The sequence below is a fragment of the Podarcis erhardii genome, assembly GCF_964252035.2.
Source record: "Podarcis erhardii genome assembly, chromosome: 3".
Lineage (NCBI taxonomy): Eukaryota > Metazoa > Chordata > Lepidosauria > Squamata > Lacertidae > Podarcis > Podarcis erhardii.
The window spans coordinates 1,193,314-1,337,492 of NC_138507.1; the positions used below are offsets into that span (position 1 = coordinate 1,193,314).

General features: G+C 44.4%; 2 protein-coding genes and 1 long non-coding RNA gene across 5 annotated transcripts; 1 reads left to right on the top strand and 2 right to left on the bottom strand.

The window, feature by feature from the left end:
* Positions 1-21,673: 21,673 nt before the first annotated feature.
* Positions 21,674-66,199, bottom strand: CD2AP (CD2 associated protein). 3 transcript variants are annotated; one of them, XM_081855562.1, is made up of 18 exons: positions 66,066-66,199; positions 59,637-59,797; positions 52,013-52,166; positions 50,067-50,167; positions 47,175-47,295; positions 46,634-46,779; positions 44,840-44,948; positions 43,305-43,399; positions 41,002-41,106; positions 40,349-40,385; positions 38,985-39,047; positions 35,941-36,100; positions 34,987-35,129; positions 33,828-33,943; positions 33,468-33,557; positions 32,569-32,756; positions 27,018-27,081; positions 21,674-25,263 (listed from the first exon to the last, which is right to left on the bottom strand). In XM_081855562.1, the coding sequence occupies exons 1-18, from the start codon at positions 66,067-66,069 to the stop codon at positions 25,222-25,224; spliced, it is 1,899 nt and encodes a 632-aa protein (XP_081711688.1). In that variant the 5' UTR covers positions 66,070-66,199; the 3' UTR covers positions 21,674-25,221. The 3 variants fall into 3 exon arrangements, with proteins under 3 accessions (XP_081711688.1, XP_081711687.1, XP_081711686.1); XM_081855561.1 differs by having other exon boundaries at positions 46,634-46,821; positions 52,013-52,162; positions 59,633-59,797; XM_081855560.1 differs by having other exon boundaries at positions 46,634-46,821; positions 66,066-66,198.
* Positions 66,200-69,745: 3,546 nt separating this feature from the next.
* Positions 69,746-72,048, bottom strand: LOC309338506. The gene is made up of 2 exons (XR_014154948.1): positions 70,664-72,048; positions 69,746-70,358 (listed from the first exon to the last, which is right to left on the bottom strand). It is a non-coding gene; the product is annotated as an uncharacterized lncRNA (long non-coding RNA).
* A 1,481-nt stretch (positions 72,049-73,529) lies between these two features.
* TNFRSF21 (TNF receptor superfamily member 21) lies at positions 73,530-120,663 on the top strand. The gene is made up of 6 exons (XM_081855564.1): positions 73,530-73,682; positions 76,848-77,499; positions 80,418-80,927; positions 93,165-93,430; positions 117,939-118,152; positions 119,248-120,663. Exons 1-6 carry the CDS (start codon positions 73,638-73,640, stop codon positions 119,475-119,477), a joined length of 1,917 nt encoding a protein of 638 aa, XP_081711690.1. The 5' UTR covers positions 73,530-73,637; the 3' UTR covers positions 119,478-120,663.
* The last annotated feature ends 23,516 nt before the right edge of the window (positions 120,664-144,179 follow it).

A 144,179-nucleotide genomic window follows, 5' to 3' on the forward strand; every position in this document is an offset into this window, starting at 1 on the left:
GCTTTCGGAACACTGAATGGTCACTTTTTGTGGAGAATAATGTGGACACATACGCTTCAATAGTACTGTTCTATGTCAAAAGCTGCATTGATGTCGTTACTACCACCAAACAAATACGGGTGTTTCCTAACAACAAGCCCTGGCTAAACAGGGATGTGTATCTTCTGTTAAAGGCAAGGAATGCTGCTTTTCACTCTGGCGATGCGCAACAGTATAGAGAAGCTAGAGCCAAACTGAAAAAGGGCATTAGGGATGCCAAAGCTATGTACTGCCGGAGGATCGAAAAGCATTTTGAGAGCTCCGACCCTCGTCGTGTATGGCAAGGCCTGCGACAAATTACAGGGCAAAATATTAAAAACGAACTGGCTAACAGCAGTGCGCACCTGGCTGATCAGCTGAATCAATTCTTCAGTCGTTTTGAGGTGGGAACTGGAACCACCGTCACTACAGCATTGGCTACCAGCACATCATCAGAAACTATTACTGATAGTGACTTCCGGTCGGCGCCAGCATTTAATGGCGGTCTTTGCCTCGAGCTCCGAGGCAGGACTGCTCCGCGAGTTCGGGTCTTACCCGCTACGGCAAGCGGGGGACCCCTAAAATCACAGGCGCTGAAGCCTGTGAACAAGGAGATTCGGTGGGCACCTTTGCGCCCCCCGGTATCGTGAAAGAGCCTTTTTAAAGGCTCCGGAGCGGCATCGGGGCGAGTGCGGTGCTGAGGATCGCTACCCAGCTTGCGGAGTGAAGCCGCGTCGCCATTGACGGAGAGCGCCGATTCCTTTCTGAAACTACTGATTGGCAACAACACCCGTGAGTAAGAACGGAAAAATTAAGGAAACGGGACTTTAAAAATTTTGAAGATTTGGCTGAAAACGGGAAAGGCAAAATTAAGGAAGTCAGCCTCCCGGAACTGCATGAGTGACGGAGCAATGAAAAGAATGAGCTGTATTTAAAAGGAAAGTTATTTTAAATTCTATTAGACCGGACATCGAAAGGATCTCCCCCCTGTAGAGCAGGGGAAGGGGGGGGGGAAATTGAACTAATTTAACCTGCTAAAAGAAAGAAAGAGTTATGAACGGGGAAGTTTCCGCTGCCGACACCTCTGGCCAGACTGCCGGAGCAGCGATCGCCTAGAGAAGGAACTGTCAAATGAGCTGTCAAAAGATCGCGGTTACAAAATAAGATCTATTTGAAACATAATAACGGGACTTTGGTGGATAAAAGTTTCAACACCATAAAGTGCTACAAAGTAGGGACTTTGGTTGGACTTTTGGTTGGACTTTTGCTTTTGGGACTTTCCGTTTCTTTGTCTATCTGTTACCTCTGTTTGGATACAATTTCTCCCTCTAGAGGGCTTCAGTTGCATTACGGTGGATTCAGCGGGATTTTCCACTTGCAACTTTCCTGTGTGAACGACCTTGAGTTATGAGCAACCCGCTGGAGGAAATATCAACAAGAAGCAAAACAAAGCAGGCTCAAAAGCAAGCTCAAAAAAGAGGTTCCATATCAGGAGCAGCAGCTGCACAGGAGAAAACAACAGCAGCATCAATGGATTCTATGACACAGGCTCTACTCAGAATAAATCAATCTTTAGAAGTACTTACTAAGCAGTCTGCAGAGCTTACTAAACAGTCTACAGAGAACTCTAAGAAACTGACGGAGTTGACAACAAGATTGGACTTGAACACAACGACAATATCATCTAATACAGACTCTATTAATCGTTTAATTCAAGAGAGCACGGAAACAAGGAAAATAGCTGAGAGCGCTAGGAGCACTGCTGAGGAAACCAAGGGAAAATTTGCGCCCATTGCAAAGAAAGTACATGAACATGATGCAGCTCTGGCCCTTTTGAAATTGGAGAGGAAAAGTAAGAATCTGAAACTGAGATTGGTACCAGAAGAGGAAGAGGACAAGCTTGGGGAATTTCTTACAGATAAATTTCAAGACTTTTGGAATGATGAGCTAGATGGAGAGGAAGATGAATTTGTAATAACTACAGCCTTTCGGATTGGCAGGAAGCAAGGCAAGAAACCAAGAGATTGCTTAATCACTTTGAGATCAAAGGAAGAAAGAGATAAAATATTGAATTTACATTTCCAGAAGGCTTTGGTCATTAAAAACTCCCAGATACAGATCTTCAAGGATATTCCTAAACACTTTTTGGAGGTCAGAACTCAATTTAAAGACTTAGTTGATTTACTCAAACAGAACAACATTCCATTTAGGTGGGAATTCCCACAAGGGCTGTCCTTTAACTTCAAAGGGAAGAAAATTAAAATAAAAACAAATCAGGATAAAGAACATTTTCTGGAAAGAAATTTAGAGGATCTTCAGAAAGGAACTGTGAGTGAGAGGGAAATACCGGACATTTCAAACCTATCATTTGGATTGAACCAAGCACCGACCGAGGAGGAGCAAGAACTTGGTGCAGTCGGTGGAAGAGGTACCCAGCAATAAAAATGTCTCTGCAACTCTTGAGCTGGAACTGAATGGTCTAAACCATCCCCGAAAAAGGGGCCAAGTGTTTCATATATTAAAGAAAGAACATTTAGATATAATCTGTTTACAAGAAACCCACATTGCCAGGACACATAGAAAACTTCTAACAAACAAGAGACTAGGACTAGAATTTATCTCTTCAGATAGAGTTAAGAAAAGAGGAGTAGTGATTTATGTCAAGGAAAAATTGGAACCAAAAATGATCTTTAAGGATGAACAAGGAAGATACCTGGCAGTGGAAATTCAAATTCAAGGAGAAAAGATTTTGATTGTAGGAGTTTATGCACCTAATGAGGGAAAGGCCGAGTTCTTTAAGACGTTGCATGAGACTTTAATGGACTTTTTGGACCTTAAAATTATAATGATTGGCGATATGAATGGAGTTGTTTCCACAAAATGGACAAGGCCCAAAGACAAGTAATATCTAAGGATGGAAGACTACCAAAGACTTTTTTTGAACTGACTGACACTATGGACTTGATTGACATTTGGAGAACTAGGAACCCTCTGGAAAGGGAGGGGACTTTTTTCTCTGAAGCAAAAATGACATGGACTAGAATCGACCAAATATGGATTTCTAGCAATCTGGCATCAAGGGTTAAAAAAACAGAAATTTGCCCCAAAACCTGCTCCGACCATAATGCTGTAAAGATGGAAATGAGACTGACAACAGCTGGAACCTTTAGATGGAGAATGAATGACACCCTTTTTGGAGATGAAGCAATTTGCAAAAAGGCCCAAAAGACACTTAAAGATTACTTCGAGATAAATCTGAGATCAGATGTCGAAAAAAGAGTAATTTGGGACGCAAGCAAAGCCGTGATGCGTGGTTTCCTAATACAACAGAATTCCATAAAGAGGAAAAAACAGAATGAGAGGAAAGAGAAAATTTGGAACCTAATAAAAGAAGGGGAGAAGAAACTTAGATCTAAACCTAAGTCTCATGAGATTTTAAGAGAAATAAAGTTTCATCAAACACAATATATGGAACTGATGAATCAGGAAATAGAATGGAAAATAAAACAAATGAGGCAAAAGACCTTCGAGTCAGCAGACAAATGTGGGAAGCTACTGTCATGGCAATTGAAAAAGAGACAAAAGTTGAATACGGTGACATCACTCGAAGTAGATGGGAAGTTTATTAATAAACCAAATGAGATAAGTAATTGTTTTCAAAGTTTTTTCAAGAAACTGTACAAACAAGGGCCAAAGAATGAACAAGAGATAGAAGAATTTATTGAAAAATACGGCCTGCCAAAAATTTCGGAAAAAAACAGAAGGAGCTTGAATGAGAAAATTACAGATCAAGAAATAGAGGGTGCCATTCAGGATATGCAACTAGGAAAATCACCAGGACCAGATGGGCTGACCGCGAGATACTACAAAGCATTGAAGGAATGGTTAATACAACCATTGAAAGAAGTTTGTAACCAAATCTTGGAGGAGAAAAAGGCTCCCGAATCGTGGAAAGAAGCATTCATCTCACTTATACCGAAATCAGAACTTGAAAAACATCAAGTTAGGAACTACCGCCCTATATCACTTTTGAATGTGGATTACAAAATTTTTGCAGACATTTTAGCAAAAAGATTTTTAAAAGTTTTGTTAGAGGAGATTCACAAGGACCAAACAGGCTTTCTACCAGGCAGACAAATGTCAGATAATGTGAGGAACATTATAGACATTTTGGAACTTCTGGAAACTGACATAAATAGAAAAGCTGTGTTGATTTTTGTGGATGCAGAGAAAGCCTTTGACAACATTTGCTGGAGTTTTATGAAGAGGAATCTTCAAGGGATGGGGGTAGGCCAAAATTTTGAAAACGGTATAGGTGCAATATATTCTGAGCAAAAGGCTAAACTAATTGTAAATGGTATGGTCATGGACGAGATCCCAATTGAGAAAGGGACACGACAGGGATGCCCAATATCCCCCCTATTGTTTATATCGGTACTGGAGGTTTTGCTGAATATGATTAGAAGGGACCAGCTGGTTAAAGGAATACAGGTCGGAACTAAACATTATAAGTTAAGAGCATTTGCAGATGACCTAGTTTTGACATTGCAACAGCCAGAAGCCAGTACAAAAAGAGTTCTGGAATTAATTGAAATATTTGGTCAAGTAGCAGGTTTTAAATTAAATAAACATAAGACAAAGGTGCTGGAAAAAAATCTAACGATGGGGAAAAAAGATAGTTTCCAAAGAGAAACCGGTTTGGAAATTGCAAAAAGAGTGAAATATCTGGGGGTGAATTTAACATCTAAGAATGTGAACCTATTTAAAGATAATTATGAGAAATGTTGGTTGGAAGTGAAGAAAGATCTTGATATATGGTCTAGGCTGAGACTTTCCTTGTTAGGCCGAATTGCTGTTATCAAGATGAATGTATTGCCGAGATTGTTATTTTTGTTCCAGACATTGCAAATTTTAGATAAGATGGACTGTTTCAAGAAGTGGCAGAAAGATATATCTAAATTTGTCTGGCAGGGCAAAAAGCCCAGAATAAAATTTAAGATTTTGACTGATGCAAAGGATAGAGGGGGTTTCGCCTTGCCGGACTTAAGACTTTATTATGAAGCAGCAGCTTTTTGCTGGCTGAAACAATGGCTACTTCTTGAGAATACAGATATCTTGGATCTGGAAGGCTACGACAATAACTTTGGTTGGCATGCATACTTATGGTACGACAAGGTAAAGGTTCATAGAAACTTTAAAAACCATATTGTCAGGAAAGCACTCTATAATGTATGGAATCGATATAAAGATTTGTTGGAGAGTAAAACCCCCAGGTGGTTGTCACCAATGGAAGCTAAGGCGGTAAAAAGACTGAACATGGATTCAGACTGGCCAAAATATTGTGAAATTATAGAATATGATGGTGAAAAGTTGAAACTACAGAGTTTTGAGAAATTAAAACCTAAAGTCCGAGATTGGTTACATTATTACCAGATTAATGAGACCTTTAAGCAGGACAGGAAACTAGGATTCCAGAAGGAGAGGTCAAAGCTAGAAACAGAATTGTTAGAACCCAATACTAAGAATTTGTCTAGAATGTATAATCTGCTGCTAAAATGGAACACACAGGATGAAACGGTCAAATCAGCTATGATTAAGTGGGCACAAGATATTGGTCATGATATTATGTTTGCTGACTGGGAGCAGTTATGGACCACAGGTATTAAATTCACGGCATGTAGTGCCTTAAAAGAGAATATAATGAAAATGATCTATAGGTGGTACATGACCCCAGTCAAGCTTGCAAAGATATATCATTTGCCCAATAACAACTGTTGGAAGTGTAATGAATGCGAAGGAACTTTTTATCATCTTTGGTGGACCTGCCCTAAGATTAAGGCCTACTGGGAAATGATCTATAATGAAATTAAGAAAATCCTTAAGTGGACATTTGCAAAGAAACCGGAGGCTTTTCTCTTGGGCATGGTAGGCCAAATGATTCCAAAGAAAGATAGAACATTTTTTATGTACGCAACAACAGCAGCAAGAATTCTTTTGGCAAAGTACTGGAAGACTAAAGAACTACCTACTCTGGAAGAATGGCAGACCAAGGTGACTGAATTTATGGGACTGGCAGAGATGACCGGCAGAATTCGTGACCAGAGGAGAGAGACAGTGGAAGAGGACTGGAAAAAATTTAAAATTTATCTTAAAAATTGTTGTAAAATTTCGGAATGTTAAGATGTCAAGGGATTTGATATAAAGAATTACAGCTGTAAAAATTTAAGCTTAAGAAAATTTTAAAGAGAATTAAATATAAAAATGGATGAAGGATTGATAAAAAATTTTAAAACAAGGATGCAGTGAAGGGGAGGTATGGGGAAGTCGTGTTATGTTTGTTTGTTTTTTGTTTATGTTGTAAAATTAATAAAAATTATTTAAAAAAAAAGAAAGAAACTATTACTGATAAACAACCACTTTTATTACAGACCTCCGACGTACAATGTGCTTTTCGGAGCATTAATATTAGGAAGGCAGCTGGACCGGATGGAATTATGGGATGAGTTATTAGGGACTGTGCTGCAGAATTAGCTGGTGTATTTACGGACATTTTTAATCTATCCCTGTTGCAGGGTTCTGTCCCTACCTGCCTGAAGACATCGATTATAGTGCCAGTCCCTAAACAGTCAGTGGTGGTATCTCTCAATGACTACAGACCAATAGCCCTAACATCTGTCGTTATGAAATGCTTTGAGAGATTGGTGCTAGATTATATTAAGGCTGGTCTTCCATCCACTCTAGACCCGTTCCAGTTTGCATACAGAAGAAATAGATCTACTGATGATGCTATTTCCATCGCTGTCCATACTGTACTGAGTCATCTAGAACGACAGGGAACCTACGCAAGGCTGTTGTTTGTGGACTACAGTTCTGCCTTTAATACAATTCTACCAGACAGGTTATTCCTTAAAATGACCAATTTGGGTATACATCAGAAGATCTGTTTGTGGGTAAGGAATTTCCTGACTGATAGGCCGCAGACAGTGAGAATGGGACCTTACTATTCTTCTACTCTAGTATTAAGCACAGGAGCCCCTCAGGGGTGTGTGTTAAGCCCCTTTCTCTATTCCCTGTACACATTTGACTGCACCCCACTGTATAAGTCCAACACAATCATCAAATTTGCGGATGATACAACAGTGGTGGGGCTCATTAGTGAGAATGATGAGGCTGCTTATAGGAAAGAAGTACAGGGGTTAATTCAATGGTGTAAAGAAAATAATCTTATGCTTAACACCAAAAAAACCAAAGAACTCATAATTGATTTTAGGAGAAAGAAAAGTGTATTTTTACCATTGCACATAAATGGCGAGGAGGTGGAGAGGGTTGGTAGTTTTAAATACCTGGGCACTTACATCTCTGAGGACCTCTCATGGACTGCAAATATTAATATGGTTGTGAGGAAGGTGCAGGGGAGGTTGTATTTCCTGAGAATGCTCAGAGGATTGAATCTATCTCAGCACCTACTTCTGTCCTATTATCACAGTACCATTGAGAGTGTCTTAACCTATAGTATATTATCGTGGTATGGGAGCAGCTCTGGAGTGGATAAAAAAGCTTTACAGAGAATAATTAAAATTGCCCAGAATGTTATTGGGCTCCAACTACCAACCCTGGATGAGATCTTCACGTCTCGCAGCTTGAAGAAGTCACACAATATCCTGAGAGATCCCACCCATCCTGCTCACAACCTCTTTGAACTGTTGCCTTCGGGCAGAAGATACAGGACAATGAAAACACGAACCACACGCCTTCTGAATAGTTTCTATCCAAGAGCTCTGATTGCACTAAATAATGATCTCAGGGCCAGTTGTAAGAAATAGCAAGCAGTGAGTAGTAAGGAATGAGATAGGTTTTAGGTTATGCTATGCTTCTAATAGGTTGTGTTATATTCTGGATTATGTATGTTTTAATAGATTATGTCTGAATAGGATGAGAGTGTTGGAGATACGTGCAAATGTGTATGTGAATCCGGTCTTGGGTGTTTGATTTTCGTTGTTGTGTATACTGTGTATATACGGACAATGACAATAAATTTATCTATCTATCTATCTATCTATCTATCTATCTATCTATCTATCTATCTTGACTGTCAAATCAACTTACTCCCAGGAGCACAATTGCCAGTGGGCAAGCTGTATGCAATGTCAGACAGGGAGATGCAGGAGTTAAGGGAGTTTATAGACAAGAACCTCAAGCAAGGGTTCATCAGAGAGTCACGAGCGGTGGGGGGTAGCCCAGTGTTTTTTGTGGACAAAAAAAATACAGATAAACCGAGATTGGTCGTAGACTTCAGGGCCCTAAATGCCGTGTCCGAACCAGTGGCTTTCCCCATGCCCAGAATCGATGACATTCTGACCCGGGTGAGGAAAGGGAAAATTTTTACCAAGCTGGACCTAAGGGGGGCGTACAACCTGATACGTATGAGAAAGGGAGACGAGTGGAAAACCACTATGTTCACCCCTTTGGGGGCCTTTGAATACCTCGTTATGCCCTTCGGCCTCCAGGGGGGGGGTCGGCCATTTTTCAATCGTTCATGAATCACGTCCTAGGACCATTGCTTTACAAGAACTGCGCAGCGTTCTTAGATGACGTACTAGTGTACTCAGAGAATGAGGAGCAGCATGTGCGAGATGTACGAGAGGTACTGAGCAAACTGCAAGAAAACCAGCTGTGGGTGAAACTGGAGAAGTGTCAGTTTCACACCAGAGAGGTGGAATTCCTGGGGTACCGGTTGTCAGACAAGGGGCTGGCCATGGATCCTAGCAAAGTTCAAGCGGTACTGGAATGGAAACCACCGAAAACTAAGAAAGACGTGCAAAGGTTCTTGGGTTTCGGAAACTTCTATCGGAACTTCATCAAGAACTTTGCCCACTTAACGGCCCCCATCACGGATTGTCTCAGCAGTAAGAAGAAATTTGTCTGGACGGAAGAAGCGCAGCGAGCGTTTGAAAGGTTAAAGAAGGCGTTTGCTTCGGAAGAACAACTCTTACACGTGGATCTGCAGCAGCCAATGAGAGTGGAGACCGACGCGTCAGACAGAGCGGTGGGTGCAGTGCTCCTACAGCCGGGAAAGGATACGTCAGAATGGAAACCGTGTGCCTTCTTCTCGCGGAAGTTGAACAAATCCGAGAGGAACTATACAGTGTACGACAGAGAATTACTCGCCATCCATGAAGCGTTCCGGAGATGGCGACACCTGTTGATTGGGGCGCAGCACAAGGTTCAAGTGCGGACAGACCACAAAAATCTAGAATACTGGAGAACGGCCCGAGTACTGAACCAGAGACAAGTAAGATGGGCGCAAGAGTTCTCCAAGTTCAATTTTGAAATTCGCTACGTGCCAGGGCCAGAGAACGTCAGGGCGGACGCTCTCTCCCGAAAACCTGAGTACTTGGAGGGGGAGGGAGCGGCGGAGGAAAGACATATCATCCCCGAGGACCACTGAGTTTGTGGGGCGGCATTGGTGGGGCAAAGAGAACTGGTGGAGGGTACCGAGAACGATGAATACGCCCAAGAAAAGCTCAGGGAACTCGGGAACAGGGGAAAACACAGGGGGTTTTGAGGAAAAGAACGGAAAGTTGTATTACAAAGGGGCACTCTACATACCAGATGGGGAACTAAGAGGCCGAGTGCTCAGACAGTTACACGACAGCCCCACGGCGGGCCACTTCGGGCAGCACAAAACCATGTGGTTGGTTACCAGGGAGTTTTGGTGGCCCAAGGTGAGGGAAGACGTGCGGGAGTATGTCCGGGGATGCGACAGGTGCCAGAGAGCAAAAGGAGAGAGGCTGGCACCAGCGGGGCTATTAGAACCCTTACCCACACCAGAAAGACCATGGGAGATGGTATCCATAGATTTTATGACAGATCTGCCAAAATCCAAAGGACAAACAGCTGTCATGGTGGTGGTGGATCTATTAACTAAGATGTGCCATTTTATAGCCTGTTCACATGCAGTCACAGCGGAAGAAACCGCAAAGTTGTTTGTAAAGCATATTTTCAGGTTGCATGGCGCCCCCTTGAGGGTGGTCAGTGACAGAGGGAAACAATTTACTTCCAGGTTCTGGAGGAAGCTAATGAGCTTGCTGCACGTGGAGGTAAATTTTTCCACCGCCAGACACCCAGAAACAAATGGGCAGGCAGAGAGGGCAAACGGGGTTTTGCAACAATACCTGAGGTGTTATGTAAAGGACAGAGAAAATGATTGGGTAGATAAGTTACCTCTGGCAGAATTTGCCTACAACAACGCGGAGAACGTGTCCACAGGGATGAGTCCCTTTCTGGCAAATTATGGGTGTCATCCTCGGGCATTTCCAGGAGAAGGAGGGGAGAGGTGGAGTGTACCGGCGGCGGAACATTTTGTTGAAGAGATGGAAGCGATCCACCGTCAGCTCCAACTCAACTTAGAGAAAGCCAAAGAAGAATATAAGAAGCAAGCAGACAGAAATAGGAGGGAAGGTGAAACCATAAGGGTGGGTAACCGGGTGTGGCTATCCACCCAAGGACTGCCGTTCAAGGGAGGGTGTAAGAAATTGAGACCCAAACGGTTGGGACCCTTTGAGGTCATACAACAGGTCAACCCAGTAGCATTCAAACTCAGATTGCCCAGTCACATGAAATTGCACCCAGTATTTCACAGGTCATTACTGTCGCCGTACCGAGAGGGACGTGAGTGGGGGGAACATGAGAGGGAGGTCACCCAAACACCCGTCATAGAAGAGAGAGAACGCAACATGGACGTGGCAGGAATCATTGATTCCAGGTGGAAGGGGAATCAGGTGGAATACTTGGTAGAATGGGAGGGGGAGGAAGAGTCAGAAAACACATGGGTACCGGCAGAGGAAGTCAATGACGAGATTTTAATAGAAACGTTTCATCGGCGTTTCCCAAGAAAACCGCAGCCAGTGGCACGATTTAGGAGGGAACACTTCGGGACCACCGATGAGGAAGGGGAGTTTGAAGGGTTCCCAGAGTCAGGGGTGGAGGAGGAAGCAGACTCCGACGAAGAAGAGGAAGACGGGGAAAGAGACGGAAAGCCGTGGCTAGAAGTGTTTGAATCCTCTGATGATGAGGAGAGTTCCTTCCGGGGCTTTCCATCCTCACCGCCAGTAGGAGAGGAGGCGGGAGGGGGTGAAGGGGGCCCTGGGGGGGAGGTGGATGTCAGGGAACTGCCATCGGAAGAACAGGTGGTGGAAAGGCTCCAGGAGAATAGGAGAGACTCTGCAGCAGAAGAGGGAACCAGTAGGGGGGGAGCAGGAGCTCCAAGGGAAAGGGAGTCGGAGGGGAGGCTCTGGGATACTTCCAGTGAGAACAGTGAGGAGGTATCAAGGCCCCTTTTAGGGACCCCCACCCCTCGCCGGAAACTGTCACGCAGAGAATCCAGGAGACGCGTTTCCGTTAAACAGCTTTTATGTTGGAAACGTTTCCGCAGACGCCCACTGTCGGATTCTAACAGCGACTGACGGAGCCATGCCAAAGGGCTCCGCTCAAGGCAGAGCTTTGCTACGCTGAGCAAACTCTGAGGGACCAACCCTTTTAAGCACAAGCAGCTCATCATCCCATCACAGGTACCATCTAAAGGTCATTTTCATGAAATTTTCTTTAATTAGATAGCACGCTGTAAATTTTAAATTGCTTTCCCACAATTCCTCCCATTTTTGTAGTTCAGTTGGGTATCCGAAATCCTGCGCCTTCACCATCACATCTTTAACTTCTTCATCTTTCAAGTTCCAGTACAGTTGTACTCTCTATATTTTTGATAATATATTTCTATTGTTTTGTAATAATTCTTTGTCTAAATCTGATATTTTGGTCTCAAAGTCCTTCATTTTTTTGTCTATTTTAAAGATTTCATTTAAATGGGAATTTTGTAACCAAGTCATACCTGTCTCTTGGAGTTCCTCTTTTCCTTAAGTTTCAGTTGTTTGTTTCTTCCTCTAGTAGTTCCTTGTATGTTGGCCAGTTATCTTCCATATTATTATTTTTTACTGCTATTGCCTCAACTAGTGACAGCCACCATGGCGTTTTAGGTTCCAATAGTTTTTTGTTTCGTTTCAACACGGTGAATAATGAGTTTCTAATTATATGGTTAAGGAATCTTCCGTGGTTTTTAACTTTATCATATCCTAGATAGCCGTGCCATTAGAATATATTGTCCCAGCCTTCAATGTCGAGTATGTTTACATTTTTAAGAGTCATCCAATCTTTGAGCCATACCAGGCATGCTGCTTTGTAATATAATTTAAGATCAAGTAGCGCAAACCTGCCTCCATCTCTAATTTCTGTTAATAATTTGTGTTTTATTCTTGGCTTTTTACCCTGCCAAATGAATTTTGCCAAATGAATTTTGCCAATCTTTGAAACAATTTACTCCACTAATTATTGGTATTGTTTGGAATAGGAACAACATCTTCAGCAGCATGGTCATCTTAACTGTGGATATCCTTCCCCAAAGGGTCAAATTTAACCTTCCCCAGATTTCCAAATATTTTTTTTCCTTCTTTCCATGTTTTTACGTAAAGTATCGTTGTAAAGATTTATATTTTTTGTCGTGATCCAAATTCCTAAGAATTTCGCTTTATTGGTTATCTTTAACCCCATCCTGATTTCTAATTCTTTTTTCTTCTTCATCCAAATTTTTCACTAACCATTTTGTTTTATCTTTTTTCACCGGCCTGGATGATTTCCCCATTTTTGTTTTGTTTTTATTACTTGTCATAATTCTTCTGTACTTATAGGTGAGTTTAAATACATTTGTTCCTCTTCTGTTATTATTGGTAATTTATTTTGATTCAAATATTTTACTAGTTTAGTTTCTTCTTTTTCTTCAGTTTTATATAATATTTTGTAATAATTTATGAAGCTCCTTTTTATTTTTTTCTGGATCCTCAATCTCCTCCCTTTGATTATTTATTTTCCCTATTATTTTATCTTTTTGTCTTTTCTTTAGTAACCATGCTAACATCCGCCTAAGCCTAATGCCTAAGCCATTTAATTTTGTTTTCTACTTCTTTGTTAATTAAATTCGAAATGTGTGCTTTAGGATCTTAATATCTTGTCTGGCCTTTTCATTTTTGGGGGTTTTTGACCAAGTCTTTTTCACACTGTCTGATCTGTTTTGTTATTTGCTGTATATTATTTCCCTCTTTCCCCCTCTTTATTGCTGTCAAATCTGTGTTTGGATCTTAAAACAGGTTAAGTTAGAAAGCATCACAGCCATTTCCCCCGTACCCCATACCTGATTCCACGTTGCTCAGGGGGGCTTCTTGGCTGAGCCCATGTAGACTTTCCAGGGAGATGAATATCTGAAGGAGGAAAGAGGGGATGAGAAACTTGCAATCCGTCAATTTCTGTGGGTGACAAGGGTACAGCATGAGACTCTTCAACTCAGGGTCATGTGTTTGAGTCCCCCATTGGGCAAAAGATTCTTGCATCACCGGGGGTTGGACCAGATGAGCCTCGTGGTCCCTTCCAACTCTACAGTTCTGTGATTCTGACTTACATCCAAAACACATATCATGGATGAGGATGTTTTTATTATGGTCCAATCCGAGGGCTTAATGGATGTGCTTCCTTCAAGAGGAGGGGGAGGGCTGGACAAGGAACAGATACCAAAAACCCAGGTCTCTGCCCAAGATGGCACTCCTGAAGTTAGAAAACATATTTGAAACCCCCTGGTACCTGCCCACCCATTTTAGCACCATCATTCAGCATTACCATATTGTCAGGGGCTCAGGAGCAGAGGGCCAGCGTCTCCTCCAGTAGGGAGAGAAGATGAGTCAGGGCTGACCACGCCTCTATCAGAGAGTGAGAGAATGGAGGGGAAGTCAGGTCCAGCTAGCCCCCCCCCCCAAGAGGGAAGCAGTGACAGGAGCAGTGTAACGGTCAGGAGAAAGGTTGCCGGCTGGGCGCGCGCGCCAAGTTCAAATGTACAGGCGCGCGGGATGGCAGAAAACCCGGATTGGGAACCAGGTCCTAAAGCCCGCCGGAGGCAGGGGGAAGACTCAGGGGATTCAGCGTCAGAAGAGTCTAGAAAGGGCAAGGCACCAGCGGACAGGCGGACCCAGAGGAGGAAAGAGCAAAGGAAGAGGTGGAGCAAAGCTAGAGTCTTAAACTGGTGTCTGGGGGGAGGAGATTCAGACGGAGCTTCAGCGGTCTAGAGTTTGAGACGTAGAGCTGCGCGCCGCGGCTTTGAAATCGAAACTGGACTTCAATAAAGACTTTTGTATATAACAAGGAACTGGTGCTGGTCCTTTGTGAGCTGGGACCTCGGGCAGCTCTGACACATATACAACTGGGAGATCAGGGCCACAGATGAGAAGCTCCGGGCTAGCAGTGTGCACATCCCACACTCTCAGGAAAAAGATAGTAAGTCCACTTCAAGTCTTCCCCCACCAAGTCAAGCTTCCCCTCTGCCAGTCTCTCTCCCCAGGGTGTCACAGGACCGTCTCCCATTATGCCTGGCCTACAATTCCACGGCTGACAGTGGGGGGCGCCCTCCCCTGTGACTGCCACAGGTGGTATCCTGCCACAGCAAAGTCAGGCCCCAGACCTTCCACCCCAGCGATATCCATTCAGCCAGCCACCAAACACAGCCCCACCCTGCAACTGCAACCAACACTCTCCTACCTCCAGGCTGGTATCTCAAAGGGCAAACAAACTGATGCGGGCCAAAGACATAATACTCTTCTTGGCTGGGAGAATGGGGACCAGGATGATCCCAACTAGCCTCTCCTGGCTTAGTCCTCTGCCTGTTGGCTACTACAACCCAAGGTACAGCAGAATAGTTGCAGCAAAAGCACTCTAAAACACGCTTTATTGTGGTGTTTCTGCACTCACATTTAGGAATGCCACTCCAATGGAGCCCCCTCCCCCTATAGCCACTTGTATGCCTTAAGGACAGCATTTTGTAACTGGTGAGAAAATGGCAAGCCACTAATTAGAGCAAGAACTTCTAATTATCAACACTCTGCAAAGTTAAGACAAATCAGGCTTTTGCTTACATTGTGTACTTTTACATTCAGCCAGATAAATTGACGCTCTAGGAGCATTGGGGCCAACTTAAATTATGGTAACATTCTGATAAATGAAAGAGATAACCAAGCAACACAACCTTTATCCTTTCCACCCCAGAGGGAAATTCATAACCAAATTCAGATTGTGAAGAGAGCTGTAGGGGAGTTTTACATTAAAAGTGTTACTTCCGAGAACGAGCATCTGACTGATTTATTTAGCGTTAGGGATTTAATTAAGAACCTATGCACTCATATAAATAGTATTTCCCACACGATACAAATGTCCTCAGGCGGTGTCAGGGATCAGGCTGGGGAGTCCTACTTTGGTGAGAAGTGGTGGGAGCCCCCCCCCCCCCGCACAGAACCAGGATCCTGGGGCTCTACAGGAGCAGGAGAGGAGGACTGACCTGGAATGATGGTTTGCTGAGGGGCACAGTTCGGAGGATGGAAGCTGGGCAGAATTGAGGCAGAACGGGAGGAGAGTTATGTTATATGTCTTCCAACTCTATGATTCTATGATTCTATGATTCTATTGCAGCTGTCTGCTGTGGGGAGACCGGGTCGTGATTCCCCAAAGATTCCCCAAAATTAAGGGAGAGAAGAATAACAGTGACCTCATTGTGGGAGTTTACTATAGATCCCCAAGCCTAAGGGAGGACATAGATGATTTGGTTTTCCATCTTGCGAGGCGTTCGTCTTGCGGGGCACCACTGTATTTCAGAGAAACAGACCAGACAAGAAAGGAGGAGGAGTGGCGTTATATGTCAGGGATGTGTATACCTGTGAAGAGATCCAAGATTTAGAACCTCAAAGCCAAAGTGAGAGCATTTGGGTCAAAATTAAGGGAGAGAAGAATAACAGGGACCTCATTGTGGGAGTTTACTATAGATCCCCAAGCCAAACGGAGGACATAGATGATGCCTTCCTGGAACAGATGGCCAAGCATGCAAAAGGAAGGGAGATAGTAGTAATGGGGGACTTCAATTACCCGGATATTTGCTGGATGTCAAACTCAGCCAAGAGCATAAGGGCAAACAGATTCCTCACTGGCCTTGCAGACAACTTCATTGTCCAGAAAGTGGGAGAATCCACAAGAGGAACAGCCATTTTAGATCTGGTCCTAACCAATGTTGATCACCTGGTTAGTGGGGTAGAAGTGGAAGGATCATTAGGCGCGAGTGATCATGCTCTTCTGAAGTTTACTATACAGCGGAAAGGAGCAGCCAAGCATACTAGGAGTCAATTTCTTGACTTTAAGAAAGCCGACTTCTGTCTTGGGCCCGGGCTTATTCAACATCTTTATCAATGACTTGGATGATGGACTCAAGGGCATCCTGATCAAATTTGCAGATGACACCAAACTGGGAGGGGTGGCTAACACCCCAGAGGACAGGATCACACTTCAAAACGACCTTGACAGATTAGAGAACTGGGCCAAAACAAACAAGATGAATTTTAACAGGGAGAAATGTAAAGTATTGCACTTGGGGGAAAAAAAATGAGAGGCACAAATACAAGATGGGTGACACCTGGCTTGAGAGCAGTACATGTGAAAAGGATCTAGGAGTCTTGGTTGACCACAAACTTGACATGAGCCAACAGTGTGACGCAGCAGCTAAAAAAGCCAATGCATTTCTGGGCTGCATCAATAGGAGTATAGCATCTAGATCAAGGGAAGTAATAGTGCTACTGTATTCTGCTCTGGTCAGACCTCACCTGGAGTACTGTGTCCAGTTCTGGGCACCACAGTTCAAGAAGGACACTGATAAACTGGAATGTGTCCAGAGGAGGGCAACCAAAATGGTCAAAGGCCTGGAAACGATGCTTTATGAGGAACGGCTAAGGGAGCTGGGCATGTTTAGCCTGGAGAAGAGGAGGTTAAGGGGTGATATGATAGCCATGTTCAAATATATAAAAGGATGTCACATAGAGGAGGGAGAAAGGTTGTTTTCTGCTGCTCCAGAGAAGCGGACACGGAGCAATGGTTCCAAACGACAAGAAAAAAGATTCCACCTAAACATTAGGAAGAACTTCCTGACAGTAAGAGCTGTTTGACAGTGGAATTTGCTGCCAAGGAGTGTGGTGGAGTCTCCTTCTTTGGAGGTCTTTAAGCAGAGGCTTGACAACCATATGTCAGGAGTGCTCTGATGGTGTTTCCTGCTTGGCAGGGGGTTGGACTCGATGGACCTTGTGGTCTCTTCCAACTCTATGATTCTATGATTCTATAAAGACTCCGTCAATGCGTCCTTGAGGCTCTGCACATTGGCCACCCGGGAATCGTCAAAATGAAGGCGTTGGCTCGGTGTTACGTCTAGTGGCCTAACATGGACGATGCCATCCCTGCCTGGGTTTCCGCCTGTCAAGCATGCCAAGAATCTAGGCCTGTGCCACCGGCAAGTAAGGGACACACCTGGTAGACTCCCAAGACACCCTGGTTGAGGGTGCACATCGATCTGGCAGGCCCCTTTCGTGGCCGGGCCTTTATGGTAGTGGTGGACGCCTATTCCAAATGGCTGGAGGTGGCCCTGATGCCCTCCACCACTACCGAGGCCGTCATCCGGGTGCTGCGAGGCCTCTTTGCAACGCATGGGTGTCCTGATGTCCTCGTCTCCGACAACGGACCGCAGTTCACCTCAGGCACTTTTGAGCAATACCTTTTGGGACTGGGCTTCCGCCATGCCCTAACAGCACCATTTCATCCATCCAGCAACGGGCTAGCGGAGAGAATGGTGTGCTTCGCAAAAGAGGCACTGGCGCGCCTGGACCGGGGAGACTGGCATGAGTGGGTCGCTGAATACTTGTTCATGCAACACATCACCCCTCATGCGGCCACAGGGCGGAGTCCTGCTGAACTGCTTATGGGCTGCTGCCTCAGATCTCCGCTCGACTGGCTGCACCCTGACTTTGCCGTGGCCGAACCCCCGGGCTGTGCCAACACGCCACGGTCCTTTGTTCCAGGAAACCAGGTCTTTGCCCGGAACTTTGTGGGGGATATTCCTTGGGTGCCAGCCACAGTAGTGGGAATCACTGGACCTCGACGGCACATAGACCAGCTTAGGCGCAGGGTTGGGGACTTGGACACTACCTTGGTGCCCCCAACTGCGCTCATGGCTCCGGAACAGACACTTACAGATGGCGAGGCTCCACCTACACCTCTCTCGCAAATTGCGGGCATTGAGCCGAACCAAGCCACTTCAGAGGGTCTTCCGGACTTACCACAGACTCAGACCACTGCTGTGCCTGACATCCCACCATTTCCACTTGCGGAGGTTCCATCCACAGCAGCGGATCCAGGGGACTTGGTTTCAACGCCACCTAGGGTTGCGCCACAGCCTCAGCAAGAATCGGGCGGGGCCTCCGGACCTGGGTACCGGTCCCCAGCGGTCTGGCAGAGTTTCCAAGCACCCAACTTATTTAAAGGACTATGTTGTTGGACATGTAACACTGCCGATCTAATGGAAGTATGTGAAATGTAACCGATATGCTTTTGTGCCTAATTGAACCATTACGTGTAGTGCTGTATATAAGGAAACCATCACGATTGTAACTAACGACTTATCTCGGTGGGGAGGGGTGTTATGTAGTGAAGTTTCACCCTGGGCCAGCAGGGGGATACTGTAGATAGTTCAGGTCCACATATGCAAATAAGGGATCGAAAGTGACATTCAGTGACTGGATAGTTACAGAAAATGGTTACTGTTGCGTTGTAGTGGAGCTCTATATAAGCAGGCTGGCTGAACCCTTCAGTTCTGTTCTGTTCTGTTCTGTTCATAAACAAGAGCTGTTTGAAGAATCACTGTGTGGTCTGATATGTTCACCCACAACTTAACAAGTTAACCAAATCTCCCACACTGGAAGGTATACAGACTCTTAGTCCCAGGGCTAGGAGACTGGATAAGGTAACTTCACAGAAGGCTATTGGTTGAGATTGGGTAAATAAGAGAGGGGGTGGTGGAAGTGGGAGGAACTTAATGGGGAGCACCTGCACTGCGAAAATGGTCGTTTGTTTTTTTGCTGCGTTCATTAAACGTTTCTGATGCTGGCAAGAGACTGCTTTATCTTGCATTGCTTATCTACGGTCCAAGTGAGAAGGAAGCTGGCCCAAAGCCTGACAGGCATCAGGAATTCCCAGGGGCAGATCCAGATGTTGATCTTTCTTCCTGCCTTGATCCGAAGGTAGATCTTCCCTCCCCTCTTCTTCCCTGGCAGGACGTGGGGACACCATTTTGGAGTCTGCCCCAGGTGCCAAAGGGCTTTGGCCCAGCCTTGCACACAGCACCCCCAGGTGGCAGCATCACCCCATTGGCAATTTCTTTTAGTGAAGTATCTCTCACACATAATCCCAGAATATGTTGACGGAGCTTTAGCATTCACATGACAAGTTACCCACCAATCACAAAACTAAGGTAATGGTATTTAAGCATATGCCTGTATTGCAAAGCTGATTTCAACAGATAGAAAAAGCGCAAGGGAAGATGTCTTGCTGTCGTTCCTTCAGAAGAGTCTAAAAGGCAGTGTGCTGGAGAGTAGACAAAGATCTGCAAGATCTTACCCCCTCTTGTTCTCCCAAAATGTCTGCCAAAGGAGCCCCCAAGTATGCCATCTCTGGAGCTGGCCACAATTTACCCTTACTGGGAGGTGGGCAAATGTTTTCCCCGGCCTTATGAGGAAAGGTTGAAGGAGCTGCATATATTTAGCCTGGAAAAGAGGAGACTGAGAGGAGATATGATCGCCATCCTCCAATATCTCAAGGGCTGTCACATGAAAGATGGAACAAGGTTGTTTTCTCTTGCTTGAACCAATGGCTTCAAGTTACAAGGAAGGAGATTCCAACTAAACATCAGAAAGAACTTTCTGACAGTAAGAGCTGTTAGACAGTGGAGTGGACTCCCTTGGGAAGAGGTGGGCTCTCCTTTTTTGGAGGTTTGAAGCAAAATCTGTAATGGATGCTCTAGTTGAGATTCCTGCATTGAGGCAGATTGGACTAGATGACCCTTGGGGTCCCTTCCAACTCTACAATTGTATGATCATGTAGCAGGAATAATTAGGAACAGCTGAACTGTTTGGCATTTATTTAAAATGTCATCCAAAGGAGAAAAGGCAATCTTAGTGTTTTATGCTCAAAGCAGCTTTAAGGGAAAATAGTGCTTTGACAACTTCTGTGCAAAACTATCACTGGAGAATAATTTCAGCGCACAGGATTTCCCCCTATACTGTGGTCGGGGAAGTCGGAATACCATAGCAGAACTACTGGAGCATGCAGATGAGCCCCAAGCCATGCCTTGTAAAATAATGAAGAGGAGAAAGTAAAAAAAGCTGGGGGGGGGGGACCTTCACCTTGCTGACTGGCAGGTATCTGTGGGCTCTAGTTCACTATGATCTGAAGGGGAATTAACCAATCAGCTCCATTTGTGATCCTGCAGTTATCCACAGAGGCAATAATAATAATAACTAAAACAAGTAATTTTAAACACAGTAAAAAGGATGACAAATAATTATGTATATCACTTTACCAAGGAAGTTTACAATCCAGAAAAGCTCGGAGAGCAAGCACCGGCCCAGCTCCACTACCGGAAAAGTCCCCATTTATATTACATGACAAATGGAACAATGATGTCTCTTGGCACCACGAAGGGCAAAGGCCCTCACCGGTTTCAGCCAAGGTGTGAAATAGCCCCAGCTGCTTCCTTCTCACCTGTAGGCACCTTGTCCTACTCAGCGCACATCCCTTGCCCCACATAGCCCTGTCCTCAGCTGCTGCTCCTCTCTCCAGTGCTGCCACGGGGTGTGCGAAGGCAGTGCCAGCGGAAAGACGGGGCAACATCCCTGGATGCCCATTTCTTTCCAAGTGTCCAGGGCTGGTATTGTTTTGTATGCTTGAACCGCAGAAAGGAAGACATGAGAGGCGAAATGTATCTAAAGAACAGATTAAACATTTTAATAGGCTAATGCCATTTGGCTTTAAGAATATACAGTAAAGGATATTTTCTAACAGTCCCCAGTAGAGCTGTGTTTTTCAAGCTATTACCAAGGGTACTGATCAACAATCCCCTCAAAAGAGAACTTTCTCTCCACTTAAAATCTTCTCGTATAGAATTTTTTGTTACATTTAGATTATGAAAACATGCATCTATATTCCTCGTATACAAAAATGAAGGGGCATAAATATATAGCACCATCCTATAGACATCTATGTCTATGGGGAAAGATTTCCAGTTTTGCAGCTAGGTGTATAAATTTGGATTTTTAAAGAAACCCACAAACAAGAAGCCCACGTGACATTGGATTGTCTTTTCCCGTCTGAAAACAAACTGTATGGAGGGCTGGAAATAAGTGAAATGGAAAGAACTCTCACTAGGGATTCTGAAACACCCCCCCCCCAAAAAAAAGTTGCACTCAACTTTCTATAGCTTCCAAATGAGAATATTATGGCAGTTAAAAAGGGCAGAACAAAAGAGAACCATAATAGCCATCACCTCAATACAAATAATGAATATCAGTGGTAGCAATATGGTTGAATTATTTCCATATTGCAGTGTGGACTCTTTAAAGCATGGAAATATTTTGTTCTATGTTACAACTAGCTGAATTACATCTAAGGGGTCTGAATGTTTATGGAGGGAAAATCACATAACATATTAACAGCATATAATTTTATTGTGGAGTTTCAATAGCATGCATAATTTTACAGCACCTGTGAACAAGTCCGTGAAGCATAACTGCTTGAAATAACTTGCATTCTTTGGAATGTCTGCATACGTTCCCTATTTCCCATTATACAATATTAATTTAAGACATATCAGTGAGACCTCTATTGCTAAAAATACTCATAGCAGCATCTTTTAGAATATTTTTATTATTATGATTATGAAATCAAGTCATTGCACTTCATCATTTATTGCTGCAGCAAAAAAGGCCATTTAATAATTAACACGTCCGATTTAATTGATTGTCAGGTCCTATTCATCTGCTATGAGCTTCAAGGCAGACAAAACTGTCATACAACAACTGATAATTAATACCATTTTGCCTTACACCCTGAATTTTATGTGAAGACCACATAAAAGAACTTTTTTCCAGTAGACTCACTTCTTGTTCTGCACAAGAATAAAACTTCAACAAGCTGGGATCAGAGAGGAGCTATTTCATTGCCCATTTATCTGAGACAGCACAGACTAGTATTTGTGATGCAGCTGAACTACCGCCAGGTTGTAAGGACTAGAGGCAAGGGCCCCTCGCCCAGGGCCACGCAAAACGGGTTGGGGGCCCAAACCAGACAGGACAAATGTAGGCCCCATTTCTACACCTATCTATTTTTATCTGCATTCATCTCTTCTGAATCTTTTTAAAATATATTTTGTGCCCTTGACTTTCTTTACAATACCAATTATCTTGACCCAAGGGTCCTCCTTTGCCTCTGCCAGTGGGGCTCAGAGGGCATCCCTTCAAAATCGGATGCCCCAACCAACTGGCCCCTCTTCTGTTCTGGCCGGCCCTCACCCCAAGTCCGGCAGGCATCTGTGCTTCCACCAAAAGTTCTGTTTGTGGGGAAATACTTCTCCAAGAAAGAACATAAGGATAAGGTGTTTTGCCTCCTACAAATTGGGCTTCTGTTGTTTCTGTTCCCCTTTTTTCTTTTTTAAAAAACCTTTTAGCACCTCATGGTAGTTTTCTGCAAAAACCCAACAGAAATGGAGAGAAACTGTTCCTCTTTTCTTTTCCACAGAGGGTATTTTTTTTGAGAGGCAGTAAAGAAATGCTACTCCTAAAAATTCTTGAAAAGCCTTTTTTATGGCAAAGGAAAGCAGCTGCTGTTTGGCAGGAGACAGCAGGAGAGTGTGGCTGGTGTTTCTAAAAAGGCCCAACTTGCAGTGCAAACAAAATCACCTCCCTTTTCATTCATGGAGAATAGAGAAGAAAGGAGTGGCAGTTTCAGTCCGGCAAACTGCACTTTTGTAGAAAGCTCCAGGAGCAAAGTACTCCTGTAAAAATCCCAATGGAAAGGGAAGAAATGGCCCCTTCTTTTTTACATGAACCAGGGCGGTGGAAGAGACGGCTTCTTGCTCCCCCTTTGGGCTTTTCAAGGCTGCAGCAAAAGCACAACCTGTAGGATGGCAGTCACCTGTCTCCTCCGCTTTTCCTTGAGCTTCTGCAGCAGCAACGGCAGGAAGGTGCCGTTTGAACCTTCTGCAGAAAGTCCCAACTCTGGGGCAGACGCCCTCCTCCCCACGTCCTCTGCACATGCCAGGAGACTCAGTGGGAGGAGGAATCAATGGCAACACAAGTCACAGGTCTGGCTAGTAAGACAAGACAAAAGTTGTTGACCAAGAAAAAATATGAATTAGTATCAGATTAGATTTCCTAGATCTGCCTTTCTTAACCATGGGTCCCCAGATGTTGTTGGACTACAACTGCCATCATCCATAGCCAGCAGCAGTCAGGGATGATGTGAGTCCGGCAATATTTGGGAACTCAAGGTTAAGAAAGGCTGCACTAGACTGATGGTTTGACTAGTAAGTTAGCAAGTGTGAAAAATGGCAACAAACAAAAAAACACATTAACAACTGATTCATTAGGTGTTTGTCATTAGTTAAGCACCAATATGGTAACCAAACAGGCATTTTGTTTTTAGACACCCATTTCCATTCCTACATTTTCATAGAATCATAGAGTTGGAAGAGACCACAAGGGCCATCGAGTCCAACCCCCTGCCAAGCATTTTAATCCACTAATTCACAAGTGATATACCTGCAAGTAGAAATTCAGATTTCTGCACTTGCTAACAATTAATAATTGCTGGTATTCTTATACAACTATGACAAAATACTTATGCCATCCAAGTTTTGTTTAATTAAAGGAGAGCAGATGAACATGAAAACTACTGACACGGGAAAAGTTAAGATTTCACATTATTTTAATTTGGTTAACTAAAAACCACTCTGGAAATATTGCCTTTTTATACTCTTTTAGAAAAGAAATGAAGGAGAAACAAGAGACAGAATGGGTTTTGTATTTTTAGCATTGGCTTGAATGCAACGTGGAGCCTTTTTAGTTTTCCTCCTTTGTAGGAAGAATTGGGGAGGGGCAAAATGACTCCAAAAAGAAGTTTTTTCTTCCAAACAAAATCAACTCCTTTCATTTAGGAGCACATTGCAGTACTATGATGTACACAAGAACCCAGTCTCTACAAATCCTCTTGTGCCTTAGTGTAGGTAGCAGCAGCCCCGGCAAGATTGCATGTCGTCAACAGGTGGGTAGCTCTAAACACTTCACTGTCACATGAAGATTTTAATAATGCTATTATGATTAGTGCTAAAAATCTGTATGAAGCTGTAAGATACTGTAGTGTTAGAATAAAATTTATGAAAGTGAAGAATTGCTTAGCATGCCATGTGCTGCAATATTTAGGCACAACAGGGTGAATTACAAGACCATTTCAACCTTATGCCCACATTCCTTGTGGAAATTAAGCATTGACCTGGGTGTGGGGGTTTGTGTGGGGTCCAACCCCAAGTCCCTTTCATGACTCCTATAGTGCAAGTGACAGAATATTCTTCTCAAACTATTAAGCAGTTGTGACTTTTCTGCTCCATAGCAAGAACAAACTCCCAGCATCATCCTGAACTATAAAAACAGCATATTATTAATACTCTCACTGCAGACAGGCACAACAGTGTAACCCTGGGTAGAAATGAAAAAAAATTATAAAAAAAAAATAAAAAAAATACAAACATCATATTCCCTTTAGCATTGTGGGGAAAGTAGTGGCTATAATAAGTACAAGGGTAGACCAGGTGCCTCCCTAGAGGCTCCTTTACAGAGTTTCTTTGCAAAGATATACTGCCTTATATATATAGTACAAATCTCTTAAAAATTAGACTATAGATGCTCAATAAAAATCTAATAAGAACCCCTCTTTTTATACAGATTCAGTAGTATTTTCAAGCAAACCAATGAAATAAAGGTCTGCGATTCCAGCACAGTAAGAAATAAGGCCCCTCCTATATTGATAAGAAACAAAAAAGCGGTTCATTTTCTTCTCTTAGCTCACTAAATAGAAGATTATATTCATTTATCCTTTTTTTATGGAATGCTGCCCATTCATTGGTTTGAAGTAAAAAAAGAAAAGTCAAGTTAGCTTCATTTGTATTTTGACTCTGAAATCCTGGCAAGGTCTATGGCTCTTTCATGTCGTTATGACAGCTTTCTTCAGCTTCTCTATTTCCACCTGTGGATGAGACACATTAAAACTTTTAATACAGAAATGAATAACTTTGTCTATATTTTCCAGTAATGCTTAAATAACGTGCTACAACATCTTTGGTAGGAAAGCTGATCACCAGAGCCAGGATGGGGGAGCCTGTGCCCCCTCCCCAGATGTGGTCAGACTTCCATCTGCCCCAGGCAGCCTGGCCATCGGTCAGGGAGGAGGGGAGTTGCAGGCCAACATCATCAGGCGCCCACAAGTTCTGTATCTTCTATTGTAGGGCTAGTGAAAAGCTTAAGAATTTCAATTGTATTCATTGAGCCATCCAGCCTATGAAACATCTTTGTGAAATTAATGTGCATCTAACCTGAGTTAGGTTTTGTACCATAAAACACTCCAGCAGATAAACATATTTGCTCACAACTGAATGCATTGAATACAAATGTGTATTGAAACTGTGGTTTAAAAAATAATAATTCTAAAGCTTTTCACTAGCACAAATGATAATAATTTCATGTTATTCATTATCTGCTTCTAGACTAATTGCAACTGAGGCTACTTAAGCTTAAGGTGTGATTCATAAAGAAACATGGCAGAAGCATGGGCTCATCCCCTCAATATTTTGGGACCTAGCATTGTTGGTAGAGCATGAGACTCAATCACGGGATCGTGGGTTCAAGCCCCCACTTTAGGCAAGATTCCTGCCTTGCAGGAGGTACTAGATGAGCCTCATGGCCCCTTCCAATTCTACAATTCTATGAAAAAACTGTTCCTTAATACAAACCTACATCCAAGTGATACAGCATAAAATTATGATTTAGTCATGAACAGCTGCTAAACAATCTTAAATGAGGCATATACTGTATTTTTCACTCTATAAGACGCACCAGACCACAAGACGCACCTAGATTTTGGAGGAGGAAAACAAGAAAAAAAAATTCTGAATCTCAGAAGCCAGAACAGCAAGAGGGATCGCTGCGCAGTGAAAGCAGCAATCCCTCTTGCTGTTCTGGCTTCTGTGATAGCTGCGCAGCCTGCATTCATTCCATAAGATGCACACACATTTCTCCTTACTTTTTAGGAGGGAAAAGGTGAGTTTTATAGAGCAAAAAATACGGGATACACCCAGTTTTCTAGAAAAGGTTTTAGCCATTTTGAATGCCCCCCTTCCTGCTCTCAAAACAACACTCGTGGAAATGGCAACACCTGGATTTCAACCTAAGGACTGGGAGATATCTCAGGAAAAACAATGCTCCAATATTGTTCCCCCAAGTTTCCTATCCAGTCTAGTGTCTCTACTTTGTATTTGGGGGAATTCTTCTCCCCATCAGCAAAACAATAAAGTCAATGTGTGAAGCATTTTTTAGTGGCAGAGTTGAATTTAGGACAGAGTGAGCCATGCAGTCACACTGGGCATGTAGCCAAGGAGGGCATCTGCTCAAGGCCCAGTAAGTGCTTGCCTGTCTTTGGGAAGGAGGTGTGAGGACTCTGAGAGGGCCCTAGAGTCCTCTTGCTTCCTGTCTTTGGGAAGGAGGTAAATGGCTCTAGGACTCTGCCAGAGCCCCACACCTCCTTCCCAAAGCCTGGCTCTGCAAGGGCAGTGGGGAGCACATCAAATGGTCTTGCACAGGGCAGCATATTGCCACGGTCCACCCCTCCCATCCCAATAGGGGCTGCTTTATTAAACAATAGCCCCTCATTCAACTTCTAAAAATAATGAAATTATGAAAAACAAAGCCTCCTACTGCTTCAAATAACTTATTCAAACATATTACCTCTAGGCTACTTCGCATCTGCTTCTCTTTCTCCAACTCCCTTTTCAGTTTTTCCAGTTCCTTCCTTTAAAAGTTAAAGGCAAACCTAGTTAAATTTTGCCATGTGAAATTTTCCTTCTTTTTGAGGTTGAAGAAACATGATAGTATATAAACTATGCCCAGACTCAAAGCAGAAAGAACGGCCACAGAGGAAAGTTGCGCAAGTGCTTTGCCTCCAGAATTACACAGCTGGTTTAAATCCATCTCATTCATATTGCTTTATATAGTTCCTAAACAATCGTGCAAAATCTGACCACTAAACTATGTTAATTTGCAACTAAAGAACATTACTGACACTCATTTCATTTTTATAACTGGGCCTTGCACCATAAACATTTTGACTGCTCCCTCCCCTTTTTTTTACCACTAGAGGGAATGTCTTTAAAATATTACCCTACAGGGTTTCTCATACAAGTAGCACCCATGACAGCTTGTTAGTCAAAAACAATCCTATATATGTTTACACAGAAGTAAGTCCTGATGAATTCAAGGGGGCTTTCTCCCAGGTAAGAGGGTAAGGGATTGCAGCCAAAGTGTGGGAATACCGGAGCTGGCACACTGGAGAACGGCTTGTCTTCTTTCTGAGGCTGCCCCTTCCTGCTTTCCTCTGTCTTGGCTCAGACCCACCCTCAGAAAAACAAAGAAAGAACTGCCACCACCAACCAATGAAACAAGAAACAAGGAAAACAACCCATGACTGATGGTTCGAAGGAAGGGCTGAGAGGTATGGAGCAGGCACCCTCTGGGAAGAGAGGGAACGTTCTTCTCTGAAGCCAAAATGACATGGACAAGAATTGACCAAATTTGGGCAACTAGAGGGCTGGCTCCGAAGATCAGAAAAGTGGAAATTTGTTCTAAAACTTGCTCCGACCATAATACTGTGAAGATGGAAATGAAACTAACACCAATTGGTTCCTTTAGATGGAGAATGAACGACACCTTGTTTAGGAATGAAGAAGTGACTAAGAAGGCCCAAAAAACTTTGAGAGACTATTTCGAGATAAATATGAACACCACTGTTGAAAAAAGAGTAATCTGGGACGCAAGCAAAGCGGTCATGAGAGGATTTTTGATACAACAGAATGCAATTAAGAAGAGAACCTTGAATGAAAAAAAAGATAAAATCCTGGAGAAAATAAAGGAAGGAGAGAAGAAACAGAGAGCAAAACCAAAATCACAGGAGATCCTGAAAGAGAGAAAGTTATATCAAGTACATTATATGAAAATGATGAATCAGGAAATAGAATGGAAGATCAAACAAATGAGACAAAAGACATTTGAATAGGCAAATAAGTGTGGAAAATTGTTGGCTTGGCAATTAAAAAAAGACAAAAACTTAACATTATTACGAATTTGGAAGTGGAAGGAAAGAGATCAGAAAGTGCTTCCAGAGGTATTTTAAACAACTATACACACAGGAGAAGCAGAAAGAAATGGACACTGATCGATTTCTGAAAATAAACGGACTACAGAAAATCTCTCAGGAAAATAAGTTAATGTTGAATTATAAAATAACGGATCAGGAAGTGGAAGGGGCCATACAGAACATGCAATTGGGTAAATCTCCAGGACCGGATGGTTTGACTTCAAGATACTACAGATCTTTGAAAGAATGGTTAATACAATCATTGAAGGAAATCTGTACTGAAATACTGGAAGGGAAAAAGGCACCAGAGTCGAGGAAGGAAGCTTATATTACACTTACACCGAAAATAGAGTCTGAGAAGACACAGCTTAAGAATTACCGCCCCATATCTTTGCTTAATGTGGATTATAAAATCTTTGCAGATATTTTGGCTAAAAGACTAAAAAAGGTGTTAGTAGAAGAAATTCATAAAGATCAAGCGGGCTTTCTCCCGGGCAGACATTTGTCTGACAATACGAGGAACATAATTAATATCTTAGAGAAATTACAAGTGAATATTAATACCAAAGCAGTTCTGATATTTGTGGACGCGGAGAAAACCTTCGACAATATTTCTTGGAGTTTCATGAAGAAAAACGTACAAGGGGTGAGGGTTGGTCAAGGGTTTGGAAATGGTATAGGTGCAATTTACTCAGAACAAAAGGCTAAATCAATTGTGAATAATGTAGTGACGGAAGAATTTAAGATAGAGAAAGGAACACGACAAGGTTGCCCAATCTCTCCATTACTTTTTATATCAGCCCTGGAGGTTCTTTTAAACATGATTAGAAGGGACCAATTGGTTAAAGGTATACAAGTCGGAGCTAAACAGTACAAATTGAAAGCATTTGCTGATGATTTGGTATTGACATTACAGGAGCCAGATTCTAGTACTAAAAGAGTACTGGAACTAATTCAAGAATTTGGTCAGGTAGCGGGTTTTAAGCTGAACAAAATGAAAACTAAGGTGTTAGAGAAAAACCTAACTGTGATTGAGAGAGAGAGGTTTCAGAAGGAGACAGAATTAAAACTGGTTAAGAAAGTGAAATACCTAGGGGTCAATATGACTTATTTAAGGATAACTATGAAAAATGTTGGATGGAAGTGAAAAAGGACTTAGAAATATGGTCAAATCTGAAGCTATCACTGCTAGGCCGAATTGCTGCGATAAAAATGAATGTACTGCCTAGGATGCTGTTTTTGTTTCAAACATTGCAAATTTTGGATAAAATGGATTGTTTCAAGAAGTGGCAGAGAGATATTTCTAGATTTGTCTGGCAGGCCAAGAAACCTCGAATAAAATTTAAGATACTAACTGATGCTAAAGAAAGAGGTGGATTTGCCCTGCCAGATCTTAAACTTTATTATGAATCAGCCGCTTTTTGCTGGCTGAGAGAATGGTTGCTTCTTGAAAACACTGACGTGCTGGATCTAGAAGGTTTTAACAATGTATTTGGGTGGCATGCATATTTGTGGTATGATAAGGTCAAAGCACATAAAGCGTTTAAAAATCATATTGTCAGAAAAGCACTGTTTAATGTCTGGATAAGATATAAGGACTTGCTTGAAAATAAAACCCCAAGGTGGTTGTCACCAATGGAAGCGAAGGCTCAGAAAAAGCTCAATATGGAGGCCAAATGGCCGAAATATTGGGAAATTCTGGAACAAGAGGGAGATAGATTAAAACTACAGAGTTTTGAAAAACTAAAAAATAGAGTGCGGGATTGGCTCCATTATTATCAAATAATGGAGGCATATAATCTGGACAAAAAAATTGGCTTCCAGGTGGAAAAATCAAAATTGGAAATAGAGCTGTTAGATCCCAAAAGTAAGAACTTGTCAATAATGTATAACTTGCTGTTGAAATGGAACACTCAGGATGAAACGGTGAAATCTGCTATGACTAAATGGGCACAAGATGTTGGACATAACATTATGATGGCTGACTAGGAACAGTTATGGACCACAGGTATGAAATCTACGGCATGTAATGCCCTAAGAGAGAATATAATGAAAATGATTTACAGGTGGTACATGACACCAGTCAAGCTTGCAAAAATTTACCATTTGCCCGATAATAAATGTTGGAAATGTAAAGAGACCGAAGGCACATTCTTTCACCTTTGGTGGACATGCCCAAGGATTAAGACTTTCTGGGAAATGATTTATAATGAAATGAAAAAGGTATTTAAATATACTTTTTTGAAGAAACCAGAGGCCTTTCTCCTGGGCATGGTCGGCCACTTGGTGCCAAAGAAGGATAGAACTTTCTTTATGTACGCCACAACAGCAGCAAGAATACTTATTGCAAAGTACTGGAAGACACAAGATCTACCCACCCGGGAAGAATGGCAGATGAAGGTGATGGACTACATGGAACTGGCGGAAATGACTGGCAGAATCCGAGACCAGGGAGAAGAGTCGGTGGAGGAAGATTGAAAGAAATTTAAAGATTATCTACAGAAACATTGTAAAATTAAGGAATGTTAGAAAGATGTTGGAATGAAGTTACATGGCTTTAGCAGAAATGTTATAAAGAATTAAGTATAATAGATTGTAATTGGATTAAAGGAAAAAATGTTAGAATTTGTTAAGTTAAATGATAGGACAGAAGTTTGAGGAAGATGGAAAGGATTTGCTGAAACAATTAATCGAAGTGGAATACAAAAAAAGGGAGGTGTGAGGAGGTCGCTGAAACAAGTAAAAGAAAGTTAATAACATTGAAAGTATAGGTTGTGTTTCTTTTTTCTTTTTTTAATTGCTTTTGTTTTATTTTTGTTATGTATATGTAATATTTTTGTTTTTGTATTGTATTGTATGGTTTTGTTATGTTTAATTCTTTTTCTTTTTCCTTTCTGTAACTTTCAATCTTTAATAAATATTTTTTAAAAAAAGAAAAAAGAGAGAGGTATGGAGAGGCTACAGCACGGTAGAATCACATCACATGCAGGAGTTTTGTTCCAGAGGCAGTGCAAAAATGCTTAACGCCAAACTTCTTGGCTGCTGGCTGGCAAGCAGGGGCAGCCCTGTGTGAATGTCCTACTGGTTTCTCCACTGCCTTCCCTCAGTTCTCCACAACTGCTTTCCCTGTTCCCTGGGTTGTTGAGGCAAGGAGGAGAGAGTGCCGATAGGCAACCTGGCTCCCTTGGAGAGACACTGAGACAGAAGGGAAGCAAACCCTGAGAAATGCAGGCAGAAGAAGAGGGCAGAAACAGGTCTGCAATGGAGCTGCACCTTCGGCCTGCATCCCTGTCTTCCTGCCACTCCTCTGCTGCAACCATTGCTTGGAAGGCCACCACAGGAACCAATCACCCCACCACTGCTTCTCTGCTGGCTGTCCCAGCCATGGGAGCCAGACTCTGTCCTCCTCACTGTGACACCCCAGAGGGGAGGGGAGGGGAGGGTGCAGAGTGGCACCCGGCTTCCTCGGCTGAAACAGTGGGAAGCAGCAAGACAAAAAGGGAGCTGGAGGGAGACCCAGGCAGAAGCTGCACTTCCATTCCAGGCTTTTACTTCTGCCTGGAGATCAGCTCGAGCCCAGGAAGTTAAGACTGAATTTGAACAAGTTCAATGCATGTGCGATGTGACTCCACTGCAGTATAGTTTCCTCAAGTCTCAGGGTATCATCTGAAGGCACATGAGACCCACACCTTAAAGCTAAGGACACCTGGGTCTGCTCAGCGTCTCGATGGAGAACCTTAGAAAAGGCCTGCTCCGTTGCAATCCATAAGGGAGCACAGGTGGAACATTGGGAGGTATTTAAATGGAATGAACAAATAAATGAATAAAATGCTGGCTAGATAAAAGCTGAAGCCTAGCAGGCTAGTGCTTAAATCTTGGGTGGTCATATCCACACACACATCCCAATTTGTCCATTTTATTAAAAAAATGCAAGATAGATTCTTTTTTAAAACAAACAAGCAAACAAACAAACAAAACCTTACTGCCCCTGCTGATCCCCACTTGATGCCAACCCACTCCCCACCCTGCCTTTAAGACATCATATAATATTAATACAGGAGGCTATGCTAAAATCCTTGCACAAAAGAGCCATGACATAAATCTGCTGTATCTTTCATCTACAAATCCAGTGAAATTAGCACTTACCCATGTTCTTTCTTTAGTGTTTCTACGACAGCTAGCAGGTCAAAAACCTGTGACCTGAGGTCTTCCAGAGAAGGCTTCTCCCTTTCATCTATTTCCTGTTTAAGTTTCATTTCCCCAGTAACAGCACCGAGTACAAAAGAATTTGGTCTGGGTGATGAAGAAAGAAGTGGCTGAGCAAATAGAGATGGCTGAAATAAGAAGGAAGTCATCTAATAAGTAAATGTACACTATGCAAATAATGCAAGCTGTCAAAATTGTATATTGAAGGACAAGCAAAGTCTGCTTAATTGCTGCTGACCCCCACCCCTGCAAAGAAGGGAAGCTTGAAATACTTCCAGTGACCCCTGGGAAGACGGCTGGCGGTGGCAGGGGAGGCTCTCCTGCGGCCCTTAGAAGCCGAGGGACTCCCTCCCATCAGCCCCTGACAGCCTGCACAATAACCAAGGGGGGTGGAAGTGGAAATGCAGCAACATTTGGAGGGCCACAGACTCACTCCTGCCACTCGACAGTGGCTTAAAAAGCTGTTGCTTGTATTTCCCACACAGTGGAAAGCCAGGCTTATTTCAGTGTTTCTTAAAACTCTGTCCATCTGACAAAGAGCATCTCCACAAAAGCAACGTATCAGTTATGACCCTCATTACCTTTCCCAAGCAATCTTCTAAGCAAGTTTTAAAAATGTATGTTGCTAACAAAGTTAGTGCTAATACTCTGAGGAAATTTTACTTAGAACAGCAGAGAATACGTTCAGCTAAAGTGACGTTTTCCATGAGCCACTCAAAATAAATGTATAGCCCTTTTCTGGATAGAATCAATCATCACATGAGTGGATACAACAAAATTATGACCTGCTATTATTAGATTTCTTATCACAACTAACTTAAGCCATCTCAGTTCTGTACCTTTTTAACTTCGGGTGGCTTTACTTTGGCACTTTCTTCCTCCTCTTTATGCTCCTTCCCACTTTTCTCTATGCCTAAATTCTGAGTAGTCTAGAGGAAAAAAGAAAAGGGAAAAATCTGCATTCTGTGTGAAGCAAACCCACCTATTTTAAAAGCTAAAAGCACACATTTCCATCTATTACTCCTATTTGTAATATGCACCTAGTACATTCATTCATACATACATTAGACTTGTAAGTGAAAGAATTATGAAACCTGACATTTCTATGTATTATTATTATTATTATTATTATTACCTATTATTGATTAAATTTATGGTATACCCCCCAATACACAGAAGAGACAGTTCCCTGTACTCACAGAATTACTGCCGTTGAAGCGAGTGGGAAGCCTCCTGCCAGGCATCTTTGGCCGATTAGCAGTGGGATGTGATAAATTATCTGAGGTAGCTATTATATGATCAAAACTTGAAATTTCTGGAAAAGATTTGAAAACAGAGGTCACAATTAAAGCTCAGAAAACAATCTTAGAGGAGAAGTATAAAATGTTGTCAAAATATATGACAAAAACCATCAACACAATATGACAGCTGGGACAGCTCGGTCGGTAGAGCTGGAGACTCTGAAGCTCCACGATGGGCATTGCAGGCAAGTGGACTAGATGACCCTCGTGGTCCCTTCCAACTCTACCCTTCTATGAATCTATGATTCTACCAATATCAGTGCAGAAAATAAAGATTAGAGTGGCAATTAATATGCTAAAAGAGGACTCCATATTAAAAATAAAGGTGACAATGAAAATTGGGAGCAAGACACAAAACTCAACTGACTCTGTAACTTTCTGATCTCTTTCTCAGAATAAGATTGCAATTAAACATTTAGAAAACCATATACAACTACAAGTGTTAAGTAAATGATTCTATGTGATTAAACAGCTATTCAGCCACTCAAGTCTCAACTTACTGTATCTGTAATGCAGCAACCTGAGTAACAAAAGGATGCATGAATGTATGTATATGAGCAGGGTTGCCAAGTTGTGAAAACTAAGCGCCTTGAGGAGTTCATTTGTGTAAAGCAGGGGTCAGCAAAGTTTTTGTGGCTTGGGCCGGTTCACGGTCCTGCAGACGCTGCGGTGGGCCGGAGTGTGTATGCGCGCATGCGCAAATGCTATTTCCAGTGCTCCTTCCGGCGCAGAGGAGGCGTGCGCAGCTTCCCATTGGCTGCAGGAGCTTCCTGCAGCCAATGCGAAGCGAGCCAGCATCGTGGAAGGCGGTCCCTGCTCTGCTCCGCACTGGTTTAGCCAACTGAGTGGGCGGCAGGGGTCCCCAAGTGGCAGCGAGGGTCCATGTGGCCCATGGGCCTTAGGTTGCCGACCTCAGGTGTAAAGTCTATGTGTTAACCTGCTGCAGTAAAAGCAAGCATCGTACTATGGCACAGCCTAACCCACACATTTATGTCATTAGCTTTCCTGAACAGAACATTTGTCCAGTTATACTTCTTCCTTTCTTTTTAAAGCTTACCTGCTTCTTTTAAGTTGTTTATTGCAACTGAATCTACCTCTACTGATTTTGGTCTCAGTGGTAACTGTTCAGAATCTAACTTTGGTTTTGTTGCTGGTTCAATTTCTGATTTTGGTCGCCAGGAAACAACATCCCCATTTGTCCTGTGTTTAAAAGATAAAATAATTTAACATTAGGTATTACAGGAAAATAGGGAAACAAAACCCCCCCAGCATAATTTTGACAATTTAAGGCTTATTTTTTGATACACATGTTCATAAAAATAGGCTCATGAATCTAGTTCTCCAAATCTTGGTTTGGAGGCTCAGGAGTGGATCTGCTCCCACCTGCTTCAGTCTCTCCTCTTGCGCATGGATTCTTCCCTTTCATCATCCTTCTAAAACATTCTCTCAAGGAGAATTACACACAGAATAATTTGAAACAGGTAAAACAACAACAGCTACTACTACTACTACAATTAAAGCAAGACTGAAACCCTAAGAAATGGATACTTGTGGTAAAGACCCATTTACCCAGCCTTTGGGACAAAAACATCTTCAAGTGCTTCTGGAAAGAGCAGCTGGCAGTTGCTTGTCATATCTTGACAGAAATGCTGTTCCACAGAACAGGGGCAACCACACTGTAAACCCTGCTGAGTTACTGCAGAGGGGGCTTGGGAGAGCTTAGAGCTTGCAGGAAAAGCTCTCCTACAGACTGCAGCGACCCACTGGGTAGATAAGGAATAAGGCAGTGTCTTCAGTAACTGCTAGTTATGACAGCCACCTACCTCCAGGATCAGAGGCTCCCGTCTCCAAATACTGGCCACTGGAGAACAGTGGAAGAGGGCAGTTGCCCTCCTGTTCTACCTGTGGGCTTCCTGTAGGCATGTGGTTGGGGTTGGACTAGATGATCCTTGGGGTCCCTTCCAACCCTACAATTCTGTGGCTTTCACATGTAAGGAAAGGGCATACTTACTTAGATATTGGTGGTTGCACAACTGGTTTATCTGGCCATTTTAAAGGCGAAATCCCAGATCTCAACGCATTATTTGCCTTGTTTGGCGGGATAGGCTTTTTGGGTGGTACTTGAGGAGCTGCTGGTTTAGATATTTTCTGATCCAAACTTGATTTTTCATCTGGCAAATAAAACAGAAATATCTGTCAGTAGTATTTGGGTGACTGGAAGAAAACGACCTTCTACAACTACCATTAGCTATTTCATAAGCTGACATCATACAAACAATGCAGTTACAATTTATTAGGAGCTTCTCCCAGATATAGGGTGTTCTGTCTGAGCAGAGGGCCCCCAAATGTGTAGCCCTGCTAGGAAGAATTCTGAACAAGGCTGGCTGTGAAAGAAGTAGAGAAAGCCAAAACTGGATTAAGGCCTAAAGCAACAAACTACTCCCTTCTAGTCGGTATTCTCAGATCCAGAAAGTCCCATGGGGACTGAAGCTGGTGTCCAGAAAGTCAAGAGCTGAAAAAAGTTACACTTCTCAAACATCAACATTCATGAACATTATTAAGTTCTCTAAATCAGTAGGTGGGTCAACAAGAGCCCTAGGAAAGGAAGAGCCATCATTTCTAATGGACTCCTTGACTTTTAATCAAAAGATAAAGATGTGTACTGTAAGAATTTCAGAATGATCAGAACAATGAGGAAACTCTAATAGATATAAATAGTATCTATATAATACTTAATATAAATTATCAAGAACATTTTTTTTTTAAAAAAAACCCCACACTCATACAAAATATCCAACAAGAAATACTATGAACCACCAACTACAGGTACCTGGTAAAAAGTCAATTTCAGCTATGAGTCTCTCTCACGTTTATACAACTGATTGATGGCTTCTAACTTCTTAGGAAATGCTCTTTATCACTTTTCAGCTGGAATCAACAATAAGCCATAGTCCTTCCAAAATGGCTGTGTAATATGTACAATTCTTCAAACTTGCTGCATCACTCTTTATACTAAACTGTTTCCTAAAAATGTAATTCTCTCCATAATAATATGCTGCATAATATTAGAATTAGAAATACTAAAACAAGTTTCACATCCAACATACTTGTTATCAACTAGACCTCCATATAAAATGCAAACTGGCTGAAAACCAGTCTTAATTCCACAACCCTAAGGAAGAAAACTCACCCCAAATGTATCTCATTTTACATTAACTATAACATCCTTAAAATGGCATGGTCTCTATAACAGACATGGCTATTTATTTATGTCCTTTGCCTTTCCCCCTACTCCTGAGTCGGTTGGTGGGTGTCCTGCTGTCCCTGAGGAGAGCCGGGCAGCAGCAGAATCCTTGCCAAGGGGCTCCTTCCCTTCTAGGTTTGTGCTGAAACGGGTGAACATGGTTCATGACAGGCAACGTGCAACAGGCAGCAAGAAATGAGCTAAAGAAGAAGAAGCCATAATCTTTCTCTTATAATGCTTTATAGGCAATTTCTCTAAATTTCAAAAGCCTGAGTTTTGTAGTTCTAAAAGCTCTTGGGTCTCCCTAGCTGCTTTGGATGCTCACCTGCTAGGAAAGAACAAATCAATTTGCTAAGTGCCCAAAATAAGAGGGTGGAATCTTGTAACTTCTACACGCTGTTGAAATCTCTCCAAGGTTCAGTTTACAAGCTGGCTTGCAGAGCAAGAATAACCCATAGTTTCTTTGTTTGCATGAACATCAGACAATATATTGCCACCAAAAAATACATTTGAAGTACAGAGCCTGTGTGAAGGGGGAACATGCCAGCTGAAGGTTCTTAAGTGTTTGTTCACATAATGCTTTGATACTGTGTTTTCATAAGTCCACCATTTGTCAGTCTTGACATATGCGGAGCCCTGAATTACTATCCTGCCCTTCCTCCCAAAGGAGCCCAGCGTAACAAACAAAGCAGTAGAACACCACACCATGATGAAAAATAAAATAAGGAAAAACATTTAAAAATTGTACGAGCATCAAACAATAAAGACTACTGCATGCCCTTGTAGCTAATACTGTAATCCCACAGTTGCCAGGCTAAGTCTGGGGTCTGAAACAGAACTTGCCCCACCTTCTGGGAGCTACAGTCCAATGGAGCTAAGGTTGGTATGGCAAATACCAACTGTATCACCACAAAAAAGAGGCATCTATCTCGCCCCCCCCCCCGCGCTCTCTCTCTCTCTGCCCTATTCTAATGTTAGATGATTGACACGTGGGGGCGGTTTGCCCAAAACACATGGCAGGGCTTACTAGACCTGCAGACTCCCCACTGTTGCCCTAAAGGCTCACATCTTCTCTTATGGCTGGTTTTAGAATTGGCTTATTCCAGTTTTAGTAATTAACCTTTAATTGTACACCACTGTGAGCATTTTTTAACAGAGTGGCAGACTATAAATGTTTAAATAGAGTAGTGTAAAGTAATTCCATAAAATTCTCAGACCTCTGTAGTACAAAGTCTCAATATAAAATAAACTTGGCATGCTATAAATTAAAATCCTACTTGATTGCATCTCCTTTGACTGATAGATAGCCCAGAATTCAATTAAGAACTTTATTCAAGAGAAGCATTAAAAGGGGGTGGGGGGGTGAGAGAAACAGTGAGCATGTGCCAGAAGAGGAAAATAAACTACACTGGATTACTGGTCTTCCTAGCTCTGAACTGGATAAACCAGCAGAGCAAACTTGTCCCGGTGTTGCTTCTGCAGTTGGCAGGCCCTTGAGATGGTTGACAGAGGAGTGACAGAGCATAAAGACAGAATGGCATGTTTTACGAGGCCCTAGTGAGGGGGAAGCCCATGCAGGCGGTGGAAGCACCAAATGTTAAGAATTGGCAAAGATGCAGCGAAGGTTTCCCTGTCAGAGAGCCCTGTGGATGAAGAGGGAAGGTTTCTTGGGGAGTGTAGAGTAGTAGTCAGCTACAGAGAAATTGTCAGGCATGGCAGGTTCAGAGACCATTTAAATTTTTATTTTTTTATAAACTACTGTGTCAGTCATTTATTGTCTTGATGTGATCAGGGATCAAACTGGCCTTTACCTTTTTCTTCATTCTTAGGAAGAGGAAACTTCTTCTCTGCCATCAGAAACTCTGGCTTTAAACCTGAATGCAAAGCCAATAATTAACTTAGGAACTATGTTTTTCTCTTTTTTGGGGAGGGGGAGGGAGGAAGGGAGAATCAGAATCCTTATAGTTTTAAATTTATACAAAAATGGCAGGCAACACAAGAAAGTACAAGTATTTCAAAATGTGTTTACAGTCCTTGTAAAAAAAAAAATTGAAATAATTCCATGACATGGTCATGGAAAACCCTTTATGCTATTATATGCATTGCTACAAAGGGAACAGTAGGAAAATGTTGGATACATAACATTCAAGGTATCACACGAAAGCAACTCATGCAACACACTGGTGTTTATGCTTATGTACACATTGCGAGTTAAGAACTCATACAATCTCAGCCATAGCAAGATTTCCCCTATGATCTTTAATACTGGTCAACTGTGTTTAAGTACCGTATTTTTCGTCCTATAGGGCGCACCGGCCCATAGGACGCACCTCGTTTTTTTTGGGGGGGGGGGAATGAATAATAAAAAAATTATTTCCCCCCCCCCCCAGCCGTGGCTGCCGCCCCAAGCCTTGCGCACACCTGCCCGAAGCATGGGGCACCCTCTGGAGGGCTCTGCGTGCTTCGGGCTGCAGGCTGCCGCCCCAAGCCTCGCGCGCCCGACGGGAGGTCCAGCCGGGTGCGCAAGGCTTGCGGACACTCGCCCGAAGCACGGGGAGCCCTCTAGAGGGATCCGTGTGCTTCGGGCGGCAAGCTGCCGCCCCAAGCCTCGCGCACCCAGCGGGACCTCCCTCCGGGCGCGCAAGGCTTGCGGACACTCGCCCGAAGCACAGGGAGCCCTCCGGAGGGCTCTGCATGCCTCGGGCGGCAGGCTGCCGCCCCAAGCCTTGCGCGCCCGGCGGGAGGTCCCGCCGGGCGCGCAAGGCTTGCGGACACTCGCCGGGGCTGCAGGTTGCTGCCCGCAAACCTTGTGAGCCTGGCAGGAACTCCCGCCGGGCTTGCAAGGCTTGCGGATAGCTTCCTGAAGCCTGGAGAGCGAGAGGGGTTGGTGCGCACCGATGCCTCTCACTCTCCAGGCTTCAGCGAAAACCTGCATTCGCCCCATAGGACGCACACACATTTCCCCTTCATTTTTGGAGGGGAAAAAGTGCGTCCTATGGGGCGAAAAATACGGTATATTCTAATGTTGGACCACCTTGAGCACTATTTTAAACTAAAAGGCAGGGCTTTAAAAACAAACTTGTGTATCTCCAATAGAACAGTATACCAGCCAGCCCCAAATCAATTCTTCTTCTTTTAGTCAAAAGTTAAAGAGATAAAATCTTGGTTTGCATACCTGGACCTTTTGCAGGAGGTGGTGGCTTCTTTGGCTTCTGCAAAGGGGACATTATATCAATCACCACTGAAGGTCAATTATAATGCTGAATGCTATATGCTGACTTAGCCAATGGTCCCCAGGTGTATCCAGCAAGTCCATTTTCTTTGCTGTAGGTTAGCTGCACTTGGATTAAGGACACCTCTGGTTTACTGGATGTACCCAGGGACAAACTGTGCCATTACTAGTCTGTAAAATGCCACAGGTATTGTAAAATTTTCAAGAGTTGCATATATTTCTGTAACTTAAGTGCTATGACTAAAAAGTAATTTTAAAAGAAATTACAGTATTTTTCGCCCCATAGGGAGCATCTTGGTTTTTTTGGGGGGGGGAATAAAGAAATCCCCCCCCCCGGCGCGGGGCTGGGGCAGGGGAAGCCTGACCCCTCTCGCTCTCCAGGCTTCAGCGAAAGCCTGCACTCGCCCCATAGGACGCACACACATTTCCCCTTCATTTTTGGAGGGTAAAAAGTACGTCCTATAGGGCGAAAAATACGGTAATAATGAGGCCTAAAGAGTAAAAATGACTAATGAGCTAAATATGTTCAGTATTTGTTCTATTTCTGCCTTGAAGTAGGGGTACATGATTTCTATAAAATGATAGTGAGAACTTACAGGAAAATCTTTATCTGATTCATAAATCTGAACTGCGAAGTTGTCTGGAAAAACTCCTTCTTTTCCACCAAGCTCGCCTTTCCACCACCCAGCCTCTCCAGTATCCTAGAACAACAAACAGTTCTTTGTAAAAACAATTTTAAAAGTTGTAGAATATGTATTTTTTTCCAGAAAACACATAGTTTGGAGGAAAATATAATTTACTGCTCAGTTTTCAAAATAAATGCAACTTACACAATGAGAGCCCAGATTTTGTTTCTTTAAAACAGCAGCTGTTTAAAAAGCCTGAGCGACTAAGAAAGCCTAGCACCCACAGCCGGCCTTTCACTGCCAAGTCCGCTGTGTACCTGCCTCAACCTCATTTGGCTGAAACATACAAAGCAGGGACTCTGAGGTTCTAGAGGATCTAGAGGTTCAGGCAAGCATATACGGAGGAGAAGGCAATCTCCCAGGTAACCTGGTCCCAAGCCATTAAAGCGTAAACAACAGTACTTTAAGTTGGGCCCAGAAATAGGCCGGCAAAACAGGCTCAACCACCCTGTCTGTTAAAAACCTTGTGGTCCTATTCTGGACCAACAACAGCTTCCAGACCATTCTTGAAGGCAGTCCCACACTCTAAAGGAAATGTGATCATAGCGCCCAAGCTATTTCCATCTGGCTGTGGTTGCAGCTGGTATATTAGCGAGAAAAGCTGATAAAAAGATCTCTATCTACGAGAGGCCACTTGAGCCTCTAACAACAATGCTGGATCAATAAGCACCTCTAGACAGTGGACCTAATTCTTCAGGGGGAGTGCAAGCCCATCCAGAATGGGCTGAATACCATTCACCTGGGTGGATGACCCACCCACCAATAGTACCTCCATCTCTTTTGGATTGAATCTCAGTTTGTTCACCCTCATTCAGTCCTTTACGGCACCCAAGCACCGATTCAGGTCATCTACCACCTCACCTGCATCTGATGAAAAAGAGAGATAAAGCTGGGTGTCATCCACATAGTGGTGACACCTCAGACCAAATCCCCAGATGACCTCTCCCAGAGGGTTAAGCAGCATGAGGGGCGGGGGGAGAACCAGATCCCCCAGGGCCCCATAACATAAAGGCCAAGGGCTCGATCAACGTTCCAACAGCACCACCTTCTGCAATTAGCCATACAAGCAGAAGTGGAACCACAGCTAAGCAGTGCCTCCTACTCCAAACCTCCAGAAGGATACCATGGCTAATGGTACTGAAAGTCACTGAGAGGTTCAAGAGAATCTACAGGGTCTTACTCCCCATCCCTCTCTTGGAAGAGGCCATCCCACAGGGCGTCCAAGGCAGTTTCTGTTCCAAACCTATACTAAAACTCAACTGAAATGATTCTAGAAAAAAAGTCTCATCCAGGAGTGACTGGAGGTGGCCAGTCACTTACTCAGGAAGGGAATGTTAGTCACTGGCATAGGATTGTTGACATCCTCTGGGTCCAGACTACATTTCTCCACGAGCAATTATCACTTCCTTTAAAGAAACTGGGGCTTCAGTAACTGATGCACAAGTTGTCATATGAGTGCATATTTATGCATATGCTTACAAGCATTTATGTGAATGCTTACATATGCATATCATGGCAAACAAGTCTAATAGATCAATTAATGAATGATCATCATCATCACCACCACAAGCTGTATGTCCAAGCAATCAAAAAATATATATTATAAAGGTTAATTATATAGGGAGGCTCCAATTCAGATGTACAGAAATCTTAATCATAAAGGTAAAGGTAAAGGTAAAGGTAAAGGTAAAGGTAAAGGTACCCCTGCCCGTACGGGCCAGTCTTGCCAGACTCTAGGGTTGTGCGCTCATCTCACTCTAAAGGCCGGGAGCCAGCGCTGTCCGCATACACTTCCGGGTCACGTGGCCAGCGTGACAAGCTGCATCTGGCGAGCCAGCGCAGCACACGGAACGCCGTTTACCTTCCCTCTAGTAAGCGGTCCCTATTTATCTACTTGCACCCGGGGGTGCTTTCAAACTGCTAGGTTGGCAGGCGCTGGGACCGAACGATGGGAGCGCACCCCGCCGCGGGGATTCGAACCGCCGACCATGCGATCGGCAAGTCCTAGGTGCTGAGGTTTTACCCGCAGCGCCACCCGCGTCTCTTATAAAACATATGAACCAAGAATAGTCCAATACTGAATATACTTATTTGTTAGTTTGTTAGTTTAAGCATTCAAAACTTAATTTTACTGGACAACATCCAAAAACCTTTGAAACTTCACTTTGGCATGCCTAGAACTAACAGAAAAGGAACATGGATGAATGTCTTACCTTGCTTATTATTTGAATAATATCACCTTCTTTAAAACTAAGTTCATCCTCATTAGTACCTTCATAGGCAAATGAGGTCTTGCAATATTCCTTAGCTGAAAAAAGAAGTATAAATATTATGCGTGCCCAGCGCACTCCTGTTGCATGAATGCCAGTGTTTAAAGCTCACCAGTAGGACATTGGGGAGATGGATGGCAACAAAATAGCTAGTAAAATATGCTGAATTTACAGTAATTGAACACAAATGTACTTTTAAAATCCAATATGTAATTGCCCAGAACAAGACCACTGCTTAACATTTAGCTGGCAACAATGTGTTGGTGGTTCCTCAGAACATCAGGGATGTGCCCACAAGACTAGTTAGATGGGCAAATAGCAGTGGGAGGGAGCAAGGATTGGTGAGCTGGAGTTGGCGGCGGGGGCGGCGGCGGCGGGGGGGGGGAGTCCACTGGTAGCAGAAGAGCAGCAAGTAAAATATAGTCAGCTGTGGCTTCAAATTCTGAGTCATAAAGAGAAAGAGAAGGATAGAGGAAGTGAGATAAAAGGATAAGAAAGAGAACAAGGAGGATATACAAAGATGCAACATGTGGATTTTATACACCGTATTTTTCGCTCTATAAGACGCACCAGACCACAAGACGCACCTAGTTTTTGGAGGAGGAAAACAAGAAAAAAATTATTCTGAACCCCAGAAGCCAGAACAGCAAGAGGGATCGCTGCGCAGCGAAAGCAGTGATCCCTCTTGCTGTTCTGGCTTCTGGGATAGCTGCGCAGCCTGCATTCGCTCCATAAGACGCACACACATTTCCCCTTACTTTTTAGGAGGGAAAAAGTGAGTCTTATAGAGCAAAAAATATGGTACCTACCATTTGCTTGCATACATTGTCTTGCAATATTCTCTGTCCTTGAAACCCTCATAAAGCAGAAATGTTGTGTTTGTGTGGGGGTATTTTTCTGTCACCCATAAGCTTTACTCCACCCCTGCCAAATTGGTATGGAGACCATGGCGTATGGGGCCCAAGAAGGTGGGCAGCTGTAGGGCTTTTTTTCAGTGGGAACTCACTGGAACTCAGTTCCGGCACCTCTCAGGTGGGCACCATTGTCATTCTAAGAGAACAAGGGAGTCCCAACACCTCTTTTTCTAGAAAAATAGCAGTGGGTGGCTGACAGATGGGGGATTAATATGGCAGCAGGAAAGCAGCGTCTTGAGGGAAGGGGTGACGGAAGAGGCAGAATGCTAAACTATAAGCCGAGAGAAGCCTCCCGCGATCAAGTGTGGCAGGCTAGGAGAAAGCCTCCCGCAGAGCCTGGGGTTGGAGGGGCTACATTATCATGCTGGTAGTAAAGGGACAGAGAGGTAGACTAACAGCCGGACAGGGAGCTATTCCTATTCATCCATCAAATGAGGAATTCGTGGAAGCGTTTGAGAAAAACACTGGCTTGCACAGCCTTAACAGCAAACCTTTCAATAATGGCTTCTATTTTAAAGATTTAACATGAAGATCACAAAACAATATGAAAATATAAAACAATACCTTTCTGTTTGCTTTCTGTTTCTGTTTTTGCTACCTCAGTTGCAATTTCTGTTTTCGTTGCACCAGGAAATTGGGTTACTTTTGGTCCAGATGGATGAGTAAATAATGGCTACACAAGAAATGTGAAGGTTAAAAACGGTCCCTAGGCAAGAGCCAAATATACTTGAATCTGCAATTAAAGCTCCTGCCCACATGATCAACAAGGTGTAGAACTAGCATTATAATGTAATACATATGGTAAGAATTTTATTCTTGTTTGGAAAATTATTACTTAAGTTTAGGAACAGTAGCAATGTTTCTGACTTGGAAACAGTCACCTGCCTACTAAAATGCTACTACAGTGGTACCTCTAGTTACCTACTTAATTTGTTCTGGAGGTCCGTTCTTAACCTGAAACTGTTCTTAACTAGAGACGTGCTTTCGCTAATGGGGCCTATTGCTGCCGCTGTGCCACTGGCACATGATTTTTGTTCTCATCCTGAGGCTAAGTTCTCTACTCGAGGTAACTCTTCCAGGTTAGTGTAGTTTGTAATCTGAAGCGTTTGTAACCTGAGGCGTTTGTAACTCAAGGTACCACTGTACAGGAATCAAAGCAGTGTTCCTTAAAGGTAATATGCAGACATTTACACAATTTGTACCTGCTTTCTGTGCCAAGCTATCTGGATTTGCATTTATATTTCTATGGCTGCTAGTTTAAGAATTAATCCTCTCCAAATGGAGCACACGAATGTGCTTCCTCCAGCTTGGTCTGTGTTCTAATGGTGCACTCTCTATCCTTAAGAGCTGCCAAGGTCTATGATGAGGCTTCAGCATTCCCAGAGGGAACAGCAGCATTGGCGAATGACAGGCGGCAGCACCAGAACCAAGGTAAGCGTCGCATATAGAGAATCATGCAGAACAGACAGCTCTCCATTCACTGTCAAATAGCAGAGCAGGAGCAACCTCTATACTACCAGAATGGGATGATGAAACACCCACAGGGGAGAGAGAGCAAACCTCAACTATGTGAGGGGGTCTTCTCAAGGCAGCTTTGCACCTACACTTACCACATCAGAAATCATACATACAAAAACTGCTTTACTACCAAGGAATTCTGGGCATATGGAAAGACTGCACTTTCTCTTTCAAAAGTAAGCCTGGCAGGTTACTGACCAATATACTTCCCGAGGTGAATCTGCCTATTGTGATACGTGTATAGAAGAGAAACAACAGCTTCTAATGTGGCAAGTGCCCACCCAAAACTGCCTTGAGAAAAGTACAGCTACAGCAGGAACTGATTTTATCCAAACGTGTTTCAACAGGCACACTTAGAGGACCACAGACGCGACTCCCTACCCTGACTCTTACCTTGACTATCAGTGGACACAACAGCGCCATTCAAACGGGAGGCTGCTCTGCCACCTACAGAAGGGCATTTTTCATTTCATGTAATATCTGAGAACATTTGGCCGTGACTAGTTGATTGGCATCCCAACTTCAGATTTTTTTAAACTGTCACATTTTCAAACTTCTCCCTGTAACGATCAAAGACTAGAAACTAAGGATGTTCCTCTCCCAATGCAAAAAGTGGGATACTGTGCAATTTAACAATTCTGTGCCTGCCACTGCTCTACATAAAAGCCGCCAACAGTAACTGTTGCAGAAGGTTGTCTGTGAAGCAGCAACTCTTCAATAGAATAAAAATCTTCAGCAAATAAGTTACAATGCTAATAGACGCTTAAGATGCTGAGTAGTAACTAATGTTGCTGTTTTGGAAAAGATGCCATCACAAATTACACATGGAAAATAAAATACCTTATCTTGCTTCTTCTCTTCTGAATCATTACTGGGTGATCTTGTCTTAAGCTTCACAGAACCTTCTTTAAAAATATCTCCAAACCCAACTCCTCGGATTTTCTTTGGCTGTGCTATCAGCACAGGCCCAGACTCAATAATATTCCCTGGTAAGGTTACAGGTGAGAGCGGGTCAGGAAAAACAGGCTCTGTGTGGAAATGTGTGGAAATAGTTAACAAGCAATGTTAAGGAGGAAAATGTCTTAATACCTATGTGAAAGCCTGCTTCTAGGACTTGTTTCAAGTTTTACTTTTTGTTTTAACTTGGTTTAAATTTTTGAACTAAAACAGAATGACAGTTGACGGTTGACACCTTCATACATTACAACAGCAAAAAAATCATGCAGAAATTGTTACATATTTCCTCAGAAAATAGCAGACCTTTTTCCTTTAGTCTATTAAAATACTGTTTTTATCACTGACCCATTTTGCACGAGTGAAGATTGGAGCTGCTGCTCTCTTCTCCTACCATATAACTGTCTGCAAACACAAGACACGCTACCTGCATCATTCAGGTCTTCATGGGTTTCCCCGTCATCTATGACCTCCAACTCTTTTACAAAATTAGAAGGAAATAGTCCTAATTTGCCATTTAGTGTTCCGCTCCACCAGCCTTCTTCCACCTGTAGAAAGGATGATCACAAAGGGAAAATTAACTCACAGCTTTTGTAATATGCCAATTAAAGAAGACCGTCAGGAATTCAATACTGGATAATATGTATCCAATATTAGCACTGGGGGATCAAACAGAACACAGGTTGCTGACAGCGAGGGTTTCTCCTGCCTTGGTATTCAACAATGGCTTAATATCCTGCACTTGCTTAGGAAGGCAGCAAATAAAGTAGTCTAGCTTTCTCCACTGCAGATTCTGCCATCAGTTCTGCCCCACGACCAAGCTTGAGACAGAATGCAGAGAGGAGAGAAAAAGAGAAAGAGCCTTAACAGGGCAAACCACATGCAGCCCTCATGAATGGGCTAAAGCAGGGGTCAGCAAACTAAGCCCATGGGCCAGATCCGGCCCAACAGCCCTCTGGATTTGGCCCGCAGATGGTCCTGGAATCGCTGCTTGGATCAGCGTGATCGTTCAGGCTGCACCATTTTTGGGGCATTTTTTTCCCGGGTGTCGGGGGAGCTGGGTTTTGATTGGTGCCAGCCAATCTGAAGCCTGCCACCCTCGCGCTGAGGCGCGGCTCAGACTCACCACCAACCCCCCGGCCATGTCCACGCTGCGGGCATCGTGACAGGCATTGCGGGGCTTTGGCTGGAGCTTGGAGCGCCTTCTGGCCCCACGCCAGCGAAAGCTGGCCCGAAAAGGAGAGGCGCCGCCACTGTCGCCAAAGCGCAGGCAGAGCAGCGGAGGAAATAGGAAAGCAGGAGGAGGGGAGGGGCTGGAGGAGAGAGAGAAGCCCTCCTCCACCACAAGGTCTGAGGGACCTCCTAAAAAAGTACTGACCCCTGTGCTAAAGAGTAGCATCAAAGGCCCATTTCAAGTTGTTTTGTGCCAGCGCCTGAGAGCAGAATATAATCTTGGATACATCCATGCACCTAACCAGAAGGAATCCTCATGGTAAGTAAGTAACAAATGTCCTGTTCTACATTTTAAGTCAGATAGTAAATAATCAGGCGCATCACAGTTACATTCTAATTAGGGGGCAGTGGTTGGTCTAAGGGAGCGGGGGACAGAAATGAACTTCCTCTGAGACAAAGAAGCTAATTTTGTGGTGGCCAAGTTGAAATCAGAACACGGAGACAGAGATGTATAAAACTGCTCAGATGGGTCATCATGATCAACTCACCTGTAAAGGCAGTTCCAAAAGCTAAGGCTGAAGTTTTGTAAGCTTTTTAAAGTGATAGACTAGAGTGTCTCTTGCTCACCAACATGGTGCCGTCAAGTGTTGGATTCCAGGTTGCATCAGCCCCAGCCAGTATGGCCCAGGTATCCGGAATGATGGGAACTGGAGTTCAACCACAGCTGGTGGGCACCGCACTGGCAACTCCTACCTCAAAGTACTTAGAAGTGAGATAAGGCCTGAAGCCAAGGAGTGGCTAGCAAGGGGAGCAGGAACTGCTTTGTTCTGGCGGGAAGGAGTCTCCACTTTCACCCTTTAGGAAGAACTTAGGAAACATGAGGAAGAACTTCCTGACAGTAAGAGCTGTTTGACAGTGGAATTTGCTGCCAAGGAGTGTGGTGGAGTCTCCTTCTTTGGAGGTCTTTAAGCAGAGGCTTGACAACCATATGTCAGGAGTGCTCTGATGGTGTTTCCTGCTTGGCAGGGGGTTGGACTCGGTGGCCCTTGTGGTCTCTTCCAACTCTATGATTCTATGATTCCTTTCCAAGCTGGATACTGTAACTAACACACACCAAACCCGTCCCCTGTCCCTCCGTTCATGTTACACCAGAATCGTTCCAGCAATACCTTGCCACAACTTGTATGGGGGAAGCAAACAGCCAGGTGCTGGGGAATTTCAGGCCCACGACCAGACGTGGTCCTCCAGGCTGCTCTCTCTGGGCCTGGAGGCTCTCCCTAGGCCCTGTCTCCAGGCTATGGCCCTCGCAGGGTGTTTATCCTACTCTGAATGGGCCTTGAACTGGAGCAGGGGCTCTTGTTTGCATGGGGGGGGAGGATGCCCCTGGAGCTACTAGAAGCTACTGTATATTCCATGTAGAGGCCCCAAGCCTGTGCCTCTCCCTCTCTACTAAGATTAAACAAGGACCCTCCTTGCTGAACTTCAGGCACACAACTAAGGTTGTATTGTTACAGCAGGAAGTTTAAGCTAGTGTTCATTTTCATGGTAAGTTTGTGTGTGTGATTTTCTGTAAATTGTTTTTATGCAAACTGCTTAGAAATATGAATAATCAAGCAGTATATAAATGTCTTAAATAAATAAAATAGATAAGCCTGAGGTTTTTTGCAGGGTTCCAATTTATCTTCCCGAGGATGTAGAAATGGAATTATCCAATCTGGTGATTTTAAACAGATTACAAGTGCTTCCTGCATTTTGCCAAGTACTTGGAATCTGTCACGATTGAACACTAAGCAAGTTATTTCCATTATTTTCCCATGACGTTTTATATCCCGAAATGCATTTCAGACAGAACCCCCTTACCACCTTCTCAGTCAAGTCTATTTGTTTTATAAAATAGGCAGCTTCACATCCTCCTCTTATCAAATCTAGCTTCCTCATTATTTCACTATGTATACTACATACTTCCAAAATACTCTAATCCTCTAATTTCTAAGTATCTATTTCTAGGTTATCTTCAACTGTCGACATCTTCATTCTGACTATCCCATTTGGTTAATTTCCCAATGTTTATGTGGATAGTTCAGTTATTTCTTTCTGTGAGAAACAACTTTCATTTTATCCCCCATAATTCTGTAAAATGGCTTACCTCTTCATTAACGTCTATAATATCTCCAAGCTTGAGCTCCAACTCATCTTCATTCTGAGGAACATACTCAAAAAGAACTTTACATTGCCGCTTTTTCGATTCTGTTGAAAGTGAGAAACAAATTAACTCAAAGTGAAGTTTACCTTTAAAAACAATTTTATATGTTACATTTTGGAATTAAGTCATTAAGATATGCATTCTTATAGAATGATCAAGGACTCTCATGGCAGCTTAAAGCCTAACATATTGTTTATAGCACAGGCTTTGTGGTCTATATGTACACCATGGCCGAATGTTAAGTGAACAAGCAACAGCAAGCCTTATGGTTCCTGTCCTAAACTAACGGTGATTTGTCATTATGTCCCCAAAGGATGAATTGTTCTTTTTGCATGCAATGATAAACCAGTTAGTTAAAAGCAGGAAGCAGGTGCTTGTAAACTCTTCCTTGTAGCGACACCCTCTGGAAATTATCCTATATATATGCCTTCTTTCTGGTTGCCTAGAACAAGCAATTTTTGTGTGGATCAGTTTGAAATTCATTTGTAAATGCTGAAACGTAGCACAGGTGTTCATTTTAGTTTCGTTACTCATTTCTAAACATGAAAAACTGTTGAGAATTGCAAGGGACTCTCAATTCAAGATGGTGGCTAGGAGACATCTTGAAATTGATGGGGCATTTAACAATGAAAGGAACACAGAACTCATTCAATCAATTGTGTCCTGACTTGCATTTGGAACCAAAATTAAACAGATCTGTAAAAGAAACTATACTTATCATTGCACTTGCTGAAGCTGCGTGTAAACAATGGTTCCGAACTGCAGCTATTCAAGTGCAAATACAGGAAGTGTTATGTGTTGGTTTATTAGCGAAACACATAAATATTTTCAGAAATGGGTGTCCTTAAAATCATTAAAGATGAGTTAGCAGACAGCAGTTTCAATAGAAATTGAGCAAATCCACATGAACAGGCAGATACTTGCAGCACATAGTATCTGGTTACAAGGCTCCACAATGTAGAGCATAATCCATGTATCTGTTGAAAATGGAATGAAACAAGTTCATGATCTTCTAAAAGTGTGCCTACAAACATGTTTGTTTGGGATCCCTCTAAGGATTTGCACAAACATACTGCCAAAGGGGAAATTTTCTACCCTCTTATTGCAAAGTTGTATGTCATTTGAAGATGCATTCATTCAGTGAGCCATATTTGTGCATCATCATTATCCTCTAGTCATGAGGCATACCTATTGAGGCTCTGGAGGAAGGCATTTCAGAACCAGGTCGAGAAATACCCCCTGATATCAGCACTAATACAGGCCAAATGCAGATATTTGAAGGGATATTTGTAGAGACATTTGGGAAACTTGCTGAAGATCTCTTAAGGACTATTCTCACGGCACCACACACACTTAAGAGCAGAAGGAGTGGCATGGAAGAGTTCTGCTAACGGTTCAATAGAAAACATGATGGAAAATGCAGATACCCTTGCTGGTTGCTGCCAAGCAGATGGAAAATGACTCAAGTCTAGAATGTAAGAAGAGACTGCTGTATCAGGCTAGGAGCCCATTTACCAGGATCCTGTTAATGATTATCTAACTACCAGCACGTACAAAAGGATTTTCCTGTAGCAACTGTACATTCTAACAGCAGTGGGGCATGGCTGTTAGAATTTGTGATCAGATTTCAACTTCTTCAACATGTCAACATGTGAATAAGAAAAGTATGACAGTATTTGAATTATAATGGTTTGAGAGGGCAGTATAATACCTGCCAATGGAGTGACAATGTTATCATATATTAAACAGATATCCTTGCATTATTATTTTTTCTGAAATAATTTAGGAAAACAACCTGCAAGACCTATTTGCACATGATCTGAGAGTACCCCGATGATATCACCACTTAACAAGAGATTTATCTAGCTATCAAGGAAATGATTGCATACTCCTCTTGAAGCTTTTAGACTGGGAAGTGGGCAGGAATCCTCCTGCTGGAAGCCCGTAAGTGCTCATGCGCTGAACAAGGTTGGCAACATTTCCATGCCTTTCCTTCTTGACTGGCAAATCATCATTCTGAGAGTCCGTCTCTTTCTTAACTTCCTAGTAAAGATAAGAACAGGGGGGCAGTGGGGTGAGAAGAGAGATTGACTACAGGAGCCTAAAATATTCATAACAAGCTATAGCCCTGCACTGAAGGAAGGGAAGCCTCAGACAGCTTGCTCCCTCCTCCATGGAACAGCCCTGTAGATATCTGAAGATGTCTCTCATATCTCCTCTCAGCCTCCTCTTTTCCAGGCCAACATACCCGCCTCCTTCAACCATTCCTCATAATGTACCAGAAAAGGGTCATTCCTGGTCCAAACCATTTATTTAAACCTCTATATAAACTCAGAGTTATCTAAGATTTGCTTTGCCATAACAAATATAGGAGAGATTTGATTTGAAAACACTTTAAAGGACTGACAAAGGCAAAACCACATTTAGAACTTCTGCACTGACGATAAAAGTAGAGAAGTAAAGTTTTTCCTTACAGCAACTGTCACATTTGGCGCAAGAGTTAAGGAAATAACCAACAACCAGAGTCTATTTGTATTTTCACTTTAGAAGACAGCACCAAAGCAAAATTATACCAAAAAACCCAGTGCAAGCTTCCTGAACAAAGCAGGAACACTGTCAGGAGCTCCACTCCCCAATATGTAAATTCAGAAGAGCTGCATCTTCATGAGTTCACGAAAAAAATTATTAACAACTTGCCAAAAAATTAAAAGCAGCATCTGAATCCAAGCATTATAAAATTGAACTAAACTAGGCAGTTATGTAAACCTAGGAAACTTCACATAATTTACAGACATTACATCAGACTAGGTCATGAAATTAAACATTCAGCTTAATTGTTTTTAAAAAATCAGAGTACAATAACAGTTTAACCAGGTTCAACCCACTACTCACAAAAGGTTGTGATTCTCATACTATATCACTGCTTTAAACAAGGGAAAAATGAACTTACTGGTTCTAAAGACATATTTGCTTGAACACACCCAGGTATGTCTGTGCGTATTGTGTATTTTGAACCAAGTTTCAAGCCAAGTTCTTGCTCTGGCCAAAGTTCAAGTATCAACTAGCAAGCTTCCTGGTTCATACGATGTTTGTAGCAGCAGCTGCTGCTGCACAAGGAAATCACCAACCTTTTCTCCAGCAGTGAACTGGAGCTCCAATCACAGCTCATGAGCACAAACAATTAAAAATTAAGAAGTTTTAAATTAAATAAATAAAAAGCTCTTTCATTTGCCTAAGTGCCTTGAACAGATAATCAAAGTAACAGTTCAGTCTGCAATATTAATATCAGAAATATTTATGCAAAAGATTCATTTACCTGATAAACTGCTTCACAAAGTCAAAATAAATATTTTTAAGAGTACTAGCAGAAAGAACAAATGGTGGGGTGTTCATGACCTATTTACTGGAAAGATAAAGGTTGCAAGTTGAATCCAATGCTGTTCCTGTGTGAGCCAAAAAGGTCTCCATTCGCTCACAGCCCCCAAAATCTGCTCTGGAGGCTGGACTGGGTCTTCCAGGCCTACAGTAGCTTCTGGATTACCTGAGGGACCACAGGGATGTTGCTGGAATGGGGGGGGGGCAGAAATAGGAATATAATCCGTAGTTTACAAAGAATGACGTTATGCAGACAGAAACATACTCTGTGTTGCTGCCTGATAGTGGAAGGAGTACAGGCCAGTAATCTTGCACTGGGTCTTGGGTTAGAAGTGTTTTGGGGGGGGGGATTGTTGCTGTTTTGCAGTTATTTTTTTGTACAGTGGTGCCTCGCAAGACAAAATTAATTCGTTCCGCAAGTCTTTTCGTCTTGCGAATTTTTCGTCTTGCGAAGCACGGTTTCCCATAGGAATGCATTAAAAATCAATTAATGTGTTCCTATGGAAACCGCCTTCAGACCAGGTCCGGGGACAGTCTGTCCCCCGACCTCTTCTGAAGGCCGGTGGGGGGCGAAAGTCTTTGCTCCCCCCCCCCGCCTGCCTTCCCGGGAGAGCGGAGAAACGCAGCGCTGCGTTTCTCCGCTCTCCCGGGAAGGCAGGCAGGGGGGACAAAGACTTTTGCCCCCCGCCCGCCTTCAGAAGAGGTCCTGGACCTCTTCTGAAGGCCGGTGGGGGGCGAAAGTCTTTGTCCCCCCTGCCTGCCTTCCCGGGGGCTTTTAAATCGCCCCGGGACAGCGGAAAATTCCTCCGCTGCCCCGGGGCGATTTTAAAATGCTGGCGGGCAGCAGCGCTGCCGCCCGCCAGCATTTTAAGATCACCCCAGACAGCGGAGGAATTTTCCGCTGTCCCGGGGTTTTTAAAATGCTGGTGGGCGGCAGCGAAGGCTTCGCGGGCAGCAGCGCTGCCGCCCGCCAGCATTTTAAGATCACCCCAGACAGCGGAGGAATTTTCCGCTGTCCCGGGGTTTTTAAAATGCTGGTGGGCGGCAGCGAAGGCTTCGCGGGCAGCAGCGCTGCCGCCCGCCAGCATTTTAAGATCACCCCAGACAGCGGAGACTTCTTTGCCCACCAGCAGAGAAGTCTTTGCCCACCAGCATTTTAAAAACCCTGGGACAGCAGAAAATTCATTTTAAAAATCGCCCCGGGGCATTTTAAAAATCGCCAGCATTTTAAAATCGCCCCGGGGCAGCGGAGGAATTTTCCGCTGTCCCGGGGCGATTTAAAAGCCCCCGGAAGGCAGGCAGGGGGGACAAAGACTTTCGCCCCCCACCGGCCTTCAGAAGAGGTCCTGGACCTCTTCTGAAGGCCGGTGGGGGGCGAAAGTCTTTGTCCCCCCTGCCTGCCTTCCCGGGAGAGCGGAGAAACGCAGCGCTGCATTTCTCCGCTCTCCCGGGAAGGCAGGCGGCGGGGGGGGGGGGGAGCAAAGACTTTTGCCCCCCGCCCGCCTTCAGAAGAGGTCCAGGACCTCTTCTGAAGGCCGGTGGGGGGCGAAAGTCTTTGCTCCCCCCCCCGCTGCCTGCCTTCAAAAGCCGTCCGGGAAAGCGGAGAAAGCGTTTCTCCGCTCTCCCGGAAAGCAGGCAGGGGGGAGCAAAGACTTTTGCCCCCCGCCCGCCTTCAGAAGAGGTCCTGGACCTCTTCTGAAGGCGGGCGGGGGGCAAAAGTCTTTGCTCCCCCCTGCCTGCCTTCAAAAGCCATCCGGGATAGCGGGAAGCGCTTCCCTGCTATCCCGGACTGCTTTTAAAATGCTGGCGGTGGGGAGCAAAGCCTTTCGGCCCCCGCCGGCCTTCCTGGACCTCTTCTGAAGGCCGGAGGGGGGGAAAAGGCTTTGCTCCCCACCGCTAGCATTTAAAAGAGGTCCCCGGAGATTTCCCTATGGGCTTTCTTCTTGCGAAGCAAGCCCATAGGGAAATTCGTTTTGCGAAGCGCCTCCAAAACGGAAAACCCTTTCGTCTAGCGGGTTTTCCGTCTTGCGAGGCATTCGTCTTGCGGGGCACCACTGTATCTGTATTTTAGATCTGATTATGATTTGTGTGGAAATGGTTCAGTTTGGCTGTGTACTTTTTGACGCTTTATTTTAATGGTGACTTTTGTTGTGTTTGTAATTTTTTATGTTGTAAGCCTCTTTGAGCATGGTTTAGAATACCTAAAATGATGTATGTATGCTGTACATAATCTTGGCAGTGATTGAGAAATCAGAATAGGTACTGCTCTTCAGATGTTCACCTTGTGAGTAGAAAGTGGCAGTTTTACAGGGCTGAACTCCCAGCAGTCCAAAAGCTGCTTTCTCCAGAAGTACTCACGATAAAACGATGTGTACAGCGTGTGGCACTCAGGAAATTCCAAGGTGAAACTCCTGCTTATGTGAAGAGGCACCCACCTTCTTGCTGCAGGAGGAAGCAGGGCAATAATGGTAATGTGAAAATGCTGGTGGGGCAGGGGCAGGGGGACTAGTCAGTTTCAATCTGGAAATGAAATGCTGGGGTGGGGGAGGGGAGGGGAACATGCTAGGGCTTCAAGCTGGCTTGTTTCTAACACCCAGTTAGAACTGGATTGATGTTCTAATGGTCAGAGTCAGTTTTATAGGGTACGCTTTAGCCTCTCTGAAATGCTCTTCCTTTGCAAACTGTAGCTTTGTGGCAGAGCAGCTGCTTTGAGTGCAGAAGGTTACACCCCCAGCATCTCCAGGAAGGGCTAGATCTTGTGCTGCAGACTTGAGTTCAAAAAGCAGACAACATACATTCAGTAAATCTCACTCACGGTCACAAGTGGGCAGGACCAAAACCCAGAATGATTTTGTTATCTATTTCAAGGTATAAGAATATTTATTCCACTTACACTCTTCTCTCCATACCAAATACGCCATCAGATACACAAAATCAAACTTCAGAATGCACAGGTAGGGCATCCCCCCCACCCCGCAAAAACCCTCTTTTTGTCGTAATTTCCAGTCTGCTCTCCCCACCCCCATGCTCAGCCAGCATGCCTAAAAAACAAAATGATGCAGCAGAATTCAAATAAAGGGGGAAAACATTATTCTTCCTGGCAAGCCAACAAAAATATAATTATGAGAAGAAATGAAGGAAAATGCAAGAAAAGAGGCCCTTGCACGCTTGAAAAGCAAGATCACCATGAGAAGCCCCTTCAATAATCAACCAGCTCATGAAAGCCTTACAAGTAAAACTTGCCAGCCACAAGGTGTCTCACCCTGAAAGACGGTCTTCAGTTGCTACCTGCAAAGTTCTCGATTTGAAGGGGAGGTTTCACCAAGAGAGAAGCAATCCATTTACGGTAACCACATTCACAGCTTGTTTCCTTATGCAAATCATACCACAATGGAAAGGGTCCCTCCTCAGCACATCAAAAGGCTTCCTGGGAATTTCGAACACTGCCCATCTGCTGATGCTAAGGGAAAGTGACCCTGCTGAGTTGAAGCACTGCCAAAGTGGGGATCCAGTGCTAAGCAGGATCACTCTCCCTTCAGTCAGTGCAAAGGGGGAGTGAGGCTGCTTGGCACTGGGCTCAGGCGCACAATCAGCTGGTGCAAGAGAGATGCCCCTTGAAACTGGGTCCCAGCTTTGTGCAGCGCTTCAAAGGCTCCTGACAAACAGCTGGTTGCCAGGCACTTTGGGAGCCGCACAAAGCAGGTTTGGGGCAAGCCCCATCCTCACCTGTATGATGCCAGGTGTAGGGCAGGTAGGTGTGGCTTGCCTGAAATGGCCTCAGCGGACAAACGTGGAGAAGCCTGAAGGGGCACAAGGCGCATGCGAGCTGAAGGTTCCTCACCCCTGAGCTAAACGAAGCTTTTGGGAGAACAAAGAAAGCCCACTGCTGCTAAGTTCATTATTTAACATCACCAATCAGAAGGTTGGCGGTTCGAATCCCCGTGACGGGGTGAGCGCCCGTTGCTCGGTCCCAGCTCCTGCCAACCTAGCAGTTTGAAAGCACGTCAAAGTGCAAGTAGATAAATCGGTACCGCTCCAGCGGGAAACGGCGTTTCCGTGTGCTGCTCTGGTTCGCCAGAAGTGGCTTAGTCAGGTTAGTCAGCTGTCTGCAGACAAACGCCGGCTCCCTCGGCCAATAAAGCGAGATGAGCACCGCAGCCCCAGAGTCAATCACAACTGGACCTAATGGTCAGGGGTCCCTTTACCTTTACACCTGGCAGCTGAGGTAACTTACACTCTCATTCTGACAGGCCAACAACAGCTCTAGAAATTCAAGTTTTAAAATACAGTAGTACCAAATGTGAAAGCACGATTTTTTGAAGTGTAGGTTAAAGGTATCTGTACTGTAGAATTGTTGAGGGTATTCTGAAGTCCATTCCCCTTCTGAATCCATTACATTCCTAATACTTGGCAGGCAATTTGTTTCAGTGCAACAACATCAACAGCATTTCATTACTCAGAATAGGACATCAAGCATGTCATCCTGCTGCTGAGAAATTGTGCCCTTCAGCCCTGATGAAAAATATTCTACATACATCCTGAAAATGTGGAAGTTTGGCTTTGTTCCCTTATTTTGAATCCTTTAGCTTAGGGATGGAGAAACATCAGCCCATGGGCCTGATGAGGCCCCACCAGCAGTCCCAATCTAGCTTCCAGTTTTGTTTCCCCAAACTATACCACTTCCCCCATCATACTAGTGTAGGATCAGGAACCTTAAATTGAGCTCCTGTTTGTGCTTGGGTAAAAGAGGCTTGCTCTTACTGCCCATCAGCTGACTGGCAGTAAAAGGGAGCTAGTTGACATCAGCTGTGCAATCCTTGAAGGGGCTTGCCTATTATGGAGCAGGGCCCTTTGCAAGCCTCTTGCTCCTTGCAAAGAGCCCTGCTCAGCTCTCTGAAGCACTAACAATCAGCTGGCAGGTGGTGCTTCAAAGCACCCAGCAAGGCTCTTTGCATGGTGCTTTGAAGTCCCAGCAATTGTCAGGACCCGCCAAAAGGTCCCATCATCTGACATCATGGCCATGTCAAGTGACTGGCTGCCCACCTGCTCATCTGACCCACAAGGGGTAGAAGAGATCAGGATCTGGCCACCTGTCCAGATCCAATTCTCCAATTTGGTTTAACAGCTCTTTTCACCACACTCAAGTCATGATATCCAGGGGATCAGAATCTTCTCCATCCCATTTCACCACCAGCTGTTTCTCCTTTTAAATTTATATTATATTATGAGATTTCAAGGAGTCATTATGTTAAGCAAAATAACAAGTAACTCATACAATCCAAATTGCAGAATGTCAGATGGTGGTTGCAAACAACAAAGCAGGTAAATATTCAAGAAGGATGAAAACTTCTATACAGTGCAGAAGAATCTCTGCATTGATTGAGAAATATCTTGGCCACAGATATTCATTTTTTATAAAGTCTTTGAACTTTAGCTCCAAAACCACTCTGTACAAGCTTCTGTGCAGAGAGAAGACCCATTCAAATGGAGCAGTGAGGGAGACAAGACCCAAACCCATTTCTGGACCAAAAGCCACTAGTGAGGTACCAAACATAAATGACTCTGTACACTATCCATTTTCCATCCAACTGCATCAAGTACACCATCTTGAAGTCATTATATTGGTACAAGCTAAATCAGACATAAAGGCTGAGAAGGGAGTAACTAGATGCAAGGATACAATTTTCATCAGTCACCCGTAATGTCAAGTTTGGCCCACTGTGATGCAATATGCAAGAACCTAGTAACTTCTTCCTTGCACATTTGTTATGTCAGTTGCAGAGAGGAATACAACTGGCATTAAAGAATAGAATGGGTTCCAATTCAGAGCTTTTGCAAGTTGCAACCTTAAGAAGAAAATGCCATAAAATATAAATAGGGAAAGTCGAATAGTAAGCTGCAATACGAAAGAAAACAAATCACAGCCTTAAATTTACAACTCTTCAGAATATTCCCAGCCAATTTCTAGAACTAATCAAGGTCTTTCTTCCTACAAAGGTTTTCGCACACCACTCTAGAATTTCAGCTGTATCATTATTGAAATAGTTCTGATCTCCAAGCTTAATGTCAAGTAGTACAGGTATGATTTAATGTTTGAAGTTGCACAACTGTTATAGCAAAGAATTGCGATGAACTTGCCTTAACAAAGTTGTCAGGAAACATGCCTCTTCGCCCACTGAGCTCTCCTTGAAGCCATCCTTCTTCTTCTAGTTTTGCCACATTCCTTATGATTTCTCCAACTCGAATAGTTAGCTCGTCATCATGCACTGCATCATAGTCATACTCCACAACATACTCAACTAGGAGGGAGAAGAGAAGAGTCAATAATAATAATAATAATAATTTATTTATAGCCCACCCATCAGGCTGGGGTTCCCCAGCCAGGCTGGGCAGCTCCCAACAGAATATTAAACAGAATAAAACTTCAAACATTAAAAAACTTCCCTAAACAGGGCTGCCTTCAGATGTCTTCTAAAAGCCAGATAGTTGTTTATTTCCTTGACATCTGGTGGGAGGGCGTTCCACAGGGCGGGCACCACTACCGAGAAGGCCCTCTGCCTGGTTCCTTGTAACCTCACTTCTCGCAGCCCTCAGAACTGGACCTCAGTGTCTGGGCTGAACGATGGGGGTGGAGACGCTCCTTCAGATATTCTGGACTGAGGCCGTTTAGGGCTTTAAAGGTCAGCACCAACACTTTGAATTGTTGCTCGGAAACGTACTGTATGTAATTCAGGCACATGGAAGTACAAGCCCTACTTGTGTGTGTTTTTACAAACTGTTTTAATACTCATAACATTCACAAAACCAAAGAAGAGCAACATACCAAGGCTGTAAGTTACAAGAAAGCAGCTCAAATGAGACGGTAACTAAGTTGATATTCAAGATTGCGAAGTGTGTGGCTTTGCCTACATCTGTCCATGCAAGGGTTTGATTTCCAGCCCACACCATTCCTGAACCTGCCTTTGCCCTTCCAATCTCTATCCCTTTTAGGCTCCACGGCCCATCAAAGCTACTGCCACCTGAGGAAGCCACCCTGGCACCCAGTGTTAGCGCTGAACCCTGTGCAGACCCAAGGTTTCCTCAGATGAGGAGCTGGACCCTCCAGCAAATATCCACCATGGCCACAGTCTTCATTCCAAGGAGCCATCAGATATGTCTATCTGATGAGGAGAAGAGGAGACTAAGAGCCAGGCAAGAACTTCAAAGCCGCTGGCGAAGTGTCCACCAGCTGTGCATGGGGCTCCTCAGGAGTACGGGAAAGCACAGAGTAACGCTTGCTTGGATCAGAACCCAACTGAGAGCCCCAGTTCCTACAGAAGCTCCCAGACTGAAGCAATTGCTCTTATCAAAGCTTCAGTCTTCCTAACCTGGGAAAACAGACACCCAAATAAGCAGACCAGAGGTTTTTTTAGCACTGGCAGGCAAGTCAATACAAAACAAAATAAATCACATATCAACTGATTAACGGCTAACAATCCCCCCCCCAAAAAAAACAAACCCCACACACACCACCGATGCAGGACTGCTTAGTAAACACTGGACAATGGGAATAGGAATCCAACATGCTCCGGAGGGAGAGAGAATAAGTAACATTCCTGTTCACCCAAGGCAGGGTGCTAGCCCTCCAGTAGGCCCTCAGGCCAATAAAGCAGCAAAAAGAAAGAGAAAAGGGGGGAGAGATAGAATAAAGTGCACTCAAGAAAGAAAAGAACCAAGCAAAAGAAAAGAGAAAGCAAAAGAGGTAAAGGACAGGGCAGTAAAAGGGAGAATGAGCTCTCTGGATGAGGAAATAACTTGACAATAGTGCTCTTGCGGTGGCCAGAAGGGAACTTAATGGGAAGATAGTAATTCCTGCCCCTTGAGTCTTGCACACTCTCATGGGGCAGGAGGCCTCTTGTACCCAGAGGTTTGTAGCTCCCTTCCAAATATTGCTTCCTTCTGATGTGGCCACACAAAGGCCACAATGAAGAATTTAGGTGACAATCCTGTGCATAATCACATGGAAGTACCATATATACTCAAGTATAAGCCAACCTTTTCAGCAGATTTTTTATGCTGAAAAGGTCCCCCTCGGCTTATACTCGAGTGAGGTGGGCAGTGGTAGGACGAGCGGCCCGAAAGGAGCCGTTTCGGGCTGCTTGTTCTTCCTGCCACCGCCACCACCAGGTCTGTGGTGTGGTGAACCAGCTTGTACTCGAGTCAATAAGTTTTCCCAGTTTTTTGTGCTAAAATTAAGTGCCTCGGCTTATATTCGGGTTGGCTTATACTCGAGTATATATGGTAATCTTTATTTACATAGGATTAGGGTGCAAATCCAGATGACAGGTTTTGTTGTTATTTTAGTTTGCTTGTTTTTTTAAAGTCACAGATTTAGACCTGAAGGTTAAAAGCAAGTCAATAATCAAGAGTTAATTTTAGCCATTTTTGTGTGTCTGCTGTTTTTCCTCCTCTCTGGCTATAAATAGACTGATATAGCGTCACCCACACTACCACAACCATTTTCTACATATGCCAGCATTTCCCAGCAACAGGCCGTTTTTTTAAAAAAAGAATAAAACGGGGAGAAAGGCTTCTGGCTAAACAGTTCAAGCACAGCAATTTACATTTCAGTAACTTTTGGAGATAAAAATATGAATTATTAACAATGGTCAAAATTTTTTACTTCATTCTATGCACAAGGGAAATAAGGATCACGTTCTGCATTATTTTATTAATATTATTGCCTAATACAAGTTTGTCATGGCTTTTGCCTAGAACAATAAACTTATGAGCTGAACTTGGCAAGCTGCTTTGCCACCACTACACGCCCCCCACCCCCACGCCGGCTGCTACTTGCTTATTTCTCTCTCCAACTTACGAAGTAACATTCAACCACTTTAGACTAGTGGAAAAGCTTTAGAGATGTTACACAATATGTATACGTATAACACATACATACACACATACTGCATTTTAAACTTTACTTTGTGCCCAAATGATTATAAAGGTAAAGGTAAAGGTAAAGGTACCCCTGCCCGTACGGGCCAGTCGTGTCCGACTCTGGGGTTCCGCGCCTGTCACAGCCACCCAGGTGGGTCCCAGCTCACGAGAGACCTTACTCCGTTGTAGTTTACTTACAGGAAAAGTTTATTGAAGATAATTGCTTCTTTCACAGTTCAGCATTGTGGCTGTACGTCTGTCACGTTAGACCGCCGAAGTCCCCCTCTGACTCCTCCCCTCCTCCACACCAACTTAATAGCCTGGCTCTAGACCACCTCTTCCTCTCCTTTCTTTTCCGCAGGGTCTTTCTGCCCCCCTGGGTTCTCTCTTTCCGGGATTCGCCTGAGGCTGAATCCTCTGCCGCCTCCTGCCCCCTCCTTCTGGCTTTGGGGCCGGGCTCCTCCTCTGAGCTTTCCCCACTTCCGCGCGCCTCTATGTTTGAACTTGGCGCGCGTACGTTGCTTTTGACCTTTCCTTCGTCCTCTATACTGCCCCCTGTTCCACTCTCTACCCTTTCCGGCTGAACACCTTGCTCCAACCCCCTCTCTCTGTTTTCTCCTGTTCCTCCTCCCTCCGAGAGGCTGACAACTCCACCCCCTTTACTCCGTTCCGGCTGAGACCCCTCTGACAGCGTCTGTGCTTCACTGGGCTTTCTCCCCTCCTTCCCTGACTTTTCACAGCTTCTCTCTTCTCCTGCTTTTCGCCTGATCATGCTAGCTCCCTTTTGGGAATCCTCTGACTCACTGCTTAGGCTCATAGATTCCCTTCGAATTCCGTCATCTTCTTCCTCGTCTCTCTCTCCCTCCTCCCACTCGCTTTCCGTCTCCTCTGCCATCTCCTCACTTCTCCCAGAAACCCTGACAGCGCCCATCTCACTTAAGAGGCCGGGGGCCATCACTGTCCCGAGACACTTCCGGGTCACGTGGCCAGCGTGACGAAGCTGCTCTGGCGAGCCAGCACCAGCGCAGCACACGGAAACGCCGTTTACCTTCCCGCTATAAAGCGGTACCTATTTATCTACTTGCACTTAGGGGTGCTTTCGAACTGCTAGGTGGGCAGGAGCTGGGACCGAACGACGGGAGCTCACCCCGCCGCGGGGATTTGAACCGCTGACCATACGATCGGCAAGTCCTAGGCACTGAGGTTTTACCCACAGCGCCACCCGCGTCCCACAAAATGATTATAAAAGGATGACTTTAAATTAGGATAATCAAAGGAAACTTTTACTCAATTTTGCACAAGACTATTGTGGAGTAGATGAGATAAGTATGTTTTAAAGATGTTTCCTACTCATTACATATTTACAGAATGTTAGAAGCATTCTGATGTGTCTAGGCATGTGACTATAGCAAAACATACTTTGTAACACACAGGAAATTCCTTCCCCACCTCATCCCAGTACAGTGGTACCTCGGGTTACATATGTTTCAGGTTACATACGCTTCAGGTTACAGACTCCACTAACCCAGAAATAGTACCTCAGGTTAAGAACTTTGCTTCAGGATGAGAACAGAAATCGTGCAGCGGCAGCAGGAGGCCCCATTAGCTAAAGTGGTGCTTGAGGTTAAGAACAGTTTCAGGTTAAGAACAGACCTCCGGAACAAATTAAGTACTTAACCCGAGGTACCACTGTATCACAGCAGAAATCAGTGCACATTTGGGTAGGTAGGCTGTCCTAAACATCTGTTTGGTAGAGAAGATACAAGCATTTATAATATGCAAGAATTTCTGAATCAGAACTTCTAGCCTAGTTCACCTGTCACACTAAATCAAGGGTGGTTAACCTTTTTTGGCCTCGCAGGCAGAAGGAAGTGATGGCTGAACAGTCACATGTGATTCAGGGACTTAGGAAAAAAGCTTCCCAAGTCCGTCTACCAAGCTGTGCGGGATGAAGAAAGCAGAACATGGAAGCCTGAGGCTCTTGTCAGCTTCCTCCTCCTCCTCCTGTTAAACCAGGGTTTAGCAAGACATGCAAATCAGGTCTTTTTATCTTTGAAAACTGCCCAGTTAGTAGGAAACAAAGGTAATTAAAATTATGCAAGAGGTAACTGACAACAAATTTACCTCTGAACAAAGAGAAAGGTGTAACTTGTAGACAGACAAACTTCAAAGAAAAACTTTTCCTTCTTACTAAGAAGTTAGGCACACAGTGCTTCTTTTGCTACACTATGTGATCACTGACAGCATATGCTGGAGTCTTGGCCTTTGCTTCAGTACTTTCCAATTTAGAGGTGGTCAAATGTAGAGCAAAGCCCATCAGCAACAACATCCTCTTCCCAAGGAAGAAAAATAATCAAGTTTTATCAAGCAACATTACAAGACACAACATACACTGTATATTATTTCCATATAAAAGAAGCCAGAATCACTGTTGAGCCACGTTTAAAGCAAGTGGTAATTAAAGAGTAAAAACAAGCCCCTGGGCACCTCCTCCAATTATTACATGGCATTTGTTCCGTGGATCTTATTATTTTCAATAACTATATACAGTTGCTTTTTGAAATGTAGCCTTCTGTAACTTCCACTGCCACCTCCCAAATGTCTTGTCCAAAGAACTGCATGTCATTAGTTTCTCATTAAATTTTTCTACTCTCTGTGGCTCAATGAATTCTTTCCTAGCTAGTGTCCAATGCTACTCTGTCCACAGGTGTTCTTCTTTCACATGAATATCCTCTCCCTTTTACAATTTTGAAAACATGCATCATTTTGCAAGTGTGCTGTTCCTCAATATGTTCAGGGGGATTCAGGCTTTGCTGGTATCTTTTTGCGGGTTTATTTCCAAAACCATCAAGACATTCAACAAACACAAACATTTGTTTGGAATTAGGTTCCTCCGGATAAGCAATTATTGACTTCTAAATCGTACACAGGATCAGGTTACATGAAATTTCCCAACTGTCCCATGTAATTCCAATTTAATAATAAAGGGAACTGTTGAGAGACAGTGGCCCTTATACTCGACAGAGAAAACCAAACCATCCTTTAACACTCCCCCCCCCCCAGGCTGCAGCAACTTTGCCTGAAACTTTCATCTGAAAGCAAAGCGTGGGGTCAGAGGAGCAGGCAGACTATTCTTCAAGCCTGACCACAAGAGGCCTTTTGCACAGCCACGCGGCGCCAGAATCGGGCTCGGAAGAAGTACCTGGCCGGAGGGCCGGGAAGCAGCAGGCCAGGCGCCAGCGGCGTGCCCGGCCCCGAGCAATGGGCGCCCATCTCGGGGATGAAGGATGAAGCCTTTTGCCTCCTTCCAAAATGGAGGAGGAGGAGGAGAGGCTGCAAAGGGGCCGCCAAGCCCGGCCACTCGCTGCCCGCTTCGGAGGAAGCCCCTCCCGCCCGGCCGCTTCCCAGGTGGGGCGACCCCTCCGGCTCGGACTGCGGGGGGGGGGGCTGGCTGGGAAGCCCCTTTGGCGGCAGCGGGAACCGCAGGAGGGGAGCCCTGCCCCCCCCCCGCCCATTATACCCGGAAGGCGAGGCAAGCTGCCCTCTCTCGCGCGCCGCCAGTCCCTGGTGAGGAAGGAGGAATGGGGGAGCAGGACCCGCCATTTCCATGAGGCGCCCCCCCTCCCCCCTCCCGGGGACGCCCCTTACCCATGCTGCGCGGACCCGGCTGGGCGGAGGCAGCGCGGCGCGCCGCTCGGAGCCCCTCGCCCGGTGCCCGACACCGCTCAGGCCGGACGCGGCGGGTCGCGAGGCCAGATTGGCCGCCGCCAGGAAGCGAGGGAGGGAGGGAGGGAGGCCCGGCAGGCCCCGCCGCCGCCGCCGCCGCCTCCGCCTCCGCCCTCCTGGGCGCCGCCCCCTCGCCCGGCCGGCCGGCCGGCGCCGCCCCCGACCCGACCCGACCCGCCGGGCCAGGCCAGGCCGCGCCGGAGACGGGCCGGGAGGGGGCTGGCGGCGGGGCGGGGGCCGCCGGGCCAGGGAGGGGGAACCGCACCCCGAAAGGGAGAAGGCGGCGCGGCGCGGACCCCCCCCCCCCGCGAGCCCGGCGGAAGGAGAAGCCGGCCAATGTGTCCTCCTCTGTGCTCTTCACGCAGTAGCTTATTAAAGGCACATTGAAATACAGTATAGATTAGAAATTATGCAAAGACTGGAAGTGCTACTTCATATGAAGTGTTTGAACTTGGAGACAATAAATAAACTAATACAGTAGTTTGCGAGGGATAAATGATTCCAAGCTATTCATATTAACTTTCTCATTTTAGAGGGTAAAAAATGCAGCTGTTTCCACAGCAAGACAAGGGGAAGGAAAGTCTCCCTCCATAATTTTGCTTCGAGGATTGCTCAAAACCTCTTTAATATTTAAAAATACACAAGCCCAGGCTTTACAAAGTCCATCCAAAAGCAGAAGTGGATGTGCTTGGTTCCCCTCCCAAAATATCCGGGCAGAAAACATGACCCACCAAAGGGGGGGGGGATCAAAGGTGACAAATCAAGCAATCCAGGTTATTTTCCCGTAGGAAGGTGGGTGCCTCACATTTCCAGGCCTTGTGGTGTACAAAATAAATGGATGCCAAACCACACAATGCCTTTAAGGTGTTGATTTACCTCTTAGTAGTCCAGAAATTATTGGTTAACTCCTCCAGAAGGGCAAAGGTCCCAAGCTCTTGCAGGGCTGCCTCCTGTCTGTCTGTCTGTCTGTCTGCCTGCCTCCTTCCAAAGGTGTGAAATTGTAAGATGGGCAGCCATTAATATAAAGTTTATCAAGTTACCGTTTTTGTCCATAAAAATGAAAGATGAGCATAGTTCAGGAGCTCCATTTACAGGTAGACCTCACTCAGCAGAGGCTCAGGTGGTACCCACTGCTGGCCATTCCCACCAGAAGCAGCAGGGTTCCTCCAAACCCACATTCCCTCCAGCACAGCTGAGAGCTCGGTCCCATTATTCTGCAAAGACACATGGGTGTGTTGTGCTAGCACCAGAAGATTTTAACCACATTTGCTTGAATTCTAGCAGATCTAGAATGGAGGTGGTTGCCTGTGCCACAGCTTGTTCCCATTTATTTCCCTGTATCTTGTTCCCGCTTCATTTAATTGCTCCAAAGTCTGTTCACTCTCATTTTGAAGAGTGACTAGAAGCTCTGCATGGTCTCAGCAGACTTGTGCCTTGAAGGAAAACTCTGCTCTCTTTCACCTGGAGCCATCCTGCCATCTCCCACAGACCATTCTGGGCAGTTATGCTGTAGCCTTTCCTCAATATAATTGTCCTGCTTTTCTTCCCAGGAAGGAGCAGGGGACAGCTGAGCACCGTGTGCCAACATCTTCAACTTGGAAGCAGAAGCCCCATTTCTAAGGGAGTTTGGCTTCGTGAAGTTAAAGACATCATCTGCTGAGACCAGCAATGCTCAGTGTCAAGGTTTCAGAGCTCACATCCTGCAATGCCAGTAGAGCTGAACCATGGGCGGTTGAGTTTTGACAGTCATAGGCTGCCCGTGCCAATTTGTATTTGACACTGAACCTCTCAAAAGAAATGATAGCAACTCTGGGCCTGATGGTAGAGAAGGATGTAGCCTAAGGCCCTTTATGCTCTTTCCAGATCTGCTGCCTTAGTAACCAGGTTCAAAAAATTTGCCACCGTTTTGAGAGCATTTTAGCAGCTCACAGAAATGCACCCTACCTTTCTGAAGGAAACTTTCAACTCTTGTTGGCATACATTTTGAGCAGAAGACAAGCAGGCTGCCTCTTATGGCACTTAAAGAGTAATACAGAAATCACGCTGGAGTAATCCAAAGGGCAGGGGAAATGGGCAGATGGGCAATTTTTAAATTTCATTTAGCCTTTTTTCCACCCATATTTATTGGTCAAAGCGGGGGGGGGGGCTTTAATAAAATATTGGGGGCCCAGGCAAGCCCCACTCTGCATAATTGATAACATGATGCAGTGCACGGACACCATCTGAACAGCAATGCCCATCATCTTGTTTGGCAGCCCCCTCAAATATTTTAAGGGGGGGGCAAAGGGACCTCAGCCCTTAGAAGTTGGCTCCTGTATATGAAGGCAACACCAGACATTTTTTTATATAGAGTACAAAGCTGTTATGCTTAAAATTCTACAAGGAAGGCTCAAGCAGTATGTGGACCGAGAACTCCCAGAAGTGTAAGCTGGATTTAGAAGAGGCAGAGGAACCAGAGACCAAATTGCAAACATGCGCTGGATTATGGAGAAAGCTAAGAGAGTTCCAGAAAGACATCTACTTCTGCTTCAAAAGCCTTTGACTGTGTCGACCACAGCAAACTATGGCAAGTTCTTAAAGAAATGGGAGTGCCTGATCACCTCATCTGTCTCCTGAGAAATCTCTATGTGGGACAAGCTGCTACAGTTAGAACTGGATATGGAACAAGTGATGGGTTCAAAATTGGGAAAGGAGTACGACAAGGCTATATATTGTCTCCCTGCTTATTTAACTTATATGCAGAATTCATCATGCGAAAGGCTGGACTGGATGAATCCCTAGCCGGAATTAAGATTGCTGGAAGAAATGTCAACAACCTCAGATATGCATATGACACAACCTTGATGGCAGAAAGTGAGGAGGAATTAAAGAACCTTTTAATGAGGGTGAAAGAGGAGAGCGCAAAATATGGTCTGAAGCTCAACATCAAAAAAACGAAGATCATGGCCATTGGTCCCATCACCTCCTGACAAATAGAAGGGGAAGAAATGGAGGCAGTGAGAGATTTTACTTTCTTGGGATCCATGATCACTGCAGATGGTGACAGCAGCCACAAAATTAAAAGACGCCTGCTTCTTGGGAGAAAAGCAATGACAAACCTAGACAGCATCTTAAAAAGTAGAGACATCACCTTGCCAACAAAGGTCCGTATAGTTAAAGCTCTGGTTTTCCCAGTAGTGATGTATGGAAGTGAGAGCTGGACCATAAAAAAGGATGATCACTGAAGGATAGATGCTTTTGAATTCTGGTGCTGGAGGAGACTCTTGAGAGTCCCATGGACTGCAAGAAGATCAAACCTATCCGTTCTTAAGGAAATCAGCCCTGAGTGCTCACTGGAAGGACAGATTCTGAAGCTGAGACTCCAATATTTTGGCCACCTCATGAGAAGAGAAGACTCCCTGGAAAAGACCCTGATGTTGGGAAAGATGGAGGGCGCAAGGAGAAGGGGACGACAGAGGACGAGATGGTTGGATAGTGTTCTCGAAGCTACCAGCATGAGATTGACGAAACTGAGGGGGGGCAGTGGAAGACAGGAGGGCCTGGTGTGCTCTGGTCCATGGGGTCATGAAGAGTCGGACACAACTAAACGACTAAACAACAACAACAACCACAACAAAGCTGTTCCTTTAATCTCCATTTTGGGATCACAGAACTTTAGCAGCCTCCATTTGTTTAAAAGAATTAATAGGAACATGTTAATCAAAAGATGTAGAACTGGTCGTGCAGTTAATCATTATACACAGGAAGGTGGGGTTTTCCTTGCATTGTTCAAAGCAAATATTTTTCTCCACAAGGAAATGCGATGAGATGTCGGTTATTAAGTGTTTCTGCCACCTCCTCAGCTGTACTCAGGTTCAAGATAATCTCTAGAGCTTTAGTGTAGCAAGTTTTTGAAAATGTTTGAGGAATGATAGCTGACAGCTTTGGGGCCTTTAATCTTCAGCCCCCCAACAACACTCTTGACATCTAAATGATGAATCTTTCAGCATCCTTGTCCATTGGGTGACACTCCTGAGATGTAAATATGCACAGGAGACATACAAGACTCAAAAGTAGAAGCCTCTGACTGAAGGTCATTTCAGCTCTTTAAAATATGGCGAGTTGAGGACACGTTCAGTCGCTTGCAGTGAGAGGCTTGCTGGTGCCATTCCTGAAGACTGCCATAGCCTGTAAGTATGTTTGTGGTTTCTGGGCTGCTATTGCCACCTAGGGTTACTGTAAGAAATAAAACAAGTCAGAGTGTTCTCATTTAGTAGTGCAATTTCTAGCTAAACCATTACCAGTCCCAGACCACTTCATTTTGACAGCTTTATTATATTGAGTAGTTTGCTTGTTTCCTTACATGTTTCTATCCTACTTTTCTTTATTGAAAAACAAAAACAAAGCAGCATAGATTTCCAAAACACACACAACAATCCAAAATCACTAAAAACTGTACCTATGATTACCGCAATATTAGATATCACCCAAAAGCATTAAATTACAGCACTCCTGATTTTAAAAGAGAGGGAGCAACTAACCCCTGTCAAAAAGGCCTTGTCTTGTGTCCCAGCCAATCAGTTGTTGTTGGCACCTGTCTCAAGAGACAATGGAGTGTGCCTCTGGAGGCGAAGTCAAACTGCAGCATCAGCAGCACTGAAGTGACCTCCTCAGCGTGCGAGCCTGCCCAGTGTGTCTGGAGGTCCGGGGCTGCCCAGACAAGACCCCCCTCCCAGCCTCCCTGATGGGGTCCAAAGTAGAGCAGAGCAATATTTTTGGCATCAGCACATGCAGAAACTGCCTTTGGTCTCATCCACTCAATCCACCGGAGCCTGACCTTAACTCACTGAGGGTTTGAGACCCATCGGCTGCCCTCTCCTGGTTTAGCCGGCCAGTCAAAGCCGTTTCCCAGAGTGTGGCTGCTGTCGCAGGCTAACAGCTTCTAGTGCAGTCTGGGGTGCAGTCTGAGTGCAGTCTGGGGACATTTCTAAATTTGTTTAGAAATTTAGCGAAAAGATTTATAAGCATCTCAGTTTGCCTAATTACTAAATTCCTTTTATGTGCTTTATCTCTCACTGGGTTAATAGAAAATTAGGAAAGGTGTTAAGTTTCACAGCTAATTTGCTATTTCCATTGTGAATATTTCTTTAAGCCAGTGGTTCCCAATTAGCTAATTACTGAGGACCCCCAATTTTTCAAAAGCCAATCCAACCCCTACTTTTGAAAAAAAAAAATTGATAACTCTATGGTGGTTACCTCTGCGAAGCAATTTTTTTAAAATGTGGGGTAGCCCCTGATAAGCAAAGGATTTTAGGTATACAGTGGTACCTTGGTTCTCAAACACCTTGGTTCTCAAATGCCTTGGTTCTCAAACACCGAAAACCTGGAACTAAGTGTTCTGGTTTTCAAACGATTTTCGGAAGCTGAACTTCTGATGTGGCTGTCAGCTATTGTTTCCGGGGCATCTGCACCAATCAGAAGTTGCACCTTGGTTTTTGAACATTTCGGAAGTCAAACAGACTTCTGGAACGGATTACGTTTGGTGCTTTTGTTTTTGCTATTTTGCATTTTTGTTTTTGAGGCTTTTTCAGTTAATTTGTTTTTGTGACTGTGTGGAAACCAGGTCAGCTACTGATTGATTGTGTGACTGCGGAAATGGATAAAAGCCCCCCTCTAAACAGTGACTATCATCAGTACAGCTAAGAAAAAAAAAATTAAGATTAATTTTTATCATCTACAATACTGTCTTATTTATTTTATAATACAGTACATTGATTATTGCTTTCATTTTATGGATCAAAGGTCTCATTAGATAGTAAAATTCATGTTAAATTGCTGTTTTAGAGGTTGTTTTTAAAAGTCTGGAACGGATTAATCCGTTTTGCATTACTTTCTATAGGAGAGCACGCCTTGGTTTTGGAACGGACTTCCAGAACGGATTGAGAACCGAGGTACCACTGTACTAAAAAAACCAGACTAGGGCTGATTGATATCTGGTTTTCAACATTGTGATGTATTAGCAGCTAAACATTGCAATATTCCAATATATCATGATGTCTGAAATTGGAGATCAGGTGTGGGGATGAGGGAAGGAGCAGTAATGGAGATTAGATGGGTGGGGGGAGGAGAGGAAGCGGAGTCACCCCCACTGCATGCTTTGAGTGGGAGGAGGTGGGGGTGCATCAAGTCAGTGGGGCAGCCAGCCAAGATGCACGTCCACTGGGGCTGCTGTTGCTTTCCTGCTGACTGCAGTAAGGGCGACCTGTTTTCCCTCACCGTGAGGGAAGGCTGCAGCTTATCGGCTGCCCTCATCTCCCTTCTATCAGCGGTGCCTTGCTGTCCTGCTCTCCCTCACACAAGGAGGGATATACTGTATTGCTGCGTATTGCCGGGTCAAAATCGTTAGCGCAATGCGATTTCAAAACCAATTTTGGTCAATGTATTGAAAAATCTCACAGCGTTAAAACAGAGAATAAAACTTGTGATATCACCATGCAAAATGACAAAAATTTAGTTGGGGGAGGCAAGAGATGGGGCTGCAGACCCCCTGTGGTCTTAAGCAATAACTTGCATTGACTGCTCTCTTTAAATTAACTCACAGTTTCCAAGTCGAAACAGACTGCTTAGTTTCGGGTGATCTTATCAACAGCAACTTAGAACATGTAGAACCACCTCTCCCCAACAGACAATAAACTATTGTAGGTGTGAAGCAATCTCCCATTTCGAAAAACAACAGCAAGACTTTGATTGAGCAATGAAGAAGAGGCTTTGTTCAAGAGAAACAGTCAAATACGGTAAGCCCCAAAGCAAGCATATCCTAAAACACCTGGTTTAGGAAGTCAAGGGGGCACCAGGTCTTTGCGCCAAAAATTATCCCGATCCTACTCCTACGCCCCCCTCCCCCTCTCGCTAAGGTTACCAGATTTTTTTTCAATGAAAACCCAACTTCGATGGGTTTTGTCTGGGGCTGATTTGTAAATCGGGGGACTCTGCCGGGAAACGGGGGCGCCTCTTGCTCCCGGGACCCTCGAATGCCGACAGCCTGAGATCCCTGAGCGCATTTCAGGGCGGCAATTTAGGGGGGGCCAAGAGGAGCCCGCCGCGCTTCGCGGAGAGTCGCGCCCGGGAGCCGCCCCCCCCCCCCGACGCCACAGGAAGGCGATTGTGCTGCGTCCGAGGCGGGGCGGGGCGGGGCTTCTGCGGAGTGACGTCACGGGAGGGAGAAGCCCCGCCTCCGCCGCTCCCCGCCCATTCCGCGGCAGCAGCAGCAGCAGCCGGAGCCGGAGCCGGCAGCGCGGCGGCGAGCGAGGCGTCGTGGCCTGGGCTGGGTCGCTATGGGCAGCCGGCCGCGCCCGCAGCCCCCGCCCGCCCGCCCCGCCGCAGCCGCCCTCGGAGGCGGCCTCTCGCTGAGGCCCCGCGCGCTCCCTCCGCGGGCCATGCGCCGCCCGGGGCTCTGCTAGCGGCCTCCATGGGCGCCTAGAGGACCCCCGCCCGCCGCCCGCCCGCCCGCCCGCCATGGGCGCCCCCGGAGCCGCCGCCCTGGTGGCCAGCCTCGTCGCGGTGAGTGGGGGGGGGGGCGGGAGGGCCGAGGCCGCGGGAGAGGCGGCAGCGGAGAGAGATGGAGCGGGGCCGGCGAGGAGGCGCCCGCGGGCGGAGGCAGCTGCGCTCTTGCGGCAGGCAAGCCAGACCTCCGCCAAGGAGCCCCGGGAGCGGGGCATATGCCTCCTGCGCAGGCGGGCAGCATGAGGGTGCGGCTGGAAGTCCCGCGGCGGGGAAGCTGCTGCTCCCGCTGCTGGGCTTGGAAGAAAGGAGGCAAGAGTTCTGGCTGACGTGGGAGCAGCCCTCCTAAAGGGTCGCTTGCTGACCGGGGCCCTGGATCCTGCCACCCTATGTCTCATAGGCCAGGTGCCAAGGACCTGGATTCATTCTGACCCTGTCTAGTACTGTTACAGCAGAACACTTGCATGTTTAGTACATTTATATCCCACCTTTCCTTCAAGGAACTCAAGGCAGCAGCATTCAGGGTGTCCCCCCCCATTATCTCTGCCCCCCAACCCCTGTGAAGCAGGCGGGGCCGACAGAGTGGCACCGTCACATAGACTGTATCTTGGCAGAGTGGGGAGTTGAAACCAGGGCTCTCCATTCTTAACGGGGTGCCCCTAGCCACCACACAACTTGGAATGGTATTTTTTCTGGGTATATTGAAAGCATAAGTGTTTGAGGTTCCACATGTGTATCTTTGCAACCGAATCTCTCTGTAATGTGTGTGTACAACTTGTGCAAATTTTGATTGTATGCAAATAGTAATCCTGAAAGTCCAGCAAAAAGAATTGAAACTGCCATCAGGATACACCATTTGTACAAAAGCTTTTTTAAAAATAGCAAACAATCATCTTGGGGTTTTCATGACCAACAGGCAGAGCCTTTCTGAAGTCCAATTTATCCTTTGCATGGTTCTTGCCACCATGCTATCATTCATTTTAATCTTGCGTGCATAGAAAAATGACTATTGTGATAGATGCTGGGGCATAGATTTGTTACGTTTTCTCCAATTCTTTGAAAACAGTCTGGTTACCAAAATCTCCAGCATGAGTCTTAAAAGGAAACAACAACAACAACAAATCAGTGGTTTTGCAGAAGTGGAGGGTGAGTGCCCTGGTGGAACTGCATCCATTGTGTGCTTGTTCTGGGAAGGGGGGGGGGGGACACCCAAGCTGAAAAGCAAAAAATGATGGGGAAATGGCAAGCACTCCCACTGCACCCACCCCCAGGAGTCCGCCAATCCAGCCATGGTTGTGATTGTGCTTGTCAGAGTGAGATTGTAGCTGATGCAGGGGTGGCCAGCTTTGAGTAAATTTCCCTTTCCATTAAGCTAGTGAGGAGGAGCTTCCCCTGCCACTTTGGAGCCTGGCGGTTTGCAGGGCCAGCCATTGTGCTGGCCTGTCTGCCATGCCATGGGCTTCTCCAGTAGCAGACCTTCTAAGTCAACTTAACTGGCTTAGCAGGGGAAATGGGCCCAGGTTTCTCCTACCCGAGTGCAGCAATCTACTCAAGGGGGGGGGGCGCAGAACATCTCCTGGGATCCAGTGGTAGATCACAGGACCATTTGCCTAAAAGATATCCTTGCTGCTGTGAGCAAGGCCGCTCAGCTCAGGCCCCTGGGAGATGGAATGGCTGCAGAAAACACTTAAGGGGTTGTGGTTGTTACTGGAGAACAAGGTGAAGAAGACAGGCCATCTGTGGGGCAGGATGAAGTGAATATCTGGGGTGGAAGCATTTTGTACTGGGGAGAGATTGGAGAAGAGGAAATGTTATAAGGCCACTTCCTATGTTCCTTTCTGCAGCCGAAAGGCTTTTGTAACTGCTTCATCAAGGGCTCCCTATTAAATTTCCGTCTCAGTGGGTTTCCACAGTCTTTCCTGCCCTGCCTGAGAAGCCATGTCTGGGCAACCATTAATCAGAATATTAACCCTGACAGAATATTAACCCTGGGCCACTCCCCATTTCTCAGCTATAATTACATCACATCTTTATTGGGCCTTGACGACAAAAGCAACAAAATGACCTTCCATTGTTGGTACCGACATTCTACTCTTAAATCTCTAGAAATCTCCAGTGCAGTTGCATAGCTGCTGGGATGTGAACAGCCCTGTGGCCATTTATTTGATAAACTTGTAGGTTTTAAATTTCACAGGCAGTTGTGGTAGTTTAGTATTTGGGGCCGAATCTTATTTGGGAAGATATAATGGAAACAATTCTTTGCTCTTCCAGTGACCATCATGCTCAAAATGCTGCACACCCAAAATTACAGTCACTTGGTTGACTGCTAAGAGTTCAACAAAAGTGTTAACCACTTGCATGTGCTGGCTAACTGCAGCTGATCCCAACAAGAGCAAGAATGCAGCATAATATAAATCCCCCCCCCACACTGATTACATCCCTCTATTAGGGAAGTTGTCAATTAATTCCCAGTCTTTGCTTCCTCTGTTTTAGCCCGTTTCCAATCTATAAGAGGACTTCCTCTCTTACCCCGTGTGTCTTTGCTGAGAAACTTTATCTAACACTTTTTGAAAGTCCAAGTATACTGTGTCTTTCCGCTCTCTTGGATCATTCCTTTCCATGTGTTTATTGACCCTGTCACAGAACTGAATGATTCTTTCACCAATTTACCCAGAAGTTACGCTAACAGGCCTGTAACTTCCTGGATCCTTTTTCCATTGGCTGCTTAATGTTCTCTGGCAGATGAGGGCACTTGGAGAGGCTGTTTTAGGGCTACAGGAGGAGGACAACAGTTCCTGGATGGGGGCAGCTCAAAGGGTCAAAGGCAGCTTCTCCTCAGAGAGTCTTCTGCCCCAGTCCTCTGCCAGAGGCTTTCCAAAAGGCAATTCAGAGGGAATGGGTTACACCTGCCTGTAAGGAAGAACCCCACAGGGTCTATACTTGTCTGTCAGGATGCTATGGAAAATCTTTAAAGTGCCATTAGTAGACATTTTGTTGGCAGCTTTTTAGCAGCTTGCGTATTTCTCCCTTCAGAAGCCGATGACTTGCCTAGCGATCAGGGCAGGAAACTTCGGCTCATGGATTGGTAGATGGGCAAAAACTCTTCCAGGCCGCGAGCCGAGCATGTCTTTCAAATGCAGTTACCTAAATAGAGTGAAGCTGATAGGGCTTGCTGTGACCTGCCTTATGGTCTGTAGCTAACTTACATTCATCTCTGTGTTTCAGGGATTTATGTTCCTTGGTACCACTGATGCTCAGTCAAAGCTGACATCTGAACAGAATGCCATAAGCCTCTCTTCTGGCACATACAGCCACTTGGATCGTGCCACTAACACAAAGCTGACTTGTGACAAATGTCCCGCAGGAACCTATGTGTCTAAGCACTGCACAACGGCCAGCTTAAGAGAGTGCAGCCCATGTGCCAGTGGAACATTCACAAAGCATGAAAATGGGATAGAGAGATGCCATCCATGTAAAAAGCTGTGTGAGCCGCCGATGGTTGAGAAAACCCCTTGCACTGCTTTGACGGACCGTGAGTGCATCTGTCCACCTGGTAAATTTCGAGACGGTGATGCTTGCAAACCTTACTCCGTGTGCCGCGTTGGGTGGGGCCTAAAAAAGAAAGGAACTGAAACAGAAGATGTCAAGTGTAAACCTTGCCCTCGTGGCAGCTTCTCTGATGTGCCTTCTAGCATGCTGAGATGCAAAACTTTCACTGACTGCTCACAAGCAAACATGGTTGTGATCAAACCAGGGACAAAAGAGAGAGACAACACTTGTGGACTTTCACCAGCTTTTCTGACTGGAGCTGGGCTTTTGTCACGACCGGAAAAGGGTGGAGAACATTACAAAGTTCCTTCTACTTTTCTTTCCAAAGGTAAGTGAACGGCACTGCCAAACGTCTGTAGCTAGGGCATGCAAGATTGGGCAAGAAGTATGGTATGTTACATTTTTGTATATATTTATATCTTTTTTATTATACACATCTTTGTTGTCGTCCCCCATCCTCTCACTTCCCCCCTTTTTTCTCTGTATCACTTTTTCTTTAGAATTGAAATTCTTTCAATAAAATATTAATATTAATTTTAAAAAAATTAAGTGTGCTTTTCTGAGAAAGGAGCTGGTAAGGCGTTAGCTGTGTTTTGGAATGCCTTCTGTACAGAGGCACTTCCAGCTGATGCATTACATGGTATTAGAGACCCTTTACCCAGCTGCCAAGCAGTGCAATTATCTCTTGGGTCAGCTCCACACTGGTCAGTGTCTATTTCTGCCCTGGTGGTGGTTCTGTGTTTAGCATACCATGCCATGACTTTTCTGAGCAGTCTGCAGCCATGGAGATGGGAGAGGCTTTTATCTTGTGATCCTCCTATGCCTGCATCCCTCACAGGGACTCTCATGGAACTTCGTGGGACTTCTGGGTAGATATGCCTAGGATTATATCAAATAAGATCTTATTTTATCCCAAACACTTCAGACTAGTGCCATCCTGTTCACGATTCTGTTGCTTTGCAGCAGTCAGGAGAGTAGGTGCTGATTGATTTGAATGGTGGCTTGTTCCATTTTGTTTTGGAATTTATATATTGTTATGTAGACACCTCCATGGACACACAGGTGGGCATCCCTCCTTTGGATACAATTCAAACTGCAACCTTCGTAGCTCTTGCATAGCAGGGATTGTGGAATCAGTTTGTACTCAATGTCCATTCACTGTTATGGATCAAAACACCATTATTGCAAATGTTTGCCATAGCATAAAAATCACAATTGGAATAATTTTATTATCTAAGTCTATATATGCTGTTTCTTTGGAATGAACTAAAAACTGGGTTGAAATGCAATTGGAATATTCCCAGTGGTTATCAGATACCTCCAGTCCTTTTCAATACATAAACTATTGTATTGGGGGGATAAAATGTATTTTTGTTAACTTTCTAGCTGACATAATGTAGCAACAGCTAATCTTAGTACAATGGTACCTTGGGTTACATACGCTTCAGGTTACAGACTCCGCTAACCCAGAAATAGTACCTCAGGTTAAGAACTTTGCTTCAGGATGAGAACAGAAATCATGCAGCGGCGGCGTGGCAGCAGCAGGAGGCCCCATTAGCTAAAGTGGTGCTTCAGGTTAAGGACAGTTTCAGGTTAAGAACAGATCTCCGGAACGAATTAAGTACAGTGGTGCCTCTCAAGACGAAATTAATCCGTTCCGCGAGTCTCTTCGTCTAGCGGTTTTCTTGTCTTGCGAAGCAAGCCCATTGATGGCTTATTGGATTAGCGCTATTAGCGGCTTTTAGCGGCTTAGCGGATCAGCTGATAAGCGGCTTAGCGGCTTAGAAAAAGGGGGGGGAGGGAAAAAACCCCGCAGGAACTCGCAAGACATTATCGTCTTGCAAAGCAAGCCCATAGGAAATTCGTTTTGCGAAGCACCTCCAAAACGGAAAACCCTTTCGTCTAGCGGGTTTTCCGTCTTGCGAGGCATTCGTCTTGCGGGGCACCACTGTACTTAACCCGAGGTACTACTGTATTAATAAGCTACTGATCAGTTTTGCTGAAACTTACCAGAAAAATAATAAATTAAGATAACAAACTTTTAATAAAAGAATGGAAATGGTTTATTGAATATCTACAAACTAAACAGATAAGAACATTGGCAGGATTATTGTAATAACCTGTAGTTTTATAAGAGTATATATTTAAAATACATGAATAACTTAAGTTAATTTAGAATATGCAGGAAATGTAAAAAATAAATTTAAGGAACTGCAGAAAGAGGAGGAAGTAAGTCAGGGACTTTAAAATGGCTTCAGTGGATCCATCGTATTGGCGAGATGTAGCTATTGACGTCGGATCTGATTGTGGTAACAAAGTATCGTATCAAAAATATGAGGGACTGAATCAAGGTTGTTAAAATAAGATCCTGGTCCATTGCTGTGCGATACATTCTGACAAAGCATGGCTGCCAAACTGAAAGAGGCGAAGCAATAGACGTGGGCGGACTTGAGCCAAGATATTCTCTTGGTCTCAGCACAGCATGTTTAGAAAACTTAATTCATTTCTGACACTTTTTCTTTGTAATGAACTATCAATGGCTTTCACCATAAAATCTGGTCATGCCTAATCTAGAACAAGGAGAAAAAGCATGCTCAATGTCATGTGCATGTTTGATTATTTTTGCAAGTTGGGGATCCCTGCAAAACAATGGCTACACTTTGTCAGAACGATGAGCAAGGTGTTGGTTTGACTTTTGCTGTTTAGTTTTGGTGTTGTAAACATTTTTGAATATTGCAAAACTTAACTGAAAGCTTAATTGTGCCTGTGACATTTGGGGCTTTATTTATAGCCTTTCCCCCACTTTTAGATCATCAAAGCAGCTTGCAAACTTGTTTGGAAAAAAATTGTTCAGAATCTCATCAGGGACAGGCTTCCACATACAGACCTTCTATCCTAGAACTATCTCCCTTGCCCTTTGCAATTATTCGCAACCTCTTCAGTCTGGCTGTCTTGACCTCCAGCAACAGAGCGCCCCTTTCCCAGAAGCGCATTCCCTATTAAACAAAATTTGGGGCTGTTGTTGATACCAATGTATGGGTCATGAGGTTCAACTTGCTCCTTCCACCCAGTTCTTCCTGTGGATGCTGTTATATGTATATTTGTTTGCACTCACATAACATAAATGAGAACCCCCTTTGTAAGCCCTCTAGGAATCAATCATACTTAAAGGGCATTTGGGCCAGAGCTACAGCAAGAGTGGGTAGGTTCTATACCTGCTGCTCTAACATTGCATTTGTTTTTCAGGTGTGAACGCTTCGGTTTCCAATTTTTCTGCCACCCCTACCCCAAATGTGTCCGTTGACATGGTGGAGCCAACCAACAGCTACAATGGGACTTCAAAGAATGAGACTGTAGTTGTCAACGTGACTGATATGGGATATGCTACGCCTTTGAATCACCAGCAAACCTATTACCATAAGCACGCCCCTCCCATCCTGAAAATACAGCCAGCGCTGGAAATGAGTGGCAGTGTGAAATCCAGCATTCCCTACAACCCCCCCCCCAAGAGAGGCACTCCAAGGCAGGCTGCCCACAGGCATTTTGATATCAACGAGCACCTGCCCTGGATGATCGTGCTGCTGCTGCTGGTGGTGCTGGTGGTGATCGTTGGGTGCAGTGTCCGTAAAAGTTCACGAACTCTAAAGAAAGGACCACGGCAGGATCCCAGTGCCATTGTCGAAAAGTCTGTTTTGAGAAAATCTTCCACTCTGACTCAGAACAGGGAGAAATGGATCTACTACTGCAATGGCCATGGTGAGTGATGTCGAGCAAATTCCACAAATGAAACCTAGAGAATTCTGTTCATAACTGAAATTGTTCATCCTGTTTAACTTAAAACAAGAGTTTTGCAGCACATTAAAGACCATGCTATTGAAGCTGGCATTTTTCAGTTGGGGGAAAACAGCTTTGTGACAAGATGGGATGGCAGCTTGGAGTAGGGCAACAAGCAACGGGGATAAGATCTTTCCCACCTCCACCTGCCCCAGAACTAGAGATTGGAATCTCCCATGGCTACTTTTTGGAAAGAAGCATGGCCATTCCGAAACAGCAGCTTAAAAGTTGCCTCTGGTTTGATCCTAAACTTAAAGCACAATGGAAGTGGAGTGGCGTGCCTTGACGAACTTTATATTCGTAAAAGCTGTTTGCTATTAACTCCTGAGCCTCTGTGATGTGGTGGTTATCTCAAAATGGCTCAGCAGGTTAAAGCAAATGCTGATGTGGTCCATTTCTCTTGTGTATTTGCTGGCTTATCTGCCTGTGTCTGTGCCAGGTGTATTCTTGCATTACTTAAGGCACGGTTCTTCAAATAGTTCCTATAAGGATACTAGTGTAAATGCATAACATTTCCATTGTCTTCAGCAGAAAATAAAGCAAGAAAGCCCAGAATGGCTATCATAATACTGTTGATAGATCAGTCAGCTGAAAAATGTATGCAGGCTTCAAAGTTAGTTTTCTTATTCAGCAGAATAGAAATATGCTCAAGGTTGTGGAGAGTCCTCAGGACTACTTTGAATTACTGTCTTCAGAGATGGCTAAGCCCCAGTTCAGGGACCCAATCTGCCCCCTTCCCAGGAAAAAGAAATAAAGTAGGCTGTGCTGGGGTGAGCAGAGCCCAGTGGCTGCTGCGCAACTGGGACTCACACAGTTGGGTGGAGATCAGCTGAAGAGAGAGGGCTTATTTGGCTTGTGGAGGGTGGTTGCCCCCATTTCTGGCTACCCCAGCTGCTGGTATACTGTCCCTGCAATGCTGGCAAAGGTAAAATTTAGCTCTTGGGTCAGGAAAGGTTAGCCAGCCCTCCATTAAACTATGCCACAATTTTATGGACCCCTCAGCAGGTTTAATCTTCCCCAAAAATATATTATGCTACAAAACTTAAATACAGAATCAGTGATTATACATCACAGATGGCTTTAAGACTTCCACCGCTTTTATATATTTGCAGCAGGAGCTCCAGAGAGAGAGAGAAGCTATGCTCCTGGCCTCCCCCCCCCCCCCGTGATACACCACCATTGCCATTAGTTTTAGTCTTGCCCACAGTTGGGATGTGACCCACCCAAAAACCCTAAGAGGATGTGCCTTTTGACAAAAACTGGGGTGGAAATCTATCTAAAATTTACAATAAGAAAATTCTACCTCTAGCACACTTTTGTGCCCCCTTTGGCAGGCCCACTTGCAGCTTCGCCCCCACCTCTGGCATTAAACCTGAATAGGGAATTCTGCGTTCATTCATAAAGCCAAGGCTCTTCTCTCCGCCTCCGGTTACTTTTGGCAAATGGGAACACACAGCTCTTCCAAGTGATTACGTGAAAGTGGGCTGCTGACTGCATCTTCCTCAACTTCAAATGCTTCTCTAGAGGCTGTACTCTTTTCTTTTTCTTTTTAAACGAACATAGACGCTGCCTTCACTTCACTCTAGGGGAGGCTCCTTATTTAACATGAACTGCCTAGTTCCTGGAATATAGATTTTCAAGCAACTTACAGGGTCTTCACCTGAGTCACCCTACCAGTGCATTCTTTCGATAGCTGCCTCCAAGCTGGCTAATGCTTAATGGCGATATGCAAGTATCCTGGGGCAGGAGCCTACCTGTTAGCCTTTGCTTGCTTGATGCCTTACTCCTCCCCAGGAGGCAGGGAACCAAACCGAAGCCACTCTTAGCAAAACAGGTCACTGTGGCGCACGCTGCCAGAAAGGGCTGCCTTTCCTAGTTGTTTCAGTCTGTTGCTCTTAATTGATCCCTTTGCCCTTAATTTGCCCCTTCTTCTTTTTTTAAAATAAATGTTATTGTTGCAACACAAACACACACGAGACTAAAAGAATAAACTTAAAAAGAAAATACTGTACAAATACAAGTACGAATATAGACACAAATACTAAACAAATAATAAACATATCACCATATTTCACTTCTTCCTTTCTTCTAATTGACTTCCTTCGTCCTCAGCATGGGTTTAAAAAGGTAAAGGGACCCCTGAACATTAGGTCCAGTCATGACCGACTCTGGGGTTGCGTTGTTCATCTCGCTTTATTGGCCGAGGGAGCCGGCGTACAGCTTCCGGGTCATGTGCCCAGCATGACTAAGCTGCTTCTGGTGAACCAGAGCAGTGCGCGGAAGCACTGTTTACCTTCCTGCCAGAGTGGTACCTATTTATCTACTTGCACTTTGACGTGCTTTCAAACTGCTAGGTGGGCAGGAGCAGGGACTGAGCAACGGGAGCTCACCCCGTCGCGGGGATTCGAACCGCCGACCTTCTGATTGGCAAGTCCTAGGCTCTGTGGTTTAACCCACAGCGCCACCCGCGTCTACTTTCATATTTAATAAACTGTTTCCTTCTCATTTTGTTTTTTCCTACTTTTCTTTCTATTTTAGACTTTTACAGCTTAATTTGTTTTGCAAAAGTTAATCAAAAGAAGTCCACGTATTAATTTGAGGGCACTGCTTTTTAAGATAATCTCTATATTTTCCCCATTCCTTTTGAATTTTTTGTATAGACTGACCCCTAACTGCATCTGTCATTCTAGCCAACTCAAAATAATCACATAATTTTTCTTTTTTTAAATAAATAATATTTATTAAAATTTTAAAGATTACAAAAAAAGTAAAAACACCATATCGAACAAGAACAAAACAACGCATCACAATAAGGAAGAAGAAGAAGAAGAAGAAGAAGAAGAAGAAAGCACAGCTAATCTTCCCATAACTTGTTTTTCATTTGCTTCTTTCCTTGACCTCCTCACACCTCCCTTTTTTGTATTCTAGATCAGTTAACTATTTCAGCAAATCCTTTCCATCTTTTCCACTTTTTGTTCTGTAATTTATCTTAATATAATGTAACTTTACTTTCCCTCCTTTCACCAATTAACAGTCTATTTTTTCCTAAACCCTTATAACATTTCTGCTAAAACCACATAACTTCATTCCAACATCCTTCTAACATTCATTAATTTTACAGTGTTTCTGTAGATAGTCTTTAAATTTCTTTCAATCTTCCTCCACCGACTCTTCTCCCTGGTCTCGGATTCTGCCAGTCATTTCCGCCAGTTCCATGTAGTCCATCACCTTCATCTGCCATTCTTCCCGGGTGGGTAGATCTTGTGTCTTCCAGTACTTTGCAATAAGTATTCTTGCTGCTGTTGTGGCGTACATAAAGAAAGTTCTATCCTTCTTTGACACCAATTGGCCGACCATGCCCAGGCGAAAGGCCTCTGGTTTCTTCAGAAAGGTATATTTAAATACCTTTTTCATTTCATTATAGATCATCTCCCAGAAAGTCTTAATCTTTGGGCATGTCCACCAAAGGTGAAAGAATGTACCTTCCGTCTCTTTACATTTCCAACATTTATTATCGGGCAAATGATAATTTTTTGCAAGCTTGACTGGTGTCATATACCACCTGTAGATCATTTTCATTAAGTTTTCTCTTAGGGCATTACATGCCGTAAATTTCATACCTGTGGTCCATAACTGTTCCCAGTCAGCCATCATAATGTTATGTCCAACATCTTGTGCCCATTTAATCATAGCAGATTTCACCGTTTCATCCTGAGTGTTCCATTTCAACAGCAAGTTATACATTCTTGACAAGTTCTTAATTTTAGGATCTAACAGTTCCGTTTCCAATTTTGATTTTTCCACCTGGAAGCCAATTTTCTTGTCCAAATTGTAAGTCTCCATTATTTGATAATAATGAAGCCAGTCTCGCACTTTGTTTTTTAGTTTTTCAAAACTCTGCAGTTTTAATCTATCTCCCTCTTGTTCCAAAATTTCCCAATATTTCGGCCGTTTGGCCTCCATATTGAGCTTTTTCTGAGCCTTCGCTTCCATTGGTGACAATCACCTTGGAGTTTTGTTTTCAAGCAAGTCTTTATATCTTATCCAGACGTTAAACAGTGCTTTCCTGACAATATGGTTTTTAAACGCTTTATGTGCTTTGACCTTATCATACCACAAATATGCATGCCAACCAAATACATTATTAAAACCTTCTAAGTCCAGAATGTCAGTGTTTTCAAGAAGCAGCCATTCTCTCAGCCAATAAAGCTTAAGGTCTGGCAGGGCAAATCCACCTCTTTCTTTGGCATCAGTTAATATCTTAAATTTTATTCGAGGCTTCTTCCCCTGCCGGACAAATCTAGAAATATCTCTCTGCCACTTCTTGAAACATTCCATTTTATCCAAAATTTGCAATGTTTGGAACAAAAACAGCACCCTTGGCAATACATTCATTTTTATCACAGCAATTCGGCCTAGCAATGATAACTTCAAATTTGACCATATTTATAAATCCTTTTTCACTTCCATCCAACATTTTTCATAATTGTCTTTAAATAAATTCACATTCTTAGCAGTCACATTAACCCCTAGGTATTTCACTTTCTTAACCAGTGTTAATCCTGTCTCCTTCTGAAACCTCTCTCTCTGTCACTGTTAGATTTTTCTCTAAAACCTTAGTTTTCATCTTGTTCAACTTAAAACCCGCTACCCGACCAAATTCTTGAATTAGTTCCAATACTCTTTTAGTACTAGATTCTGGCTCCTGTAATGTCAATACCAGATCATCAGCAAATGCTTTCAATTTGTACTTTTTAGCTCCGACTTGTATACCTTTAACCAATTGGTCCCTTCTAATCATGTTTAAAAGGACCCCCAGGACCGATATAAAAAGCAGTGGAGAGATTGGGCAACCTTGTCGTGTTCCTTTCTCTATCTTAAATTCTTCCGTCACTACATTGTTCACAATTAATTTTGCCTTTTGTTCTAAGTAAATTGCACCTATACCATTTTCGAACCCTTGACCGACCCCCATCCCTTGTAAATTCTTCTTCATAAAACTCCAAGAAATGTTGTCAAAGGCTTTCTCGGCGTCCACAAATATAAAAACTGCTTTGGTGTTAATATTCACTTGTAGTTTCTCTAAAATGTTAATTATGTTCCTCGTATTGTCGTACAAATGTCTGCCCGGGAGAAAGCCCGCTTGGTCTAATCACATAATTTTTCTTGCCATTCTTTTTTTGTTGGTCTGACTTGTTTTTCCAATTTTTGGCAATTAGGATTCTTGCCGCCGATGTTGCATACAGGAATATTTTTGTGTTTTCTCCAGTGATATCTGAATCTAATATTCCCAATAGAAAAGCTTCTGGGTTGTTGTTTTTTTACAAAAGTTTGTTTAAATATTTTCTTCAACTCTTCATATAACAAATGCCAGAAGTTCTTAATTTTATCACAGGTCCACCACATATGTAGGAGCGTCCCCGCTGCTTGATTGCACCTCCAACAAAATTTAGATTTTGTTTTATACATTTTAAATATTTTGCGTGGTGTTAAATACCATCTATAAAACATCTTTAACAAATTTTCCTTTATTGTCTCACAAGCTGTAAATCTCCAATTCTCTTTCCATAATTTCCCCCATGATGATAATTGAATAGGTTTGCCTATGTCCATTGCCCATTTAATCATTACCTCTTTTACTTGTTCATCCTTCACCTCCCACTCTAGTAAAGTTTCATACATTTTTGAGATTACCTTTGTCCTATTTTGTAACAATTCTTTGTCCTATATTCGAATTTCTCTTGCAAAACCTTTTTTGTTATCTGTTCTGAACACTTCAGTACAGTGTTCTGATGGTGGTACTGAATCCACCCTGTTTGGTGATGTTTTACTTCCTTATATTTTTTCAGTCTCAATTTGTTATCTTTTTCTTCTAGTAATTAATTTGCCCCTTCTAGGCAACTATGCAAGTTGAGCCCTGAAGGAGAAAGCTGGACTGGGCAGGGCTGACAGGGGGCAATGAGGTAGGGTGTTCATGAGCAGGGGGACAGAGGGCATCTTTCCCAAGCACCTCCCCAATAAAAGAGGGGGGGACTGAAGCCAGCACAGGAAAGGAGAATGGAATCATGGAAATTAAATGGAAAATAAAACAGGGAGGGTTTAGATAAAGGAGGAAATTAATTGGCGCATATGTGATTATTATTATTTTTTAAGATCCATAACCTTGGTTTAGTTGATCCATAAGCCTATAATCTCATGGGAAGTAGTAGCATAGAAAATGTTTATATCCTACAAAATGATCATTTTAATATTTTTCCCCAAGTAAATACCACCCAGTCTAATGAGACTTAGTTCACGTACGTAAAAATGAAAGCTCGGGATTTGTGACTTTGCCAACTGCTACGATTTGGGGATAAGGGGAAAGCTGATCTGCAATATCTGTTCAATGAGAACAGCAGTCTGCAAATACTCAAAACTAGTTTGCAGCTTTAAATTGCCTTTGTCCTGCTCCCCTTGCCCCCCTCTCAGTCCTCCTCACAAGCTCTTCCAGGTGATTTGTGTTTATGATGTGGTGTTGTTTTCTGTCCATGTTTGGGTTATTGTGTGCTGAGCCTAGTTAGCTTGTTGTTAGAGAAAGGCACCCCACGCGTGTTCAGAGGTACTGGCTTGAGTTGGGCTGGTGTTAGACTCTGTAGTGAGGAAGTCTCAAGCTTATTGAAAGCCTAACGTAATATAGTGAATAAGAGCAATTATTTATCAGCTGGCATTCCCCCTGCTTCAAGTCTCAGCACTATCATGAACTCACAAGGTGACTTAGAATCATAGAATCATAGAGTTGGAAGAGACCACAAGGGCCATCAAGTCCAACCCCCTGCCAAGCAGGAAACACCATCAGAGCACTCCTGACATATGGTTGTCAAGCCTCTGCTTAAAGACCTCCAAAGAAGGAGACTCCACCACACTCCTTGGCAGCAAATTCCACTGTCAAACAGCTCTTACTCCTCCCACAGCTAATCACCTGCCTCAACAGAAACCCTGTTCATCTTGTTTGTTTTGGCCCAGTTCTCTAATCTGTCAAGGTCGTTTTGAAGTGTGATCCTGTCCTCTGGGGTGTTAGCCACCCCTCCCAGTTTGGTGTCATCTACAAATTTGATCAGGATGCCCTTGAGTCCATCATCCAAGTCATTGATAAAGATGTTGAATAAGACCAGGCCCAAGACAGAACCCTGTGGCACCCCACTAGTCACTCTTCTCCAGGATGAAGAGGAACCATTGATGAGCACCCTTTGGGTTCCGTCAGTCAGCCAGTTACAAATCCACTGAGTGGTAGCATAGTCAAGACCGCATTTTACCAGCTTCTTTACAAGAATATCATGGGGCACCTTGTCAAATGCCTTGCTGAAATCAAGGTAGGCTACATCCACTGCATTCCCTTCATCTACCAGGCTTGTAATTCTGTCAAAAAATGAGATCAGGTTAGTCTGACATGACTTATTTTTCAGAAATCCATGCTGACTATTGGTGATCACAGCATTCCTTTCTAGGTGCTCACAGACTGTTTGCTTAATGATCTGCTCCAGAATCTTCCCTGGTATTGATGTCAGACTGACTGGGCGGTAATTATTTGGGTCCTCTCTTTCCCCCTTTTTGAAAATAGGGACAACATTTGCCCTCCTCCAGTCTGCCGGGACTTCGCCTGTTCTCCAGGAATTCTCAAAGATGACTGCCAGTGGTTCTGAGATCACATCTGCCAGTTCTTTTAATACTCTTGGATGCAGTTCATCTGGCCCTGGAGACTTGAATACATCTAAACTAGCCAAGTATTCTTGTACTATCTCCTTAGTTATTCTGGGCTGTGTTTCCTCTGCTGAATCATTTGCTCCAAATTCTTCAGGTCGGGCATTGTTTTCTTTATCGGAGAAGACTGAGGCAAAGAAGGCATTGAGGAGTTCAGCCCTTTCTGTGTCCCCTGTTTGCATTTCACCATCTTCTCCTCTGAGTGACCCCACGGTTTCTTTGTTCTTCCTTTTGCTACGAACATACCCATAAAAGCCGTTTTTGTTGCTTTTAACCTCTCTAGCAAGCCTGAGTTCATTCTGTGCTTTAGCTTTTCTGACTTTGTGTCTACACGTGCTGGCTATTTGTTTGAATTCCTCTTTGGTGGTTTCCCCCCTTTTCCATTTTTTGTACACATCCTTTTTTAATCTTAACTCAGTTAAAAGTTCTTTAGATAGCCACCCTGGCTTCTTTAGGCACCTTCCATGTTTCCATCTCATTGGTATTGCCTGAAGTTGTGCTTTTACTATCTCCCTCTTAACAAACTCCCAGCCACCATGAACTCCCTTTCCTTTTAGTATTACTGTCCATGGGATCTCACCCAGCACTTCCCTAAGTTTTATGAAGTCGGCTTTCTTAAAGTCAAGAAATTGAGTCCTAGTATGCTTGGCTGCTCCTTTCCGCTGTATAGTAAACTTCAGAAGAGCATGATCACTCACGCCTAATGATCCTGCCACTTCTACTCCACTAACCAGGTCATCAACATTGGTTAGGACCATATCTAAAATGGCTGTTCCTCTTGTTGCTTCTCCCACTTTCTGGACAACGAAGTTGTCTGCAAGGCCAGTGAGGAATCTGTTTGACCTTATGCTCTTGGTTGAGTTTGACATCCAGCAAATATCCGGGTAATTGAAGTCCCCCATTACTACTATCTCCCTTCCTTTTGCATGCTTGGCCATCTGTTCCAGGAAGGCATCATCTATGTCCTCCGTTTGGCTTGGGGATCTATAGTAAACTCCCACAATGAGGTCCCTGTTATTCTTCTCTCCCTTAATTTTGACCCAAATGCTCTCACTTTGGCTTTGAGGTTCTAAATCTTGGATCTCTTCACAGGTATACACATCCCTGACATATAACGCCACTCCTCCTCCTTTCTTGTCTGGTCTGTTTCTCTGAAATACAGTGGTGCCCCGCAAGACGAACGCTTCGCAAGACGGAAAACCCGCTAGACGAAAGGGTTTTCCGTTTTGGAGGCACTTCGCTAAACGAATTTCTCTATGGGGTTGCTTCGCAAGACAAAAAAATCTTGCGAGTTCCCGCGGGTTTTTTCCGCTCCCCCCCCCTTTCCTAAGCCGCTAAGCTGTTCCGCTGATAAGCCACTTAACAGCTGATCGCTAAAAGCCGCTAGACCGCTAATAGCGCTAATCCGCTAAGCTGTCAATGGGCTTGCTTCGCAAGATGAAAAAACCGCTAGACGAAGAGAATCGCGGAACGGATTCTTTTCCTCTTGCGAGGCACCACTGTAGATTGTATCCCTCCATTATTACATTCCAGTCGTGGGACTTATCCCACCAGGTTTCAGTGATGCCTATTATGTCATATTTAGTTTGCTGTACCAAGAGCTCAAGCTCATCTTGTTTATTTCCCATCCTTTGCGCATTAGTGTACAGACATTGAAGTCCATTAATCATTCCCCCGTGTCTCTTATTTAAGGATTTTTTCCTCCCACCACTAGGTCTGCGTGCTGTTTGCTCCATTTGGTCTATGACATTTGGATGATCATCTTCATCAATTGATAGACTCCTACCTTCAGGAGCACTGTCTTCCTCCCCCACATTAGTCAGTTTAAAGCCCTCCTGATGAGGTTTCTGAGATTTTTGGCAAAAACATTCCTCCCAACCGTTGTGAGGTGCAGCCCATTGCTTGCCAGAAGTCCATCTTCAAGAAACTGCAGTCCGTGATCTAAGAATCCAAACCGTTCCTGTTTACACCATTTGCGAAGCCTGCTGTTCACTTCCACTATTTTTCCTTCTCTCCCTGGGCCACGTCGTTCAACTGGGAGGACAGATGAGATGACAATTTAATTGCTTCAATTTCCTGCCCAGAGCCTCGTGGTCTCTTTTGATCTTCTGGAGGCTATTGCTTGCAGTGTCATTGGTTCCCACATGAACCAAGAGGAAGGGGTATTTGTCAGTGGGTTTTATGATTCCTTGCAGTTGTTCAGTTACATCTTGGATCTTAGCCCCGGGGAGACAGCACACTTCCCGAGACATCTTGTCAGGCCCACAGATCACTGCTTCTGTTCCCCTCAGTAGGGAATCCCCTATCACCACTACACGCCTCCTCTTAGGTTTGGTCGGGGTTCTTCTGTGAGCTGTCCGTTCCAAGGTCGCCTGCACATTCCCTGAGGACTGACTTTGCTGCTCGTCTTCATATACCTGATCGACTGTAATGAGGGAGAGATCCTCAAATGGAGTCTGCTCTTCGTCTTCCATGCTAGGGGAGAGGACCTCAAAGCAATTGTGTATTTCTAAACAATCAGAGTGAACCCTGGGCCTCCTACTTCTTTGAGTCACGTTTCTCCATATATCTGGCTCCTGTGTTGGTGAACTAGCCTCCTTCTCAGGGGAGTCCCCTGTCTCCTCCTTGGTGGAGACGGTGTGCTCTGTTGCTTCCAAGAAGAGCTCCAGCTCTCTAATTCTTTGGAGCGTAGCTACACGTTCCTCCAGTTGTTGGACTTTGTCTTCTAAGAGGGCAATCAACATGCAATTGCTGCAGGTAAAGCTGCCTGCAACCTTTGGCAAGATGGCAAACATTGCGCAGGAACCGCAGGCGACTGCAGCTGTTCCCTCACCCTCCATCTTGAGAACGTGTTGTTGGAGGTGGCTACAGCGGTCCTCCATCATAAGAAGCGTGAAGACAGGACAAATAACCCCCCCAAAAAAACCTAGGGCTCCCCCAACAAACATTCGAGACTATCTCCCCTAAATCTAAAAGATGGATCAAACTGTGCACGCCGCTGCCCTGCAAGCTCTGATAAGCTCCTCCCACAGCTAATCACCTGCCTGAGGAAGGCAAGACTGATGAGCCAGAAGAGGCTCTAATGGCCTGTTGGCTTGCTTGATCAAGAACTCCATTCTGAAATTGCAGAGGTGCTTTCTGTGCAGCCAGTTTGCAATGGGGGCACATTTCACAGCTTTGTTCTGAGAGACTTGGAGCCAAAATGCCTTATCATGCTGGGACTTCAGCTCATATGTTGCGTTTGTATTTTTCATCTCTCCATCAGTACTAAACAAGGTACCTGGTCCCTGAGTTTTGTTTTAAAGCTGCTCTTTGAATAGAAAGGTCACTGCTTGCAATAAAAGGAAGGTTTTATTTCCTTATACTAGTGAGTTGGCTGTGCAGTCTCTCTGAATTTGGCATCAGCATAAATGCCAGAGTAATTCTGAAATACATTTGAGTTGTAACCAAGTGTTGAAGATGGAAAGGAAATCATGGCTATCATCTTCAGTCCTCCTCAATTTAATATATATCTTGGTCTTTCAGCTTCAAATTCTTCTATGTGGTGCATGGCTTCCATGCTCCTGGTGGCAACAAACAAGTCTCCTTGTCCTTTGCTCCATTGCCAACGGGAAGCAGAAGACAATTGGCTGGCAGCCTTTGGCAATGAAGACAAATTAAAGGAGCCCTCCCACCACTTATGGCATATGGGAAAGGGATGTTGAGGCCCAAAGTAAGCTGGATCCACAGGTTGCAAGAAGTATTTTCCTCATGTTCTCTCCTCTGGAACTTCACATAGAGGGAAATGGGGAAAGGTGCCTTTTGGATGCCTGTGGAGCCCTGAGGTTCTGTCTGGATAGATAAGTGAGACAGTTTCTACTAAGCTTTCTCCAGAGGTGGCCCAGGTCATCCATCCTTTTCAAATCCCAAAACTCTTCCTATTATTATCCTTTCAGTCATGGGGGAATGTTGCTCCCCATGGGCGCAACTCACCACTGCCAGACTCCAGTGGATAGAACTTGGGGTTCTAGTAAAAAACAAAGCAGATCCTGAAAGTCCAAAGTCTGCCCATCTCTGCAGTATGGGAATTGCAGAAGCACAAGCAATAATACCCATTTTTTAAAACCCTTCAAATTTAGGTGAACCAAAGTGGCATCGCCATAACTGCATGAGGCAATGATCAGGGCTACTCATAGGATCCCCAACGTGGCACATTTTTGGAGGACATAAGGTGGCACCCTCAACTATTAAGAAAGCTAGAGCATTGGTGTTTGCCTCTCAGTGAACCTTCTGGTTCAGAAAAAATATTAACCAGTAGACTACAAAAAAGCTTTTGAAATACCGCTGTGAGGGACCTTGTTGCTTGGTCCGAATATGCAACGATGACCCCTGGGAATACTAAGCAAAATTCAATTTTCTTTTGGGTTATCACCCGTCAAACAGGCATTGACATTCTGAAGCTGGTGGCAGCCCAAGTTGGAAGCCAGTGGAAGGAGATCTACCAGTTCCTGTGCAATGCAAGCGAGCGGGAGGTGGCTGCTTTCACCAGCAGCTATTCTGCAGACCACGAGAGGGCCTATGCAGCTTTACAGCACTGGACCATCAGGGGCTCTGAAGCCAGCCTTGCCCAGCTGATCAGTGCTCTCCGTCAGCACCGGCGCACGGATGTGGTGGAGAAGATCAGGGGCTTAATGGAAGACACGACACAGGTAAGATACACATTTAATGCTTGGCTCTGTTAGCTCACGCCCAGCACAATCCTGACCACGTCTGCTCAGAGGTAAGACCTATTGGATTCAATGGGACTTACTTTCAGGTAAGTGGAATTAGAGCTGCAGCATTAGTGAATTAAGGCTCGGTCCCTGCTGCTGATTTTGAGGCCTACAAACAGGATAGCCCTTTGTAGGGTTTAACTACCTTCATAGCACCATAGACTTGTAGAACTGGAAGGAAGACTGGTGTCATCCGGTCCAGTCCCCTGCAATGCAGGAATCTTAACTCGTATCTTTACATTCATGGCAAAATGTTGCCAGTTTCTTATGGCCTGAAAGATTTTCCTCAACGATCTGATGGAGCTCCACTTACTTTTTTGTGTTCCATGAATTCATGGAACCTGGAGGAGATCATACTTCCCGTTTTGAGAAGTGGCTGTGCCGATAGATAATAACAGAACCCTTGTGTTCTGTCCCCCCTTGGACCAGACCTTCGCCTCCTTCAGGCATCCTGGTATTGGTTACAGGTGTCAAGCGGGAATTGTACAGCAAAATACAGGGAGCTAGCAGAAGAATTCCCCTTTCCCCTTGTTTCCTTGTTCCTTGTTTCACTCCATGCTGCTGTAAGCAGTTGGAAGCCCTGAAATGACACTAAAGGTAAAGGTACCCCTGCCCGTCTGGGCCAGTCATGACCGACTCTAGGGTTGCACGCTCATCTCGCTCAAGAGGCCGGGAGCCGGCGCTGTCCAAAGACACTTCCAGGTCACATGGCCAGCATGACGAAGCTGCAGCTGGCGAGCCAGCACCAGCGCCGCACACAGAAACGCCGTTTCCCTTCCCGCTATAAAGCGGTACCTATTTATCTACTTGCACTTAGGAGTGCTTTCGAACTGCTAGGTAGGCAGGAGCTGGGACCGAAAGACGGGAGCTCACCCCGCCGCGGGGATTCGAACTGCCGACCATACGATCGGCAAGTCCTAGGCACTGAGGTTTTACCCACAGCACCACCCGCGTCCCTATGAAATGACACTAGTACCTACCAATTAAGCAGTGCATAATGTAGTTTAAAGTTGCTTTCTGAAACAATTGGCCAGTGTCAATCCTATAGGTAAGCAGCAAAGTGGGACTTTACCACTATCTTCCAGCAATCTCTCAGTATTACGGAGATCCTGATTATACCACAGAGAGTGCATGCACCATTTCATAATGCCAAGTCAGCAGCAGGTGATTTTCTACACATTTGTTTAAATCAGGTTTGCCTCTGCCTTTTATTTTTAAACTGTATTATACTTTTCCAAGCACGTTTCTGAGCACAATTCAAAGTGTTAGTGCTGACCTTTAAAGCCCTAAATGGCCTGGGTCCTGTATACCTGAAGGAGCGTCTCCATCCCCATCGTTCTGCCTGGACACTGAGGTCCAGCTCCAAGGGCCTTCTGGCAGTTCCCTCACTGCAAGAAGGCAAGTTACAGGGAACCAGGCAGAGGGCCTTCTCAGTGGTGGCACCCACCCTGTGAAATGCCCTCCCATCAGATGTCAAGGAAATAAGCAACTATCTTACTTTTACAGTGGTGCCCCGCAAGACGAACGCCTCACAAGACGGAAAACCCGCTAGACGAAAGGGTTTTCCGTTTTGGAGGTGCTTCGCTAAACGAATTTCTCTATGGGGTTGCTTCGCAAGACGAAAAAATCTTGCAAGTTCCCGCGGTTTTCCCCCGCTTTTTTTTGCCCTTTCCCTAAGCGCTAAGCCGCTTATCAGCTGTTCCGCTGATAAGCCGCTTCTCAGCTGATCGCTAAAAGCCGCTAGACCGCTAATAGCGCTAATCCGCTAAGCTGTCAATGGGCTTGCTTCGCAAGACGAAAAAACCGCTAGACGAAGAGAATCGCGGAACAGATTCTTTTCGTCTTGCGAGGCACCACTGTAAAAGACATCTGAAGGCTGCCCTTTTTAGGGAAGTTTTTAATGTTTAATGCTGTATTGTGTTTTTAATATTCAGTTGGGAGCCGCCCAACTGATCGGCGGGGTATAAATAATATATTATTTATCATTATTTTTATTATTATTACTTATGGGCATTCATGTTTCCTTTTTGCTGGAAATCTTCTCTCTGGAGAAAGACCTAACGCAATATGTGGGTTGTTGGTCCAAAGCCAGAGGCTTTTCTGACAACATTGAGCTTTTGTTCTTGTTCCTGTTTTCCCTAGTAAATATACTTTGCAATAGATCATGGTGTATCAAAAAGTTTTGTGTGTGTTATTGTGTTCCTTTCAGTGGGGCAGTTTTTTTATGAACAGGGTGCTGCATGAGTGACTCCTCCTCGTCTGTTTTGTGTTACCTGAAATTTGCTCTCCTAGGCTTCGTTCTTGTGGGTGCAGGATTCTCAGCTGTAACCTGAGCAGAGTCATCTGTGCACCAAGCTTGGCTTCTGATTCATTGTTTTAAATAATGAATACCTTTGTCTCACCACGTTATGCACTGCAGTTCCTGTTCTAATTTTAAGCAGCAGAAAGCTAAGCATTTTTCTCTAACCTCGTCTTCACTGTGCCACATACAGCTGTTGTCTCTGTCTTCTGTGCTAGATGAGTTCTTGCATCAAATATTTGTGTCTAAAAGCTTAATGCAACATCACCCTACCTAAAATCATGTCATGAATATGATTCTTTGTCTGTTATGTTTCTGTGGGAACTCAAAGGAACTGCAGGATGTGGTAGTGGGTGAAGACTTCAACTTGTATCTTAAGAATTCATTCCTTCGTTCATTCAAAGCTTCACAGAACAGCTTACATATCAATATGATGAACAAAGTCCCTGCCCTCAGGCTAGCAGTGTGAAAAGACCTGGACACACAAGGAAAATGGACTGTCTTGTGAGGTGCTGGGCTCTCCTACCTTGGAGGTCTTTAAGCAGAGGTTGGTTGGCCATCTGTGAGGGAGGGATGCTTTGGCTGAGATTCCTGCATTGCAGAGGGTTGGACTAGATGACCCTCATGGTCTCCTCCAACTATGTCCCTTCTATGACAAAGGAATGGGGTGAAGTGTAAAGCAAGTAAATTCAGACAACAAATTCCTACTGCTTCTTAGAAAAACCAGTTGGGTTTGAAACAGCTGGTTCACAGTTCGAAGCACAGGGCTTGTTGGGCTTTGCAAGGGAGCCAGAGGTTGCAACGTGCCCTTACAAGGTGTGGTCTTGGTCTTGGCTTTCATTGGCTTTTCTGGTTGCAAATGTACATATTCAGTGGGTGAGATCCAGCCAAGTCATAGTCTGAGTACTTAAAGTAATTCACTTAAGTCCATTGATTTCAATGGGCTTACTGTGAACATGGCTGACCTTGACTATTGCTCAATGCCTCACCCATGCCCGATGAAGTCTCCAAAGTGAAAGGAATACAGTGGTACCTCGGGTTAAGAACTGAATTCGTTCCGGAGGTCCGTTCTTAAGCTGAAACTGTTCTTAACCAGAGATACCACTTCAGCTAATGGGGCCTCCCACTGCCGCCGCGTGATTTCTGTTCTCATCCTGAAGCAAAGTTCTTAACCCGAGGTACTATTTCTGGGTTAGCGGAGTCTGTAACCTGAAGCGTTTGTAACCCAAGGTACCACTGTAGTTTCCATGGGGCAGATGGTGGGGCTTCAGTGCCTTGTGTGTAATTAATTCCTTGGCTCATCCCTATGACTACTGGAAAGAGAATAAATGAGGTAAAATGAGGAAGTGTGTAGATTTGCCCAATTCAAGCCAGTTGCAGAATTTGGTTACTTGGTGCAGAAGTTTGATAACAGTTTTGCATACAGTCTTGGAGGTGACAGAAAATCAGTCCTAGGTTGTTGTGTTCAGTATTCTGTTAGTATCCATTCCTGCTCCAGTAGGATATCCGATAAGAAGTCATCATCGTCTGATTGTCCCAGTGCAAAATCCTGGACACTGTTCATTTGAGTCCTCTGGTGTGGCATGTTTAAAAACCACTCTGTGCAGTACATGGGGACAGGAGAAACTGCCTTTTGCTGAGCTCGGCTGCTGGTTCATCTCTCTCAATACTGGGCTGGCATCAGCTCTCTGGGGTTTCAGAGGGGATAATCCCAGCCCTGCCAAGAGGGACCTTCTTCTGCATGCCGAGCAGGTGCTCTGCTGCTGAGCTACAGCCCGCCCTTCTCCATCGCTGCAGTTTGTCCAAGAACATCAAGTGTGTACAGGACTGACTGACTCTTTGGCAGAAAGCCAGCGGTGTTTCATAACAGCCTCCTAGTGTTTTGCTTACAGTACATGTACAGTCAGCAGATTTGCATGACATTTTTCCTGCATAAATTTTTCCTGCTTCTAAAAACTATTATTGCATGAATGCCATAAAATTGAAGGAAAGGAAAGCAGTCCCCTTGAGTGCATCTGGCTGGCTGGTTGGCTCTTTGTGTTCCCAGACCCTTGTCCCCATTGCAAGGATACTGTAAGTTGTTAGGGGTTCAAATAGACTAATAATCCCCAATTCTTCCTCTCCCTTTTTAACTGACACTCTCAATGTTTCATAAGTCCTGGAATATTGGTACTGTGAGGCTGTTCAGGTTCTTGTTTGCAAACTAATATGCTTCTGTGTATCTGGGAGGAGGGGAAAAGGGCCCTAAGTATGCAGAAATGACTGACTTGTTTTGGGTGGTTTTGCCTTGCTTTGCTTCCCAACCACCGAAGTTTGGTATTAAAGGTAAAGGGACCCCTGACCATTAGGTCCAGTCATGGACGTCAGTGGGGTTGCGGCACTCATCTCACTTTACTGACCGAGGGAGCCGGCATACAGCTTCTGGGTCATGTGGCCAGCATAACTAAGTCGCTACTGGCGAACCAGAGCAGTGTACGGAAATGCCGTTTACCTTCCTGCCAGAGTGGTACCTATTTATCTACTTGCACTTTGTGCTTTCAAACTGCTAGGTCAGCAGGAGCAGGGACCGAGCAACGGGAGCTCACCCCGTCATGGGGATTCAAACTGCCGACCTTCTGATCGGCAAGCCCTAAGCTCAGTGGTTTAACCCACAGGGCCAGCTGCATCCCTATGGATGCTTGCAACAAAATGCTGCAGTGTGACAAATCCCCCAACAGGAATGCTCCTGTTCAAGCTGCGACCAGTCAAGAGCATTATGGGGGCTTCCCTGCGCCCCACAATTCTGAAAGCTTTCATTCTGTGTCAGAGGGTTTCAACTTTCTTGGGTCCACAGCTCACTTGACCAACGACCTTCTTTCTGCGGGACCCCTGTGGGGTTCAGGAGCCCAGTTAGGTCACCCCTTGCCTGCAGCACTGGCAGCCCCTCACTCTTTTTCAAACACCCTTCGTTGTGAAGTGTTCCCTCAGCCTCCTCTCCTCTCACCTCTCCTTGGGATTCTTTTGGGCAGCCACTGCTGCCGCCCCGAATCTCTTGAGGTGCCTCCCAGAGGAGCCTGTAGCCAAGGCTGCTGCAACATGCAGCTGTGGAAGCCTTTGGGAGGCAGAAACGCAAGAGGGCATTGGTTATCACAGCATTCTTTTCTAGGTGCTCACAGACTGTTTGCTTAATGATCTGCTCCAGAATCTTCCCTGGTATTGATGTCAGACTGACTGGGCGGTAATTATTTGGGTCCTCTCTTTCCCCCTTTTTGAAAATAGGGACAACATTTGCCCTCCTCCAGTCTGCCGGGACTTCGCCTGTTCTCCAGGAATTCTCAAAGATGACTGCCAGTGGTTCTGAGATCACATCTGCCAGTTCTTTTAATACTCTTGGATGAAGTTCATCTGGCCCTGGAGACTTGAATACATCTAAACTAGCCAAGTATTCTTGTACTATCTCCTTAGTTATTCTGGGCTGTGTTTCCTCTGCTGAATCATTTGCTCCAAATTCTTCAGGTCGGGCATTGTTTTCTTTATCGGAGAAGACTGAGGCAAAGAAGGCATTGAGGAGTTCAGCCCTTTCTGTGTCCCCTGTTTGCATTTCACCATCTTCTCCTCTGAGTGACCCCACGGTTTCTTTGTTCTTCCTTTTGCTACGAACATACCCATAAAAGCCTTTTTTGTTGCTTTTAACCTCTCTAGCAAGCCTGAGTTCATTCTGTGCTTTAGCTTTTCTGACTTTGTGTCTACACGTGCTGGCTATTTGTTTGAATTCCTCTTTGGTGGTTTCCCCCCTTTTCCATTTTTTGTACACATCCTTTTTTAATCTTAACTCAGTTAAAAGTTCTTTAGATAGCCACCCTGGCTTCTTTAGGCACCTTCCATGTTTCCATCTCATTGGTATTGCCTGAAGTTGTGCTTTTACTATCTCCCTCTTAACAAACTCCCAGCCACCATGAACTCCCTTTCCTTTTAGTATTACTGTCCATGGGATCTCACCCAGCACTTCCCTAAGTTTTATGAAGTCGGCTTTCTTAAAGTCAAGAAATTGAGTCCTAGTATGCTTGGCTGCTCCTTTCCGCTGTATAGTAAACTTCAGAAGAGCATGATCACTCGCGCCTAATGATCCTGCCACTTCTACCCCACTAACCAGGTCATTAACATTGGTTAGGACGAGATCTAAAATGGCTGTTCCTCTTGTTGCTTCTCCCACTTTCTGGACAACGAAGTTGTCTGCAAGGCCAGTGAGGAATCTGTTTGACCTTATGCTCTTGGTTGAGTTTGACATCCAGCAAATATCCGGGTAATTGAAGTCCCCCATTACTACTATCTCCCTTCCTTTTGCATGCTTGGCCATCTGTTCCAGGAAGGCATCATCTATGTCCTCCGTTTGGCTTGGGGATCTATAGTAAACTCTCACAATGAGGTCCCTGTTATTCTTCTCTCCCTTAATTTTGACCCAAATGCTCTCACTTTGGCTTTGGGGTTCTAAATCTTGGATCTCTTCACAGGTATACACATCCCTGACATATAACGCCACTCCTCCTCCTTTCTGGTCTGTTTCTCTGAAATAGATTGTATCCCTCCATTATTACATTCCAATCGTGGGACTTATCCCACCACGTTTCAGTGATGCCTATTATGTCATATTTAGTTTGCTGTACCAAGAGCTGAAGCTCATCTTGTTTATTTCCCATCCTTTGCGCATTAGTGTACAGACATTGAAGTCCATTAATTATTCCCCCGTGTCTCTTATTTAAGGATTTTTTCCTCCCACCACTAGGTCTGCGTGCTGTTTGCTCCATTTGGTCTATGACATTTGGATGATCATCTTCATCAATTGATAGACTCCTACCTTCAGGAGCACTGTCTTCCTCCCCCACATTAGTCAGTTTAAAGCCCTCCTGATGAGGTTTCTGAGATTTTTGGCAAAAACATTCCTCCCAACCGTTGTGAGGTGCAGCCCATCACTTGCCAGAAGTCCATCTTCAAGAAACTTCAGTCCATGATCTAAGAATCCAAACCGTTCCTGTTTACACCATTTGCGAAGCCAGCTGTTCACTTCCACTATTTTTCTCTCTCTCCCTGGGCCACGTCGTTCAACTGGGAGGACAGATGAGATGACAATTTGTGCATTTAATTGCTTCAATTTCCTGCCCAGAGCCTCGTAGTCTCTTTTGATCTTCTGGAGGCTCTTGCTTGCAGTGTCATTGGTTCCCACATGAACCAAGAGGAAGGGGTATTTGTCAGTGGGTTTTATGATTCCTTGCAGTTGTTCAGTTACATCTTGGATCTTAGCCCCGGGGAGACAGCACACTTCCCGAGACATCTTGTCAGGCCCACAGATCACTGCTTCTGTTCCCCTCAGTAGGGAATCCCCTATCACCACTACACGCCTCCTCTTAGGTTTGGTCGGGGTTCTTCTGTGAGCTGTCCGTTCCAAGGTCGCCTGCACATTCCCTGAGGACTGACTTTGCTGCTCGTCTTCATATACCTGATCGACTGTAATGAGGGAGAGATCCTCAAATGGAGTCTGCTCTTCGTCTTCCATGTTAGGGGAGAGGACCTCAAAGCAATTGTGTATTTCTAAACAATCAGAGTGAACCCTGGGCCTCCTACTTCTTTGAGTCACGTTTCTCCATATATCTGGCTCCTGTGTTGGTGAACTAGCCTCCTTCTCAGGGGAGTCCCCTGTCTCCTCCTTGGTGGAGACGGTGTGCTCTGTTGCTTCCAAGAAGAGCTCCAGCTCTCTAATTCTTTGGAGCGTAGCTACACGTTCCTCCAGTTGCTGGACTTTGTCTTCTAAGAGGGCAATCAACATGCAATTGCTGCAGGTAAAGCTGCCTGCAACCTTTGGCAAGATGGCAAACATTGCGCAGGAACCGCAAGTGACTGTAATGAGGGAGAGATCCTCAAATGGAGTCTGCTCTTCATCTTCCATGCTAGGGGAGAGGACCTCAAAGCAATTGTGTATTTCTAAACAATCAGAGCGAACCCTGGGTCTCCTTACATCACTACTGGGAAAGCCATGGCTTTAACTATACGGACCTTTGTTGGCAAGGTGATGTCTCTGCTTTTTAAGATGCTGTCTAGGTTTGCCATCGCCTTTCTCCCAAGGAGCAGGCATCTTTTAATTTCGTGACTGCTGTCACCATCTGCAGTGATCATGGAGCCCAAGAAAGTAAAATCTCTCACTGTCTCCATTTCTTCCCCTTCTATTTGTCAGGAGGTGATGGGCCCAGTGGCCATGATCTTCATTTTTTTTATGTTGAGCTTCAAACCATATTTTGCGCTCTCCTCTTTCACCCTCATTAAAAGGTTCTTTAATGCATCCTCACTTTCTGCCATCAAGGTTGTGTCATCTGCATATCTGAGGTTGTTGATATTTCTTCCGGCGATCTTAATTCTGGCTTGGGATTCATCCAGCCCAGCCTTTCGCATGATGAATTCTGCATATAAGTTAAATAAGCAGGGAGACAATATACAGCCTTGTCGTACTCCTTTCCCAATTTTGAACCAATCAGTTGTTCCATATCCAGTTCTAACTGTAGCTTCTTGTCCCGCATAGAGATTTCTCAGGAGACAGATGAGGTGATCAGGCAGTCCCATTTCTTTGAGAACTTGCCATAGTTTGCTGTGGTCGACACAGTCAAATGCTTTTGCGTCGTCAATGAAGCAGAACTAGATGTCTTTCTGGAATTCTCTAGCTTTCTCCATAATCCAGCGCATGTTTGCAATTTGGTCTCTGGTTCCTCTGCCCCTTCGAAATCCAGTTTGCACTTCTGGGGGTTCTCGGTCCACATACTGCTTAAGCCTGCCTTGTGGAATTTTAAGCATAACCTTGCTAGCATGTGAAATGAGTGCAATTGTGTGGTAGTTGGAGCATTCTTTGGCACTGCCCTTCTTTGGGATTGGGATGTAGACTGATCTTCTCCAATCCTCTGGCCACTGCTGAGTCTTCCAAACTTGCTGGCATATTGAGTGTAGCACCTTAACAGCATCATCTTTTAAAATTTTAAAGCAGTGCTTTCTAAGGCCCATTGGACTTCACTCTCCAGGATGTCTGGCTCAAGGTCAGCAACCACACTACCTGGGGTGTACGAGACATCCATTTCTTTCTGGTATAGTTCCTCTGTGTATTCTTGCCACCTCTTCTTGATGTCTTCTGCTTCTGTTAGGTCCTTTCCACATTTGTCTTTTATTATGGTAATCTTTGTACGAAATGTTCCTTTCATATCTCCAATTTTCTTGAACAGATCTCTGGTTTTTCCCATTCTATTGTTTTCCTCTATTTCTTTGCATTGCTCATTTAAGAAGGCCTTCTTGTCTCTCCTTGCTATTTTTTGGAAATCTGCATTCAATTTTACTAGACTTTTTACTAGCCTGCTAGAAAGGCTAGTCTCTTGTAGTTCGGGAGAAGAAGGGAGGCCTTCCTCTGTGCTGGCCATAAATATAATGTCAAGGCCCCCTGAAACCTGGAGCCCATCCTGAAGGTTGGTCACAAGAAACTGAAATATGTATCTGGACCTCTTGTTCATTTTTTCTTGTTGCTTTCCCTGCAGAAGGGTATCCTGGCCATTTGGTTGATAGAAGTCCAGCAAAATTGGTGGAACTCTTTATGTGATGATGCATGTGCTGGCAAAGCATGTTTGTGTTGGCAAAATAGTTAGGGCCCTAAAAATTTGCAGCACAGGTTTATTTATCTTAGCAATGGCAGAGTTAAGAATGTCCTCCAGTCTCCCCATAAAATGAGTGGGAACTAAGTGTACTCCATTTTTGCCAGATTATGCTCTTAGTTCCTTTCCTTTGTACATTCTGTGTCCTAAACAGACACACTAGGATGTCACACTAGGAGAATCCCTTTAGGTACCGTATTTTTTGCTCTATAAGACTCACTTTTTCCCTCCTAAAAAGTATGGGGAAATGTGTGTGCGTCTTATGGAGCGAATGCAGGCTGCGCAGCTATCCCAGAAGCCAGAACAGCAAGAGGGATTGCTGCTTTCACTGCGCATCGATCCCTCTTGCTGTTCTGGCTTCTGAGATTCAGAATATTTTTTTTTCTTGTTTTCCTCCTCCAAAAACTAGGTGCGTCTTGTGGTCTGGTGCGTCTTATAGAGCGAAAAATATGGTAATTAATATCATACTACCTTCTAAAGGAAGTGGTGCAATGATCAGAAGAGAAAGGAAACCGGCTAAGTAGGAGAACAAGATGCCTGAGAAAATATAAGTTCCCAAGCAGTAGTAAAAAATTGGACATGTTATTCTTAAAACAAAATAAAAAATTTTTTTCTTTCCAGTAGCACCTTAAAGACCAACTGAGTTAGTTCTAGGTATGAGCTTTCGTGTGCATGCACACGAAAGCTCATACCTAGAACTAACTCAGTTGGTCTTTAAGGTGCTACTGGAAAGAAAAAATTTTTTTATTTTGTTTTGACCATGGCAGACCAACACGGCTACCTATCTGTAATGTTATTCTTAGGCAGCTGTGACAGCTGGGAAGTTGGAAGGGTGTTTTTTTTTTTTTAACAGCTCTGCATTCATCGATTACCAGCAGAGCAAGTTGTGGCTTATGCTAGAAAGTAATGGAATTGGGTCATTAATCTCTTTAGTAAGCTGTACTTAAGTCCTTTCAGTCACTTCCACACACATCTTAATAGCTTCAGGGAAGTACAGCAAGGTCTTTCCTTTGTGAGCTCGCCACGAAAAGTGAACCCATGGAAGGTGTCCCTTTGGTTATGATAACTTCAGACACTTGCAAATATGTCTTTCACGGTATTTCTCCAGTTCAAGCAGTAGCATCAGCTTAGTGGGCAAATGCCAGTTTATTTTATTCCATTTTCCATGAAAGCAATTTCCCCCACATCTTCCTTAGTCAAGGAATTTGCATCTTCTCTGTCTCAAGCACTGGTGGCGCTCAGACTGCAAGGCTGGGACGCAAGCATTCCAGTTCATACATCTTGATTTGAAGGCTCCAGGTGTTAGGGAATAAAGACATATATCCAGTGACTTTGGCACTTGTGCACTTCATTGGCCTCGCTGCCTTGCTATTCTGTGCTCCCACACTCAGAATTCCTAGATCTACTCCCCTCCATTTAAATTTTATCTTCATCCCAAAGGGAGATTTGTTCCAAACCAGACCCTCATTTCTGCTCTGAGTAAAATTTAGTTGTGTGGACACTGGTTTTAGAGGACAGCATAAAGTGGGCAAAATAAAAACCTGGTAGAATGGAGGGCATGATTGTTGTGGAATTTGGCCTCAAAGTTCAGTGCAAAGGCGCCTGTTTTTGCGCCATTTTTGCAATTTTCGTGTTCTTTTAGGACCGCTTTTGCCGCTTTTAAGGCCCACTTCTGCCTGTGTGTGCAGTTGTGTGTGCCTTGAACTCACGTAAATGGCAACTTGCCTGTACCAGTTTCTGTGAGGCACAGCTGGAGAGACTCCTGTTGTGCTGCTGTGCATCTCATAGGTAGCTGGTTGGCCACTGTGAAAACAGGAAGCTGGGGGTTAGATGGGCCCCTCCCTTAATCCATCACATTTGTTCAATGTCCTTATCTACAAGAAATATTCAGCTAAGAAGGTGGCAGTTGTCTAAGCTGGGCAAAGCATGTTGCAGTCTCCATTGAGCGTGATGAACGCATAACAATAAAAACGGAATGGATCAGTAATACCTGCAAATGATTATTGGTCATTAAAATTGTCCAGAAATCTAAGTCTTAAAAAACATAAAAAGAAAGGTATTACTCTGGCAAATATGGAGCACTTTCCCTTTTATTTTTCAGTGTTATTGGAACCCAGAAAATTCCTGCTTAGAACACAAAGTATCCTTCTATAACACAGCTGGCCCAATCCGCATCTGTATGGCCTGGCTGTAGAAAAATGTTCCTTCAAGGACAAAGTGCTTTTCAGATTTGAGGTGCATTTTACAATGAGCACAGTTGCACGGGCTCTTCAAGACAGCATCTCCAGCCATGCTTGTTCTCAGAGGCATCGATGATGAAATGTAGGTTAAAGCAGGATTAGCCTTCTAGACTTCTGTGAAATCTGGATCACCAAAGGCAGCACAACCCCTCTCTCTCTCTCTCTCTCTTTCTGTGTGTGTGTGTGTGTGTGTGTGTGTGTGTGTGTGTCAGTGGTTCTGGTGGGATTTAGCAGCTGCCAGGTGCAGTTTCGGATATCTGTAATGCAAAGTGATTGTTTCTTGAAACTTAAACTATACACTCTCTTCTTGAGCTTGCCCTATTAGGAAAGGGAAGGGAATTTAGTTGAGGACAAATGCAGTTTTGGAAAAGACTCAAGAAATTATGCAAAGAGATTCTCTTTTGCAGAAAATGTTCAATTGTAGTCTATTTCCATGAAAAGTCAATTTTTACAAATGCACAAGACAATGAATTGAAGCAATCATGGTGAAACTGGGACATTTCAAAGTCTTGTGGCATCCGAATGACTTAACACATTTATTGCAGCAGAAGCTTCCCGAACTGCAGTCCGCTCCATCAAATCACGAAGCTTTAGCATGTGTATATACAGGTGAAACTTGGAAAATTAGAATATCATGGAAAAGTTCATTTATTTCAGTAATTCAACTAATATATGAGATAGACTCATGACATGCAAAGCGAGATATGTCAAGCCTTTATTTGTTATAATTGTGATGATCATGGCGTACAGCTGATGAAAACCCCAAATTAACAATCTCAGAAAATTAGAATATTAAATGAAATCAGCAAAACAAGGGCTGCAAATATTTTTTTAAAGATATTTATTAGAAGTTTAAAAATTACAGAGAAGAGAACAACAAAAAATTTAACATGTATTACAATACCTAAAAAACAAGAGGAAAAAAAACATAAAAACCAGTACAACAATAACAATAAAAAAACCACACATCCAGTATTCCATATCTTTATCTTCCATTTACTTGTTTCCTCGACCTCCTCACACCTCCCTTTTTGTATTCTAGTTTAGTTATTTGTTTCAGCAAATTCTTTCCATCTTTCTCAATTTTTATTGGGTAATTTATCTTAACAGTCTAACCTATTAACTCAACAAATCCTTTCCATCTTTCACTATATTCTGTCGTTCAGTTTACCTTAATTTATTTTAACCTTATCTTGCCATAAAATACCTTAAAGCTTAACACTTAATACAGTGGTGCCTCGCAAGACGAAAAGAATCCGTTCCGCGATTCTCTTCGTCTAGCGGTTTTTTCGTCTTGCGAAGCAAGCCCATTGACAGCTTAGCGGATTAGCGCTATTAGCGGCTTAGCGGATAAGCGGCTTAGCGGCTTAGAAAAAGGGGGGGGGAGGAAAAAAACCCCCGCAGGAACTCGCAAGACATTTTCGTCTTGCGAAGCAAGCCCAGAGGAAATTCGTTTTGCGAAGCACCTCCAAAACGGAAAACTCTTTCGTCTAGCGAGTTTTCCGTCTTGCGAGGCATTCGTCTTGCTGGGCACCACTGTAGTTATTTATACTTAACTCCTTATATAATTTCTACTAAAGCCAAATAGTTTCATTCCAACATATTTCCTAATACTCGTTAATTTTACACTAATTCCCAAAATAAATTTTTTAAAAAACTTTCTTCCAATCTTCATCCAACGTCTCTTTTTCCTGGTCTCGGGTTATGTCAGTCCTTACTGTCCATTCCATCTAGTCCATCAACCTGGTAATCTTGTGTCCGAGGCTCTTAAATCTTTTCCATGTCCCTTTTGCAGATCTTCTTCTTGTTTATACCTGCACTTTACCTTGTCTTTTGCTGATCTCTTTCTTAATTTCTTTCCTTTCTCATTGAGGAGTAGGTCTCGGGGAAACTCCAACCCAAAAATATCTCCATCTCCCCTCAGCAGATCAGCCCATTCCCCACAGCCCCATTCCCCACATTCAGCAGTGTAGTCCAGAAAGTATTTAAAAGCATGTTTCAAAGTTCCAAAATTAAGAACCCCCACAACTCCAGACCCCCCCTGGCCCGCTCCAAATTCAGTCTTCAAGAACAGCGGCTTATGCTCCTACAGGACCTCGGGTCTCTCCATTTGTGTTACTTGAGGTTCAGCGGCAGCCTCCTCCATTGTCTTCTGCATTTGCACTTGCCCTGTCAAAACAGGTTCCTGGGTTGGTTCCTGAATGGTTTCCATAAGAGTATTCGCTGCTTGTCCAAGGTTTTTGACTGCAACAGTCACCAAGTCTATCTTCTCATGCAGCTGCTCCAGCAAAGCACTTGTCTTGCAAAGAGCAAGCACCAAAACTTATTCTAAAAACATTTTTATTCAAGGTCAGAGTCTGGTCCCACGATCCTAATCTCCACAGCTGTGAAATCCCCAGATCAACTCCAGCAACAATTTAACAGGCTCCCTCTAGAGGAGACAATTCCTATTTGTATCCATCTTTTGAAAGCAAGTCCAACAAAAGAAAAATTACTTTCATTTTTCAATTTTTTTGTTTCTTTTAAATGCAAAAGGCAACATTGGAATCAATCTGTTTCTCTTCTTTAACTATCTGTCAAAAGACGTTCCATTCACAGTCAATGAACTTCCCCAGAAATTTCTGTCTCTGACACCCCGTTCCCAGGTTTGAGACAGTGGAAATTTATCTTTCTTTACTCTCTCTCCTGCAGGCTTGAACAATCAAAATTCCCCCCTCTTTTCTCCTGCTTTCAAGAGGGGTTTTGGTGGTTAAAACTGAGGGAAATTTAGACCTTTATATACGACTTTCCAGACTTTAGCTTGCACAATTTTTGCTTCAATCTGTCTACAAAAGCGGAAGGCGGACTTCCTGTTTAGAGCCTTCCTGCTTCGGTACCAAATTAAAATGTTTCTTAATCCAATTTTCCGTTCTACTCACGGGTACTTGTTTAGAGTCCAATTGTCCACAGGAAAAAGTCAGCGCTCTCCGGCAACGGCTGTGCGGCTTCACTCCGTAAAAATAGTGGTCGATTCAAAACACCGCGCCACTCACCCCACGTCGCTTTGGATCCCCGAAAAAGGATTTCCCTGCGAGTAGGGGAGGGCTCCTGGTGTCAGCCGAATCCCACGTTCCCAGGCTTCCTCTGCCTGGGATTTTTAAAGGGTCTCCACCTTCGCCGCGGCAGCAAGACCCGATTTTCGCAGAGAGGGTTCGCTAACCCGGAAGTCCAACAAGGGCTGCAAATAGAGCAATATTGGACCTCTGAGAAGTAGAAGCATGCATATGTACTCAGTACTTGGTTTGGGCCCCTTTTGCATCAATTACTGCGGTGTGGCATGGATGCTATCAGCCTGTGGCACTGCTGAGGTGTTATGGAAGACTTCTTCAATAGCTGCCTTCAGCTCTTCTGCATTGCTTGGTCACATGTCTCTTATCTTTCTCTTTGCAATGCCCCATAGATTCTCTGTGGGGTTCAGGTCAGGTGAGTTTGCTGGCCAATCAAGCACAGTAATCCCATGGGCACTGAACCAGGTTTTGGTACTTTGGGCAGTGTGGGCAGGTGCCAAGTCCTGCTGGAAAATGAAGTCGGCATCCCCATAAAGCTCATCTGCGGAAGGAAGCATGAAGTGCTCCAAAATCTCCCGGTAGACGGCTGCGTTGACCCTGGACTTCATGAAGCACAGGCTGATAGCATCCATGCCACGCTGCATTGAGGCAGTAATTGATGCAAAAGGGGCCCAAACCAAGTATTGAGTATACAGTGGTGCCTCGCAAGACGAAATTAATTCGTTCCGCAAGTCTCTTCGTCTTGCGAGTTTTTCGTCTTGCGATGCACGGTTTTCCATAGGAATGCATTGAAAATCAATTAATGCGTTCCTATGGAAACCGCCTTCCCCCGACCTCTTCTGGCGGGCGGCATTTTAAAATCGAAGTCCTCCGCTGTCCGGGCGATTTAAAAGCCCCTGGGAAGGCAAGCAGGGGGGACAAAGACTTTCCCCCCCGCCTGCCTTCAGAAGAGGTCCAGGACAGGCTTTGCGGACCTCTCCGCAAGCAGCGGGAGCGCTCCTTGCGGAGAGTTGCCAGCGCGCCCAGGCTTCGCGGCCCCGCCGCCCGGCTTCGGGACATCGTTCCGATGCCAGGCGGCGGGGGGAGGCTTTCTCGCCCCGCCGCCCGGCATCGGGACGATGCCCCGAAGCCGGGCGGCGGGGGGAGGCGTTCCTGCCCCGCCGCCCGGCATCGGGACGATGCCCCGAAGCCGGGCGGCGGGGGGAGGCTTTCCCGCCCCGAAGCCGGGCGGCGGTGGGAGGCTTTCCCGCCCCGAAGCCGGGCGGCGGGGGGAGGCTTTCCCGCCCCGAAGCCGGGCAGCAGGGGGAGGCGTTCCTGCCCCGCCGCCCGGCTTCGGGACATCGTTCCGATGCCGGGCGGCGGGGGGAGACTTTCCCGCCCCGCCGCCCGGCTTCGGGACATCGTTCCGATGCCGGGCGGCGGGGGGAGACTTTCCCGCCCCGCTGCTCGGCTTCGGGACATCGTTCCGATGCCGGGCGGCGGGGGGAGGCGTTCCCGCCTCGCCGCCCGGCATCGGGGCATCCTTCCGAAGCCCGGTGGCGGGAGGAGGTGTCCCCGCCCCGCCGCCAGGCTTCGGAGGAGGTCCGAGGACAGCGGGGAAGACGAGCTGCGCTTCCCCACTGTCCCGGAGATTTCCCTATGGGCTGTCGTCTTGCGAAGCAAGCCCATAGGGAAATTTGTCTTGCGAAGCGCCTCCAAAACGGAAAACCCTTTCGTCTAGCGGGTTTTCCGTCTTGCAAGGCGTTCGTCTTGCGGGGCACCACTGTATGTGCATGCTTCTATTTCTCAGAGGTCCAATATTGCTCTATTTGCAGTCCTTGTTTTGCTGATTTCATTTAATATTCTAATTTTCTGAGATTGTTAATTTGGGGTTTTCATCAGCTGTATGCCATGATCATCACAATTATAACAAATAAAGGCTTGACATATCTCGCTTTGCGTGTCATGAGTCTATCTCATATATTAGTTTCATCTTTTAAGTTGAATTACTGAAATAAATGAACTTTTCCATGATATTCTAATTTTCCAAGTTTCACCTGTAGACATGATGGTGTGAGCGGGGAATTGTAAATAGCAGGGTCTTGGAAATCGTTGAACCTTTCTTTTTTTAAAACACCCACATGTAATATTTCTGTAAGATTTGTCTGCATTACAAACCACGGTTTAGTATTGCATCTGATCTGTGCCATAGTCGCCTTGGCTACTGGGCAAGCTGGCTGTAGTTGTTATGCAGGTGCTATAATTAATACAACACTTTCCATTTACACAGCTCTTTATCTCACCTGGCCACAACCTTGTAAGGTAGGCCAGCAGGATTACCATGTGGACTGAGGCTGAAAGAATAGTGACTGGCCCAAGACCATCTACTGGGTTTGTGACAAAAGCGAGATTTGAATGGAAGCAAGTTGAGTCCCACTTGATCATTTCACTTCCCCAGCTCTGCATGTGGTTGGAAATTTGAGCTTCTAATCTGCTCTTTGGCTACAGAATCCACCCACCTCTGGTGAAAATAAAGGAAGGGGTCAAGTATGCCCCTGGGAGAAATTCTGGCAGACTAGACACCTACCATTTTGATGTTGGCGCTGATAAGGAAAAGTTCTGGGGTGAGAGACTACTCAACAGCCCAGCTTGTTGGGGTACAAGTCCCCCACGGGTCCATGCGGTCAGTAAAAGAAGGAAATTCTAGTCAAACAGTGGTCAGTAGATCATGATCTTTATTGTTGCTCAGCAGGTCCCCACAAGAGTAAGGAACCCCGAGCATGGGGCAACATTGACTTTTAAAACTTCCCACAATATCCCAGAATACAGTTCATACAGCATCATTGATACATCATCTTTACATCACTGACATAGAGTTGGAAGAGACCACAAGGGCCATCGACATGTCACAAAAGGGGAGGGGTAGACAGAGGTTACACTAGTTCAACCTTGGCAAACATGTCCAGACGAGACCTTGGTACAAGATTAGCATAGGCAAAACATGTCCAGGTGCCTCAAATGGGGGTATGGGTTTGTTTTTGTTCGCATTTTTTATTATGTGTTTCGTGTTTTTTATCTCGTGTTTTTTATGTTGTGAACTGCCCTGAGATCTATGGATAAAGGGTGGTGTACAAATTTAATAAATACATAAATAAAAATATTTTTAAAATACAGGATTTTAGCAGAGAATTGCATGACTGGGATCTGACTGTTTAGCCTGAAGGCTGCCTAGAAGGAGACACACAGAGTCTGGAGAGTCGTGGTGGATTATACTGGGTTCATGGAGATATTTTATTAGCAGTCATGGGAGCTAATTGGCTTGAGTAACTGAGGGTAACAGTATCTGCTCTCCTGGGCGTCCTCTTCTGTCCTCCTATGACCCCTTTTCCTTTCCCGTTTCCCCCTGTCTCTCCCTTCCCTGCCAGTGCCAGCTGCTCCTGACGCAGGCCCAGTCAGCCTTCTTTGGGAAGGGCCAGGAAGCTCTGGGGCCCAGATGCTCCACGCCGCAATTTAGGGAAGCCACAGTGCTGAGAAGTAGTTTAGGAACCTGCTTCTGAGCCCAGGGGAGATTGGGCCGACTGCTTGAACGATTGGCTCAGAATGTGTTTTTATTGCCGTTAAACCTTCTCAGTTTAACAGCAATGACTTCTGTATATTGATGATTCCGACTGTGGAATATTTACTCATTTTGCGTCTCGTGTTTGGGCCATGTATTGAGGCCTTTTTACTGGTGGTTAGCAATATTAATCTCTCTTGACTTAAACTGCCAGGAATGCCACAGCTACGAATGTTGGGTTGATCAAAAAAGTAGCAAGCTATCTCTAGTTAGCAAAGCAGTAAGTATTTGGATGTTTGCGAGACCTAGCACCCTTGACGGAATGCTTGTGAGCTGGAGGGAGGCAAGCAAGTCCTGTGCTCACCTTGGTCCAAAATAAAAAAAATTCTGTCCAGTAGCACCTTAGAGACCAACTAAGTTAGTTCTTGGTATGAGCTTTCGTGTGCATGCACACTTCTTCAGATACACAAAAGCTCATACTTAGTTGGTCTCTAAGGTGCTTCTGGACGGAATTTTTTTATTTTGTTTCAACTACGGCAGACCAACACAGCTACCTACCTGTAACTAGAACTATGGAAGGCATCACCTTGGTCCAGTGAGTCGCACCACTGAAAGGCCCTTCTGCGGACTCTGGGGAATGGAACGGAGGCGGGCAGATACTCCCTGAGCCCAAGTAGAGCAGAGTTTTCTCCTGGGGATGCAACCCGGGGCTCAAATGTCATTCTCCCCAGTGGAAATGACGTGGATAATGTTAATTTCCACCTGGGGCTCTGTGACTAGTGGTCCTGGCAGGAAAAGGTGCTCCACCAGTATCTGCTGAGGAGACCTGCTGTTCTCTTCCCTGCCCCGTGGCAGTTCCTGGAGCTTAGGGAAGGGACAGGCAGCAGAATACAGTGGTACCTCAGGTTACAGACTCCGCTAACCCAGAAATAGTACCTCGGGTTAAGAACTTTGCTTCAGGATGAGAACAGAAATCATGCTCCAGCGGCAGCGGGAGGCCCCATTAGCTAAAGTGGTGCCTCAGGTTTAAAACGGTTTCAGGTTGAGAACGGACCGCTGGAACGAATTAAGTTTGTAACCAGAGGTACCACTGTACTAGGCTTTGGGAGCAGTCCTTGAACTTTGTGTGACTGTTTTGTTTGAACGCTGGCAAATAAATGGACCCTTTTGGGGTGAGCAGTTCAGTTGCTTGTGCGTTCCTATTTCCAGCGAGGAAGGCAGTAGCTATTTAGCCGAAATGCATTTTTAAGGCTTTGATCATGATTGAGCCTGAGCAAGTGGCTTTTCTTCTTGGTTTAATACAATTCTAATCCCTATTAATTCTCTTTCCTTGCCATAAGCACATATCTGATGCCGACATCCATTGTCCCCAACACCTTCCATTAAAAACATCTCTGGTTGCATGGCTGGAGGTGCATGTGGCCGCAGGAACATTTTAGCTTCTGCCTTTGGCATTGTCTCTGAGCATGGCTTCTCTCTCACACAGTGTTCTGCATTCTGTAACAGGTAAAGACATTGTAGCCTAGCACCTTCTTTAGCATGCTAATTTCCTACCCACAAAGGGAATTTCCAATAGGATGAGCCCCTCCTGCGATCTGGTCCACCTCATTCTGCTGCCTCCTAGCCTCCATTACGTGTGCTCAAGCACAAAGCCATGCACAAGGGCGCTCATTCAAAGGGGGAAGAAGAGAAGAGGACAGAGCTACTAATCATCTAAGCTACCAAATATCAAAGCCCAAACAGCTGCTGTGTAGGAAACTTGTTTCTGCTTCTCTCTTTTTGCATGTGGAACCTGCACGTGCTCAGCTGAGTTCACTTGAGTTTTAAGACATTTTTACATGAATGCTGCTTTGTTCAAATTGAGAATTGAATTGGCTAGCTGAGCACTCTGTGTGTGCATGTGTTTATTCTCCTTTTGTTCTTGGGAACCCTCCCCCCCCCCCCTTTAAAGCAAGGCTCTGTGGGTGAGTCAGCGTTCAGCCCCGGCTGCAATAGACTTGCTCTGATGTCAGAGCATTAGGCAGGATGCTGGGATGCACAGAGGGTCCTAAGAGGCTCTTTGCCCATCTAGTGGTTAAATAGTTCAATTTTACTCCCCCCCCACACACTTTTACTGTGTCCACTTCTTTAAAAAATCACTTAAAAGTATATTTCTTTAAAAGCCCCATTGGATGTTCAGGTTCCAAAAGAACATTCTCAAACCGGAAAATCACTTCTGGGTTTACAGTGTTCGGGAGCCAAAATGTCCGAATTTCAGGGCGTTTGACAACCAAGGTACGACTGTATCTTCTTGGGGAAAGGGCAGCCTCTTCTTACTATTCAACACAGGCACTTTTGCCTGCGTGAGTGTTGGGAGGACCGCTCCCCTCTCCTGTCAATTCCATCTGGCCCAGGGGGCGGGGCCTGCACTTACCACTACAGTTTAGAGGCCTGAGCAGCTACCTGCAGCAAGGGACAAAATGGTTTTAAATGTTTTAAGCGCTTTTAATTTGCAGCACCTTAAATGGTGGTTGTTGTTTTTTATAATATTTTATTTTATTACCGTATTTTATTTTTGCTTGGGGTGGGATAAGCATTTAGTCAGCGTGGGGAGTAGTTTAATTTGAGCACTATTGTTTTTTGCTTTGTTTTTATTTTATTATTCTGTTAAGTTATTATATAGTTTGTACTTTGCTTCTTAAGGGGAAGGGTCAGGGCTGCCTGGGAGCGGGCCTCAGCCAATAGAATGGCTGGGGCAGGTTCCACAGGGGGGGATGTATTGGGACACCCAATCTCAGTGATCACGGGTAGGAGGAGGAGTTATGCTAAGACCAGACCATGTCATTACCGAGGAGGCAGGTTTAGTCGTTGTCTGAGGACTATCCCTGCCTCCAGGTCTGGTCCTGACCGGAAGGATACTGGAATCAGCAAGAGAAACGAACATGACCTGAAAGTGTTGCTGTGCAATGCCAGGTCAATGATGAATAAGACCACTGCCATCCACAACCTGATTGTGGATGGAGGATTTGACCTGGCATGTGTGACAGAGACCTGGTTGGATGAAGCAGATGGGCCTGTTCTTGCCGCTGCTTGCCCACCAGGTTTCTCTTACGCACAGCAACCCAGGTCATGTGGGCGGGGAGGGGGTGTTGCAGTGATTTTTAGGAAGTCATTAGTCTGCACCAGGCGTCCTATTGGGAAGACCCAGTTTTCTGAGTGCATGTTCTGGAAGTTGGGCAATAGGGGCAGTACAGGATTCCTACTGGTGTATCGACCTCCCCGCTGCACCAAGGATTCCCTGCCCGAGCTGCTTCAGGTCGTGGCGGATGTTCTCCTGGAGACACCTAGCTTGGTTGTCCTAGGGGATTTTAACATCCATGCCGACACGACCTTACAAGGGGCCGCTCGGGACTTCGTGGAAAGCATGGCGTCCATGGGGCTGTCCCTGAATAAGTCTGGCCCAACCCATAGCCGCGGACATGCCTTGGACCTGGTGTTTACCTCTATGGATGTTGGTGATCTGACACTAACTAAAAGCGAAACAAAAGAAGTGCCATGGTCAGATCACTTCCTGGTTCAACTGGACTTCTCCGCAACCCTTCCCTTCTGCAGGGAGGTGGGACCGATTCGGATGGTCCGCCCCCGCCACTTAATGGATCCAGTTGGTTTCCAGAGAGTGGTAGGGGATGTTTTATCCCAAGCTGATGGCCTTTCAGCTGATTCCCTGGTGGCCCACTGGAATGTGGAGTTAACCAGGGCTATTGACTGTCTGGCTCCGAAGCGCCCTCTCCGATTGCATGGAGCCCGGACAGCCCCATGGTTTTCCCCGGAGCTGAGGGTGATGAAACAATCGTTGAGACGGCTAGAATGCTGGTGGCGGAAAACTCATTCTGAATCAGACCGGACACGGGCTAGAGCTCAACGTCGAGCCTACCAAGTGGCAATGGCGACGGCGAAGAGGGCCTTCTTCGCCGCCTCTATTGCATCTGCAGAAAACAGCAGCAGGAGACTTTTTCAGGTGGTTCGCAATCTATCGGAACCACCTGCACCACCGGGGCCTGGTAGGGACCCCAAGATCTCCTGCAATGCTTTTGCAATTTTTTTGCAGATAAAGTTGCTCAGATTCAGAAGGAGGTAGACTTGACCGTGGGAGCAGGGCCGGGGCGGGAGAGTGCTAGAGTTCTGTCTAGTCAAGTTGAGTGGGATCAATTCCAATCTGTTACCTCCAAGGATGTGGACAGGCTGCTTGGACAAGTGAAACCAACCACCTGTCTCCTGGATCACTACTGCAATGCGCTCTACGTAGGACTATCTTTGAAGGTGACTCAGAAACTGCAATTAATCCAGAATGCGGCAGCTAGACTGATGACTGGGAGTGGCCGCCGGGACCACATAACACTGGTTCTGAGAGATCTGCATTGGCTCCCAGTACGTTTCCGAGCACGATTCAAAGTGTTGGTGCTGACCTTTAAAGCCCTAAATGGCCTCCGTCCAGTATACCTGAAGGAGCGTCTCCACCCCCATCATTCAGCCTGGACACTGAGGTCCAGCTTTGAGGGCCTTCTGGCGGTTCCCTCATTGCGAGAAGCAAGGTTACAGGGAACCAGGCAGAGGGCCTTCTCGGTAGTGGCACCCGCCCTGTGGAATGCCCTCCCACCAGATGTCAAAGAGAAAAACAACTACCTGACATTCAGAAGACATCTTAAGGCAGCCCTGTTTAGGGAAGTTTTTAATATGTAACGCTGTACTGTTTTTAACACTTGATTCGGATCCGCCCAGAGTGGCTGGGGAAACTCAGCCAGATGGTCAGGGTATAAATAATAAATTATTATTATTATTATTATTATTATTATTATTATTATTATTATTCAAGTTACTGATGCCTCAAAGCCATTTATTAGTTTTAGTGTTTAACGGAAACCCAAATGAGTAACTGTACATTCAAAAGTAATTGTTATAAACTCCTATAAGATGGCATGCAGTTTCATAGTGCAATGAAACCAGAGCTTTTGCCCTCCTGAAGAGGGTCAAGCAACTGCCTCAGGCAGCAGGAAGGGAGCTTCAGAAAGCAGAGGGTTGTCTGTTGCTCCCTCCCCTAGCCTGGCGGAGTGGCAAGAAGCCCTTGCAGAGTCCGGCCCCGAGCCCCAAGCCCCGCATGCTCAGCAGGGAAGCTTTGCAAGGGTCCTTAAGGTCGTTCCACCCAGCTGTGAAAGTTAGACCGTGGGGTGCAGAGAAGGACCTGGCCCACCAGCCAGAAGGGTTCTCCACTCCTGCTCAAAACCAGCATTTATTGGCCTGCGATTTTAAACCTGAGAGGGAACCTGCACTGACACATCTTGTGTGTGTGCTCTGAAGTCAGCCCTGTTGCTGCAACTGCTTCATCACGAGGATCAATCATTGCATTTTTTTCTGTCCCTGAATGAACAACAACACCCCCCCCAAAAAAGATTGGCAATGTCCTGCTCCTTTTATTGGCCTCACACTCAGTTGTGGAGTGGGGAATTTCTTTAGCTAATAAGCTTTTCATGTTAATGCTGAATAATTCTCTGCAAGCAGGTTGTTTTAAGTTCCCCTAGAAGTGGATTGGCTGATGGTTCTTCTCAGCCCTGCAGGGTGTGACCTCTTTCACTGCAGAGATGCAATACTGCTGACTCCTCATGTCCGATGCATTTTGCGTCCTTGTCTTTCAGCTTGAAGTTGACAAATCGGCTCTTCCTGCAAATCCTGCTCCTCTAAGTCCTAGCCCAGCTCCAAAGCCAGATGCAGCCATTATCCCCGTGGATCCATCTCCCTTGGAGAAGAACAAGTGCTTTTTTGTGGATGAGTCAGAACCGCTTCTGCGTTGTGATTCAACCTCCAGTGGCTGCTCTGCTCTGAGCCGAACAGGCTCCTTTATTACCAAAGGTACTGAATTTTGCCAGTCTGAAATCTCATCTCATGCTTTAGTGTTTTTTTGTCAGACTTCAAAGTAAATGGAACAACAGTAACATATTAGGAATGCAGACTTATATTTTGTTGCCCAAAATACAGCAGTGTGTGTTTCTAAACATTCCTTTTGATGATCATCACCCATAAGGCAAGTTATCTACAAAGCAGCTTTGTTGTTGAATTTATGCCATGCCAAACATTTTAAAATAACTGCAATTGTTAGTTCCATTTTTTCCTGTCATTGCTTAAGGTGCAAAGGGAACATACACAATTCCCTCCCACTACTTTATCCTCACAAACCTGTATGGCCCAGGTGGGTCATCTGGGATACCATTTTCCATAAGCCAGGCAAGAGGATGATGAGCTACCATGATAGAGGGAAGAACCTTCGCCACAAAAATGCTGGAATCTGAGCTGATAGGACAACAGGATAGAAATAAGAAGCTCAGGGTCTTGCAAACAGGCCCTTAAGTGGGCAGGGAAGCGGATTCCACATGAACCAGATATGGATGGATTAATGAGCAGCATTTGCATAGCAAGTTTAGGGATGGGGTGGGCTGATTTGCTGCAAGAATGCAGATTTCCCTGTTGGGTTGGATCCAGACTTGTTATTCCAGGCTGGAGGGGTTTGGGATGAAGTGGAGGTGTCTTTCCATTCAGTTCTTCTTGGTTGTGCCGTTGGAGGTTTTACTGTTTCATCCTTAGTCTCTGTTAGGTACTTGCAGCTATCAGGCTGCCCTTAGGACTCTGGGATAAGCAAGAAGTGGGTGGTCTCCATTTTTCAAAACATTAAGCTCATCTGTTGCTGCAGTCTCTGTTATACACAGATTTCTGGTTAGGCAGAAAGCAGGTGCAAAGAGAAATATGGCAGTCTTAATAGTATAGAAGAATTTCCTTTGATTAAACAGTGTCTGCTCTAAGCACGCTGAGAGCCTGGATCCAACCTCAGGGGTGTAACTTATAGTTTGGCTCTGTGTTGAGGCTTCCGTTTGCAGCTGCAGAGGTTGCTGTGGCCAAGGGACTTCTAGCAAATCCCGGGTTAATAGCAAAACGCCCTCTTTCTCTCCACAGAAAAGAAGGATACTGTGCTGCGACAGGTGCGCTTGGACCCCTGTGACCTGCAGCCCATCTTTGACGACATGCTTCACATACTGAACCCAGAAGAGCTGCATGCCATTGAAGAGATCCCACAGGCAGAAGATAAGCTGGACAGGCTTTTCGAAATTGCTGGTGTCAAGAGCCAGGAAGCAAGCCAGACTCTCCTGGATTCGGTCTATAGTCACCTGCCTGATTTGCTCTAGACTGGCTCACCAAATGATTGCACGCTGCACACATATTCTGGCTGCTACTTGCGCTCGCTTGGCGCCTGTTAAAGACAACATGCCGGCAGGATATTTTGTAGAACTTGTGGCCAGTATTTTCTTCTAGGTTTTGCTTTTTTCTTCCTTGCCGGAGGAGGGAGGGGTAATGTGACCCTTTCGTGTTTATTATCTGAATTAAAAGGTCTTGTTTCCCCCTCTTAATTGCAACATTTTAACCTGTCATTCTAACCACTTAAAAACAACCACCACAGATATTCTTTTCAATTTTATCTGTTGAATTTGGACCGGCTTCATCTAGTCTCATCAATTAGGGGTGTTTTTTGTTCTGCTTTTGATGTTTTATGTGTGGTGTTTTTTTTAACTCCAACTTGAAATATATATATTTTTTCTCATGGCAGGTATTTTTAATTCTCGTTTACTGCCCTGCTCATAACTGGAGGCTTATGTGAAAAACGGTTGTCAGTTTGATCAGCTTTTCTTAAGACAATATAAAGAAAAAGCACCTGTACTGCTGGATGATTCCAATTGTTGATGTTTTACGACCTCCTTGTATGGTTTCCAAGTGGACAAAGCAGATATTGGTGGGTCACTCCTCCAAAACATGTTACGTGTAATTTCTCCAGCCTTCAAGATAATGACATTTTGGCCTGCAGATGAATGTAATTCTGTCCACTCAACTCAAGAGGAGTACTTTGCCTTGTCATTTTAGGATTTCAGTGGGCTTGGTAATTTGGGTCATTTTTGGAGTAGCACCTGGAGCTGGACTCTGGAAGGTAAACAAGAACCCTGGCAGGGCCACATTTCTCATTCTACAAGACTTCTTGATTTGTGCTTCAAATTTTTGTCTTTTTGTGTGTGTGTGTTTTTTAAAAATCTATACGGATGTGGCCAATAGGTTTCAAATACCTCACTTGGTCTTTGCATTTCCCCCCTCCACACAGACATCACTTTTTATTAAAAATGCTGCATTGTAAGAAATCTGCCTCTATTATATTTGCAACTACTATGCCAGTAATAAACCAGTCCATGGTAATGCTTACTTTGGAGAGGATGTTGCAAGGTGGAATGTCCTACCTTGCATGGGGAGGGGAAGGAGAGGATGACATTGAAAGAAACTTGCCTTCTGGTATACTAATTTATTAATAAATAGGTGTTTGCTATGTGATGATGTTTCTGTCTTAACCGCCATCCTTTGTTGGATACCTTGAAAACAGAGTTCTCAATGCAGTGGCTGGGATTTGAATGAGTAAGTGTCCTGTCCGTCCCCGTCCCCCCCACTTGTCCAGTCTTGAGACTGCAATTCTGTACTCACTTACCAAGCTGCTTTAGATCCTTTGGGAAATGTTTCTGCCATGCCTTGAAGTCTCTCTACATCTTCAACCATGAATGAGTTCAGGTATCCATTAAAAACACCAAATACCTGTTTTGCCTTAAACTAGTTGAATTTGGTTTGAACAGTTACACATTCCTTGTGCTGCTAATCATGGCAAGGAAACCAGAAATATTTTGTGTCGCTGGAGGTTCTGCTAATGGGCTTAAAGGATGTTGCAATCCTTGAACAAAGAGCAGAGTGAGCACAACTGGAAGGAATGTGGAGGCAAAGTCTCTGTATTGTTTCCTGTGTTGAGTCACAGCGATCTTTCGGCAGGCTTCCTTGGCTGCCAAGCCAGCAGCCTCATTTCCCCACGCTTCTGTCCTGGCCCTGCATATCCAGCTGGAAAACACAGCTTTTCCTGCACTTTCTAAAATAAAGGTATTCCCTGACATACTCTGCAAGAGTATTAATTAAAGGGGCAAGCATGCTCTAAATTAATTTTGCCACCAATGAGAAGCTAAGAGTTGCCAGGTGTGTCTGTCTGCTTTAGAGACTGCCTTTTGCAGTCCTGGTGAATTCCTCTTCAGTGGACGTAAAAAGACTTGGTTGGTTTGTCAGAAGTGAAGAGTCGTTGGGGGGGAGGTGGGGATGTCCAGAGAGAGCCTGAGACCCCAAGAGGCATTTTCTGGGTTACATTGACAACCTAGCTATACCCTTCTGATCAAGTTGCTGTGGAGTACAGTATACTCAAAACATCAATTTTTGTGGAATCAGCTCAATTTTAAATCTAAAGTGACACTACGTGTGGATGCAAAAGCAACTTTCCACTGACTTTGCAGAATGCAACATTTGTAACTCTGTTGCATTCATCTCAAAGATCCTTTACAGCATTCCAATAAGCATTTATAATCTAATCTGTGAACTAATGATTTCCTCCAGCAACACAGTATAGGAGATGCCAAGAATCTCAGAGGTAGGAGTCTAAAGATAGACTCCAAAAAGCATTGCCATTCAGTGCTAGCAGAAAAGTGTTATCTGAACAGCAAAACTCATAATGGCAAAAATTCATCTGACCCTGTTAATTGAGCTGACATAAATCCTACTTATAAATCCTACTATCAGCCTCCCTCTTGCACAAAAAGGCTGCCTCTCTATTTTCTAATCAGAATAACCCATGAAATTAATTTGGCATGAGCATGTTGACTCAAACTAAGCGATGGGATACTATAGACCAGGGCCTCCCTAGCTGTTGTAAGCGCACATGGAACTGGTCCTCATATATATATAACTTATATAATGCCACCCATAAAGGGGTTGCCAAGTAGGTCATCTCCAAGACTACCCATGAAAGGGTATTAGCAGAAAGAGACACTTGCACCTCTGGGCACCAACAAAATTGCCAGTTAGAATATAAACTAGATAACTTTATAGCGCCCATTGGCTTTAATTTGGATTTTGACCAATTGATCACCTAGCCAGAAATTCTGATATGGATGATTCAGGCCTACTAATAAACTATTCATCTGCATGCATGGCTATTTTAAATTCCACTCATTCATGTACAAAACCGTCAGCCTGTCTTTAGTGCCTAACTGCACATCCCAATGGATATAAACCTAATGCAAATAGCAGCCCTTACATCTCTAAACCAGGCAAGAGAAAGCCATTTGGCCTCATCAGTGATTTAGTCCAGGGTACAAGTACAATGGGGACGCAGGTGGCGCTGTGGGTTAAACCACAGAGCCTAGGACTTGCCGATCAGAAGGTCAGCTGTTTGAATCCTGTTGACGGGGTGAGCTCCCGTTGCTCGGTCCCTGCTCCTGCCAACCTAGCAGTTCGAAAGCACATCAGAGTGCAAGTAGATCAATAGGTACTGCTCCGGTGGGAAGGTAAACGGCATTTCCGTGCGCTGCTCTGGTTCACCAGAAGCGGCTTAGTCATGCTGGCCACACGACCCGGAAGCTGTACGCCGGCTCCCTCGGCCAATAAAGCGAGATGAGCGCTGCAACCCCAGAGTCGGTCATGACTGGACCTATTGGTCAGGGGTACCTTTACCTTTACAAGTACAGTGGTACCTCGGGTTACATACGCTTCAGCTTACAGACTCCTCTAACCCAGAAATAGTACCTCGGGTTAAGAACTTTGCTTCAGGATGAGAACAGAAATCATGCGGCGGCAGCATGGAGGCAGCAGGACGCCCCACTAGCTAAAGTGCTTCAAGTTAAGAACGGACCTCTGGAACTTAATTAAGTACGTAACCAGAGGTAAAAGGTAAAGGTACCCCTGCCCGTACGGGCCAGTCGTGTCCGACTCTAGGGTTGTAGGCCCATCTCACTTAAGAGGCCGGGAGCCAGCGCTGTCTGAAGACACTTCCGGGTCACGTGGCCAGCATGACGAAGCTGCTCTGGCGAGCCAGCACCAGCGCAGCACACGGAAACGCCATTTACCTTCCCGCTATAAAGCGGTACCTATTTATCTACTTGCACTTAGGGGTGCTTTCGAACTGCTAGGTGGGCAGGAGCTGGGACCGAACGACAGCAGCTCACCCCGCCGCGGGGATTCGAACCGCCGACCATACGATCGGCAAGTCCTAGGCGCTGAGGTTTTACCCACAGCGCCACCTGCATCCCTTGTAACCAGAGGTACCACTGTACAATAGTCTAATCCGGAGGAAACCCAAATTTTTCCTAAGCAATAAAAGCCTTTTTCAGCATGTTGTTGTTGTTGTTTAGTCGTTTAGTCGAGTCCGACTCTTCGTGACCCCCTGGACCAGAGCACACCAGGCACTCCTGTCTTCCACTGCCTCCCGCAGTTTGGTCAAACTCATGCTGGTCGCTTCGAGAACACTATCCAACCATCTAATCCTCTGTCGTCCCCTTCTCCTTGTGCCCTCCATCTTTCCCAACATCAGGGTCTTTTCCAGGGAGTCTTCTCTTTTCATGAGGTGGCCAAAGTATTGGAGCCTCAGCTTCAGGATCTGTCCTTCCAATGAGCACTCAGGGCTGATTTCCTTCAGAATGGAGAGGTTTGATCTTCTTGCAGTCCATGGGACTCTCAAGAGTCTCCTCCAGCACCATAAGTCAAAAGCATCAATTCTTCGGCGATCAGCCTTCTTTATGGTCCAGCTTTCACTTCCATACATTACTACTGGGAAAACCAGAGCTTTTACTATACGGACCTTTGTTGGCAAGGTGATGTCTCTGCTTTTTAAGATGCTGTCTAGGTTTTCAGCATAAAGAGACATAATTGCAGCTGTGCCATATCAATTACTGCTTGAAGCAATTAAATTTGTTAAAAGGGAAAGGTAAAGGTACCCCTGACCATTAGGTCCAGTTGCAGATGGCTCTAGGGTTGCGGCGCTCATCTCGCTTTACTGGCCGAGGGAGCTGGCATTTGTCCACAGACAGCTTCCAGGTCATGCAGTCAGCATGACTAAGCCACTTCTGGTGAACCAGAGCAGCGCATGGAAACATCATTTACCTTCCCGCCAGAGCGGTACCTATTTATCTACTTGCACTTTGACGTGCTTTTGAACTGCTACGTTGGCAGGAGCTGGGACAGAGCAACGAGAACTCACCCCGTCATGGGGATTTGAACCGCCGACCTTCCGATCGGCAAATCCAAGAGGCTCCATGATTTAGACCACAGTGTCACCCGTGGTCTAACAAATTTGTTACTAGCCTTAAATTATCTGCACTCTGCCTATGGTGAATAAAACTCACCTGACCTGGGTGTACTAATGTTGCTAACCTTTTAGCATCTATTGCTGTTAGTATCTTGGCACGTACATTAAGAAAAACAGCCTCTATTATGCATGGTGAGTACTGTCCTCACCAGCTTTGGGAATAATAGATGCTTCTTTGTGGACAGATAATGTGCTCACTGGAAGGACAGATCCTGAAGCTGAGGCTCCAAGACTTTGGCCACCTCATGAGAAGAGAAGACTCCTTGGAAAGACCCTGATGTTGGGAAAGATGGAGGGCACAAGGAGAAGGGGATGACAGAGGACAAAATGGTTGGACAGCATTCTCGACCAAACTGTGGGAGGCAGTGGAAGACAGGAGGGCCTGGCGTGCTCTGGTCCATGGGGTCACGAAGAGTCGGACATGACTAAATGACTAAACAAGAATGTGCTCAATGACCAGGTTTTAGGCACGTTAACTGCTCATCTGACATTTCCCCTAACAGATACCGTATTGCATTTCATCTGTGCAGTGATGTGCAACCTTGAAAATTACCCTCAAGGTTGTTGAGAGTGTGAACTACACAAATCTTTGTTGCCCAATATACAGCTGACCTAGCCTGGCTGTCTGCTTTTAACATTATGACTCCATGCAAGTAATGTCACTGTGGCTGGCACACTGTGGCTTGGTTTGCATATCACTTGAAACCACAGTTAAAATAAACTATAGTTTAATGGGGCTGTGCTAAAATCACAGGAGCTTCCCTCCTCCTTGCTGCTGTGCTGCCCCAAAAAGCTTAGCATTATGGCTGAACCCAAGATCACAGTTGGTTTCTCTCCAAACAAACCATAAGTACCATAGATTCTGGTGTATAAGGTGACTTTTTAGCCCCGGAAAACAGGTTAGAAAGTCAGGGGTCGCTTTATACGCCGGGTATGGGCGGCACGGAGCGGAGCCCCCCCCCCCGCGGCGGCTCCGAAGCAGCGGGCGGCGGGCTCAGCTCCACGCTGGGCGGTTTTCTCCCGATGGGAGAAACAAACTTCCATTTAATGTGAAAACAGAGTCAGTAACAGACCTACTACCGTGGATTCCGGCATATTAGGTGACTGGGCTTATAAGACAAATCCCCAAATTGCAGCTGCTAATTTGGGGGGTCGTCTAATACACCCAGTCGCCTAATATGCCGGAATCCACTGTAGTAGGTCTGTTACTGACTCTGTTTTCACATTAAATGGAAGTTTGTTTTAACTTTGATTTCGAGTGCTATGTAAAATAAAACACTCTGCACTGCATATCGTGCTTCTGAACTGCCTCAGCCTTCTTGTCTCAGACACCTTGAATGGCTCCATACGTTGGGCTGCTCACCAGAACAATTTCAAACCTGTAGTTTTCAGGTTTTAGCAGTCGCCTAATCATCATTATATCTACAGAGGGCAGAAGGTAAGTGACATATCAATTCTGAAAACACTAGCTGGTGACTTCCTGTAAAGGAAACCTATTAAGGTCTGCAAAGATTGTTCTAGGCTTCTAGCTAATGATTAATCCAAGCTAATCCTCTCTATTGTCATATTTGCTAGTCTTAGTCAATTTGAAGTTTCCACTGAATTTCACCTGCAGCACAAGTTGAAGGCCCACCAGGGACTGCTGCAGGCCACAAAATATGGAGGGGACAGCAGTGGCCCCCCATGCCCTACCAGAAACAAGTTTTGCTAGAACTTGGGATTTTGTTCATTTTTTAAAAATACATAAAATTCATACACTGCTTGATTGTGTTGTGGCTTTTTACAAAAAACATAAAACCATACAATTATCAATAATAAAAATTAACAATAATAATTGAAAAAGGTGACAGCGGTACAATTAGGAAGGTGCAGGACTCAAACTGGAAGTGTCTCTGGTCTGATCAAAACTCTTGACATTAAGAGCAAACAGGAATCTCCTCAACTTGTGCTGTAGGTGAAATTCAGTGGAAACTTCAAATTGACTAAGACTAGCAAATACAGTGGTACCTCGGGTTACATACGCTTCAGGTTACATACTCTTCAGGTTACAGACTCCGCTAACCCAGAAATAGTGCTTCAGGTTAAGAACTTTGCTTCAGGATGAGAACAGAAATCGTGCTCTGGCGGCATGGCGGCAGCAGGAGACCCCATTAGCTAAAGTGGTGCTTCAGGTTAAGAACCGTTTCAGGTTAAGTACGGACCTCCGGAACGAATTAAGTACTTAACTTGAGGTACCACTGTATGACAAGACCTGGCCCTGCAGCTGTGCCTTCCAATTTAAGGAGCACGTTGCTGCTTGGATTAAACATGGGGGGGGGCTGTTAATAAAGGGGGCTTGCAAAGCCTCTTTTTTTCCAGAGAAGTTGGCAAGTTCACTTTCAAATGGGGATGTTGCCTCATTTAAGACTTCCTTCCAGCTGCACTGTCTGTGAAACTCTTGCCAGCAGTTTGATATTCACAGAACGAAGCAGCTCTTCTGGGATCCAAAGGGGGTAGGAAGCACTGACTCATCATTTCAGCAAAGATCAAGGCAGCAGCAACTAGTTGTAACCTTTACAGGAGGTTGGTCCTTGCTCCAGAAATACCTCCCCACGTGTGAGGTGGACGCCATGGACTCTTCTTGAGTTTCTGGGAGTGATGCAGACGGCAGCTGCCATCCCTCCAGGTTACCTTCTCTCCTCATTTGCTCCCAGATTCCTCACTTGTCATGGCAAAGTCCAAGACACTGAGGAAAAGAGCAATATTTAGACACAGGAGCTATTTCTGAGAAGCTTCAAAGAGAAAATGGAAGGGTCTGGGGAAAGCAGTCTGAGGCAGGAGGCCAGAAGACCGGTTGCAGGAAATCACATGTGGGGAGAGGGCTTCTGGGCTTCAATCCTGTCTGTGAGTTTCCCACAGAATTCTGGTTGGCCCCTGTGGGAACTGGATGCTGGACAAAATGGGCCATTGACCTGACCAGGGCTTTATTCCAGCCTAAGTTGTTGCTTAAACAGCTTTAACAGCCCTGAGGTCATCGTGTCTTCAGTCTCATGCTTCTCTTCTTACTCTTGGAAGCCACACTTTGTGGTGGGATGTCCGTATATGCAGGCCTATGCACAGGGGTTTTTTTCAGCGGGGACTCAGTTCCAGCACCTCTTTTTCTAGAAAAATAGCACTGGACCTGATCCAGTAGACTCTTCTTATGTGAAACGGCTCATTAGGTCTACCTTAGCAATCAGTGCTGTAGAAATCTCATGAATATGCAATAAGGACTCTAGCAGGTGGGTTATTTGTCCGCTGCCCCCCCCCTCCAGTGGCTGAATGGAAAAGATGGCCTTCCGTACGGCTTGTTGAGAAACAAATGTCCCAGATCTGTATTGTTCATATGCATTTTAGAAACAGAGATACACTCTTCCTTTTTGCAAGTGAACTTATACAAATTCTTCTCCTATGCCTTGTGAAAAGTCTTGTGAAAAACACAACACAAATGTGTTTCTGGCATCACTTTCACACCCCAAACTGAAACTGAGCACAAAGATACCAAATCGTCTACTGACACTAGTTTCTGTGGGCTGGTGCATCATTGCGCCTAAGAGGTTGACCTACTGCGGACCCAGAAGTCACTGGGTCCCCGGCTGCCCATGGGAAGCCCTGCCTTTGAAAAAGAGGGGGAATAATCTAACATGATTATCAAAGGCTATCGTAGTGCAACAGGGAAACTGGAATGGAATTGGAATAATATATGCTTAGCCCTTTGAACACAACACTGTAAAGCTGTAGTCCTCCTCCCTGGGCTCCTAGCAAGGAGTACGCCTCACTGTAGGCAATGGGCTTTGTTTTTGAGTAGATTACATCCTAAACACTATAGAAATGCAAATAACAATGTTTTATTCCTACGTGGTAATAGCACTGCCATAATTCCCACAAAGGTGACCCCGGTTTGAGTGTCAATTTCTCAGTTTGTGGGGTGGCACAAAACATGGGGTTTGCCGTACAAAACTAGCACAAAAGCTTGGCACTTGTTTGGAGTCAGTCAGACAAGGCTGGATTTTCTGGCATTAACTTGTAACCCTAATTTGTTTTGTCAATTGCTTGATTTGGGGGGTGGCACAAAATGTAGGATTCATTACACAAAAGAGCACAAAACATGCGCAGAACTTTGGCAACAGTTTGGGGGTCACATGTTAATGAAGCTCTCTCTATTTGGCAGCTCCACAACCTTTGTGCCAGGGGGGCATATCTGAAACACAACACCCCCGCTTTGATTTTCTCTGTCCTGAGGGCAGCTGCTGCACATATATGTCAACAAGGACCAGTACCCCCCCCCCGGACCTCTGCCCTGCCCCCGGCAGCGATGATGCAGATACTGACCCTCTCACTTCTCCAGGAGTCCTTGGCAGATCAGGGTGTCCCAGAGGCATTTGCTAGAATTTTGAAAGGGCAAAGTTGTGTATTACAGTACAGACTTAGAACCATTTTTAGCTGCATGGGAATTCATCTGCCAGCAATGAGACCATTTCCAGTGGCGTGCCTAATCCTGCAACGTGGAGAAGGTGAGTGACTGACCAAAGCTGCCTGCTCACTCCGACATACGTACGCTTCACTTTATAATGAAAACAGAAACAGCCGAATCCTTGACAGCAGGCAAAATATTTAGAATATTTAGAATACAGTGGTACTTTGGTTTACGAACATAATCCGTTCCGGAAGTCCGTTCTTAAACCGAATCTGTTCTTAAACTGAAGTTCGCTTTCCCTAATGAGGCCTCCCGCCACCGGTGCCCTTCCACCGTTTGGATTCCGTTCTTAGACCAAGGTAAAGTTCACAAACTACTTCCAGTTTTGCAGAGTTCGTAAACCAAATTGTACGTAAACAGGGCTATTCTTAAACTGAGGTACCACTGTATATGTTTGTATTTTATACGCTTACACCCATTTTTCATACATCGTTTTTTTGATGTATCAACCTTTAAATGCCTGCTGAAAATTCCCTTCTTTTTTTAGAAAAAGGGAACATTTCATTTATTCATTTAAAGTATGTCTTCTAATGTTTAGTTCAAACATTTCAAAACCACACTTACCTAACAGACCCCATGGTGTTGGACCATAAACATAGAAATCTATTCAGACAAAGCACAGAATACAGTACAACATTCTTCTGAGGAGAAAATAGCACATAGAAAGCAAATGGATGAAACATAACCTTTAAGCTCAAACATTTCAAGGATACTATCTTTTGTTCAAAGTAGTTTGCATTTATTGATTCTGCATAGCTCTCAACCACATTATATAAAGATATATTTTGCAGCCATTGATATAAAAGGTTCATTAGACTGCAGTGCCCAACGTCAGGAAAGTTCCAGAATTTCTTTTATTTATTTTTATTTTTATTTTTATTTTTGTTTTATTTTTCCCCATGCTTATTTCCATACTTATTACATACAAAAAAATAATAATACTGAAAAGGGGTACAACACAATCTGTTAATAAGATAAAAATTATGATAAAAATTTGTGATTGCAATTTCATGTTACAATAAAAATAAAAATCTCATTATCTTTTATACCTAACCTCCCATTTATTCCTTAATTATTTTTACATAAATTTACTGCCATAACAAAATACTATTTTTATGTTAATATTTTCACAATTTATAAATGTTTATATTTATATAAGCAATTAATAAAAACTGCTGGGATCACTCAAAAGCTGCTACAGATTTTAACATGGTATAATTTTGTTCAAGATATGTTCTGAAGGCCTCCCATTTTGATACAAATTAAATTCTCGGTTTATTTATTTTTTTCAGATGGACTATCTAATTCAGCATATTCAATCAATTTTTGCATCCACTCTTGTCTAGAAGGAATTATGTCGCTCTTCCACCTTGTAGCTATAAGAACTCTCACTGCCACTGTTGAATACAAAAAAAAAACTATTTAATTTTTTTAGGAATATCTGAATCAGTGATGCCTAACAGATATCCCTCTGGTTTCCCAATAAATGAGATTCTTAACATTTTTTTCTGGTTCAAAGTGGATTTCCTCCCAAACTTTATTTATTTTGCTACATTACCACCATATATGGTACAGTGTGCCTGTTTGGTCTCCACATCTCCAACAATTGCTTTTGGCTCCTTTGTACATTTTGGCTAATTTCCACGGAGTTAAATAACACCAGTGTTGCATTTTTAACAAGTTTTCCTTATGGCATAGCACGTAGTAAATTTCCAACTATTCTTCCACAGGTTTTCCTATTGGGACATTGTTAAACATACCCAAAATCTTGAGACCATTTTATCATGGCTGTCAGGGAACTGCCATCAGTACTGGAGGGGGAGCGCAAAAGCCAGAGGGATTCCAGAGAGCGTCCCGGGATGGGGAGAAGCAGCCCATCTTCTGGGGAAGAGAATCAGCGTAGCACCACTGGAGAAGGGGGGCAGGTGGGGGAAGTGGCGAGGCGGTCCCATGACTCCTTGCCTGGGACCAGCGGGGAGAGTAGGGGTCTTCCGTTGCCCACGCCCTCCTTGCGCAGAAGGCTTTCGTGCAGAGAGAGTAGGAGGAGACTAGGCGTCAAAGAGCTTCTTTGCTGGAAGAAGTTTAAGAAACGCCCACTCATGGATTCTGCCAGCGATTGAGACAGCCACGGGTGAGTGGCTGTCCGGACAGAGGAGGTTCACTTTGGCAGCCCAGCCAGGTGTTTTCACCCAGCCAGGGCGATAGGCACCTGCTTACGCACGAGCAACCCCTTAGAACCATTACAATGGCTGATGTAACTTCCTCCTTCTCGACTTTCCAGTCAAATAGGAGGTGATAAGCTTTAGAGAGGGTTTTACTTTTTGAATTTATTATGTCGGATTCAAATCTTGAGGTGTCCTCGGTGAACCCTTTTTGTTTATCTACTTTAAATCTTTTGAATATTTGATAATATTGGAACCAATCTGTAATGACATCTCTTAATTCCTCAAAGCTCTTAAGTTCCAATTGGTTCTCTTCTTCTTTTAAAAGTGTTTTATAGGTAGGCCAATTTTCCAACAAATTTTTTTTCTTCACCACTGTGGCCTCTACTGGAGAGGCCCACCACGGGATTTTGAACTCCAACCAATCTTTATGTTTCTCCCAAATTTTAAGAAGTGATCTCCTTATCATATGATTTGAGAAATCTCTGTGTATTTTTGAATTTCCATATATTAAATAAGCATGCCAACCCCAACGGTTATTATGTCCCTCCAAGTCCAACATATCCATATCTTTCAAATTGCACCATACCTTCATCCACGTGAGGCAGGCTGCCTCGTAATACAATTTCAAATTGGGCAGGGTGAAGCCACCTCTATCCTTTATATCTATTAAAATTCGATGTTTAATCCTGGGTCTCCTGCCCTTCCATATAAATTTAGATATTTATTGTTGCCATTTTTTGAGGCAGCCTACCTCACTCAGAATTGGGATCATTTGAAATAAGAAAACCAGTCTAGGGAGAACATTAATCTTTATGATCGAAATCCTACCAAGGAAGACAACTTCAGCTGAGTCCAGGTTTCAAGGTTGTTGTTTTTTATTTCTTGCCAAGTTTTTATATAGTTATTCTGTATTTAATTTAGATTTTTGGAGGTAATCCAGATGCCCAAATATTTTGCTTTTTGGCAAATCTTCAGTCCCGTAGCTTCTTCTATGCCTTTCTTTTCAGTTGTAGGTACATTTTTAACTATTAACCTAGTCTTATTAGTGTTCAACTTAAAGCCTGCAACTTCTCCAAAGTTGTTAAACAATTCTATTACTCTTATCAAACTTTCTTTGGGATTTTCAGTCATGACTAGCACGTTGTCTGCAAATACTCTGATCTTATACGTGTTATTGCCTAAGGTGATACAGTTGTCTTCCCTAATTTGGTTATTTAATCCTTCCATTATTAATATGAAAATTAGGGGCAATAAGGGGCATCCTTGCCTAGTTCCATTACTAATTTTGCATTCCTCTGAGATATTACCGTTGATGATTAGTTTTGCTTTTTGATCAGAATAAATTGCCTTTAGTCCTCCACTAAAATTTTTGCCGAATCCCATTTCTTCTATCAATTCTTTCATAAACCTCCAAGACATATTATCAAAAGCCTTCTCAGCATCGAAAAACATGATGGCCTCTGGTTTTCAGTTTTAAGATCCAAGTATTCTAATACATTTATCAGTGTTCTTATATTGGCTTGCATATATCTTCCAGGGAGAAAACCTGTTTGATCTTTGTGAATTATCTCGTTCAACAATATCTTTAATCTGTTTGCGATGATATCAGCATAGATCTTATAGTCGTTGCTTAGCAGAGCGATAGGTCTATAGTTAGCGATATTTGATGGTTTTGTTCCTTGTTTATGGATGACCGAGATATAGCTCTCCTTCCAAGAGTCCGGTAGCTTCCCAGTTTTAAGGATCTTATTCATTAAATCTTTTAGGGGTAGGGATAAAGCATCTTCTATCTTTTTATAATAAACAGCTGGAAGACTGTCAGGACCTGGTGTCTTCCCTGATTTTGATCTTTGAATAGCATGCTGTACTTCCATCACTGTAATGGGGGAATTCAAAGTTATTAATTTTTCCTTAGAAATTAATGGTAATTTACATGTCTTTAAGAATTCCTTAATTTTTTTCATTCTTCTCCGGGCCTTCTTTATACAGTTTTGAATAGAAGTTGACATAAAAATTCTCTTCTGCCAGGCCTATGTAGTCAATTAAGAGTACATGCCACACAAGGGTCTATTGGTGTTTGCTTTTAATTGTTGTTGTTGTTTTGCTTTTAACTTGTTTTTTTAATTTTTATAATTTTATTGCTTGGTTTTATGTTTTTATATTGTTGTAAGCCATTGTGATACATTTTTATGATACAGCTGTATATAAATAAACAGGGAACTAACAACAATTGAGCCTGTAGATGCTTTCCTTCCACAGCTGTGGAGGCCAGGGCAACAGGGGCTGTGATGTCACCACAGGAAAAAGTGCCTTTGGCAGGAAGCTTTGGAAACAGAGGATGCCAGAGTGACCAGGGGCACAGGGAGAGTGCTGGCAGCAGATTGGGGAGGATTTGTTTCCTGCAAAGGCTGCTGGGAAGGAGGAAGAAGAAGTGGTCAGAACTCTATGCTGGCTGGAGGAGGCTCCACCAAGAGACTGGGGGGTGAGACAGGGCTGGCTGCTGCTTTGGACCCAAACTGGCTGAAGCTACGTGAGGAGCAGCGAGAGAAGCTCTCGGGGTGTAATGTTCTGTACTTCCTCTGTGGTGTAAATATGTGTAAAATGAGCCATATTTCATAAAGACATTAGTCTCATTCCAAAGGAACACAAACCCTGGTTACATCTAAAGACCCCTGGACTCTTTCTACCGCTAGGCAGAGATTGGGGTTGTGTGTGGCCTGTATCAACACACATTACAAGTGTATGTCCATTAGAGACTTCCGGTGAGCCGCGATCCCAGCGCAAGCAGGGTTCTCACCGTATGGTGAGAACCTGAGCTATTCTGAAGGATAGGGGCAACTCCAGGGCGCGGAGACCCCCCAAAACTCCTGTGAAGGATATTCAAGGAGTCTAGCCCCGGCTTGACCGAAGAATAGACCGAACCGGCCGCCAGGTAACCTCGTAAGAGGCGAAGAGCGCGGCGGAGAGGTCTAGAGGGTCGAGGGGAGCCATTTCTCACCTTCAGATAGCGAAGCCCTGTGCTTGCAGGAAGAGCGGCTCGCTTTCAAAAAAAAAAGGACTCCGACGCTTGCAACTTAGTAGCAAAGAGTAGAAAATAATGCCTCGGAGCAGCAGAGAGAAGTCAACGGAGTTCAGCGGATAGTCGGAATCAAATAGGACGCGGTGAGAAACCAGTGCAGGAGAAAGTGAGTAGTCTGCCCGGGCGGTAACGCGGTTCCCTTTCAAGAATATCCCTCCCGGAGAAACATAGAATGAAGTGAGCCTTGAGAGGTGGAGGGGCTCGGACAGGGTCCAGGGCTGAGTGACAACTGGAACCTCTTTGGTGAACAGGAGGTGTAAAGAAGGGACGCTTTGCTGTTTTTTTTCTTTTTAAAAAATCTGGAGGGGAGACTCCCGCCGTCATTTACAATTTGAGCACGGAGTGTGGAGTAAGGAAGGGACGAGTCAGAATTTCGACGAGTTAGAAAACCCGGAAGAGAACCCCCCCCCCCCCGCCGCCATTTAGAGACTGAATAAGGAGTGCAGAGGCAGCGAGAAAAGGTTTTGTGATCTCCACTAATATCACACTGAGAACTGTATATGAGAGACCGTCTCCTCCTTCATATACGTGGAGACGGGGGACTAAAAACGTTGAATTTGTGAAGAACTTTGAGAACATTCCAAAGACCCAGCGGGAGTGTGAGAGAGTTGATTGGATGAACGCCGAGGACAAAATGGAGTGGGTGTGAAACAGACTGATATCCGCTCCTGCCCCTCCCTCCTCCCCTCTTAGCTTGTTTTTGTGTGCAATCCCTCTTTCCTGTTTAACCCTCCTACTCTACCAAATTCTTTGAACTCCGTCCTACAACTGGAAATTGCTAAAGGGTTGGGAGAAACGATTGTTTAGAACATTATTGGTTTGAGCACTCAGGGAAGTAAACAGAGGTAGGAAATGTAAATACTGATAAGGAATAAGTGAATTTAAAGACTGTAAACATTGACAAGGAATAAGTGAATATAAGTGAATATAAAGAAGGGGTAAAAGGAACTATTGGGGAGAAGGAGTGAAAAAACAACAACAAAAAAAAAACAAAACAAAACGTGATGTCGTATACAGGCAAGAAGGGAACGAATGGGGGGACCCCCGGAGATAGGAGAGGCTCCAAACAGGAGATTGATTTTAAGTCAGATATTCTGAAGATGTTTGCGGAGATAAAACAAAGCCAAGCGAATGTAGAACACAAGCTTGAATTGGTGGATAATAGGATTGGGAAAATAGACAAAAAAATGGAGGAAACAGTGAACGAACTAAAGGGCCAAATAAAAGAAATATTTAGAAGGACACAGCTCACAGAGGAAGGACTTAAAAAGACAAAGATAGAACTAAGGGATATGAAAAGAGACAAAGAAAAGATCAAATCAGAAGTGTTGGAGTTAAATAAGGCACAGGAAGAAATGAAAGATATTATAGCGATGAATGAACTAAGACAGAGGCAGGTGAATCTGAGGTTCAGAGCGATAGCAGAGATACAAAATGAAAATATTAGAGAAAGATTGACGAGAGAGCTGGCGGACTGGATGGGCCTAACAGTAGAGGAAATGGACAACAGTATACTGAACGCATTTAGAATGCGGACTAATGCAATAAAAGCAAAGAAACTTATAGGTGACTGTTTGGTTACCTTCAAAGATAAACAAATGAGAGACAGGATACTTCAGAGGAATAGAGAAAAGAGACTGAACATAGATGGTAATTATATAATTATTTTTAAAGACATCCCAATCAGATTACTCAAAAGGAGAGATTCTTACAAATCTTTGACGCAGACACTAAAGAAAAATAAGATTGAGTTCAGGTGGGAATTTCCTGAAGGGATTTCCTTTGCTTACAGGGGTAAAAGACATAAACTGACAAACCAAGAGGAAACCGGGAAATTCCTTAGAAAATATAAAGAGCTTAAAGTGGAGGTATATGGAGCAGGAAGAGCAGAGGGATCCCCACCAGGAGAATCAAGAGCGGTAGAGGGGGAGGAGGAGGGCGGGAGTGGGTCAGGAGAAGAGGAGGAAGAGGAAACAGAAGATACAGAGAACATACAATAGACGGAAAGACCACAAAATAACTAAAAGAAAAACCAAGCACTATGGGGTTAAAAATTTGGAGCTGGAACATTAATGGAATGAACAACAAAAATAAGAGAAATAAAATCGAACAATGCTTAAAAAAGAAAAATCTAGACATTATCTGTCTGCAGGAGACGCACGTCGCTAGAAAACACAGAAAGATATTAATTAATAAACGGTTGGGAAATGAATTTGAAGCCTTGGATAAGGTGAAGAAAAGAGGGGTAGTATTGTATATTAGAAATAAAATAGAAGCCAAGACAGTGTTCAAGGATGAGGAGGGGAGGATGATAGGGGTTAACATCAACTGGCAAGGGGAAAAGCTGATGATTGTGGGGATTTATGCCCCGAACGGCAGCAAAACTGAGTTTTTTAAAAGACTAGAAGAAATACTAATGGAATATGCAGATCAAAAAATAATCCTGATGGGAGATATGAACGCTGTTGTTTCGTTGGGGATAGATAGGCTTAGAGAAGGAGCAAATAAAGAAGGAAAGCTACCAAAATCCTTCTTCTCCATGGCAGAGAACTGCAACTTGGTGGATATATGGCGGCTTAGGCACCCTCTTGAAAAACAATTTACATTTTACTCCGAACCTAACCAATCACTTTCAAGAATAGACCAGATCTGGATCTCAAATGAACTATGCCCAAGAGTTAAACTAATAGAAATAAGACCAAAAATAATATCAGACCACAACCCAATAGAATTAGAATTAGAAAATTTAGAGGCAAGAACCTTTAGATGGAGATTAAAAGACTACCTCCTGGAAGATCAGAAGGTAGTGGAAATGGCAAAAGAAAAACTGTCAGATTATTTCAAAGATAATTGTGGTAAGGGAACAAAGGATAATGTAGTTTGGGATGCAGGAAAGGCGGTAATGAGAGGGTTCTTTATCCAACAGAATGCAATCAAGAATAAGAACAGAGAGAAAAGCAAAGAGGAGATCCTAAGACAGATAATGGAAAACGAACAGAAACTATCCCAGAAGCCTAATTGTTTAAAAACAAAGGAAAAAATAAAAATTTTACAAACCCAGTTCGCTATAATAATAAATAGAGAGATAGAGTGGAATATTAAAAGACTTAAGCAAAAGTATTTTGAATTCGCGAACAAACCAGGCAAATGGCTTGCCTGGCAAACAAAAAGAAGGAAAGAGCAAGGTACAATTAACAAAATAACAAGAGAGGGAGAAGAGAGAACTGACCCCAAAGGAATTAGGAGCGAATTCCTTAACTACTACAGAAATTTGTATAAAGACCAAGAGAGAGTTGGTCCAAGAAAGATAGAGAGATTTATAAAGGATAAAGGGGGACAAAAAATCCCAAAAGAGGGAAAACAAAAACTGAACACTCCAATTGAATATGAGGAAATAGAGGAGGCAATTAGAGATTTAAAGAGGGGCAAAGCACCAGGCCCTGATGGATTCACTGCTGGATACTATAAGGAAATGAAAACTATTTTGGCGGGACCTCTGAAAAAAACCATGAACAACATTTTAAAGGAAGGAGAAGTCCCAGAAACTTGGAAAGAGGCGTACATCACGTTCATTCCAAAACAGAATGCGGACTTAACCCAAGTTAAAAATTATAGACCAATCTCATTATTAAACACGGACTATAAGATCTTTGCAGGGATTCTGGCAAGAAGGCTAAAAAAGGTGTTAGTAGATATTATACATAAGGACCAGGCAGGATTCCTGCCAGGCCGGTTGATGAGGGATAATACAAGAATTATTGTCGACATGCTAGAATTCTTGTCTGTCAGGATTGATAAACAAGTTATAATGATGTTCATTGATGCCGAAAAGGCGTTTGATAATGTGATTTGGAAGTTTATGTTAAAAAATCTAGAACATATGGATGTAGGCTACGACTTCTTCAATGGGGTAAGGGCAATATATACAGAACAGAGGGCCAAACTGATCGTGAATAATATGCTAACAGAAGAGATAAAGATACAGAAAGGAACGAGACAGGGATGTCCGCTCTCCCCGCTGTTATTTATAACAGTGTTAGAAGTTCTCCTTAATTCAATAAGGCAAAACGAGAACATAAAGGGAGTGATCTTAGGTCAGAATACTTACAAAACAAAAGCATTCGCAGATGATCTAGTAGTATTGACAGAAGACCCAGTAACTTCAATGAGAGAGATATTGAAAGAAATAGAAGCATTCGGAGAGGTTGCAGGGTTTAAACTAAATAAAACGAAAACAAAGATGATAGGTAAAAATATAGATTCAAGAACAATAGAATTAATTCAACAGCAATCACAGATAGAGATCGCCAAAAAAGTTAAATACCTCGGTATCTGGCTAACACCCAAAAATATAGACTTATACAAAAATAATTACGAGCCGATATGGAGGGAAATAAAGAGAGATTTAGAAAAATGGGGACGGTTGAATCTGTCATTGTGGGGAAGAATTAATATAATTAAGATGAATGTACTCCCAAGACTAATGTTTTTATTTCAGACCATCCCTATAATAAAGGGGAATAAGATCTTTAAGGAGTGGCAGAGGACAGTCTCGAGATATATATGGCAGGGCAAAAGACCCAGAATACAATTTAAACTATTGACAGATGTAAAGGAAAGGGGGGGCTTTGCCCTGCCGGATCTGAGATTATATTACGAGGCATCATGCTTAAGTTGGCTAAAAGACTGGGTTAAGTTGGAGAATACGGAGCTACTCGACCTCGAGGGCTTCGACAACTTTTTCGGTTGGCACGCCTACTTATGGAAGGATAAGATGAAAGCACACAAGGGGTTTGGTAATCATATCTTCAGAGGGCCGCTAATTGAAGTGTGGGAAAGATATAAAAACGTGTTAGAGCCGAAAACACCACACTGGCTATCACCTCTTGAAATAACAAGTATAAAAACTACTAACATGAGGAAAAACTGGGCGACATACAATCAGCTAGTAACGAAGGTAGATGGGAAATGGAGAACCAAATCTTATGAACAAATAAAAGAACATGTTTATGATTGGCTTCACCATCAACAAGTGAATCAGATGTTCAATAAAGATATTAGAGAAAGAGGTTATGCGGATAAAGACTCTAACTTTCAGACGGAGATAATAAATAGCAAAACGAAAACTATATCAAAGATGTATAAGATGTTGTTAAATTGGAATTTAGGAGATGAGGAGGTCAAATCTGTGATGATCCGCTGGGCAAAGGATATAGGGCATAATATACAATTTGAGGATTGGGAAAGATTTTGGAAGGACGGGTTGAATTTCACGGCGTGCATTGCAATAAGGGAGAATGTTATGAAAATGTTCTACAGATGGCACTTGACACCCATGAAACTTGCAAAAATGTATAAGGTAAACAACAAATGCTGGAGGTGTAAAGATGTTGAGGGCTCCTTTTACCACATGTGGTGGGAGTGTGGAAGGGTTAAGCAGTTCTGGGAGAAAGTCTATACGGAATTAAAAAAGATACTAAAATACACGTTTTTAAAGAAACCCGAAATCTTTCTATTAGGAATATTACAACAAGAGATTAAGAAAGAAGATAACAAATTGGTATACTATGCGGTAACGGCGGCAAGGGTGTTAATAGCCCAGAGGTGGAAACAGCAAGAAATTCCAACAGTGGAAGAGTGGAGATCCAAATTATCGGAATATGCAGAGCTTGATAAATTAACGGGGAAAATTAGATATAGGAAAGACCAAGTGTTTATCAAAGATTGGGGAAAGTATGTAGATTATCTGGAATGTATTAGTGAAGGTCAAATAACGCTAAAGGGTTTCAAAGATGCACTGTGAAAGAATATGGGTTATTGTTTAAAGTAAATAGAAAACAAAATTAGAAACAATGACAATATAAATGATGGAACGTGTAACCTCCTTTTTATTGCTTCGAATGATTTGCGGCCAAGCTGAAGGAAGTCCTGAAAGAAATAGCTATGTTATAGAAGTATTGTAAGAACAATGGTTTTGTGTACTTTGTTTTTTTGTGTGTTGGCGTTGGGTGTAGGTTTTCTTTGTCTATGTTTTGTTTGTGCTTTTCATTCTTTTTGTGTGTCAATAAAATATATTAAAAAAAAAAAAAAAAAAAAAAACAAGTGTATGTCCATTATCTACAATGAAGGTAAGGAAACAGTCCTCTACGATTTTCAATTCTGTGGAAGGCAAATGTTCTCAGCAAATTTGGAACATTGCTTTTCTTCAGCAAATTTTCATACCAAGTTTATGCATTTTTGAAATTAATATACTAGCTCTTAATCTCACCTGCCCACCCCATACAAAAGAATGACAGAGCCTCCCAATTCCCCCCTGGGAACTTTCCCCTCCCTGTCTCTCACCTGGGAGATTTCCTCTTTCCTTCCTGAATGTTAACTGCTGTACATGTACAGCATCCATGAACATCAGTTTGGCCTCATAGAGATCCAGGATACATAGATGATTCTTTTTCTATTTCAAATGCATGCATCCACTCAATAGTTGCCTGTAACTCCCATCCTGCTTGCCTATGGCTGCCCTCCACCGAATATCCCTTTCAGGAAGAGGGAACTAATACAAGGTGCCCTGTTCACTAACGGCAACTCAGGTCTGCACAGCAATACAGCACCTGGCTCAGCTGAAAGATGTCATCACAGTGCTACTGAATCAAACTGGTACTTTGCCCATTTCTACCTTCTGAGTAATTGGCCCTCTGCTCCTGAGAGTATGAAAGCTGGTAGGAGAGAGCCTTCCTCCAGAGACAGCTGTCATGGGAGTAAGACAGACAAGGAAATGGAAGGATGCTCAAAGACGAAAACAAAACAAGAGGGTAAGAAATTAGGAAAGATATTATTCAATCACTGCTTCTCAAAACAGCTTACTGAGCATTAATATTGAAAAGGTCACAAAATTCACCAGAATAAAGAGAAGAAAAGACTTTACTTTTAATTAAGAGAGAAACATTTGGCCCCTAGGAGAGTGAATATATTTCTAATAACTTGATTACTAGGCAGAAAAGGGATGGATCCACATTACAAGGTTAGTTCTTTGTCCTACAAACAGTTGTGATCCCCTCATTCCATAGATCATGGCAAGGGCCATGCAGACTTTGGCTCATGTAGACACACTGGCAGTGGTGAAAAACCTTATTCAGGTGGGGGAAAAAACCCAACCTTAAAAAATTTGACATAATTATGTGTTGATTCTCACTCTAAGACAGAGGGGAAATGACAGAAGTGATATGAAAAAAAAGAGTTATGTTAATCAGCTCCATCCAGGGGTCATGGGAAGAATCCTGCCCAGGTCAATGCAAAATCCATTCTTGGGATGTATGTTGTTTATGCTCAATAGTTTGATTCAGCCCATGGATTCCTGTGGGCCACACGAAACTGCATGGTGTCTTCTATGGAACTTGAAAGCAGCTCAAGTCAACCAAATACGGGTTGGTTGGAATCAGTGCCAACTGAGTTCTGGCCCCCTCTTGATGATGGTTTTCCCCCTTTGGTCCAAAGGGACCCCCTCTAGGAACAAGGCCTGGCTTCTTTCTTCTAGGCTACTCAGACTTTGACCTAATTCTGGAGTCTGCCAGTAATGCTAATATTTACTGGGGCAGCTGGAGTCTTTGCACTGTACATGTGGAACCATATAATAACTAGCAGATTGCTAGTAAAAAGCAGCCCGGAGGAATTAAAAATACAACTTTCTGATGGAGGAAGTGACTGTTCAGCTCTCAGTAAATAAGGCAGTGCTTGGAAAGTGAAAACTCTTGTTTGCAGGCCCAGCTGGTGCCAAGTAACAAGGCTGCTTTCACCTGCCAGCAATATTTTTCCATAGTCATTGCCTCACAAAAAGCCGCTTGTTTGCTTCTGATGGCGAGATCCTGACCAAGTGATCCAAAATAAATGAGGGCATGTTGACACACCGATGAAAGTTTGAAATGTGGATGGCTAACGTAAGGTATTGTTGACACAACTTGGTCAGTTATGGGTGGCAGGCGGCCTGGTTCTCCTTGTACCTGAAATTTGCAAAACTGATCTTAACATTGTGAAATGAGCACAGAGCACACGGGATAAGATGCAAAAGGTCTGGATGAGGTCTGTATATCCTGAAGGACAAAATGAAGGGTGTGGTGGGTTAGTCGTGTGAGTCAGCTTTTGGACCTCAAGTTCTTTGGAGGAAGAGTTGGATACACATCCAATATATAAATAAACCTGAATCTAGAGGGCTTGAAAGGGGCCAGGGTGGCACTGGATTAGAGCTAGTTTAATTTTGCTCCTAAAGATTTTCCTCCAAACTAATGCTATTGTCAAATACATTATAGATATTGCCTAAATCTTCACATATTTACCAAAATATTTGTGTTTTATTTGTGTTTTAGAGTGCAATCCTCTATGTGAGTTAGGCATGAGTTACTTTCAGGCAGTTCTACAAGCACACTTTGCTGTGAATGTGAGAAAGAATATGCAGCTGATGACTGGAATGCATATAGAGCAGTCATGGCCCTGACAAGTAAGAAATGTCCAGAGGGAGGAATCAACTCTTCATTGTGGAAAATCAACTTTCAAGTTAGGGAAAGGCATGTCCATCAGTCCTCTGTCTCTCAGCTTCTCCTAGGTGTGCACCCAGTGAGGCAGTGGCTGCAACAGAGAGGCCTCGCTCTTGCCCCCGACCTTGGCTTGTGCATCTCCCCCATCCGAGCTGTGTGCAAGCAGTGCCGACTCCACCTGCGTGTCACCTGCTTCCATCCTTGCCTGGCCCTTGGAGGCAGTAGAGCAGGAGAGGTGGGGGCAGGGAAGGAGGATGTGGGGAAGCCCCTGACTCTCCACCCACAGACCCATCTCGCCCTCCTCCTGCCCCTGTTCCTCACTCTCCAGCCCTGCAGCTTCTCTGCTCAGATCACTGATCCCTTCTTCCAAGCCGGTCCTGACCCCCACCTTCTTGTGCTGCCCACTCCTCAGTATGCAGGCATGACTCCTCAGCGCAGGGGCAAAACTGGGTCAAAGACCCCTGCACACGCATTTGTGTACACATACACCCCGTGTGGGAGGCCCAATGGCACCTTTTGGGGGCTTCATCTGGGGCAGAAAACCTGGCTGGTCCCCCTGTAGCTATGGCTCTGCCTCAGCATCCAGCCAGGCCTGGAAACAGCTCAATGAAGAGCATGCAGCCAGCCAGCCAGGCAGAAGGATATTGAGGATAAGGGTAAAGCTGCTTTTCTTTTCTCTTGCTTTCTGTCTTTTTATTTTTTCTGCCTTTCTTTCCCTCCCTCCTTTTTAATTAAAAAGGAACATGTCCTCTACAAGATGGCATTGACTTGCATCTAACTCAATGCTGAAGATTTTGTCTCAGTAGCCAATCCTACGCTATCATAGAATCTGATGTCTCTCGAAATAGAATGTGGGTCATGGTGATCTGGACTGGAAGCTGACCTTAAACTACCAGAGAGAGATTTATGGACCAGACATCTGCAATAATAGAATTTGACACTGACATTTTTGGCTTGGGCCATTGACCAAAATATTAATGACTATAGAATGGCACTGACAGGGAATGGCCATACAGACAGAGGGCAAGTTATTCACAAAGTTCCTTTAACTTGATTCCCTGCATAGGGCGAAGATGCTTCAAGGTTGCATTTGCACTGGCAGCAACTGTGTCATTTCGCCAGTGCTCTGTTGCAAGAAGCGCCATGACTCCCCTGAACATATTAAACTCCTGCAACAACTTCCCACAGCAGTCTGGAGCACTGCAAGCACTGCGAGCACTGCCTATTGTGGAGCAATTACGAAATTGAGGCTACCTGAATTACTTTTAAAAAATGGAACTACTGTATAGCAGGTTCTAAAATACAGTGGTACCTTGGGTTAAGAACTTAATTCATTCCGGAGGTCCGTTCTTAACCTGAAACAGTTCTTAACCTGAGGTACCACTTTAGCTAATGGGGCCTCCTGCTGCTGCCATGT

Bases quoted from the DNA above. Each gene is read 5' to 3' on its own strand.
- CD2AP (XM_081855561.1), bottom strand. The intron at 46,822-47,174 runs GTAGCGTGTCTT...ATTTCCACACAG, and splicing joins TGAAGACCTGAATGATGCAG to AGCCTGTTTTTCCTGACCCG. The intron at 27,082-32,568 runs GTAAGTGCTAAT...TAACTTTTAAAG, and splicing joins ACACTAAAGAAAGAACATGG to GAAGGAACTGGAAAAACTGA.
- TNFRSF21 (XM_081855564.1), top strand. From the start codon at position 73,638: ATGGGCGCCCCCGGAGCCGCCGCCCTGGTGGCCAGCCTCGTCGCG. The intron at 80,928-93,164 runs GTGAGTGATGTC...CCCGTCAAACAG, and splicing joins CTACTACTGCAATGGCCATG to GCATTGACATTCTGAAGCTG. The intron at 118,153-119,247 runs GTACTGAATTTT...TTCTCTCCACAG, and splicing joins AGGCTCCTTTATTACCAAAG to AAAAGAAGGATACTGTGCTG.